At 35.9% G+C, this 144,179-nt stretch overlaps 3 protein-coding genes across 4 annotated transcripts; all 3 read right to left on the bottom strand.

Moving 5' to 3' along the window:
• Positions 1–37,085: 37,085 nt before the first annotated feature.
• On the bottom strand, positions 37,086–136,913 carry LOC142345565 (hepatocyte growth factor-regulated tyrosine kinase substrate-like). Of its 2 annotated transcripts, none has more exons than XM_075397663.1 (8): positions 136,903–136,913; positions 56,028–56,111; positions 55,584–55,710; positions 51,113–51,312; positions 45,244–45,390; positions 39,801–40,036; positions 38,920–39,087; positions 37,086–38,577 (listed from the first exon to the last, which is right to left on the bottom strand). In XM_075397663.1, exons 2-8 carry the CDS (start codon positions 56,054–56,056, stop codon positions 37,247–37,249), a joined length of 2,238 nt encoding a protein of 745 aa, XP_075253778.1. In that variant the 5' UTR covers positions 56,057–56,111; positions 136,903–136,913; the 3' UTR covers positions 37,086–37,246. The 2 variants fall into 2 exon arrangements, with proteins under 2 accessions (XP_075253778.1, XP_075253777.1); XM_075397662.1 differs by lacking the exon at positions 136,903–136,913 and adding an exon at positions 73,717–73,726.
• On the bottom strand, positions 59,166–70,535 carry LOC142345564 (uncharacterized). Its single transcript, XM_075397661.1, has 3 exons — positions 70,160–70,535; positions 69,403–69,635; positions 59,166–61,301 (listed from the first exon to the last, which is right to left on the bottom strand). Exons 1-3 carry the CDS (start codon positions 70,185–70,187, stop codon positions 59,274–59,276), a joined length of 2,289 nt encoding a protein of 762 aa, XP_075253776.1. The 5' UTR covers positions 70,188–70,535; the 3' UTR covers positions 59,166–59,273.
• On the bottom strand, positions 83,993–86,922 carry LOC142345563 (uncharacterized). The gene has a single exon (XM_075397660.1). The coding sequence runs from the start codon at positions 86,647–86,649 to the stop codon at positions 84,253–84,255; it is 2,397 nt and encodes a 798-aa protein (XP_075253775.1). The 5' UTR covers positions 86,650–86,922; the 3' UTR covers positions 83,993–84,252.
• Positions 136,914–144,179: the final 7,266 nt, after the last annotated feature.

The following is a 144,179-nucleotide window of genomic DNA, read 5'->3' as shown; positions in this document are numbered from 1 at the left end:
CATTATACGCCTCCATCACCACCAATAAACTTTGGTATGCCAACTCAACTAAACGCCCCAAATACAGCCCGACAACTGTCTCAAGCAACAATGCACTTCGATGGTTTACAGTTGATCATCAATTCCCGCGCAGGTCGAGCATGCCGGGACAGTTGAATTTAGTCAGCCCTCCGCGTTCACCGCCTTTAAATTCACTCGTTAATGCTCCGCTAGCACTTATTCCGCAACAAGCACACATAAATGTACCAGCCCCCCATCACCCGTTTTAAACCCCGTACCACCGCATTTCCCATTAATCCCTCCAGCATTCCGCCTTCCTCCTTCGCCGCCACAAGCACTCCCTCTACACGCCGCTAACCCCGTGGCGAATAATGTCAATCTGTTACCCCATTCTCGGTCTACACCATTCATTTCCTCCGCAAACGTTTTCGTACCTCAATTATTTCATCCACCACCCCCACAAAAGAGTTTCCAGCCACAAAATTTTGTCTCTATAGCCCACGCACCACCTGCTCCTCCGGATCCAAATGTCTGGCGTTTTCCGGCAGCAGTCCCATCTAATGCAGTACCACTTGTACGCACATCTGCAAACTTATACACCGTACAACCGGCCCCGTTAGTCAACCCTCATGTCACTACATCGCTCCGCTCCTCTCATGTACAAGAAGAAGCAGGGCCTCAAAATTACGAAACATCAGACTTCTTGCGAGCGAATCCATTTAGTTCTTCCACAGGTAGAGCCCCCACCTTCGTCACTCCGATCATTCCGACAACGTATGGAGCTACCGTTCCGAACCCGTTGTGTTGGGGTGGCCCAACGCATCCCACACCTTCGGCTCCTTCTTTGGACTCCGCGGATTTGATAAAGCAGTTGGCGAACGCAATCACTTGTAAGAAGAACGATCCATTGCCGGAGTGGAAGTTGTCAGAGTTCATTGGTGATCCCCTGCAGTGGCATGAATGATTCGGACAATTTAAAAGTGCAATAGACTCACAGTCCTTGACAGATGATGTCAAATTAACATACTTGAAAACTCTTGTAACTGGAAAAGCTAAAGCGGCTCTGTGGTGTAATGAGTTTGCATACTGTGGTGTAATGTATAAGGATTCACTTAAGACACTTGAACGTAAATTTGGCCAACCCCAGGCAGAAGTCAGTGCACAATTAGACAAACTCAGCTCTTTTCCTCCATTAGAGATGCACAATAGTGATAACATCATAAACTATTTTGCAACAATTTCAAGTCTTGTTGGGGTCTTTAAATCACGTTCATATGAAACAGACCTTACTAGCGCCTCACTTCTTAACACGGCTGTGCAAAAATTGCAGCCCAATTTGAAAGATTTTTGGTCACTCTTCACAGTGAAGAAATATTTGGTTAAGCCAACACTCCTTGACTCCAACGATTGGTTGAAGGAGAAGGCGGAGGCACATGATTTATTGAAACAAACTTTGTCGAATGCAAGAACTGAGGATAACACCAACTCAGTAGTAAAGGCCAAAGTTGCCTCAAGAACTTTTGCTGCTAATACACAAAATAGGGGCACACAGAGACCAGCCTCAAATCGGCAACGCCTCCAACTCCTCGCTGCATTGTGTGTAAAGGTAAACATCGCATCTGGAAGTGTAGGGTATTTGAAGAACAGTCTCCCACTCAGCGAGCAAAGGTAGTGGCGGAAGCAGAACTGTGTTTCTCGTGTTTGAGAGAAAAACATATGTTCAGGCAATGCCTAAATTATAGGAAATGCAGAAAGGACGGTTGCAACAGCTCCCATAAAACACTTCTCCATGGAGCTGATAGGGTTTATCCATCAAAATCCCCTTCAAACAACAACAATAGTAATTCTAATGTTGGCGCAAATCAAAGTAAACTTTCTAGTGTCCAATCATCGAGTAAGACCACTACTTTGTCATCTGTGAGTAATGTGAAAGGCCTCCTTCAGGTGACTGAATTACAGTTGAAGAGCTCTTCTGGTAAAGATACCACGGCTTTAGTTTTGTGCGATACCGCTTGCAGTAACTCTTGGGTGTCCAATGATCTTGCAAATAGACTAGGTTTGCACTGTAAAGCATTGAAACTAACAGTCAAGCGTATAATTACCGAGGGGTTGCAGACACTAAGTTAGTTGAAATACTTGTAACACCACGCGACAATCAAGCATTTGAACCATTTAAAGTCAGTCCTTACGTAAAGGAATATTTGAATGTAGGCGCCGATGTCATCAACATTAAAGCACGTCAGGAAACATACCCGCACCTAGCAGTTCTAGACCCAGTTACATATTGCTATGGAAACATCGAGATCATACTTGGACAGGATGTAGATCATGCCATCCGCCCGTTAGAGTAGTTCGCTGCCGACGAGAAGTGCTCGCCCTTCGCTGTTCGCTTACCCATAGGTTGGGTTCTAAGCGGCCCTCTACCGTCGTCTTCAGGTTTAGTCTCGACTTGTTTTAAAGCAAATGTGGAGCAGGATTTTGAACTCGCTAGTCAGGTAAAATTTTGGTACGACATGGAGTCGTACGGCGCACTTAAGCCAGTAGAACCACAATCCGCCTCGGATGCACGTGCGCATAATATTCTCGAAAACACCACAGTGCATAATGGAAAAAGGTACGATGTCGGAATGCTATGGGCTGAAGATAACATCGAACTGCCCAACAATTATTTCTCAGCAATCGTTAAATTAAAATCTTTGGAAAAGCGGCCCACGAAAGACCAGACTTTATGGGAAAAGTATTCGAATAGCATCGAAGAGGACTTAGGCAAGGGCTACGTAGTAAGGGTCAAAGATGCTCATAAGGTGGAAAGTCGCTCAAAACGAAAGTGGTACCTACCACACCATCCGGTTGTTAAACCGAACAAGCCGGGCAAGGTTCGTAGGGTACTAAACGGAGCAGCTAAATTCCATGGCGCATCTCTTAATAAATCATTACTCACCGGACCTCACTTAATACAAAACCTAATCTATGTACTCCTACGCACCAGACAGCACCCATTCGCCGTATCCACCGACATCGAGGGAATGTTCCGTCAAAATGGAGTGTTAACTTGTGGTCAGCCATCATTTCGTTTTTTGTGGAGGGAGGACCCCACAACAAATGTTGTGGTACACCAGTATACACGCCACATCTTTGGGGCAAAAGATTCGCCTCCCTGCGCCAACTACGCACTTCAACGCACGACAAGTGATAATGCAAAGGAGTACCCAGAAGCTGTGAAAGCCGTCCTTGAGAACTTTTTCATGGACGATAACTTAGACTCAGTGGAATCCCCCGAGAGGTCCCACATTAGGTCGAAGGAATTGGTACATCTTCACCATCTAGGTGGATTCAAGTATACTAAGTTCGTAAGCAATGAGGAATCAATGCAAGTGCTTGGGCTGAAGTCGGATCACAACAACGATAATCTGGTTGTAAGTAGGGGTACTAACAGCACCATCACAAAAAGTTTAACACAGCGCTTGGTCATAAGTCTAGTGTCAAAGGTCTACGCCCAATTGGTCTTGTCGCACCGTTTACTGTTGGTGCTCGGTTAATCATGAAAGACTTTTGGCGTGTCAATGGACAAAGTTGGGATGACGAGTTACCTAAAGACACAGTTGACAGATTCCTTGCCTGGTGAGTTGATCTGCCGCGGTTAGCTCAGATCACTATACCAAGAAGTTACTTCTCAGGACCATTCCAACATCTTGAACTCCACATGTTTGGTGATAGCTCGCAAGGCGTATTCAGTGAAGTAGGTTTTCTTAGGGCTCTAGTAACTTGCATTTCCGGGGAGATTACAACAGAGCTGACGTTTGTCCTGGGCAAGGCCCGTGTTGCACCTATAAAGGTAGTGACAGTTCCTAAGTTGGAATTACAAGCCGCTCTCCTCGCTGCCCGTTTTAAAAGGGAAATCTGTCGCGCAGTAACGGTTACTGTGGATAAAGTCTTTATGTGGACAGATAGTACCATCGTCTTGCAGTGGATAAACTCTACAAACAAACACCCCATCTTCATTGCAAATCGTCTTTGTGAAATCCTGGAGAACACCAGCGTTGACCAATGGAACCACGTCGCCACTTGTGATAATCCAGCAGATGCTGACACGCGTGGTATGTCCGCTGAAGATTTTCAATCCAGTAGCTGGGTGAGGGGACCTGACTTTTTGAGAACTAAGCAATTCCCTTTTGTACCAAATACTGACGTCGTTGATAACATCAAGATCGGCGTTGTAACCAAGCAACAAGATGATGACTCCATCTCATCTCTAGCCGCATCAGTAGCCAAGCCCCCTAAGGAAAAAAAGCATTAATCTAATCCCGTTTGATAAACTCAGTTCTTATCAAAAACTACGTCGTGTTACCGCATATGCGCTCCGTCTTTTACCATCTCATGAAAGTTACCATACCGTAGACGGCAGCATAGCGGACCCTGTTGAGCTTGACGAAGCCGAGCGTCATCTCCAGTACCTGGTTCAAGGAGAGTCCTTTAATACCGAAAGAAGGGATCTTCTTGACAATAAATCCGTTAAGAAGAGCAGCCGCATTGCCCAGTTTATTCCGTTGATTGGGCCTCATGGTCTCATCCGTTCTTCTGGTCGACTCCGAGGGCTAGTGGAAATTGACTTTGACACTAAGCATCCTATCGTCCTGGATGCGCGTCATACTTTTGTTAAACTGTTCCTGTGGCATACTCACTTGAAGAACTACCATCAGGGCATCAATTACTTACGATCAAATGTACAGGAACGTTATGCCATCCTTAAACTACGTTCCACACTGCGTTCCATCAAATCAAATTGCGTCTTGTGTAGAAGGTTCCGTGCAGCAACCATTCAACCTATTATGGCAGACCTCCCAAAGGAGAGACTCCTATACCAGTCTCCTCCCTTTACCAACATCGAGGTTGATTACTTCGGCCCATTCTACGTCACAGTTCGTCGGACTACCGAGAAGAGGTGGGGATTTCTCTTCACTTGTCTCACTACTCTTGCTGTCCATGTTGAAGTCGTTCCGTCCATGGACACTAGTTCCTGTAAAATGGGAGTGGAGCGGTTCGTCTCCCGTCGGGGTACTCCTGCTATGATTTGGTCGGATAATGGTACGAACTTCATTGGAGCGGAAAAAGAGCTCCGTGAATGTATGGAAAATTGGAATACGCTTAACATTGCCGCCAAACTTGCACGTAAGGCGACTCTTTGGACAATAACTGTTTCAAAAATGCGTAAACAGGTACAAACGAATTTCTCAAAGAAATACAAATAGCGAAAAAGACGCCGCGAACTTTCACTGGAACGTCCAGCTGTACCAGAGCTACAAGACTGGAAATCCTTACAATTTGCATCAAAGCCCTCAATATTGATAAAATCACTAAAGCAACGTTGACTCGAGGACACGTGTAAAGTAAAGAAATTAGTACAACTGAAATTGACAAATAAACTAAAGACTGAACTGTTAAACTTATGAACGGGTATTATGACTATAACTGTGAAAACGCTCACAAGCTGAGCTATGAGAAGTTTAATGTAGTCATATTCGGAGAGGTAGTATGACTTTAAACGAGTGCCGTGGCAATAATCGTCAGCTTGACCTTGAACAAATAAAATGTCATTAAGAATGTAGGTAAAAACGTCATTAACTACTTTTCCAGCGACACTTTTAAGTACGAAAAGCATACAATACCCCATAAAGCTCCAATTTTCGAAGATAGAGAGCAGCAATTTGAAATATGGCTCATCATTTTGAACTGTTTCGGAAGACTTTTATGATTCCGTTCGGCAATTCTTTCGATCACTTTGAGAGCAGCGCCCTTTTTCCCGCGTGACTGCAAAAATTCAGGAGTTTCGTGCAGGAAAAAATTCGTCAACAGGATTGAAATGAACATTGGAACAGAAACAAATAACACAAAAAATTTCCATGATGTATTTTTGTCCGTTAGGAAGAAATAACCGGCTATGATTGGAAAAGATGTACCCAGAGTAAGGCCAGCAATTTGTTCCCCAATTAATGACCCAATCCAGACATGCTCAGATGGGAGGAATTCTCGAATGTAGACATTTGAAATGGTAGTGACGCCTGAAAACACCCGCGAAATGGAAAAAGATACCTATTTTGACTCATACTAAATATTAGTTTTAACTTGGATTTAAATTTTAAAACTGTTCAACCGATTCGATGTTAGATTCCTTTCACCTTTGAATTTAGCCCAGCGAATGGAGACCTTCGTTTGTACTCACATTATTTCTCAGAAAAAACTTTTCCCCTTTAGAATAATTTGAGCAACGCAATGAGTTAAACTATTCCTGCCAAAAAAGTTTAAGAATTTGTAGTGCCTTATTAGATAAACCAACTGCCTTGAGAGAAAAGCTCAGGAACAGTATAATAATTTTTTTTAATCGAAAAGATTACAATATGTATCCCTTGGCAAAATCAAAATATTTATGTTCAACCGTTTCCTCAGAGACTCTAAGAACAAAATTATACGGAGGTAATTAAGTTTAAAAATTACACGCAGGTAAGAAAATTGATGTACAACTATAAAAAACTATAACACTGTTATAAGAACACATTTAATTGATAAAATGCTCTTGGGCTTCACGTTATTTCAACTAATATTAAAAAGAATGTACGTTCCTTAATTTTCTTTCTGAAAACTTGCTTTTGCAAAGATTTTTTTAATTACTTTTAAGTTTTTAATCGTGTAAGCCCTGATAAAAAAAATTATAGCGTTCAAGGCCTGCCATACCTTCCCGTGTTGAAATCCCCCCTCCCCCTCTGATACCTCACAAACTGATGTAAGATTGGGGGGAATTGTCTATGGGGGTAAAACAATGTAAGATTAGGGGGGTACTAGGGGGCAATGGGGACAACTTTTAGATTTTAGCCCCCAAAAAATACCCCAAAAAAGATTGACGTTTTTTTGGAGGGGGGGGGGGGGGGTCGTGGGGGGGTATTTTAGGAGAGTAAAACTATGTAAGATTAGAGGGGGGTAATGAGGAGAATTTTTAGATTTTACCCCCTCAAAACGTACCCCAAAAAAGATGTAAGATTAGGCGGGTAATTTTAGGGGGGTAAAACGATTTAAGATTAGGGGAGTATGGGGGGCGGGGGTTATCACGGGAAAATCTTAATTTTATCCTTAAAAAATACCACCAGAAAGATGTCAGATTATGGGGTAATTTAAGGCGGTAAAATGATGTAAGATTAGGGGGTAATGGGTGGTAATGGGGGTAAGGGGGAAACTTTTAGATATTAGCCCCCAAAAATTACCCCCGAAAAGATGTAAGATTAGGAGGTTAATTTAAGGGGGAAAACAATGTAAGATTAGGAGTGGTATCAAATTAGAGTGGGCTGCTACAGATCACACAATACGGGTGGATCTCCTTATGTACGCCGATCTAACTTGACAAAAAATATAACAAATCAATGGCAAAGATATATGCCTAAGATCTGTTTGTGCTAAAGGTCTCAATTTAGAAATTGGGGGCTGATGGTGTTAATTTATCAAAAGAATTAAATATAAATGTACACGCTTACTAATTACCAGTTGAATAGTCGAATCAAGATGAACTGTTGTGGTGATGAGTTCAACACTTCTTGTTACAAGTTGATGTATTGTTAATTTCTACGGAAACACTTAGAAAAAGGAATATATGAAATTGTTGTTTATTAACAAGTTGTTAACAGTTAACAGTTGTTAAATTATGGTTGACTGTTTAAACAGTAATGTTATGCGGTCTAGCTCAGAAACACAAGAAACTCTAAGAGTTTCATCCTGCTTCTTCTTCTCAATATTAACAGTGAAACAGCGGGCCGATAGGGAGCGGAATACCATGAGCACGTTCATAGTGAAACGGTTTCTTTATTTTTCTATTGGCCGAGAAATCGAGAGAATGAATTCTGCTCATCTCATGAAATTTTGGATATATTCTGTTTTGCCCCCCCCAGCTTAGTTAGCATAAGTCTTTTTTGACCCTCAGGCGCACGTGCTATTTTCTTACATAGTAACGTGCTATATAAAAACATATAAATTGTAACATACAATTCATAGGAAAACACTAGTAGGCCGAAACAGATTAGATTCGAAACTATTATTGTTTTTTCCTTTAAAAGTAATAAGAAGGGGAAGCCTTTGAGCCTGTTATACCCTTGCGTAGGCGCCTTATTTCTCCCCCTTCTGCTCATGTAACCTTGAAATTTGTGGGGGAATTTATTGGTTTTCGTCAGATGAAGCTGCCTTGCTTTTAGTAGTTTACCTGATTTGCAAATGTCAGTCAAAGAGCAGGGATATTGAGCAGTATTAGCGGCGCCTGCTTATAATTAGTTCTAATTCTAGTTTTGATTTGGTCCTGGATAATCCAGGCCTAAAATGAGGCTCGTTTAATAATTAGAAAAGAAAAGGCTCAAATGCTAATATATTTTTAGCCTAAGCGGGCAATAATTTGTTTGGCGTGTGCTAAGAGTACTGGTAATTAACGCTTAAAACTATGCGGCCGATTTTTTTGCGGGATTAATTATCCGTTCGTTTAAAGCAACTTTGTTTTAATACAGTGTAATGGGGATGTGTGGGGAATTTTGAGATTCAACCCCCCACCTCAAAAATACCATCCAATTTGTCAATTCGATGGAACTCATCGAGGCATGCAATAAATATAAATGCTAAATGGACTACTTTGTAGGTTATGTCTCAGATCTTTTAGAGTCACGTGTAATTCCACAATCACGGGTAAATTCTGACAAAAGTGAACATGATGTTGTAGAAGAAGTACGTACCTCTTCCCAGAAATAGCATCAACCTGCAGAAAAGGATCCAGACATAATTATCTGACATACAAGTCAATAGATTCCAGCCTGTCATAAAACATCCAAACAAAATGATGGCATTCCTAAGACCCAGGTGGTCTGCAATTATTCCAACGGGCAAATGGGCAAAGACTGCGCCAGCCATCACAACTGTGGACAGCAGTGCTTCCTGTTTCGAGCAAGGTTGCATTTCAACGTAAAGACGAGAGTTTAAGAAGGGCTGCGATTCCAGAAAAGTGAATGCACCCATATAAATGAATCCGATAATTATTCATGCTTTCACTTGGGCCTTTCCAAATCCAAGGTAGTTGATTATTTCGTCAGGTGTGAAATAATGACAACGATTGTCCAATTCGCCCTTGTTCCTCAAACCATATGCTTCAGATGCAGCACCTGAAATTGTTCAACCCATATCATCAGATATTAGACACTTGTGGCAGAAGAATCATACATGCTTTTAGAAAAAATGTCCGTTTGCTAAGTAGAAATTGGGTCATATGAGGGTTGGGTAAATTCACTCACACTTCATAGCGAAATCCGGTTGAAAACTTTATTAGAAGAGCGAGAATGTTTGTTTTTGACCAGTTTCAAGATCACAGAAAAGTGTTTAAAGTACCAGGAGTATCACCAATAGTGCATCTAGTTATGAGTACACCAAAATTTGGGCTCAAAATTACTTTTTTGTTTTAAATGAGCAACATTGTTCTTCCTCATCCAAGTCACCTCATCCAAGAGGCAAACGATCTGGACGAAGAAAGTCGCACCCAAAGAAGACTATCTTTGGCCCCATGCTGATCAATAAACTAGTTTGAAAAGAGAAATTTTTGCTAACTTAATTTATAACCAAAGAAAGGAACCCAAACGGGAAGCGGTTCCTGTAATTTTTACAAGCTGAATGCAAAAAAAATGTCAGCTGAAGAAAAACTCTCAAAAATTATAAAGCCACTTGCAAATCAAAACTGAGTTAAAATCATTTGCGCTTCTTGAATTATCACTCTGATTTCCGTGGAATCTGTTCAAGATCTTCAATGTACCGGTAGAAAAAAAATAAAAAATAAGGGATTATAAAAAATATGTATACATGTTTTTTATCATTATTATCATTCTTACTTTTTTACTCGCTACAAATTTCAAACTGAGTTTTTCTCTTTTTCTAGATATGTATGTGGAGGATTGATTCCACCTATGTATCGGTTTTTTTATTTCAAAACTAATGGTCAACAAAGACATGAAAGAAAATAGCGTGCAGAAAAGATCTCTTTTAATGCTGGAAAAACAAATACACTGCAACGAAATTTTGACGTTAACCTGAAAACGTTTAATATAAACCATGAGTTGTCTTGCATTACAGGCCTTGCTTTTTGGAACAAAATGCAAGAAAATTTTCATATTGAAAAAAAACTAACCAGAAACAATCTACAGTTGTTATTGTTGCACTACAAATGGAGACAAATAAACCATTGATATCTTGTGTATACATCTCTTCAGACGCTACAACCTTCGAAACTTACGATATACTTGAACAGTAACTCGTTAATCTTCTCCCTTAATTCTTTACTTGAAACTCTCAAAATGGTTTGCAGTAACTTCAACGTTTATCTACTTTAAAAAGGAACTCTACAAATTAGATTGTCAATATAATGAACAGGAGAGATCTTGACATTTCAAAAAAAGATATCGTCGACGAGGGCACAGCTTCAAAAACACTTCCCTAAACGTCTTGTTCTCTAATTGTCTTGTTGACATATCAAAAAATATTCTTCTGTTGGTGATCACCGTGGTACAACAGTTTCGGCTACTTCTACAGAAATTAATCATGTTCACATTGATTTTCCTGGAAAAGATTTAGGAGAAAATTAGTGTCAGAGAAGCGGCTAAAACAAAACAAATTTGAAATAAAAAGCAGTGTATTTTTTAAAAAACATAGTGAGTAAAAAGAGAAGGACTGTTTATGCACATCTAAAAAAATTAAAGGAGAAAATACAACAAGATTTGAAGAAGACCTGTTCCATGTACTTTTTGGTTTGCTGTGGCACAAATTATATCCTGAGAAAACTGTTAGCTCCTGTTGCAACATATTTGGAGGACTTTTTTGACAGGTGTTTTTTAACGGTAATTTTCTCGGTGCCCTAAAGTTTGCAGTTTGCAGAGGTGGTTTTGCTGCACAATGAGAATGAAAAGCAATAATCTTCTAACTATATGCTGTCACGCTCTTACCAAAAATCGAAATGTCCTTGGCCGTTTCAGATTCTGAAGTACGATTAATTCATCTTTCGGAACAAACAGAGCACGATTGATGCCATTGCTACTTTGAAATATGAACCCGACACAACTGAGTCCAAGTCAAGTTCATACCAACAGAACCAATACTTCTTACTGCTCATTCCTTGGCTTAGGGATAGAATTTGACGATGTCGATCATGAAATACTATTTGAAAAATGTGATCTTCATGATTTTTGCAAGGAAACGTGAAACCTAATCGAATTCAATCCTAAAAGCTGAAAGCAACACATTCAAATCATAATAAAGGGTCATCGTCGGAAGTAGTAGAAACATGTGTGCCTCAGGTGTCTGTTCTTGAACCAATTATTTTTCTGATCTATTTTAACGACATAAAGTTTACGCACAAGGACACAGGTCTGATTCTCTATGCTGGTGACACAGCTAGTTTGTCTGAAATCAAGAAGAAATTAGCACTGAAACAAAGGAAGGATTATCAGAGGAGAAAAGATTACGCCTTAACACAAAGGAAACCAGAAAAATGCTAATAAACGATCAGCGTATTTCCTTATTGGTAACCAAAAGCACTATTATAAGACAATGATTGAATCTGCAAAAGACTCCAAATACTTAAGTGTGGTTGCTAATAATCAATAAAATTTTCTGCAGCATGTGTTTTTTCAACATTGGAAAACGTTTTTTCACACGTTCAGTTACATTTTTAACAGGCTACGTTTCTTAAGAAAACTTAATACAGCGAAGTTCTTATTTATAGTGCAACTTCTAAAAAGGTAATTAAAATATTGAAGAACTAACAATACGCTTAGTTAAGCTTATATTCAACAAACAGAAACTTTATTCATCCTAAGAGGTGAACAAACATTAAACACTGATAAGGAACTAGATACATGTGAACTTTTTAAATACTTCTTTTTTTACGCAGCGAAGAATGCAAAATTTGAACCCTGTCAAGTTTTTCACCTGTAGAGAAACAAAACGCTCCAGATGGCATATCAAAAAAAAGTTTCAACCAGCAATAAATCGAATATAGAAAAATGTTTTAAGCAACGAAAATATTGTAGACAAGGTAAAAATTTCAACAAGCACATCAAACGCAAATTGGCGCAAAAATTTTTAGACAACAACGTTTAGGAAAACGATCAGTTTTCGAGACATTTTTTCAGCAAATTTTTCCTTTTTTTTGTTTTTTTCTTTTTATTCAATTTGATTTTATCAATTTTAGTCACACATAAACAACATCTTCTTCGCTGATGGATGGAGTGTACTGTTGAATGGTGCGGTGTTAATTTGATCCTTCATTCAAGTAAAAAGCATTCTTTTTGGTATGCATTTTAAAAAGTAACACTGCAAAATACAGCCCATTTTCAAATTTCAACCTGTGAAACTAAACAAAAGTTGCTGTTTTGAGGGTGTTTGTTGACGGAAATTTAAAGAGATGCATTTCCTATTTACAGTCTAGGAAAATTAATTCGTTTATTTGAGCAGGATTTTTTGTTGGGTCCAAAATGTTGCATATCAAACGAACACATTGGATCAACTTATTGGTCGAATATTGTTTTTTTTTCATATGTCGAGCAAAAACATTACTAATTGTCTAGTTGTTGTAAAATTAGGTCTTGTGAGGGAGTAATGCAGGACTTCATCAAAGCAGTCAAAATTTCAGAGAATTGTTTAAATGCAACAAAAATTGACAGTTGTCATGATTTCTTAAATTAAATCAAGGTATGCTGGCATTTAAAAAAATGTCACGTGCGGGATTTTCCCCGTGACAAAGCTTGTGGAAAGTTTGGTGACGTGTGGAGACATCCCCAATCACTACAATTTGTGTTATTATTTTTTCAGAGTCGTAATTTTTTCCTCTCGGTTTTCTGGAGGGAAAAACTATTTTGTTTTAAACAAATAATACCACAAAAACCTACTATGAATCTGTTTTTTCACAATTTTTTCACAGTAGATTTGAGTAATTTTTTGTGACCGTTTCATCGAGCTCTGTAGCTGCGGGAGCTGGATGAACAATTATTTCTCTTCCAATTTTCTTTGCAAATGGTGAAAGACTTTTTCTTGCTTTGGGTAGAGCCGCAAGTTCAAAGCCAGCAGCTAAAACTCCAGACCCACTACCCCGCTGACAATAATGCATCGAGAAATAGGGGGACATTTACCGCTGCTGACAAAATACCACCATTCAGTCGATTTTTATGAAACCTAAGATGATATTCTGTTTTCCAGTTTCTGTGAACGGCAAAATTCTCGTATTTCTGTTTTCAATTTAACTACAAAATCTAAAAATTTTTTGATAATAGTTTTTCTACTGTAAAAACTAATCCAAGAATTGGTTCAATTGTGCACAAGCTGCCGCTTGTCAATAGTCTTTTTCAATCAATTTTGCACCTTAGTTTGGGATTTTGTCGCAGATTTTTTGATAATCAATACCATCTCTTAACACAAAAATCAACTGTTTCTCGGCCAGCATGTCAAATGGTTAGTTTTTACGAAGGCTTTTGCCTCGTCACCATCTTTCATGACCACGTTTTGGTGGAATGCAATTTTATATAGACGATATGAGTTCTGCTTCTGTATTGCATACCTTTGAAATCTTAAAACGCTGGTATTTTTCTTACTGGAAACGATCACTTGTTGCATAAACTGAAAACGATATACTGGTAACTTTGTTGTTTTGAACACTGAATTTAGGAAGTCCAGTTGACGTTTTTTGGGTATCGAGTAAGTGCTCCAGATTTTCATAGCTTCTGTTTTTAACATTGGCTCTCTGTTCTTTGCAAACTCCGTACGTTTTGAAACGTACTAATTGTATTCCAGTTCTGTCAAAAATTATAACACTGCGCAGAGAAACTGACAACATGATTAGTGTTAACTGAGTTCCTTTTTGATCGGAAAATAATTTAAATCAAATCAGAAAGTAAGTGGTGGAGTTTATAGCCTTTGTATTGTAAAATTCAAAAACTGAGTTCGTTATCATTTGCTTATACATTTTGAAAAAGTTGTATAATCTTTGGATTTTTGTACAAAGTCAACAAAACAGATGTCTAGATTTCGTGTATGAAGCTTAATCAGATAAGGATAACAAAAACGGACAATAAGTCTGTCTTACATTGGGTGTTAATTTGGTGACTGTACTGCAGATTCTTCAATTGGTCAATTTACAAATATCCAAAGGTATTCAAGATATATGAATGATGAATTTAATTGCAACCAAAATTTTCTCTTTGCAAAAGCAATTTCGCTCGCTGAAAAGACTTCTTCACTTCAATTTTTTTCTTTTGCACCGACACTGAATTGATTCTTTGAACTCTGTGACCGCATCAACTCACACTTTTCACTTGCTTTTTAGGCATTTACCTGAACACCTCGGCTTTTTTGCGGCTCAATACAATTTCAGGGGACCAACTTGCAGATATTGTCGCATGCAGTCAACTGGCATTGAAATTTTGATAATTAATAACCAAAATGAGCCAGGTTAAGAGACAAGATTTTTTTAGTATCGTAAACGATCACTTTCAGTCGAGAACCCCTAAACCAAACCCCTTAGTTTCCAGAAGCCTTTTAACTTTCTTTCGATTAGAGATTAGTGTTCTTTTGTAAAAACTTCGGCTGCCATATGCGTTCGTTTTTCCAATTCTGCGCTCTGTCTTCATTAGAGGTCCCAATGTCCTCTGTCATTCTTGGATCTTCTGAGTTCGGTAAGCAGATCTCTAAATGTAGTTGGCTGAAGTTTTTGAAAAATTTCAATTGATTTTGCAATTTATTTGGTTGTCTTCTTCTTTTTTCCTTAAGGTTCTGGACTTCACCTCCTGATCGCAGCTTTAGCATTGCTAATGACTAGAAGTAGCTTTTTCAGAATAGGGGCATGCGAAATGTCAGGTTTAGGAAATTTTTCAATTAGTTATTGCATTTTGTACAAAAATAAAGAGGCAGATATGTTGACATCGAGCGTTATTCTGTCCTTTTCTTCAATTAAAAAACGTTCCAATTTTTTCAGTAGATGAATTATTTCCATCTTCCTATTGTACTTACAACGAAAAAGAAGGGTTTTAATTTTAACATTGTGTCAGCCTATATAACTGAAAATTCTTTTGGTTCATCATTATACAAAATAACATCACGACTGATATGCCTCCTTGTAACCTATTGACTCTACTTAAAGCTGGCAATTCAGAGCTCTTGTGCTTTTTCCTGATTTTCTGAAATCTGTTTTGATTATATCGATTTTTATCAAAACAAATTCTTGGTACAAATTTAAGTTTTTCTGCTATTGCCACATTGACGTTTAATTTAAATGTGCCAATCAAATAAAATGAGCCAACCCAAATATAAAACTATTCCTGTTGGTAGGATAAATTACTTGCTGATCCCCATTATGTCGAAACTTTTACAACTAATCGTCTGACAGCTGAACGCTTGGCCTCAAAATTTAGCTCCACCTTGTTATGGTTACATCTTGTCTCTCAGATGGCATATAGAACATTGAGGGGTCTATACAAATTTGTTTGAACAATTTGTAAATATTCAGCCATTCTGTGATCAAGCAGTAGGTGTAAAAATCATATAAATTCATTCGTTGCTGAGTCACAGGATTTTTGTACAAAGCACTGCTGGATTTAATTTTTTGTCTAAAAAGCCAACCTACTAGATATCGCGGTAAGAACTTATCACAATTAAGTGAGTTGGGCTTAAATATACCGTTCCTGATCATTTACTCCGTTGATAATGTTTGTATTTCACATAAATTACCTTCATTTTTCTGAAGACTTGCAGCAGCCTACTTAAAGGAGTCTTGCAGACACTAATCAATGATTTGCATAAAATCTCAGTTTGTGTTTTTTGGGAATTAATTAGAAAAAGCGTTTGTGAAGATTCGTTGACGTTTTCTGTAAACAAACAAATATTTCTAGAAAGTTAGGATAAAACCTGTTTACTGGAAGCATTTTCAGAAAAATTGTAAATCTTTGTTTATCTCGATGGCCCTACTGCCATGATAACGCAATTTCCTTGTGATGAAATCTTGTTGACAGTCTTGGGTTAGGTGAGTTTTAATCAGCTAAATTTGATTAAAAAAATATCCAAACAGTAGTTTCTTCGCAGACGAGTTTAAGAACAGCCAATTTGACTTGCAGCGAGTTATTAGCAACAGTATTGCAAACTTTTGAAAGAAAACCTCCAACTTCGGACCACTGTAAAGTAAGTTTGCAATATCCTGATGCTTTCTTCTTCAAAACACAGTTCTTCAAATTCAGATCAAAGTGATGAACTGTTATTTCCTTCATCTCCAAAATCAATGAAATCTTACAAAAAAATTACAAAGTCATTCTCGCTAAAAACGATGCTTCATAGCAGTTATAGTCAGTGAAAAAGTTTTGATGTTATTTCAACTGCAACATAACTTTTCCGCAGACGTTGGCTTTTATGCACAGTTTGTTCTTCAAATTATCAAAACAATTGTCCCTAACTCTCACATGCCTAAAGATTTTAGTTATTGATAAAAAAGTCTATCTTTATTGCTGTCCTATTCCAGTCCAAAAGCACAGAGTCAAAACAGCAGGTGCGAAATAAACCAATCAAATCAAAACCACATACGCAAACCTGCAAGCTTACTTTAATCACAATCAGTGTTTAGTTTGACTACATTTGAACTGTTCACCATATCCACAACATATACTCCAGGTGAGCGAAAAAAAGCTGGTCATAGAAACTCTTTTATATTTAAGTTTTTATATTTATATTTATTTTTAGATCATAATTAAAATCAAAAATTTTATAAGACTTTTTTTCCAGCCATATAACTTACCAGTTCTTCTTTCAAAGAAATTGAAGAGTTTCCTATAACCCCAAAAATGATATGCCGAAAAAACTTTACAATCAAAACTACAAGCGTTAGTCCCCTTCAAAAATTGAGAAATAATTACCGACATTCTTAGCAAAATTTAAATAAAATTTTCTTCTCTCCCGCATAAATCAAGATAGTTTGTCATGGATGGTGGCTTCCCTAACCATGACAAAACATGGTAAAAGACTCTTCAAACATGATAAACATTCAAATGTAACCTTAATAATTGTGCTGGAGTTTTCCTTCTGATTTGGCAACTTGCAGGCATTTTCCTCCAACTATTCTTGAGTATTATTTTTGCAAAAAACTATAAATTTTGTTTGATTATTGGATCGTCGGAATTGCGATAGTTGAAGGAGCATACCTGTTGACTATGTTACAAGCCTTAGTAAAAAAAACAAATTTTTGTGTAACTGCATTTGAGGCAAAACACAGACGCATGAAAAAAGACTTTCCCTTGACTCATGGTTTGCGTCTAGCTAAAATAGAGCTTCACATTTTGGCCGAGTCTTACTCGGGCAGTGAACCCTAATCGCGTTAAATTTCGGCAGCGAATATTTGTGTCGAGGCAAAAACTAGCAGACAAAGATAGGGTCAAGCTGTCAAGATGACGACAATTTAGAGATAAATGATTTCAAGTTCAATTTGGGTCAATTGCTGTCTTTTCATAAGACAAAAAAGCTGGAGCCCAAGCGGTGAAGTTGGAAGGGGAAAAAGACGTTAGCGGATTGTCAAGAGAATCAAATTTCTCGTTAGCTAGTTTTTTGTTCGTTTGTTTTTGTTTTTATTGATTTCCTTTCGACTTAGCCGTTTCTCCATCCAATCTCACCGTTTCCTCTGAATACACCCCGCTCCAACATTCTTCGGGAGAATTCAAATATTTTAATAATTGATCGTTCTCTCAAATAATGAAATGAGTTTTCGATGAAACTGCAACATCTATTGAAGCAATTTGTTTGTATTTTTTTAAGATATTTTTCTCAAAAAAGTATGTCCCTTCATAGCTCCAGAGAAGTCTTGTAAATTACGCACTACGGTTTGCTCCAACTTGCTGCACCCCCCCCCCCTTCCCGCCGTCTTGAAGTGCTATGTAAAGACCCATACTTTGTGTACGAGAGTGTCGGGGGTTCAAAGAAAAAGAAAACAATTGATAGTTATGATTAGAAAGATGTATATTTAATTAATAATTTATAACTTAATTAATTAAGTTATAATTAAAAAGAAGGTCCTGTTCATTAGGTAGTGCGATGTTTTCTGGGTTTGATTTTATCTTTGTCATATTGGCCAGTCAATGTAAGATAATAAGTCCTTGAAAAACTGTATAAATAAGCGTGGTATTTTTATTAAAACTTTCGTTATAACCAATTCCGTTGGTTATTTACAGCGTTAAAAACCAATTAATAAATCTAATTAAAGCTTTCAATAAATACCATAACGCAGAAAAATACACTTTCTTTTTATTTTTCTTTTTTGGTTCAAAAATAAAATAAGCGTTGTTGACAGCATAGTACTGTTATTTGAGTATATTATCTGTGTGGATTACAATTTCTGTTTTTAAACCCAAACAAACTCTGGGACTGTTCGAAAATCAACTTTTGTATAGCTAGTAACTAACTAGCTATGATGTATACCCTTCAATTACATAACTCTCAGTCGGGAGGTGTAATCGGGGAACATTAAGGAAAATTAAGGAAAATAAGAATGAATTGAAAAATCTTTACTTATAAATTACTGGTTTTGTCCGCCATAAAACAAGGTAGACTTTGTAAAAATGGTCACTTAATTTTTATTTACCCCGTCAAACAGTCATGAGATAATTGGCTTTCGAATTTGAGCCTGTATCATAAACACCCCTTTGCACCAAAACTTTTTACAAATATAATAATTTTATGCAGAGAAGAACTTGTCAATTAAAACTTATATTGATTTTAAAAAAACGAACGTTTTCGAACATTGCGTTCATCGTCAGGTCTCAAATCAAATAAAATCATTTACAAAGTATATAATTTTGTCTTTGACTTTAATTATAAGAAATGAGTTAAAATAACAACGAATTTTTGAAATTATTTACAGTTAAAATCATATTTACAACAATTAACAATTTCATTTGTTTAATTTTTAATTTTTTGTTTTTTATTAATTTACAGTGCAAACAATTGGTTAGTCTCATCTTATCTCAGAATTTAATCCATGCGCAAATTTCCCTCTTTCCATGCGAGTCTAATGTTTCTGTAGTCCATCGAAGTTAAAAAGTTGAACAAGTCTGAACATTTCAAGTGTTTGGATCGGATGAGATTCTTGTTCTAAAAGGAGACAAGAAAATTAATATACACAATTAATATTCGACAATTGAGTTCATGAGAGATGTTTGTGCGCCAAATAAATTGTCTGCATAGATTTTTGTACTCTTATATTTATCAAATTATAACTTCCCATGAATCGAAACTTGCAAACATTAGTAAGACATGCATGATCTTGATATCTCTTGCAAAACTTGAAACATCTTGCCCTTAACTTGAAATAACATTTCATGGGAAATCGTGATAAGATCCTGTTCAGATCTTATCAAGCTAAACCATCCCGGGTCGTAAAACTTAAGCAAGCAATCAGTTTATGGAGATTTTCTTAGGCTAAGGCAACATTTTGCCAATATATGAGGTATATTTAAAGAAGCTTGCAGCAACTACAGCAAGCAAATTATTAAACGGATTTAAAGCGATTTAAGAGTTGCATTATTTTCGTGCGACCAATTTTTAGCTAATCAGAACTGAGCAAAATTTAGCTTTGCTAAAACGCAGCTAATACATCACAACCGCGCATGATTTTGTCTTTTACGGAGGTTTGTAATTTCAATGCAGCAAATTTGGCTTTACATTTTTTTGCTTTACAGTTTCAAATTGAGTTTATTTTTCAGAGTTTCCATTTCTTCTTAGATTTAAATTTTTTAAGGTTTTGAAGCATTTTGTTCTCTATTTTAGATGCAGATCCTCGTTCTCTTCTCATGAGCACCTGTTGAGCCGATAGACTTGGAGTTGCAAAGGCACTGCATGGAGCGGATGAACTGAAACTGATGGAAAACTGATGGACTTGAAATGTTAATTTGAAACTTTCAGAATACATGAATTGTTAAATTAAATTTAACACTATATAACTATAAAAATCTATTTAATGGAATTTTTGTAGCTTAATTTTAAATCCGTTTCAAAGTTTTTTTTCAAACAATTGTAATCCATTCCTTTCAGCAGAATTAAGTAGTTTAAGAGGTTTTAAATAGTTAAAATGGTCTCAGATTGATGCCGTAGAAGGTACTTTGTTGATAACATTTTTTAAAAAAAACTGCTATAAAATCGATTTTTAATTCAATTACTCCAATGCGGGAAAAAAATTCCTGTCAGTGCTAGACAAAATTTTGAAAAACCTTGATAAAACATTTTATCATTTCCATTCTCTTGGTTATCCTTCTTTGTTATCTTGCCGAGATCTTGGATTCTTGATACCCATTCAAAGATCTTTCAAACTCTTACAAATTTTGATGTTTTCTTAAAAAACACCGTGTCAAAATCCCTTATTTTCTTAACGATGCACATTACACTAACCGAAAACGAATATCAAAAGTGCAGAAAAGTCCTGTCGAAACCTCACTCGAGTGTTTGCAAAATTACTCAATTTGTGCGCTAAAATTATGTTAACTTCTGTGGCATACTCCCTTTCTTAAGGAGGTTTCGCTATGGAGTTATTATCCTTCTCGGTTTTTGTTCAATAATTTGCTAAGTTTTTCCAAGTGCGGAGTTAGTCTAAGTTAATAGGAGTGCTTGATACAAGCGATTGAACGGAGGTGTGATAATGGGAAGAAATGAAATTATACACTTTTACTGCGTGTAATATTTTTCCATTTTCCATTTCTATCAACCAATCAAAAGCTAAAATGTGATAAATTTCTTGGAAAATGTGCCTCTCAAAGGTACTGATTTCATTTTCGGTAAAACTATGGCCACAAGTTTATTCGTAAAAATAGTCACAGAAATTGTCTCGGGTCATTTTAATCAACACAAAAACTCTTTTGATATTGCTGGTCTGTTTCAGGTACCTCATTACGTGCTCAATATTCCTAAAATCACATTTGCGCATTAAACTTTTGCGTTCTATTGAAAGGAGCGACATATTTTGTCAACATTTTCAGAATTTCGTAACTATTTTTATGATGAAATATAAATACTGAAAAAGTGGGAAAAAAGTTAATAGTTAAAAGAGTTCAATGGCTAAAAGAGTTATCGCCTGTAGTTATAAAGGTATGAGCTGTGGTGCAAAGAATAATGCTCTGTCGTGAATAATATTCCTTTCAAAGAGAATAGCCAGGTTGAACATCGAGTTTGATAAAAAATCCAAAAGTTTAAGTTGAAATTACCGTTAGTTTTCTAAATTCCAAAAAGAACTGTAGATATTAAAAGTTTCAGGCAAATCGATATTTAAATTTGGATCTAAATTAGTTGCATACACTTTTTCTACCGCAAAAATGTCTAGATACAGTAAGTTTCTACTAATTTCCACTAGTTTCTACTGACTTCCAATAATTTAATGATTTCTCCCCGCAGAAAGCTTTCCACTCCTCAAGAACATAGTACATCAAGCCCCATCATAGTTATGGTATGATAACCAATGTACTGACGGTACTACGAAAATAGATTGAAGTTTAAATTGAGATCATGCTAATTGTACATTTGAACTTGAAAAGAAGACTTTCTAAATATTTGAAACACATCTTGCGTTGAAATATGCATCATCCACCTTCTTTTGATAACTTTGTAGTTGTCTTTTGAATTTTCCAATAAACTCATCTAATCACGGCAGATAATGCCCAAATATTAAGACAACAGTTTGAAACATTAAAAAAGTACGAACATTCAGCCGAAAATGTTTTTATAATTTTTTAACCAAAAAAATGAATTGAGGAAATCGATTACGTTGCAATTGTGGAAATTAGATACTAGAACCGTTGGAAAGAATGATGTGGAAACTTTTGACTTATAATTTGGAAATTAGAGACCTTTTTCGTGGAAATTAGGTCCGAAGTATATTGAATAGTTTTTACGATATCCCCAAAACAAAAATATACCACTTTATGTCCACTTTTGAGTTTCTACACGCTCTTACAAATCTTGATGCTTTTATAAAAACCCCGTGTCAAAATCCATTAATCACCATAACGATGCAAAAAACAATAACCGAAAACGAACATCAAAAGTGCAAAACAGTCCAATCGAAACCTTTTTTGTGGCATACTCCCTTTCTTAAGAAGGTTTCGCTAAGGAGTTATTATCCCTCTAGTGCGGTTTTTGTTCAATAATCTGCTAAGTTTCTCCAAGTGCGGAGTACAAGGTAAAAACGTTCTGATTTCTGCTATGTTAATTTCTAAGTTAATAGGAATTGTGGTGCGGTTGTACCTTATTAAGTTCAAATTATTTCATTTAAGTACCAATTCTGTTAAGTTTGTCCTTGCCTAATCAAAAGTCAGTGTTCACCTATTTTAAGTTTGCCTCCGACTAATAAGTCAAGTTTTCGGTTGTTCACATAACCCACTTTCATCATCCTGTCATTCCCTTAACTTTCATCATTTAATTCAGTTGCTTTTATTCTACTCTGTTTTCCAATAAGAAGAATCCCATTGGATTCGAGGAGGATTACCACGACAGATAAAACACGGTTGTATTTGTAGCTCAATTGCTAAAACAAACCAAAAGTGGTACCCACGAATTAATAAAAGATTGGATTCGCACCTCGAATCCCACTCTACAAACTTTAAGCGGATTTGTGGCTCAGATACTTATCTCCACAGTCAAGAATATCACATGGCGCAGTCAGCAACCAAAGAACGTGCACTTCAAGGAATCGAACCTTTTTGGGAGAAACCAAAACTAGAACCACCTTTGCGATGGGACCGCTGGCAGAAAGTTGAAGTTGGCTATCATGGCAAAAGAGGGTATTTCGATTGACATTCTACTCGCAGATCCCCAAGACAAGGTCATCCTACCTCCTGAACCTATATATGAGGATAATGTTGAAAACAGCACATCCCAGAGCGAACGCGATCGAAAAGGCCGAAACAAGCAACTGAAGAACTCGTGGCTAAATCGTTGTCAGAAAATAGAACTCGTAGGTATATTGTGTGGTGAAAAACCCAGGAAATATTGTGATAACAAATTGGTCTCCCTAACTTACCTCAGCCTGGGGGTGGAGGGTAGACAATTATTTGGTTCCCAGGAACCGAATATCCAGATTGATCGGGTTACAACAACGGATCTTTAGGAAAATCTTGATAGAGTGTTCACGAAACATCACCTTTGATCGGTATACCTTTCTCACCAGGAAGCAACTGTTAAGCCTACAATTTGTTAAAACTATGGCTATGGATGGTCAGCCTCACATAGACAAAATTGGCCTGCCCCTGGAAATACTTGTGAAAATTGTGGCATTGCTAACCATTTCGACAAAGTCTGCCGAAAACCTAAACACCCATATAAACCGAAACCCCGAGTGAATAATGTAGATGATTCTGTTTCTGAGGCGGCCACGGTGGGTACTTCAGCAACATCAGCCGAGCAAGTCAACAATATAGATAGACTACTTCAAAAGCAAGGTATTTACGACGCAAACTATGACTCAGATTATGACAACTATGATGATAATTGTGTTGCGACGATTTCAATTAATAGCGACACTCGAGAAGTGGAACCGGTGAACTTAGACATTTGTGTCGGGAACACGAACACAAAAGCACTGGTGGATTCGGGGAGCGTGTGCACGATTATCAATAAAAGTTTCGCAAAAACTGTGGTGTCATAATGCAAAGAAAGGTATTGGGTACAGTCACCAGAGATGCATGAACTAAAAACTTTCTCTAATGATATAATCAAGATCGTTGGAGTGCTTAATACATCAATCCAATGTAATGATTGGATAGCTACGGGTGTTGATGTAACAGTGGTGGAAGATGGTCATAGACCCATCAATGGACGAGATCTCTTCTCAAGCTAGGCTTTTCTCTAACACAGTTGAAACAAGCTGCAAATATTAATCAACACAAATGTTTAATCAAGCAGCAGATTGCATTTGATTTTCCAGGTCTCATCACAAGAATCCGTAAATCTTTAAAACACTCAGTCAAATCCACATTCCACAAACAATTTACACCTACACATCAAAAGGTCGTCGAGTCCCAATTAACTTACAACCACTAGTTAATGCAGAACTTAAAAAATTACTTGACGAAAAACACATAATAAAATTAAACAGTTGCTCCGATAAAAACTTCATTTCACCTATAGCTATCACAGTAAAAAGAGATAAAACAGTTAAACTGGCTTTAGACTCAAAAATTTTAAATAAATCTATCCATAAAAATAAATATCAAATGCCGAATATAGATAATTTAATTGACACGATTCAACAAAATTTAAACACAAACGCATCACAGGAAACAGCATATTTCTCTACCTTGGATTTGAAGTACGCATACAGTCAACTTAAATTAGACCCAGAAACGGCCCGGCATTTCAACTTCAATATTATTAGCGGTGAGGGTAGATATCGTTTTATTATCGGTTCCTATGGTTTAACTAACACGCCGGTGGCATTCCAAAAAGTAATGGACTATACATTAGTTGGACTTTAATTTACTCATTGTTTCTTGGATGATACTATAATAGTTAGTCGCGGTTCTAAAGAAGAACATTTAAAGTTAGTCTACAAAAGTTTAATAAAAATTGGCTGAGGATAATTCAAGAATAAATTTATCTAAATGTCATTTCGCAAAAACTGAAATTGAATGGTTAGGACACAAATTTACTCAGTCAGGGATTGAACCGCTTGAATCAAGAACAGCAGCAATTTTATCTCTATCAGCACCTAAAAATCTAAAACAATTCCGATCATTCCTAGGCTCTGTCCACTGTTTAGGAAAATTCATTCCTAATTTATCACAATTACTTCATCCACTTGGGCCATTACTTAAAAAGATGACAAAATTTGTCTGAAATGACGAACAAGAAACTCACTTCCATGCAATTAAAAATAAAGTAGCAAATGCGACAGAAAATACACATTATAATCCGAACTTGGAAACGCGGATCAAATGCGACGCATCTAGAGCGGGATTAGGAGCAGCATTAGAAAAACGCTCGCCGATAGGTTGGATTACAATTGCATTCGCGTCTCGTTTCCTCAACCCAAAAGAGGAACAATACAGTGCCAATGAACTAGAATTATTAGGGTTTGTATGGTCCGTAGAATACTTTAAATATTATTTATTTGGCAAATCATTCAAAATCATCACGGATCATCGAGCACTACTTTCAATTATGAAAGAACACCGGTCCAACAAATCTTATAATAGTCGTTTAACTCGCTGGGTAGATCGTCTTTTATCTTTTGATTTTAACATTGAACATATACCGGGTGCAAAAATGCGGCTGGTTGACTATATTTCCCGCCAACAAAATCAAGAAGCAAAAGTTACAAACAAATACGATGAGGAATTTGCGGTAGCAAAAATTACCCGCATTCGTGACGCTATTGCAGCAATTTTCGTAAATACCACACAGCAAACCTGTCAATCACAGCATTTTTGCAGCGTCAATCACACACATTCCACACGTGCCTCACATCCTCACCCAACAAATTATTCCAATTTGCTTTCTGCCATTAATCGTAATACCACTCAGTTGCCTCTCGAGAACTCTGCAAACGCAGCTCAAATCCATTCCAATTTAAATTCAATTTCATACTCAAGTCAAATCCAGCCACTATTTAAAGTAAACGCAAACTCAACACACATACATTCAATCTCTCAATTAAATATGACCAGCCCGAAGTCCAACCCACAAACCCCTCCTACCCATAGCAGGGTCACATTTCAATCAGCCCCAAATTCGGCAGTAAAATCAACAAGATCATAAAATGAGGCCTAGAACTCACCCAACTTAGAGTTATCAAAGGAGGAGGTATTCGAGAATAACTTAACTCAATTATTCACAAAGGGATTCTTGGCCGTATTGACTAGCAAAGATGCGGTTCTTAAAGAGGTGCGTAATTGCGTTCTGCAAAATGCCCTCAACGATGTAAAGAAGTGAATCCCTACATGTTTTTATACTGGAGGGACCTTCACGTGCGATCGGGTTGCGTTTGCATGGATGAACGTGTGGCAATCCCACACTCGATACAAGATGCAGTTCTGGAAAGCCTTCACCTCACGCACCCCGGCAGTTGGGGTATGCTAACCCTCGGACAGTACGCGTTCTGGCCGTACATGCATCGCGAAATCCTGGACAAGGTTGCTCAGTGCAAGCCTTGTACTGATATTGGTAAGAATCTTAAACCAGCTGTTCCGGCGTCAAAATGGAAGCCTTTGTTAAATTGTTCAGAACCTAATGAAGAAATACAAATTGATTTCGGAGGGCCCATCACGAAGGAAAAAGATCAAGATATTCATTTTCTTGCATGTATTGACCGTTTTTCCAAATATCCGGCCGTAGAAGTATTTGAAAAAGCAAACCGACCAAATGTAATTAAATTTTTAGTTGATTACATTCACATACACGGTGTTCCTCGAAATATTAGATTAGATCAAGCAAGTTGTTTAATAGGTTATAAAGTAAAGAATTTCTTTAAACAACACAATATTAACATAATCACTGCCCCTGCTAATGACCATAGAGCTATTGGATTAGTGGAGCATTTGATACAAACTACTAAAAGACGTTTAAGCTGCATGAAATTAGATAGTAGAAAAAACACATTCATATTTAAAGAAGCAATAAAGTCAATAGTATATCAACTGCGTATATGCAAACAAAAGACCACAAATGTAACACCATTCCAAGCAGAATTTGGAAGAAAGCCAAACACACCATTAAGCAATATTAGTACAATACCAAAGTCATCTAATTTATCAAATGAAAGCATTCTTCACCACTATTTAGATGCCGATACCGTCCCTGTGGAAGATTATCTTGACGACAACTGATGGGTAAGCGGTGATCGTATCGATATCCTCATAGAAGAGGCTATGCAAAAGGCGCAGGTGGATGCGGGACGCCGGTACAATGGGGAGCATAAAAATTAAGTTTCTCGGTTTATTATACACCCAAAATTTAATAACCCGATACCGCGGTCCGAAAATTTGTTAGACCTGAAATTGGCACGCAAAGTGACGAAAAGATCGAAGAGGGACCTCCGTGGCTTGTGGGGAAACATTGGCTCCGGGCAGTACTGTAGAGCGCACATCGGATACCACAACCGTAATTAAAGAACCTGGAGTCCCCGAAGTACGAGTGCGCAATAGCGACATAGCGAAGTTTGGCACTCGCGCTGAACGTCACACGGATATTTGGCAATATGCCCGACGACGCACCCTTCCTTATGAAAAAACGACAGAGGAAAAATTTTCTCAGCATATGAAGGACCTCAAAAAGAAGTACCGCGGGGAAGTAAAGATTCGCCACAGACCGACACAATCTGATGCCGCCTCCGGAGTTTCATCGGCTAATAGTAACATCTCTAAGGCGATGTCATCATGAAAGCCCAAAAAGCCTCAAGCAGGAGGAAAACGTTCGCGACAATCTTCTACCGCACTCAATACGTCCAATGCCTCTTCAGTTGCCGCGTCGTCGGCCGCATCATCAACAGCTTCGCCCACTACATCAAAGTCCAAGAGAAATCGCAGAGCCCCAGATTATTTTGGATTTGAAAGTTCTGTGTGCTCTGTTAGCGAAGACTCAGCCGCCCTTGCACCTAAACGATCAAAGACAGCAAACCCGGTCAATGAGACCATTATTCAAGAAGAGGCGTCAGAACTTCCAGTAGTGGAGACCTCCTTTGATCTCCCGATAGTGAGTCCGCCTGCACCCGCTCCAGTTGGGGCATGGTCCCCTTAAAAATACGAGTATGAAGATTATGCTTGAAAGGTTAGCATGAGCGTCTTCGACGCCGAAAATCAAATTTAAACTCAATTCCAAAACTTTCAATTGTTGCATTCATTTAATTTAAATTGTGAGTTATTAAATCTGATCTGGATTGGTGCTAAAATTGCTAACTTTTTCTGTTGAAATTGTATTTTTATTTGTAAATGTCCCTCCTTTACAGCCGTTCAATCAAACTTTGGTTCTAAAGCTGTTCAACATAGATATTTAATTTATTGGATTCGCACCTCAATTGTGCTTTAATTTATGTTGTATGTTTCCAAGTGAATGTAAATGTGAAGGAATTACACTAATTTTAATTCATTAGCATTTGTCTCTCAATTCCATTGCAATTATCTGTTAGTTTATTGTTGCTCTCATTATCTACTATTTTTAGTAACCAGTACATATGTTATTAATTTTCTAAAATTTATACTGTTGCAGTCTAAAATTTCTTTGGAGCCGAGAATATGTGGTACGGTAGTACCTTATTAAGTTCAAATTATTTCATTTAAGTACCAATTCTGTTAAGTTTGTCCTTGCCTAATCAAAAGTCAGTGTTCACCTATTTTAAGTTTGCCTCCGACTAATAAGTCAAGTTTTCAGTTGTTCACATAACCCACTTTCATCATCCTGTCATTCCCTTAACTTTCATCATTTAATTCAGTTGCTTTTATTCTACTCTGTTTTCCAATAAGAAGAATCCTATTGGATTCGAGGAGGATTTCCACGACAGATAAAACACGGTTGTATTTGTAGCTCAATTGCTAAAACAAACCAAAAGTGATACCCACGAATTAATAAAAGATTGGATTCGCACCTCGAATCCCACTCTACAAACTTTAAGCGGGTTTGTGGCTCAGATATGTATCTCCACAGTCAAGAATATCACAGGAGTGCTTGATTTAAGCGATTGAACGGAGGTGTGATAATGGTAAGAACTGAAATTATACACTTTTACTGCGTGTAATATTTTTCCATTTTCCATTGGTATCAACCAATCAAAGGCTAAAGCGTGATAAATTTCTATGAAAATGTATCTCTCAAAGGTACTGATTTCATTTTCGGTAAAACTATGTCTACAAATTCATTTGTAATAGTAGTCACATAAGTTATCTCGGGTCATTTTAATCAACAAAAAAAACCCTTTTGATATTGTATGTCTGTTTCAGGTACCTCATTACGTGCTCAATATTATTCTAAATATCACATTTGCGCATTAAAATTTTGCATTCTATGGAAAGGAGTGACATGTTTTGTCAAAATTTTCCGAATTTCATAACTTTTTATGATGGAATATAGTTACTGAAAACGTGGAAAAAAAAGTTATTTGTCTTACTTAGTTACATTATTGAGTTCAATGGTTAAAAAAGTTATCGCCTGTAGTTATAAAGGTTAAGAATAAAGCTCTGTCGTGAGTATTTTCCTTTCAACGAGAATAGCCAGGTTAAACATCAAGTTTGGTAAAAAAAATCCAAAGGTTTAAGTTGAAATTACCGTTAGTTTTCAAAATTCCAAAAAGAACTGTAGATTTTAAAAGTTTCAGGCAAATCGATATTTAAATTTGGATCTAAATTAGTTGCATACACTTTTTCTACCGCAAAAATATCTAGATACAGTAAGTTTCTACTAATTTCCACTAGTTTCTACTGACTTCCAATAATTTAATGATTTCTCCCCGCAGAAAGCTTTCCACTCCTCAAGAACATAGTACATCAAGCCCAATCATAGTTATGGTATGCTAACCATGGTACTGACGGTATTACGAAAATAGACTGAAGTTTAAATTGAGATCATGTTAGTTACGCATGTCAACTCGAGAAAAGAAACTCGAGAAAAGAAATTTGTTAATTTTTGAAACACAATCTTGGTGCTATCTAATTGAATTACGCATCCTGAATATCTAGGCGAAAATGTTTTTATCGTTAATTTTACTTAAAAACTCGAACTGTAGAAATGGGTTACGTTGAAATTGTGGAAATTAGATACTGGAACCGTTGGAAAGAATGACATGGAAACTAGTGACTTATAATTTGGACACTAGTGACATTTTTCGTGGAATTTAGGTCCGAAGTATATTCAAGGGTTTGCACGATTTCCCCAAAAGCGATATCCCTAAACCGGTTTTTCCAATATACCACTTGCGTTTATATACAATTTTGAGTTTCCACACGCGCTTACAACACTAATCTTAAAACATGGGTCGTGAAAAAAAAATAGTCACCAGGTGGAGTAAATTTATCGAGAAAAGTTTTTGATAACCTGCACGCATGAAGGAGTCTAGGAGGAAAGATCAAAAATAGGCAACGATTGAGAGACAAGCTCAGAAAACTGATATCACTTAAAACATTTTCGTGTTTAGTATACAACAGAAAAAAGTAGCTTGATATTTTTTGTCCAATTTTTTAAAATAATTTTCGTCTGAAAAGGGTGGAACAGAATCAATTCGTTCAGAAACGGAATAACAGCCCTGGAAATTTTGTAAATATTAAGAAATCAGAATTCGGAAGAATTTTAAAAGGTCGACAAATCATTCCACTTGTTGTAGCTGATTTTGTTTGACGATAATAATTTAGCGGGAAAAAACGGTCAAGACAACAACCAGAACAAAACATTCAGTAATAACAAAACTCCGGGACTGCGAGAATCGTAAGCCTTTCAAGTTAAATCATGCAAACTAACAATATGCTTGCATTTTGGTGTTTACTCTTATTGATGCTGTAATAAAAAGTATATTTTTTCTTTGAAATTCTTGCTTGTATCACCTACAAAACTTATTCTATAGCGGCTGCAACTTTATGGGCGAAACTAACTATACACAGCTATTAAGGAATAACCTAGAACCACTGATTAAGAAACAATGCGAAAACAAACATTGCATTGACCGACAGATCATCTGATCATAGCGAGCCAAACAAATAATAAAACAAAAAAGCAAAAAATCAAATGAAAATTCGGCTTTTCTCAAAATAACTGGCAGTCCACGGGTGAGGAACAAATCGATAGTACTGAGAAGTCTTAGTGATGTTGATTAAACTGTATAGGTGTTATAACTGTGCTCCTGTGGGTGCCTAAATTTTTGTACAGTGAGTAGTTGAATGAAACTCAGCTCAGTGTTTATATCGATTAATTGAAAACTCTAATCTTTCTTTTTAAAAAAAAACAGGGTTTTATTGGTTTCTGCGATTCTCTCCTCTCGATTTTATCTCTGTCATTGATCTGAGCTCCTATTGATCAGTTTTTTGTTTCTGATCATACATACTATACAGAATAATAATTCTTCAAAATATAAGAGCCTCTTCAGACCAAATTTTATTATTATTCACTTAACATTAAAAACTTAATTGCAAACTAGAAAAAAGATAAAAGACAAGAAACAACCAAATTTCAATTTTGAAGTGACTTGCATAGAAGATAACAGAGGAAAAAAATCAGAAAATGAGCTAGAGAAACCAAACATAAAAATTAGATGGAAAGTTAGAAAAACTCGTACCAAATTGATCTCTTTGTAAAAACAAATGAAGCTGTCTGTGATGACAAACAGCTCCCTCTTCACAAATAGAAAAAAATAAAAGCTTTATGAACTATTTGAGACGAATTCACTGTTTGTAGCGCCAACAAAAGAACCGAACATCAATCGAATCTATTTCTTTACAGACAGCAATTTGCAAAAAAAATATCGAAGGACCAGTTCTGAGAAGGAATCCCATGAATTAAATGAAGAAAAACAATTTTGAACTTAGCCGCAGAAAATTTAGTAAATAAAAATAGGAAAATAAATAAAAGCTCAATAGACTTGATTTTGCCTTCCTAAAACAACCAAAAAATTTGCTCAGAACAAGGCCATTTTCATTCAGGAAGCACTCAATTTCCTGGACCTGAAATTGGTGTACACAATTTTATTAAACTCACGTTTGTCCACTCTCGATTTACTACTCTTCATTGCACTGAACATTTTTTGATGGTAAGATTCAAGCAAAATGTAAATAATTTTTAACTGTAGCTTAACACGCAAATCAAAAAATTTTAAATAACAATAGATGAAACCTCAATAGCAAACTTAACTTTAGAAAGTAATATATAGGACTAAAAGAATCAACTAAAAGTTCAAATTTAAGAGAAAGTGAAAAGAGTCCAGCAAAAAACAGTCATAGGACGTTTGGCTCATTTTCTCAAAGAAATCAGAAAATTTAGATGTATTTTAAAAACTTATCAAAAATGGGCACAGCAACCCTCTTTCCGTGTCACCACAACAACTTCTTCTGACACCAAAAACTGCGTACAATTTATGAGAGCAAAACTCCGTTTGGGAAGTGCCAGTAACAAAAACCATTATATAGAGTGTAATTTTTTATAAAGAGCAGTTTTTAGTGAAATGGTCGACATGCAGGACAAATCCTAAAGAATATTCTCAGAAAAATTGAAGAAGTCTTCGAGAAAAACAATAGATCAAATGAACTTTGAAACCGAAAAAAAAGAATTGAAGAATTCACAAAATAAGCAAATAAAAAAACAAAAAAGGTGAAATTGAGGGTGTTCAAATTTACAGACCACTGGTCGATATACCTCACGCATGGCTCTTATGAACAAAAAAGTACTTCAAAAGAGTTGTTATATTTGAACCTTATAATTTTAAAACAATTTCAAAACTGCTAAGCAATTGATAAGGATTCATTAGCTACTAAAATTCACAGACGTCTGAAGAAGAGGAGTTTTTGAAAATCTTGAAAATTAGTTGAGGAAAACAATTTTTTTGTATAAATTTACATCGCAAAAAGTTATACCTCAAGAAACGGATTTGAGTTTCTTGCTTGTACAAGACCACTTTGCTTGTACAAGACCACAACTGTGACCAACTTCAATTGGAGACCTGATTGAGAACAAATTCATGTTGATTTCAGGCATTCCCAATAATGTTGATACGCAAACACTTGAAAGACCACTGAATTCAGCTGAGGGAAAAAGTACGCACATTTAAAGATAGCAGTAGGGATCCTAAAATTACATTTCCAAAACGGAGCAAAAACTTGACAAACTAGACCTGGTCAACAGGAAAATTGATTAAAACGAGCCAAAAAAAACGATTTCATAGTTTTGACAAAAATATAATAGATAAAATAGATTTCGAGAACTATTGATAAACGCAAAACTGAAAGATCAAGCGCGTTTTCAGTTAACAGAAATCTCGCCTGACACAAAAGCAGTAAAAGTGCTTTTTGATTCAAATTGTTTTGCCGAGGTTTACAAACAATTTGAGCAGAACGAACGAAAGATAAAATTAGGATAAAGATGTCAAGAAGATTTCATGCAACATGCCGCAAAAGCTGCAAAAGAAATCAAGCGATACAAATTTTTGTTTGTTCAGTAAAAAAAGCCGTACAAATCCTGAACTAGGTTTCGAGTTATCACTGACTACATAAAAACAGTTTATACATAGTTTATAAAAAACTCGAAAAAAAACTAAACTCGAAGAAAACAATGAAAATCGATATCAAACTTCCGCGAGCAAACAAAAAACAACTATCCAAAATAAATTTTTCCTCATATACCTTTTTCTCACTCAAAAAAAAACCAGAATGCAAAAATTTCTTTCCGGAAAAACCACCCATTTACTTTGCTGTCTCCGCGTAACCAAAATTAATACTACATTTTGACTCTAAAAACATTGAAATGCTGTTAGCAGATCTTAAAAAGAAAACATCACCAAAGACTCTTGAACTGACTCAAAGTTGACATCTACTGATGCCCCAATCAATTGCTCACGAAAAATGAACCTCCTACCAATTTACTAAATCGAAACAACAGCAGAGCGAAATTAGTGTGAGAACAGCCAAATCTGATTTAAAAAATGATAAACGTTTGAAAACATTTTTTCGACATTTAAGTTGCCGCTCCGAATCAACTATTGGCAAAACGAGGAATATGAAGATTTTTCTTTCGAAAAACGGCTACCAACTAATAAGAAAACTCGAATGGCAAAAACGAGGACAGGGAAAAAAGAACGAAGAACACAAGTTACTTGATCAGGAACCCTTCCAACGCTGGTCAGAAATTCACTGAACACCAACTAAAAAAGGTAATCAATACAAAAACTAGAATATAGAAATTTATATCCTTCAATTCAGTTAAAACTGCAATGTATAACCTCTTAGTAGCAAAACCACTGCAATCAAATTAGATCTACAATCGCTCTTAAGTAAAGAAAAAAACTATCCCAAAGCTCAAAATCGGGAAAAGTTAACATCTGAACAACAGTGCAAAATAAGCTAAAAACGGGATAATTTACTCCACTTTCAGTAAAAAATAACTGAAAATAAGTACAATCAGATCAAAAGATCATCAAAACGACCAGAACGACCAATCTACACCAAAATTACTCTGCAACTGCCATGAAAAATGAAGACGACAATTTTAGACAGAAAAGTTGTGATTGACAATTAACTTGGTTAACATAACAATGGACATCAATATAACATAAGAGTTTAACGAATCACTTTTCATCAGTCCATTTCGGTTTTCCACGTTTCAAATGTTCGTTTTTTCTCCCCACTTTGGTCAGTTAAGAAAAAAATTTCGCGCTGGAAGCAATTAACATATTCTGGGACGTTTCCCTGAACTGGCTTAACTATTGAACTTCTCCACATTTCATCAGGTAAGAAAACATTGCTGAGCACCAGTAATTTAGGTCAGATGCCTTTGAATCATTCACTTTCCTTTCGCGAACGTGAAGTTTTTCTCTAAAACAGCTGAGACTTTCATGGCGCGCGGGCTAGCGACTTTGCCTCAGACCCAAGAATTGCAACTACTGAGTGACTCTGACAGACTATCAAAAGCAATAGAAAATCCTTACGATTGATAGGTTCTGCTGTCAAAGTGTGGCTAGCAGTTTCAATGATCTTTTTGAAAACTGAAGACAGAGCACTCAACACTGCTAATGGCACCTATGTAATACCTTGCTGAGAATATTTTCGCTCAAGCATCCTGAACTTTCGATCCTCTGCAGCTTCAATTTCGTCAGCTGACTTTTCAACCGCATATTGGGTAATGCTCGAATGCAGACAGAAAAAAGTTACTAAAATTGCTTAAAAAGCGTCAAACAGACAAAAATGTCGAAAATGAGATATCAGTAGCTAACAAAAACGACACAAATAGCTTTTGCTGAAAACGTTACAGTTAAATCTGGCCAACCGTAGATCATAATCAATTTTAACTATTTTGTTGAACAGGTTAACACTTTTTTCACGTGCCGCATTGGCTTTTACATCGTTTCAGAACCACTAAGCTGCTTAGTAAAAAAAAGCTTCTCTTCAATTCGTATAAAGACACATCTACAATACATTTCAAATTCATTAGGTCCACAATAATAGACGCTGAGATTAGGTTGGCCATTACAAAATGCAGAAATTAAGCTCTACATAAACTTAAAGCTGAATGATTTTCCAAAGATAAAAATATAAAGAAAGAAATTTAAATAATTGTTCAGAGAACTAACATTGGTCAAAAAGCAATTTCGAAGCCAGTGTGAAAACGGTAAAATGTTGCGCAAAATATTAAAAATATTGTAATATATTTAACTTTTCGAGACCTGAGAACATGTACAATCCCGTCCATCAAATACGATCCCGTTCAATTTGTCCATCAAATACGACTGCAACAAACTTAAAGCTCCACAATCTAAGAAATTGAAACATTCACAGTAGAAAACAACCGCTAACGTCGGGCGAATCGCTCTCAGAAGCATTTGCTTTGCGATGAGGGCGTGGGGAGTCAGTCGATGAGGGGTGGGGGTAGAATTGGGGGTACTGAGATAGAGGGCGTCCAAATGCATGAGCGGCGACGCGCGGAGTGTTGACGCGCGAGCCATTTTTTGAAATATGAGAGCAATATATAGCAATTTTGTTAGGAATGTGGGTAAGCGGTGGGAGGGAGGGGAGGCGTAGGTAGGCGGGGAGGTGTAGACAGGGGTAGATAGGTACCCAGTGGCTAGGTGTCGGGGGGGGGGTGGGGGGTTAGGTTGGTATACGGTGCTTGGTAGATTAGGTACAGGGAAGGGTGGTAGATAGGTACGTAGGTTGTTGGGGGAGGGGGTTGGCAGTGGTTTTGATTGGCTGGTGGTTGATCTATAGTTTAGATAGGTGGGAGGCACTTGAATGGGATATTTTTTAAAAATTGCCTTTTCACCTTGAATATTATCAGCGGTTGCTGATTACTATACAGTACAAACTAATCTGCTGTCTACTGACGACAAACTTCAAAACCAAGTAATTTTTACAAAAGAAAAGCAAAAATTCAAGTCATGAACAATCTTGCTTCAGCTAAAAACCGGTGTAATACCAATAGTCCTCTTCGAGTGTTATACCAAAATTCGAGTAGTAAAAAAGACAATAGGACTAATAAAATTGCTATAAACTTCATTTTACAGCAATTAAATGGAGTCTGAATATATTTCAAATGGAGAGCTGATGCCGACTAAAGCGGCCAAACCAACAGCAGACACTTCGAAACGTCACTGCGCACCTCGACGTATGAATAACTTGAAAAATTGAGAAGTTCTCAACTGATTAAAAGTGATTTCCTCCACTCCAACAAGATGATTTGCCTCGGACAGGACACCTAATTTTCCCGTCGTCGAGTTTGACCACAAAGGGCAGTTCAACTGTGCATCCTTAGGCGATCCCACGTTATAATTTGAATTCAAACATCAATTGTCAAGTAAATTGTTAAACTGTAAACTGTTAGAGAAAAGGCCTTGGTTTGGATGTCATTGTTCGTTAGTGAGGTAGAATCATTTTCACTGAGAAGACGAACATATCATAATTTTCAAACAAACAGATCTTAGAGAATTCGTTTTTGCTTTTCTTCAGGGTTGGACGTATTATAAATGACGCCGCGGATTTACTTAATGTCAACATGAATATTTTCAAGGATGGTTGCAAATCAAAAACCGCGGCACAGAATCTACTAATGGCAATGAGAAACAATAAATATGATTATGACTTACCTTTCACATGGCACCTGAGGTGTAAAATTAGTTTTTGTATAGCATGACTTTCTGTTCAAATGTTGCTTCTAATTTTGTAGCTCTTTCCACCTAAATTATGATTTTTATCATAATTCTGCCATTTTATCAACACTGTTTATACCATCAGAAGTTAATTGAAGTCATACTACTGACACTATGGGTAAAGTGAATGTTTTGCCTCCAATGAAACGTGCAAAACGGATATCTTCGTAGCTATTGAATTTCAACGATTAAATAGAAGTGAACATAAAAATTTACTCGTACAACTTTTTGTATTTAAATCAATTCCATTCAATAAATATCGATTATAATGTACACTATTAAATACTTTGTTAAGTACGTGAACGCTGAAACATTCAAGCTTATCAGATCTCAGAAACGTTTCAAATACAAGAAAAGGAGTCAGCCAAAATCAATCAAAGGTGATTCAGTTGCAACATTTTGGGGGACACTTTGAGGGGGCGCCGGCTGTACACCTGCAGACTCTGGCTGCATTTGTTGTGGCTGTTGCTGCTGCATCCCCCCTTGCATAAACTGTGGATTTTGAATAGAGCCAACGGGAGCTGCTGTCATAGACTGGTACTGTTGCATGTAATGTTGCTGATTAGGCAGGGCTCCCGGAATTCCACCTTGCATCGTCTGGTTCGGGATTGATGAGTACTGTCCAGGCTGCGGCTGTACTTGAGGAACGTTTCCAGTGCCTGGCATCATGTAAGGACCAGGTTGGCCTTGCACCGCAGGATTTGGTACCTGAGTGGGAATCGATCCCGCGCTCGCTGGTGGCAACGCTGCTCCCATTTGCTGCATGTTATAAGCGGCAGGCATTTGCTGCTGACCTTGATAGGGCATCATGTTAGGAGGAACAGCCGGATGTGCTTGTCCTTGATGCATTTGGACTGCTGGTGGGTTCAAGGAGCCATAAGGGGACGTTTGTTGCGGGATGCTTCCATACTGATGAGGCAGGGGTCCAGGCATCATTGGGGGTGCCTGGTGATAATGATAATGCTGTTGTTGCATTTGCAAATCAGCCATACTAGCCTGTTGATTCTGTCTTTCAGTTTCGAGTTGTTGCATTCTATGCAGCAAAAACTGCTGCTTCAGACCTCTTAACGCTTCCATTTTTTGCTGTCTTTGCAATTGCATTTGTCGCTCCTTTTCCAACCTTTCTTGTCTCAATTTTTCCTGATGGTCATCACGCATTGAATCTAAAGTCTCGCGAGTATCTTTCAGCAAGGAAAGCTGGTCCTGCTGACTTTCAAAGTGGTTCCGTTTCATTTCGTTAGTTGCAATTAGCTTCGCCAGCACAGGTTGCAAACTGGACAATTCCTGAAACGCGGACTGAACTGCAGAATCTTGACTGATATTTCGACCTCTGGTCATATTTGACCTCATTCTGTTTAGAAACATGTCCAACTTATGCTGGATCAAGTTGCAGGTTTCGTTCGATTCTTCTGCATTGGCGGTACCATTCATATATGGCATTTGATTGGATGTCACAGACCCCATTGACTCCATTCTCGGCATGGCATCGTTTCTAGACGGAGCGTTCACATTTACTGTTTTCGAATAATCGTTCTCAGGAACATTTTGCTGTTGTTGTTCTTGGCGCTTCTTTTCCCAATAGGACCTGTCCATGTACTTTGCCAGTTCGTCACTTTTTGGTTCCTCTGCCGCTTTTCCACTTGAGTCATAATTGCGTACTTTTGGGGACGAATCTCGTGACTTCTTTCCACCTAGATGAAGAATATTTCATAACGCATCTGATAAGACTAATTGATCACCTGTACACTTGCACTTGATTTCAGTCATAAACTACTCGGATCTTTTCAGTTTGTACCCCCCCCCCCCCCCCCAGTACCTTATGCAACTTATGGGGTGGGGGCGCAAACTCAAAAGATCCAACTACTCTAATTGAAACGGGGACATTCCCCTCATGAGCCCTGTGATTATCGAACCACTTCTAAGCTGAGTGGCAATATAACCCGTAACCACGTGTAACAGCACAGTGCGCAATTAAAATCGCATAGTCAAGGTTACAATATGCCCAAAAATGATCTCAAAATAGTGAGGCTAACTGGAGGCTGATTTGGAGGTGGTGGCTTCAGCCTCGCTCTGAGAAATGGCCAATGCGAGCTGCAGTTCTTCCTCTTCCTTCAGTTTCTCCTCTCGTGAGACAGGCGCTGGAGTCTGAGCCTCCTTAGCTAGGGAGCTCTTCAGGTACGCAGCCATCAGTTCATCGTCATCTAGAACAAAAAGACCCTAATAGATCTGATAGACACCACATCTGAGCAAACACACATACAAGTGAGCAAGTTTGAAACGTCGAACTTCAAAAATCAATTTAAGCGTCGACTGAACTTGCTCAATACGTTTTAAGCTAAAATTTTGCATTGATAACAGAGCCACACGTACGCTACACTAAAGAGGCACAAAAGCCAGAAAGCGGTCTTGATATTTCAGTCATGATTACGACACTATTAAGAGTAATTTTTCCCAAGACAAGATTACTCCCCAAGACAAGAGTAATTACCCCCAAGACAAATTTTGATTCGACAAAAATCTTTATTTAAAAACTGCAGCACAAAACTGAAGAACGATTTTTGATCACGCAAATAAGGATAATTCACTTAATGTCATTTTTAAAAAAAATAAGAGTAACTACTAAAAGCAGAATATGGAATATACTTCAAATTACATAAATTTTACCTGGTTTAGATCTATCTCCACTTCCCGTTTTCCGTTCAAAATATTGCTAAGCAAAAGCCCAAATGAACATATTAATGCCTTTTGTTGGCTGTCTAGCAGGTTTGAAAATCTGGCTATACGTAACAACAGCTTCCACTAAAAATTTTCGAAACAATAAAATTGAGGATAGCAGAACGGATAATGCAACAGTGTCAGACGCTCTTTTTAGTTCAGATATATGAAATGTCTCAGAGACAAAGAAGGTTGTTACCATTTGCAGATGGAGCGTCCATGTTGTTTGTCGAGTTGACAGTAGAACCAGCACTGGATGCGTTGTTAGATTGTTTGCCTGACAGAATATCAAAGCAAGAATCACAAACACGAACTTCTTTCTCAATGCCGAACTTTGGAATCGCTTTCACTTTTGAAGAGCATTTAGCACAGAATGACTGACCACAATGGCGACAGTGGTGTTGTCGCACAAATGTCGTGAATTCCGTACGACACCTGAAGTATAAAGAACGCGTGTTTATACAGCCTGCCGTCAGACACATTCGCGATCCAAATCTTGCGTTCCAGGTCAAAGGACAAATTTCACGCCTTGATGAGCATTGTATTTGGCATTGGAAGTGATTGGCATACGTCAATTCTCAGAGTTATTCTCATGTATTAATCAATTTCCTGACTGTCAAATGACTTATTTTTACGAAAAAAAAATTATCAAGCTACTTACAAATTTTAATTGGCTTCCTTCTAAGCGATGTAGAAAATAGGATGAGTAAAATCGACTAAAGTCGGTCAAAATCTTTTATTTACAATTTGACTTCAAAAAATTCAGCCTAATTTGTGTGTGGTAAACTTAGTCGTAAAATACATAAATATAATTGAAAACTGACAAAATGAGGTCTGCCAAACTTTTCCACGGTGTTGGAGGTTAGGCAAAGTAAGATTGGAACAATCCACCGATAGATACAGGCAAACAAAACCAATTTTTCTTCAAAACACTAAATTTTTTATTGTTAAAAATACATATCAAATTCTTGTTGAGGACAGTTGTGGTTATCCAATTAGTTGTATATAATGGATGACATTTCTAAACCTTTTTTTATAAAAAAATATAGCTTGTGCGAGTCCCAACCCCTCTCAAGTTTGACAAAAAATTTCAATGTAGTTAGAAAATAGGACCAGAAGCAATACTTTGGAGAAATTCAGTTACTGTTATCAAATATACGGTACAGTAAAAACTTTAACACATCAACTTACTTATCTATTAGAAAACAATAACAGATCTAAATGTACTTTTTCAAAACCAATTAACGATTCTTAACTGAAACTTGGAGCTCAACGAGAAAAAAATTTTTTCAAACAACTTCAAAAACACCAGGAAAAATGAATGCCGGAAAACAGCCGTCGTTTATTCCCATAACCAAGATTGAGATTGAAAGAGAAAAAACTAATGAAAAAATTGATTTCTGTAGACATTTTTAAAGTGCGAACTATTTTGATGTCGTGTTGTAGCTGAACATACCCCTGTTTCGTAGCGAGACGACACATGGGCTAGTATCAATGCCAATAAGCATTAGAGTGTTAACTATGGACAAAGTTCGAGTAATGGGCATCTAAAATTGGGCTTTATTGGTTTAACCAGTTTCTATCTCTGATTTCGTTTTTTGATAATGACTCTATCCATTTTGCATTGATTTGCTGAGCAACTGCTGTCTAAAAACACTTTTAGCAGAATAAGAGAAAAGTGAAACTAGCCTAGAGAAATCCAAAAGATTTCACGCAAAATGCTGAGCAAGCTGTGAACTGAGGTAAAGCGAAAAAAAATTGTATTCGACAAAAAAAAATTGCAGGACAAGTCATGACGAACAATTCAAAGAGCTCTCATTGACTTAGCAAAAAACTAGCACCATAAGGGACAATGAGTGAATTGTGAAAACCATTTCTAAAAAACTCAGATACAAAAGATTTAAAAAAATCAAAAAATCAATGTCGAAATGCTGCATTTGAACAAAAAACCACTAGCGAGAAATGGAAACTTGGTTCAAACAAGAGTAGGCCTAAAATGAACTATTATTGGATTGGAAAAACCATTTACAAAAAAATCCCAACCAAAAAATCGAAAAAAAAAGAGAAAGATCAAAGTGAAATTGCCGCATGTGAACAAAACACCACTAGCGAGGAAGCAAATTTTGGTTCGAACCGTTTTCTCACTCTAATTTCGCTTTCACTACTCCAATTTGACTTCAAAATCATGAAAATGTATGAACAGATCTTAAAAAAAGACAGCGCCCCAATACAATTCAAATTCTTTGAATTGTTTAAAAATTGGGAGCGCTATAATAGCCGGCTGAGAAGCTGAGGCGGCTATTAATCACGTTGCAAGCAACAAGCAATATTTGCAAACACGTTTTAAATCCAATTTTAAAATAGCACTAAATTCTCGCCTGTAAATGAGGCTTTCTAAGGAAAGTATAACCACAATTTGTTTTCATTCCCCTAATCACGGAACGAGATTAAAACTCACTATTATTTTGATTCCTCATTCTGTCAAAAAATTAATTTGTCGCAAGTTAATGTCAGTACAGCAACTCAGATGTAGAAATCTGCGTGGTCTATTCAAAAAAGGATGCTCTAATCAAACTAAAGACAATTTTCAAAACAATTTATGGAAAAAGCGAGAAAAGTGCAGACTCATCAGAAGTTCATTGTTTGAGAAATTTCTAATTAGACGAGAGCGCCCAAAAACTTAAATTCACATCAAGATAACACAAACGCATAAATCTGCGCTTACAAATAGCACGTAATATAAAACATAGCTGGCAGATTGCCAGAAAATAGCCGCAATAGATTCGTAGATCGGCAGTACAAAAAAACAGTAAAAAAGACAGACCAAAAAAACTCGTCATTTCATTGAAGGCTGATCTGTTATATTTTGATTAAAAATCTGTATAAGTTATTGCTGCCTCTATTAGCTGATCTCAAATTACCTTCATTTAGAGTGACACACACCCATTTGACCTTATCTCTTTGAATTAAAGTAAATAAAAGTCAATTTCAAAGTGAGGAAGTCATTTTTGAGAGTGAGGTAAGCCAAGTGTGACCGAAAATTTAATCACGCGCATGAACAAAAAACTCGCTCCACTAAGGGCGAAAAATGACGTCACACATGCAATTCAGTTGAAATTGCATGAACGAATGAACAAAAAGTGGCTGTGACGTCATATGGTCGTAACAAAAATCATGACGAAATAAAAAAAAACATAGCCGGAGAATTCCGGAAGCAACTCGAAGCGTCAAAACTTCGCTAACAAAACCTTAATTGCAGCGCAAGCCACTACCTTTTGTATTAAACCATTAACTCACTACCTTTCCAGGTCTGCTCTAAAAATTGGTGAAACTTAAACCACTGTCAACAAGAGAAACAAAATGCAGCAAAATTTTATATTATGGAAAACGTTTGGTAACGTTAAAAAATCCAAAATAACTAAGATGTTCAAAAACCTGATAGTCTGAAAAAGCTGGCAAGGTTATCAATAGCCCTCAAATAATTCATGGTTCTAATCCGAAAAAGATCGCGAAAGCAAACGGCAGATAATAATCTTCGAAACTAAGTTAAATCTTTTCAAAAAAGAAAGCTCAAATTTAAGAATCAGAAATCACCTACAATTACACTTCTAATCACTGCGATTAAAACAATAAACAACACACAAATACTGTTCCTTTTTGTACATAAGCTGGGCAACATGATTTCAAACTAAATCAAAAACAAAATTGATCATAGAAAAGACATAAGCAGCAGAATATCCAAAACAAAAAAACGTTTAAATTAACACCAAGGCTGGAAGAAAGCTGCAGTAAATAGTTATAAAGGTAAACTTTGGAAGAAGCTTGCTACCAAACTCTCAGTACTGCCTTTTGTTGAATGAAATCAATTGCACACCAAAGAAATGACGAAAATCTAAGAAAAAGCTGAAATCGTTCATTTTTTACAACTGAAAAAATCAATATATCGAAAATAAATTTAGCTGCCAGGACAAAACTAGAATGATACTCACTAGAATGAGAAGAATATGGGCACAATGTAAGGAACACCGTAACAAAAAGACTCTTGATTTTGAAAAAAATTCAAGAACGAATACATTTCATTGTTCAGCATTCAAGACAGAGAAAAGAAAACTAGTCATCCGATACAAAGATCTATCCTCCTGAAGAGACCAAAAAATAGGAAAAAGCAGAATTCATAAATAAGAAACATTGAAACATTTTGCAACAAAATTGGTCAAAGAACTTTTAAGTTAAGACTGCATTTATGAAAAAGTTTTAACTGTTTTCTAAAAACTTAAGCCCAAAAAATGATTGAATTTTTATTGAAACAAAATTAAAGTCCCTCATGTTACACCAAAAACTATTTCTAGCAATTACAACCAAAATACAAACGAAAAACTGACGAAAATCGGAAAAAAACTACCAAAATCGGATTAGCATATGTACAATTTTATGGAACAAAATTACATCGAGGTACAAAGAGGCGTTGAGTATAGGAGTTATCAAAGCGAAATTGCCATAATATCTGATTTTTGATAAAAAGACGGTTAAAAGATCCAAAAAAGCAGAAATTAAAAGAAAAAAGCCAAAAATTAACTAAAAAATCAAGAATTATGTGCCAATGTTCAACTTGAAACGCATTTTCAGGCTCTGCAAAACACTGTGGCATCAATTTCCGAGGTTGACATTTCAATATAGTACCGAATAAAATTTAGTTCTACAAGGAACCAAATTAAAAGCAAAAAAATTGGGCCACTTAGACAAAAAAACGGCTAAAAACGGTTATCTATATGTGCAATTCAGTCAAAAACTAATTTTCAAAGTCAAAAAGTCATTCACTAAACGCAGCGCATGATCAAAAAACTTCTCTCGCTTAGTGAAAATCTGTTCATCAAGACAGCTTTTCTCACTTTCGCTTTTAGGTCAAAATGCCGCGTGAACAAATCTACTGTAAAAAAAAACCGAGAAAACCAATACTCCTCTTCGAGTCGTAAAAAAACCAAGAGAAGGCCAATAATAGCCCCAGCTATCGCTGTGCGGCTATTAATCATATTATTGAGTCTAAGTATTTGCAAACACTGCGAAAATGGACTAGAAATGGGTTTAAACCAAAACCTCTTATTGCAATTACTATTCCTTCTTAACTGTTAATCAAGACTTCATCGACGTCTTAAGTTTAAGCGTATCATATCTTATGCCTAATTTAGATCTGTGTAACTTCAATTGATAATATTTCTTTTAGTAACAAAGAAAGATTGATAGCATGGCGTTACTTTCAAGCAGGGTCAACCTAAATGCGCAGAAGGGTATGAGGGGGGGGGGGGGGGGGGGGAGGAAGGAGGGAGAATTTTATGGTATTTGCCAGTCTCTCAATCCGTCCTTGCTATATACTTTTATATATTGTTGAAATCCGACGATGTCTTTTCTCATCTTCTGTTAGATGTTAGTCATTCTGTAAGATATCTTACATTCTATGTAAGCTATCAACTTCTATCCTAAGTTTTACCTTACATTTAACCATTCCTTGGACCTTATAAAAATCCCAGAAAAAAACTAACGGTTTGGAGTTTGAATAAACTTTAAATGGAAAGTATTTTTTCCAGAAGCAGGATTTTGAATGACTAAATATTTAACTATAACATTTGGTCATTTAAGTGAGTAACCTGTAGCACTGTTTGTCTTCTTTCCACTCGGGAGCACAGTCACTCACAAACATGTAGTCACTCTCATTCATACTCTCTGCAAAAGTGAAGTCTTCTCTCTTCATTGTATCGAAACAAGTCTTCACAAACGAGAACTTCGTGTTGTTCCTGAAGCGACAGTGGAAAAAGTTGATAGCCTCCATTGGATATTTACGTTTACACGAAAAACTAAACAATGCAATAATACCCAATTTGTTCCGTTTGATCTTTTCCGTGCCTTGAATATTAGCCTAAAGGAAACTTTAAATTAGCTGAAAGGAATATTAGCAGAAAAGGAGACATTAACCAATCAGATTTGAGAACGCACAAATTTTATTGCGCGAATTACATGATCGGTCGTGATATTTTGTTCAGTTGTGATAGATTCCCATCAAGTCCCATGGGCCGCTGAGGCATGGCCGTGGCCCGCGATGCATGGCCAAATGCGCTGGTTTCATGTGTAAGCCACTTAGATAATCACGCGTGCCACCTGTTTGCTTGCATCAATTATCTCAGCAATTAATTCATCTAATGGTCCTTTTTTTACGTCCGGCTAACTTTCACGTCGCCTAATATTTGTAGAAATTAAAATTCAGCTAAGGTGGTTCGGGGGCCTTAGCCTCTAACTTCTAGAAGTTTTGAAAAAATCTCCTAAGTATTGTTTTTCTCTAAGTTAGCCTTCTAGGCGACTTTAATTCTCTGAAAGACCTTCTGCCCTAACTAACTTATAAAGAAAAAACGGGCGAAATCCTGTACTTAGAAAAAGTTAGATTACACCAGCTAACTCCTAGTACTAAGGCCTACTGAGAAAATAATATCGAAAACAAGCCGAAATCTAACTACAAACTCTCTGTCTTACCAACAGAAAGGACAGACTTCACATACAAAATTAAATTGAAAAGAAGTTCTGAAAATCTACAAAAATCAAGCGGTATATATCCTCCGCCAAAGTAAATAATAGAGACATAATCAAGTCCGATTTATTTTTATAAACTAATCTTATGCGACAAAGTCCCAAAAAAATCACATGGTTGAATTAAGTTTACCCCAAATTTGGTAAGTAACCTCTAATTTGAGCTGAGAAATTTTAAGTCTCATTAAAGGTTCTAAATCCGCTCATTTTAGACGAAGTCAGAACTGTCATATATAATCAAGATCAATATTTGTTCAATAAACCGCTTAAACAGTTTTAACTTACTTAGTCATTGTTCTTTCATTATAATTTAATTCAAAACATTTGAGAAATAACCTAAGGTTAGTACTTTGCTATAATTTCTTAAGTTTTCTTAACTTTCTTAAGATATCTTAAGATAGAAATTCCATTTCTACACCACCCTCTCAGACTTCGAATAGTTACAAAAGTATAAAGCAAAAGAAAACACGAAAAATTATACACTGCACTTTAGTTAGAATCATTCGGAAAACAGTTGTCTCGGTAGTTTCTCTCCGTGTGTCTGTATTATTTCCAATGGTCAACAATCTACAGAACTCCAAATGTTTCAACGCATTGCCCAAACAAAGTCTTAGACTCTCCTCAGCACCACATTGTTGCTTTGTACATTGTAATTCTACTGAAGTATTCAACTCATTGGGTTACAGCCCGCATTTGGGAACTCTCCAATTGTGCCAAAAAGTGCGTTGAACCCCCTTTCGGTTTTGAGTGTCTGTTGTTCTGGTTCTTGGTTTAGGATGATTCTCTGACGATGTTGGTTAGCATAGTGAAGTAGATCCATGGTGAGCGCCTGTCCTGCCTTGCGTTGAGTGACATCGCCAATTTGTGTCATGTTTTTCGCTGGAAACAGCAATGCACGTGTTGGGAAGCAAACATAGTTAGCAGCGTATCATCCACTACAAATTTGCTTTGAATGTTGTCAACGTGCAAGAAAGATACTAACTCTCCTTGAAAAAATCTAACAGTATCAACGTACAAGTAGATTCGAACTTGCTTTACTGCAGAACTGAAAAAAAACTAAATTTTGCGCAACAAAGTACCAAATCTGCGATATATCTTTTTTAAGAATCTCCTAGTTACTTTATAATTATTGCCTATTAGTGGAGCGATCTCTGTAAAACCATCTATATTTTGTGGAGTAGCTATGCTGTTTTCTAAACTAAGGACAAACTCTAACTGCAAGACATTTTACATACAAATAAAGACTGCAAACTTACTACAGACCTTATTCCTGACTAAACCAAAGCTGGTACCGATAAATGTATATTTTTGAGAATTTAACTAGGCTCTTTTCTAATTCTCTATTCGATCTCTAAGTTTACACCAACTCTATCGAATAATCCTAAGAACTTAGAAAAATTGAAACAAAGGGAACACTATTACTGTTGAGAAATACGAAGATCGTCAATTAGCAAGATAAATTAGAATCAAGAGACTGGTTCGATAAAAACTACTATAAAAAATGTTCAACATAAGCGGTCAAAGATTCGCCCTTTGGATAACCGTGCCCGGACATCTATCGTTTTTCGGGGCGGCTAACCAATTATATAAGTCGATGACTGATATAAACAGGGAATCTATGCTTTTGCTATGATGACAACTTTTAGATCAATTCTTAAACACGTTAACTCATCGCTGAAAAGCACAGGAAAAGAGTATAAGAAAACGAAACAAGACTATATGCGAAAAACCATTCATTTATTCGTTACAAAAACCAACAATAATCTTAACATCTCTCCCTTTCACTAATCCCTCACTAAAAGACTGATCCCAACTCTGTCGCCAATGTAGAAAATAAAATTCAGCTAAGGTGGTTCGGGGGCCTTAGCCTCTAACTTCCAACAAGTTTTGAAAAAACTTCCTAAGTAATGTTTTTCTCTAAGTTAGCCTTCTAGGCGACTTTAATTCTCTTAAAGACCTTCTGCCCTAACTAACTTATAAAGAAAAACGGGCACAATCCTATACTTAGAAAAACTTAGATTACACCAGCTAACTCCCAGTACTTAAACCTTCTGAGAAAATTATATCAAAAAGAAGCCAAAATCTAACTACGAACTCTGAGAGACTTCACATACAAAATTAAATTGAAAAGAAGCTGTGGAAATCAACAAAAATCAAGCGGTATATATACTCCGCAAAAGTAAATAATAGAGATATAATCAAGGCCAATTTCTTTTTATAAACTAATCTTATGCAAAAAAGTCCCAAAAAATCACATAGTTGAATTTAGTTTACCCCCAATTTGGTAAGTAACCTCTAATTTGAGCTGAGAAATTTCAAATTTCATTAAAGGTTCTAAATCCGCTCAGTTTAGACAAAGTCAGAACTGTCATTACTAATCAAAATCAATATTTGTTCAATAAACAGCTTAAACAGTTCTAACTTACTTAACCATTATTCTTTCATTATAATTTAATTCAAAACTTTTGAGAAATAACCTAAGGTTAGTACTTTGCTATAATTTCTTAAGTTTTCTTAACTTTCTTAAGATATCTTAAGATAGAAATTCCATTTCAACAATATTCAGGACAACAATAAAGACACCAAAAATAGACCGCGAGAGAGAAATGTCTCCATTTTAATTAATTGGCGAGATGATACACTTTGATTAAGAATCTACTACTAGCTGCCCTATACTAGCCTGTACTAGCCAAGCCTCTACAAGCTGCCCTCAAATCAACTTTAACTGAAGCAACCTACACTCAGTTAGCCTTATCTCCTTGAATTCTGGTAAAGGTCATTTTTGATAGTGAGGAAAGTCATTTTTGAGAGTGATTAAGCCGCGTGTGACCAAAAACTCGATCAAGAAAATGAACGGAGAAATCGCTCCACTATGAGTAAAAAAATGACGTGACCCACACAATTCAGTACGAATTCAACGAATGAATAGCAGATTTGAAGTGATTGTGACGTCATATGATTAAAACAAAACTCTTGACGAAATGAAAAAAAAACAAAGCAGGTCCAATGCTGAATTAAATTCCAAAACATTGAATTAACTAATTACTGATCATCACATTTTCACAGCAACATCAATCTTGGTCAGTCAAAGAAGCACATGACTTAAGGTGAATCATTAAACAAAACAGTTTTGAAATAATTATGTTTCCAATGACTAGTGTTCTTGAAATTACAGACAATAACAACACTTTATATAACTTTGACTGCATTTTTAGAAAACGTACACCATAACAACCTTTCCACAGCCAATGCAAGAAACTAAAAGCGCAAAGACAAATTTGGCAAACGTCAAAATCTTTTTGAAAATTAGTGTCCTCAAAAAAAGCTACGTAACAAAATCTTCAACCACAGCATAGCATTCAATTTCAGATTGAGTCCAAAAGCATCTTTTTAATTAATATATTAGGTGGAAAAGGACAAAAGCACACAAAATGAAAACAAAATTCAAAAATGTCAAAAAACATCGGACAGAATTCCAAAACTCACCATTTATTGGAAACAGAGTGTCAAACACACGAAAAACACTGGTATGTTGTCAAACCATAATCAGTTATTATTAATTATTTGTGCCTCATTATCATGCGGCGAGACGTACCATTAATGAGATTAATTGACAAAACTCATAAAAACCACTGGCTAAAAAATTGAATCCTTAAATATGTTCATTTATGATTCATTATAAAGCAATGAGATCTGGCTCTAATGAGACTAATTGATAAGACAACACAATAAGCAACGACTAAAGAGCAAACCCCAAAAATTCACTAATATGTTTTAAAACAATTTTGTTTAAGTCATAAACATATAGCTATGAACTGAAAGTCTATAAGGAAAAAGCCCTAAAAGAGCTTTCTCAAAATTGATATTAAAAATCAAAAACTCAAGACTAAAACTCAAGAATTAGGGCATATAAGTTTGGCACTACTTAGATGCACACTATTGATCTTTAACTAGTAAATGTTAATAAGACTTAAAGTTCCATAAGTGAGTTCAGAAGTCATTTTTTAGTGAGGTAAGTCACGCAATTGACCTAAAAGCAGAAATGACGTCACGCACACAAATTTTAACTGCAATGCAGTATAAATCACTGAATTCAATGAAAAAGTCAATTCCAAGAAGTCAGGTCGTAAGGATCATCGATGGAGACGACGAATTAAAAAACATAGCAGGACAAGTCCTGAAGTACAATTCAAAGAATTTTCAACGACCACAAACAATAAACTAGAACTAGAACATACTATGAGTGGATTGGGAAAACCATTTCTAAGAAAAATCAGATCAAAAAAATTTAAAAAAAAAAACAAAAATCAATGTCAAAATGCCGCATGTGAACAAAAAAACACTTCCGATAAATGGAAATTTGGTTCAAACAAAAGAGTAGGCCTCGAATGAACTATAATTGGATTGGGAAAACCATTTACAATAAAATCCGATCCAAAAAATCGAAAAAAAACAGTAATAAGTCAAAGTGAAATTGCCGCATGTGAACAAAAAACCACTAGCGAGGAAGCAAATTTTTGTTCAAACCGTTTTCTCACTGTACTTTAAAATTAGAGCGAAAAAATTTCACGCCGCAAAAACCACTCGCTTTTTCGCTCCACTTCCTGTTTCGGCGTGACCAAAATCACTACTCCCATTTGACTTCAAAAATCAGGAAAAAAAAGACAGCGCCCCAATACAATTCAAATTTTTTGAATTGTAAAAAACACCACGATGACGCCAATAATAGCCGCTATCGCTTCGCTGCTATTAATCACAGAAAACAGAAGAAATTGCCACACTAAAATAATTACTCTCATCAACGGAACAGCCTTAATGATCACAATAAAGTTATTCGCCTGTTAAATTTGCCAATTCAACCCCTAATGAACAAATTTTCATAGAAAAACGTCGTTTTCTAATTTTTGTCGTTGCAAGAAATCAATACACTAAACAAACCTGAATGCCCGCTCCCACGCTTGTATTAGGGCGCAAATTTTGCTTCTAATAGGCAGCTCAGACTTCACAGCCAGAGCGTGCAAATTCTCCAGGAATAACGGAGTCAGTAATTCCTCATGGAACTTAGCACCACAATTCTTCATGCATGACTCTGCAACAGACAGAGCGAACAGACATACGTTCGAGTTCTTGTCCATAACCTGAAACCAATAAACATTTATTTATGAAACATTACTTCATACATGCATTAATTGTTCCAACATTTTTGAAGAAAATGAGGAATATAATATATATATTATTATTGACAAGTTGATTTTTCTCTTAAGTTAACAACGCGTTTACGCATTTTGGAAACAACAACCCTCTCGAAGAGAATTTACTTAAAAAATCCGACCAATGTCGGCCGAACTGCTTAACAAACGACTGGTGAGCGCTTGGCTTCATCAGTAACTAGCTACGGTTTAGGGATGCTAATTTTGGCTTAATTTCAGTGGGTGAGATGGAGGGTCAAACTTTAAGAACAGCCCTTCACACCATCAGCAGACGGTTTCTTTGAATCGCATACTTGGAGACTAATGAGCTAAAACGCTCTAAGAGGGCTTAATGCGTTGACACCCGGACTCCCAGCCCACCAATTTTCTCCAGTAAAGATTATTGTTTTGTCCATTTTTGAATGATTCGCCAGTTCAAGTTCATTAATTCTTAATACTTTGTTGTTTTTAATTTTCATAAACTGGATACGGTTAAAACTTTATTACGGCCCTCTGATTGACATATTTGGAAAACCTTGAGTCAATGTAACCAGATACAACACAATTGGGAGCTAAAACATAACCAACTAAACGTCGGAAAAATTGCTCTCGAACAACTAGTGGGAGCTCTAATCAATTGCAGCCTGCTTCAGTCGAGCAGGGGGAGAGGGACTAAATGGGACTAAGAAGTTCAATAGTGGGCTTCAAATAACCACATTAGAGGTTAACATATACCACTATTAAGATTTAAAGTGAAAATAGCACCAGTTTGGGCGCACTTTTCATTTGACCCTTAGTATTAAATTGCCGCCAGTTGAGTTCAGCTGCTTCAAATTTTTATTGAGAGAGAATTTTAGATCACACAAAACGCAAAAAGTCAAGGGCGTAAAAGTCATTCGAAAAGTCAAAACGGTCAAGCGAAAATTTTGCATAAAAAAGACACGTTTACATTAATTGCTTCTCTACGAGGGCAGTTAATCAGATAGCCCTTGCATTTGAATGTTGAGAGAGAGAGAGAGAGAGAGAGAGAGAGTAACCAGATTTAGGTCGTGCATAAGATAAGCTTGACAAGAAACTCGTTCGACGTAAAATTAGCTAGAGAAGAGCGCTTGAGGTATAAGAAAGGAGAATAAAATGGTTGCCCATTTGCTCGCTAGAATTTTTATCGTAAACTTTAAACTGACTAGATAGTAAAAAAACGATAGCTATTTATTTGTAATCTAAGTATCCAACAGATTAATCTTGAGTTAGTATTGCCAAATTTTATAAAAAAAATTTATGCCATATTTTATTTAAGGAAAAATCTAAGGCGAGCTTTTCTTTATCCAAAATTTGTAGTAAAATTAAGTTTTTTTGCTGATTTTGTACTTTTTCATTGGGTAAAAATTGGGCTTACAACTTCTGAAACTTTGGGTAAAAATTGGGCTTACAACTTCTGAAACTTTCATAAACTATGAAATTTTTGAGGCATTTGAGATTTATCAAATGGTCGATTGCAGTTTTGTCGATTTTTTTGCTAACTTCGATCAATCAACTTGCCATATTTCAGTAATCACTTGCAATATTTCCAGTAAATTAACCCTATATCAACAAATAACGCTGTTTTCTGGATTAATATTGTTTTTCAGTACATTGGTTGAAAACGGGAAGATGCTAAACCAGCAATTTAACAAATCTGCGAGATATTTCCTCGACCAGGAGAGATTTGAATAATTTTTGGTCGCTAGGTATCAAATTAATTTTTAAAATTGTACCAATACTATTTGAAACTAAACTTTAAATTGTAGATAAAAAGGATCTCAAGTCAAAAAATCAATTGTCTCAGATGTTTTGGTACCACTAGAAAATTATGTGAGAAATTATAATGTGAGCAAACTGAGGTTAGGTTAATTTTGATATACTGTTTACAAATATGATTTTATTCCTTTTTAACAAAAATTTAAAATTTCAATTGCAGCTGTAGAAAAAAGAACAATTTTTAATCCAAAAAATAATTTTTGGGCACGTTATTGGTTCCAACAAAACAAATCTGGCTTTAAAGCAAATAAAAAAAATTAAATCAGAGTATCATGGGGTTTAAATGTTCAAAAACCTCTTTTTTCATTCTATTCATATTCTATGATAAACAGCAATTGTGGAATCCACGTAGTAAACAATGCCAAATCTACTGATCAGTAGTAAGTTTGAACATTTTGGTTTCAATTCGTCAATCGATCTTATAATTTTTTATAGTTAGAACAGAAAAACATTTTTTTTCAAAACTTTGTTTTCTCTTTTCCTATCAAAACCTTATTAACTTAATTGCATTTTAAGTAAAAATGAAATCAAACCAACAAATTTTGTTTCCATTGTTGTCTTCACTTGAAAACAACATTACTCGTAAAAAAAATCAAAAATATCAAAGAAGTTTTTAAGGTTAATCAATTTTCTTCCATACACAGTTTTTTTTAGCAAATATAACACAAAATACTACCATTCAAAGCTACTCAACGCTTCTGCACTGTAACGCCTCGATGTGATGGTCTTCAAAATCAATTGTTAAAGACATGAAAAAGCATCAATTTTTCGCTTTTGCGAGTTATCGTTGTAATCTTTCGGTGTTCTGATGATCAGTAAAAATCAATTGTTATAGACATGAGAAAGCATCAATTTTTCGCTTTTGCGAGTTATCGTTGTCATCTTTTGGTGTTCTGATGATCAGGAACTGCAAATTTTGCGCCAGAAGCAAGCTAATTACTTAATTGAGTTTCCTTGAAAGAGGGCCCTTGGATTCAGCAAAGACTTGAAAGATTTTAGTTCCTTAAAAAAACTGACAGAAGATCATTTCGTAATAATTAAGTTAGGTCTCAATTTTTGATACAGAAGCAATTATCATTGTTTGCTTTTAACAAAGATTATTTATGTGCGTGGTTTTGCTACTGTCTATCCCAAATCATCCGTCAGTTTCAGGAATTTAATTCTTTACCGAGTATGATATCTGCTCAACTAGATTTTATTAGCGAGCTGGTAGTATTTTACCAAAATTTGTACGCAATGAGCGAGCATCTGTACCATGCAATTAGGGAAACATTACATATTTACTTGCATATATCTCATGTTAGAATTTTCTGCTTCTAAGAAGACAAATTTTTCATTTTGTTTTTTATAGAAAAGACCACGACTAAAAACCGATCAACAGAAATTTAAATATTTTCTTTGGCTTACTCCGATGCCTCTGATTGATGTCTTCAATTTAGCATTTTTGAGACTTTTTCGGGGCATTCTAGTTGCAGACAAAAAGACACTTTCAAAGATATTTTTCAAAAGTATTGTCAATTCTCAAATTTGAGCACACTATCTATGATACAATTGATGAATTTTTCAAATCCAACTTTATCTGTTTCCTGAGTTCTCACTCAACTTTTGTTCTTATTTCAGTTAGAGTTTACAAAATTCAGTTGTAGAAAAAAAAGTTTGAGCAATATGACGGCCATGAAAATTTAGTCTTTTGCCATTTGTCTTCTTTTTAAATTTTTCAAAGATTCTCTGAGTAGTATTGAATTTTTCGAACAATTAAAGGCACTAGTTTCCACCCGTTTCTACATGCCTATTATTCTGAAAAACCTTGAAAATTCTTTGCTGATCAGGATAATCAGAATTTGTTGGACACAATATTTCAAAGTTGAGTTCTCAAAGTTCTACTTGAAGTTGAAGAGCGTGTCAGTTTCAAATGCCCATAAATTATACTACTCAAACGCTGAAAAACTTCTCCATTGATTTCGAAGTTTAATGGATGAGCGGGATCGGAATATGTGTCAACGCACGCAAACTACCTAGACTCCTTTTCTTGTATCTATGTTGGGCTTCAGGGCGAGCCGATCTTCGGGAATTTATTCCTTTGCATGACCGGTTTAGGAAGTTACTTTAAACTAACAAAGACAAGGTTTTAAGCCGTAATAATGAGCAAAAACGAATGTGACCATTTTTGTTTCAATTCGTGACTGCAAGGGGTCAGTATGGAAAGTGAAGAAAAAATCAAATTGAAAAATAACACTTATAGACAAAATACGCATTTGAACCACATAAATAAGGACTCAAATTGCATGAGCAAGATGGCTTGGAGGGATCAGGGGTCAGACCGTTCACAAGGGAGATCAAAAAAACTCAAATTTGTTGATAGAAGTAAAGATGTAATGCATCTTCATCTGTGTGTAGAAAACAACGATGAGATTGAAACATGCCTTTCTTGAGACAGCATTGGCAGCATACTTGGGTGTGACCTCTCCTGCCCTCACGGCATCACACAGCTGCAATGTCGCATCCCAATCCGGTTCCAGAAGGTTGCTGCTCGTCGCCTTGTCCAGTAACCTGAAAGGCCATCATTAACTTACAGCTCATTTGAGGAAATATTTTTTATATATCTTGATTTTTTATAAGTTGATTTCTTTCCTTCCACCTCCCCGTGAACAAAATTTTACTTATTAGCATGTGCATGATCCATTTTCCATGCTCATTTATACACAAAATAGAACTGTTTAAAACTGAACTGCCTAGAACTGTTACTTGGACACAAAGTTATGCGTTACGCTTGAGGGTGGTGGTTGTGGTGGTGGGGGTGGTAGTGGGGGGGGGGGGGGGGGGGGTGGAATTCTCTTCAATAATTTCACAATTTCGAATTAACGCACTTGTCAAAATTTCCCGTGCTGAAGGGCATCGTTTGTTAATTCTGCTTCGATTGAATTTGTCAGTTTGAACTCAATATCGAATCTGAAAACACAACAATGAAAGGTATAAATAAAATGTAACGTCTATATTTAGGTCATGACATAATTGTTACAATATCAGCCATTTGATCCACTCGTTATTCGTTAGTGTAACAATGACTGTATAAAAACAAAACGTCATCTCAATTATATAAATTGGTGAATTGTTCAACCGTTGTTAAAATGCAGCATTATTTTCATGAAAAGCTCTTTGATGTAAAGCGCAACCTGTGGTGAAAATAAACAAGTAATTGAGCCAATTTGTTAGAAATTAACCGGAAAACTCACAGCAATATTCATCGAGTTACCCAAATCAATTAGTCATAGTAACCATCGAAAAAAATTCTCGTTCTGGAAAAATTATCAATCTTGAAATATTTAACAAGTACACTTAGCTCGAACTCTACAGGACATTCAACAATTTAAAAATTACTTTAGGGAACAAAAAAACTCTAAATTAATTTCCTGACTTTTATTACACAGTGCCGCGTTGGCTTAGTAGTAACACCATAGAGCCAGAATCTTGCATGGTTCAACTTTTTTTCATCCCGCTTCATTAAACCCCACATATCTTTACCAAATGAGGTAACTAAAATTATGGCTGATTTTGTATGCATCGACTGGGGGTAAAAAGTAGCCTCGCTGTAGGCTCTTTATAGTTTTAAAGAAACAAACCAAAGGAAAGATATTATCGCCTGCTTAAAAGATTTCAAAGAGTGATGAACTTCGTTTATTTTTACTGCAGTCAATTACCAAGCATAAATCAGTTCATCTGTTGAAACACGCACATGAACAGTAAGAATGAATTTGCCAGATTCTAAAATGTGAGATTTTCCCATTAACAGTAGCAGAATTAAACTTAAGCCAGATTTCAGAACTGTACCAGTGCCGGCATTTCAAAACGTGCTGGTTTCATGTCAAGCGAGGTTACGTGACTCCTGCTAACATCTCGAACTACTGCCTGCTTCTAAATTAAAGCCAGATATTTTTAATGACTGCACCAGAGTCTAATGTATTACACTTATACAAGATCAAATAAACCTAAGGAAGCATTCCTGACGGTGACAAACGTAATTGAATCAAGTATATGAACACAAATAAGTTGCTTCAAGGTAAAAACCTAAGAAACCGTTCAAAAAATGCCCAGAAGAAAATTTATCTCTAAAACTAACGAATAAATAACTCAGTGAATTGACCAGTGCAAAAAATTAATTTAATGCGTTTGCATCATTTCTCCATGCTCTACTATATTTTTTATTTAAATCCACGTTTAAAAAGGTGATAAAAATGCGCGCATGAGAGGAAATTTATTACTCAAACAACCCAAATTTAATTTATTTAATTTCAAACAACCCAAAAAATTTATTCACTGAAACGGTGGCTGTAGATGTCGCAATTTTGATATAAAGAGAGATCGATGAAAACTCTAGAAGATAAAGACAATTTTGAAATATCCATTGGAAAGGAAAAAAATTTTCTCACTGTTTCTTTTCTGTTCACCATGACGAGCAGATTTAACAAAGATGGAAAAATTTTCAAACTCAACGAGAGAAAGCAGAAAATTGGCTAACTTTCTACTTTCAAACATAAATCGAATAACGTCAGATGAATTGCTCTGGTGGATTGTCAGATGAACGAACGACGGTGGCAATTTAGTTGAAAGGAGGCGTAGCTTAAATTTATAAGTGCAAAAAAATCTTCCCCTGGAAGTTCGAAGCCGGAGCTGCATATTGGCAGAATAACACCTTACCGCTTCCCTACAACGCCATTGTTTTCTATTCTCTCTCAGCAACAAACTTTTTTAGAACGAGAGCAACTTGGATCATTCAAAAATGAAGAACAAGCGTGAAGACGTCAGCCAAAAAGTTCAAGAACATACTAGAGAAAATGTGAAAACGTTCAGCAAAAGTTTGCAATAAAAAAGACGCACGTTTACAATAATTGCCTCAAACTTTGTTTGAGACCAATTAAAAAAGTTTTTTGACGGTTATCATATTTCTGGGCCTATAAGCTTTAAAAAAAAGTACTCCGATATCGAAATTATTTATCACAAAAAGTTGCCCCGAGAACCCATCTTATGAGGCAAAAAAAGTTGACGGCTCAAAGTTGATTTCCGAACCAACTACAAATCACTTTAACTCAATTTGCGCTAAAAACTAGCGAATGAAAAATTCAGTGAATTGACCAGTGCGAAACTTGTTTTAAACACTTTGTTTTAAATTCAAACAAAAAATGTTTACTATTACGGGGGCTATAGAAAATAAGCGAGATGTCCCTATTTTGATATAAAACGAGATAGATGAAAACTAAGAAAAACACAGTGTTGAAATATCCATTGGAGACAAATTTTACCATTGGATTTCTAAAAATTTCTGTTCACTGTAACGAGCAGACTCACCGAAGATGGAAAACTTTTTAAACTAACGTAGGATGAATTGCTCTCGAAGGACCGACGGCGGCAATTTAATTTAGAGGGGGCGTGGCTAAAAAATGTTTTAAGCGTGTTGAAAAATCTTCCCCATTGGAGATTCGAATCCGGACCTGCATATTGGCAGCCTGGCACCTTAACACTGCCCTAGAATGACTGTTTTCCCTTCTCTCTCAGCAACAAAGTATTTCAGAACGAGAGCTACTTGGATCACTGAAAAATGAAGAACAAAAGTGTGAAAAAGTCAGTAAATAAGTCTAAAAATATACCCGAGAAAATGCAAATGCATCAAGCAAAAATTTTGCATAAGAAAGACACACACGTTTACAATAATTGCTTCAAACTTTGTTTGAGACCAATCCCTAGAAAACTTGGACTATTGATTATTCATCTTATTATAACAAAACTTAGAACCTCTCTTCGTGATTTTAAGTCTTGGGAGCATTTTCATTGATTTGTACACTTAAGGACTAAGATAGCTGTCCATCAATGTATTATGCCCTCCGATCAGTTTCCCCACACTAGCATAAATATCCCCCAATTCTAAGAAATTCTCCAATTCTGGTTGCAGCACAATGGAAATAACGAACAATGGAAAGTCCCCTACACAACCTCATGTCAGAAAAAAAGAGTAATTGCAACATGTCTGTTTTCAAGTAGCTAAAACCAATTTTTTTTCAAATATAAACTTCTTTGTATACGTCAACAAAACAGGGAAAAATTTACATTCCAACTAAAGTCTACTTTTTCATAGCTAAGTAACTAGACATTGGGAGATATACGTTAAAATCTGGTTTCCGTTCCTCAGACAAAGATGCCGCAGGAACACAGCTGGTCAAGTCACCCAGACTTTTAGCCGGTTTCATTCCGGTTCCAGAGCTTCCCAAAGAAGAATAATAAGAATGGTCCGCTGTGTTATTGTCATTCTTCGCCATTTTGACTTTATTGTTATCGTTATATGACATTTGTGCTGACATGGGTTGGGTAGTACCAATTGATAATTGATTACTATTAGTTAATAAATTTGAGCTCATAGCACCATTGGGCACGTATTGTGAATTTGAAAGGGAATTTTGGGTCGACTTATTCGGGTCAAGTGGGTTGTCCATCCTCGGACTTAGAGACCTCGGACCCGAAATAACGTGGTTCCCAAAACTATCCGCAACTTGGTTAAACGCATTGGTCCCATTGGGATTCGAACCAACGCTTGCATCATGATGGGTAGCTGTGAAGGGAATTTGAATAGGATTCCCCGTTGCACCAGAAGCAGCAATTTGATTTGAAGTTGAGGTGTTTTGAAATCGTTGATAATTTAACATGGACTGATCGCTCGAAGGTTGAGATGGAGTAAAATGCCGAGTCAGAGGCAGATACGCAGAAAAAGTTGATGATTGAAAATTCGCAGTTGTAGTTGACAGTTGAGGGTTTTTATTTTCTGTGGAGATATCAAAATTCAAACCATTGACGTTTCTCTGACCAGCAGGAAAATGATGACTAATGCCTTGTTGGGTTAAATTAGAGTTTAAATAAGAATTGTGATAAATAACCGGAACAGAGCTCCTCTTCAAATTAGTTTGATTAGCAAATTCGGCATTTGTGTTGATAGTTGCTGCATTTTGCATAGAGAACGAATTTGGAGCTGTTCCCGTCTGAGAAATTGGGCCGCTTTTTGTGTCAGCGGGTGAGTAATAGTTAGAACCCAAAGTAGTATAGCCACTTAACCCGACGGAGGTTTGGGTGACTGATAACGGGTTCGCATAAATTTGGTTTGGTTGATTCGCAGAATGATTATTCGGTCCTACATGATTGAAAACTGTCTGATTATTTCGATAAGCATTACTTTGTCCACTCGTAGACTTTGTCATGAAAATCTGTTCCAACTCCTTCAAATCGTTCACACTTTGAATGGCGACCGTATCGAAGGGTGTCGTGTTGTCCTCAAACTCTGAATAATTTATAAACTGAGTCGAAGCTGGTCTCGGTTGTGATTTCAAATCGCGCTGACTTGAGTTACCTGAAACCTTTTTATTCGAGCCTGCAGCATAAAATGGAACAGAAGTTGATACAGATCCATTTTCATTTCCTGGTTGTAAATCAGCTCCGGAGTTCAAATGACCGGTCATTTCGAACGGAAGTCGTGATCTAACGCCCTGTTCCGAGCCAGCTTGAGGTATTTCACCTTCTTGGCGATTGTTTCTTTCAATTCTTTCATCATTCATTGCGTAAACTGACATTTCGCTAGAATTCGGTCGATCGTAATCAACGTTTCTCGAGTACAAAACCTGAGAAATCGAACGTTCGCTGCTTTCAGCCATCGTTTCTGTGTTCTCTGATTTTGCACATACTAAGTTTTCTGTTGTAGATGGCAGTTTCGAAACTTTAGTTGATTGAGCGTGTTCGTTTAGCTTGCTTTGAATATTTTTGAATAATAATCCGTTTTTAGCAGTAATTTCACTTTCAAAAGAGTCATTCGTCTGCTTAGCTTGAACTTCAGAAGCTGGGGAATTTGTTGAAAGACTTTCGCGATGCAGAATTTGTTCATCATTTTTTGAACTTCGCTCATTATTCGATGCGGGTTTTGGTTGTTCGTTTTCTTTCTGTTTCGTTTTGAACTGATTTGATTTCTCGATCAATTTCTGCTTGGCCATTTCTTGTCGATGTTTCTGATTTTCAGCCTCAAGTCGCTTTAAAGTTTCCTTTTGATTCGATAGATAGAATTCGTTTTCTTCACAGAGCTTCAATGCCTGCATTTCGGAGGCAAAGTCCGGCTAGAAAGGAGAAACAAACTCAACGGATTACATCAACGCATTCTCTGAAGTTAGATGTCACTCTTCAATACCGATGACTAGCAAACTTGAAGCAAAAATATTGCACACAGGGTTCCGACCCTACCCATTCACATTTTTAAACTAAATTGTCTACCAAATAAAAACATAGGAAAGCTTTAAAAATTCACATACCGTTCAAAAATATGTGGTTGAGTTTTAAAAAATTGCAAAAAAATAAACGAATTAAACAATGCCTTGCACCATTACAGGGCCAATGAGACACACCATTAATGAGAACTAGGAAACAAAACAAAAACAAAACATTAATTACGACGGCAAAAAATCAAAACCAGTTTTCAAAATACTTTACTAAGAAAGTCAAGAAAACCATCAGATAAAATAAAAATTACTTTAATTAACTTGTGGTTCATTAGAAAGAGGATGGGACCCCTTATTAATCGGACTAGATAATAAGTAGACAAAAGGAGAAAAGGGGCAGAGTTCAAAAATCATAGAATTTTTTGAAAACAAATAAAATCAAAAGTCATAACAACTAATAGCGTTTAAGAAACACTTGACAGAGTTACACATATCTCCTGAGTAAGCCACTGGAACCTGTGATTGGTGAGACTTAGTCATAAGACTACAAAATAAATACCCACAGAATTCAAAAACTTTCAAATTACGAAATCACGAAGTTTTGAAGATTAAAATCATTAACTATTAACTTCAGATTGTATATACGACCAATTGGCTGCCAAGTGAACACCAATGGGAACAGTTATTAAAGGTACTATGTGAAAAGATAAAAAAAGATCTCAAATATTGTTGAGCATAAAAAACAGTGTCCTATAAAACGTCAGTTGAAGCATTAAACCAATAGTTTAATCTTTGCTATATCAGAAACTGTTATTAATCTGCTATTGATGAGACTAAGTTACACGTTAAAATAGCTAGCAGATTGCCACAAAATAGTTGCGATACCTTCCTTGTTCCGCAAACGGTTTCAAACTGATAGTAAAAAACGGACACCATTTTTTAAAATACTGAGCTGTTATATTTTGATTGGGAATCTGTTTAACATATTGCTGCTTCTATTAGCTGTCCTCATATACCCTTCAAACAGAGTGACGCGCACTCCCTTGACCTTATCTTCTTGCATTAAAGTGAAGAAAAATCAATTTCAGAGTGAAGCCATTTTTGACAGGGAGGTAGGTCACGTGTGACCAAAAAATTAATCACACGAATGAACGAAAACCCTCTCCACTAAGAGTGAAAAATGACGTCATACACGCAATTTAGTTAAAATTGCACGAATGAATGATTAAAAAGCAGATTGGAATTGACGTTATATGGTCGTAACAAAAATAGTGTTAGCGCAAAAAACCAAGAGAAGACCAATAATAGCCTCAGCTATCACTTTGCGGCTATTATTCAGAACAATTATTAAAATAAATTTCAGGACAACAAAAGGAACAAATGCAGGCAAAATCTTAAAAAAAATCAAACATACAAAAATAAAAAAAGCAAGAAGAAGTTAGTGAAGCTACTAAAAACAAATTATTCCATCAAAACGCTATATAAGTTGGATTGGCTCTTTTTCAGTGTCAATGGAACCTGTGAATATTGTGATAACTTGACATGACCTCACAAAAGAGGTCATATGCCCCAAAAATATGGCCATATCCCAAAATCAGATTTTTATGGAAACTTGTATCCAGAAATTAAAACCATTAGCAATCAAGTGACCTTAAACACGTTCACTTATATCTCAATAGAAAAATAATGAGATCTTTCATCAATCAGAATAAGTTACAATCACAACAAAAAAGAGGAATTAACTAAAAATTCGATAAAAACTCAAGAAAAATTTCAAAGATATTAAAAGCGTACGATGTCAGGGAAAATTTTTTCATCTTCAATTTAGGCCATCTCAATAACTTCAGCACACTACGCAAGTATAGGAGCAGAGAAGACCACTCATGGCCTCTAATAAAACTTAATGCCCATAAAACTTAATTTTCCAAACAAAAACATAATAATACAAGTCCTGAACAGAATATCAAAGAATTTTCAATAGAAAATTAGACCTAGCAACAACTACAAATTGATTCGCAAAAGCAATCAAAAACACCAATCCAAAAACCTGGAAAAAAATTAATCACAGTGACGCACGTGAAACTTCATAGCAATCGAAAAAGCTAATTGTTGTTCAAATACCGTTTTCACCTTCTAATTTACGATTAGAAACCCAAAAAATACTTTTCCGCTGCAAAACCTTTATCGCTCCACTTCACGTTTCGGGGTAAGCACAATCACCACTCTATTTGACTTCAAAAAACAATTAACTGTGAACAGACCTAAAAAAGTCTCCGGAACTGACCCAAAGACTCCGGAACTGACCCAAAGTAAAGAGGACCGTACGCCCTAGCCAACCACCAACTAATCATAAAAAGTATTTAACATTTCAATTTGAATCAACACGCAGAGGAAACAAATAAGAAAAGCAAACCCCGATAAAATTTACCTGAAAAATCTGCACAAGTTAGGACAACAATTGTTGTATGATAGAGTTCGTCTCAGTTAAAAAAACAACAACATGATCCAGAAAACAAGACAAGAGTTACTTGAATACCGCGAAACGAAAAAAACTCAAAAACTCAAAATGAAATACAAAATTACTACCTTCTCAGACTACTCAAACTTACGAAATTCTTTTCAATCTGCTGCGTGCCATCAAACTTTCTGAATAATCATTTAAAATATGCTTGTTTGGCGACTGACCACTGAAGAAACAGAGACAGAAACATTTAAAAAGAAGTGAAAAAAAAGTGTTGCATTTATTTCATTGAGAACTCCCGCAAAACTTCAACCAAAAAATTTGAAAAAAAATGGAGACAAAAATTGCTATAAAGCGACTAAAATCTAAAAGGGCAAAATTGCGAAAATACAAAAATAGATCAAAGGTTGATCTTACACTCTATTATTTGCTTCAAGTGGTTAATAGCGCTTTCAAAAGTACAGTTACTGCTTGACATAATCCAAAAAGACGCGCCGAAAAAATTATGAGTTAAAGCTGAAAAAACTGCTTTCAAAAAGCTGCACATAAAAAAATTGTTTATTTGGCACAAACTACATTTCTGGCTCTCAGGACAACTAATTGAAAAAAAACCTTTTTGACTTTTGTTCGGCACATTAATCGAAACATCTTTTCAGGTGTAGTATTGGATTTTCTGAAACGCATTCACTAATATAGAAATCACCGATCAAAAAAGGAACCATTACTCCTCGAGTCTCAAAAAACAGCGCCCCAATGCAAAAAAAAATTGTAATAAAAACATAACTGGCATACTGCCGGAATAACTGCGAAACAGAGTGTCGTGCCGTTTAATACAGATCTCCGTTTAACACAGAGATATAAGATGAAAAATTTATCGACGCTGCTGAAAAAGCTATGTAAAAGTATTCAGCAATATAAATAACGCTTGTTAAAATTCACGCCGCGGAAGCAATTTTATCAATTTTATTAGGGATAGTTATTACACATTAGTTCCTTTGACCTTAAACTAATTCAAAATAACCTTATGTTTTAAAGTGCCAAGGTCATTTTATTGAGTGAGGTAAGTCACGCATGATCAAAATCTAATCACACAACTTACCTAAAAACTTCTACTGGACAGACTGAGAAATGACGTCACGCAAAGGCAATTAGTGAGAGGAACTCATTCAGAGACTTTTCAGGAAATTTTTCAGCTTTGCTGTGTAGCAAATAAAAAAACCGTTAAACGACGAAAAAAAACCAGACACAAGTGAAAGAACTTTTTCAACTAAGCAAGAAATTGGACCTAGAACAGATTGGACAATAAATGGACTAGGAAAGCTACTTAAAAAAATCGATCAAAAATGAACAAAAAAAGCAAAAACTAAATTCAAATGGCCGCATGTGAACAAAAAAACCACAATCGAGACACTGAATTTTTGTTCAAACACCGTTTTCTCACTGCTTTGAAATTGGTGTGAAAAAACGCAGCAAAACCACTCGCTTTTTGCTGCACTTCCTGTTTCGGCGTGAACAAAAATAACCGCTCCAATTTGACTTCAAAAATGAGAATGTCTGAACAGATCTCAAAAAAGAGAGCAGGAATACAATTCAAATTCTTTGAATTGTAAAAAAAACATAGCCGGAAGAATTCCGGAAGCGACTCGAAGCACCAAAACTTCACAAAAAGCTTAAGCCATTACCTTTTGTATTAAACCATTAACTCATTACCTCCCCGGGTCTGATCTAAAAATCGGTGAAATTTAAACCACTGTCACCAAGAGAAAGAAAATGCAGCAAAATTTTATTATTGAAAACGTTTGGTAACGTTAAAAAAATCTGAAACTTTTAGGATGATCAAAAAAACTGATAGCCTGACAAAGCTGACAGGGCCATCAATTGCCCTTAGATAATTAATGATTCTAATCTCAAAAAGATCGCGAAAGCAAACGGCAGATAAAAACTTTTCAAAAAAGACAGGAAAGTGAAAATTATTAAAAAGAGTGCTCAAACTTAAGAATCAGAGAACCACTACAATTAGATTTCTAATCAAGGCAATTAGGACAAAAAAACATGATTCTTCCTTGTTGTATATATGCTAGACAACATGATTTCATACTAATTCAAAAATTAAATTAATCATAGAAAAACAAAAGCAACAGAATAATATTCAAAGGCAAACAATCGTCTAAAAACAATACCACGCCCGGAAGAAAATTGCAATGAATAGTAAAAAGTCAAAATGTTGGAAAAGACTTTCTAGCAAACTCCCAGTACTGCCTTATTTTGAATTAAATCAATTGCAAAGCGAAGAAACCAAGATCTAAGAAAAAGCTGAATTCATTCAATTTTTTAAAAACTGAAAAAATCAATATAACGAATACAAAAGTAGGTGCCACGACAAAACTAGAAAGATACAAACGAGAATGTGAAGAATATGGACACAATGTTAGGAACACCGTAACAAAAAGACCAATTCTTGATTTTTGAAAGTTGAAAATCAAATTTAAAAAAATCAAGAAAAACGAGTACATTTCATTGATCAGCATTCGAGACATAGAAAAGACAACGAGTCACTCGAGACAAAAATCCAACTTTCTAAACAGAATAAAACAAGAAAAAGCAGAATTCAGACGTACGAAACAATGAAACATTTTGCAAAAAAGTGGTCAAAAAATATTTAAGACAGCATTTATGAAAAAAATTTATCTGTTTTTTCAAAACCTTAACACCAAAAAATGATTGAATTTTTATTGAAACGAAATTGAAGTCCCTAATGTTCCCCAAAATACTATTTCTAGTAATTAAAAGCAAAATACAAACAAAATACTGAAAAAATTTGGCAAAAAAACTACGAAATCGGATTAGCAAATGTACAATTTTATGAAACAAAATTACATCGAGGTAGAAAGAGGCATTGAGTATATGAATTATCAAAGGGAAGTTGCCATATTAACTGATTTTTGACAAAAACAGCTAGAAGATCCAAAAAGGAAGAAATTAATAGAAAAAAAGCCAAAAATTAACTAAAAAATCAGGAAATATGTACCAATTTCGCATTTGAAACGCAATTTCAGGCTATGCAAAATACTGTGCTATCAATTTCCGGGGTTTACATTTCAACATAGCATCGATTAAAAATTATTTCTACAAAAACCAAATTACAAGCAAAAAAAAACTAGGCCACTTAGACGAAAAAACGGCTAAAAATGGTTATCTATATCTGCCATTCAGTCAAAAACTACTTTTCAATGTCAAAAAGTCATTCACTAAACGCAGCGCATGATCAAAAAACTTCTCTCGCTCAGAAAAAATTAGTTCACACTGCAATTTTACTCGCTTTCGCTTTTAGGTCAAAACATCGTCTGAACGAATAGTACTTCCGGTAAAAAAAAACCTTAAGAACATAGCCGGAAGAATTCCGGAAGCGACTCGAAGCGTCAGAACTTCACTAACAAAACCGTAATTGCAACGGAAGCCGCTACCTTTTGTATGAAACCATTAACTCATTACCTCCCCAGGTATGCTCTAAAAATTGGCGAAACTTAAACCACTGTCAACAAGAGAAACAAAATGCAGCAAAATTTTATATTATTGAAAACGTTTGGTAACGTTAAAAAATCCAAAATAATTAAGGTGGTCGAAAACCTGATAGTCTGAAAAAGCTGACAAGGTTATCAATAGCCCACAAATAATTCAATATTCTAATCTGAAAAAGATCATGAAAGCAAACGGCAGATAATAATCTTAGAAACTAATTTTAATATTTTCAAAAAAGAAAGCTCAAATTTAAGAATCAGAAAACACCTATAATTACACTTCTAATCACTGCGATTAAGACAAAAAAACAACATACACCTGTTCCTTCTTGTACATAAGCTAGACAACATGATTTCATACTAAATCAAAAATAAAATTGATCATAGAAAAGACATAAGCAGCAGAATATTCAAAGGCAAAAAATCGTTTTAATTAATACCAAGGCCGGAAGAAAGCTGTAGTAATTAGTCAAAAGTGGAAATTTTGGAAAAAGCGTGCTATCAAACTCTCAGTACTGCCTTATGTTGAATGAAATCAATTGCAAACCAAAGAAATGACGAAAATCTAAGAAAAAGCTGAAATCATTGATTTTTTACAACTGAAAAAATCAATATACCGAAAATAAATGTAGGTGCCAGGACAAAGCTAGAATGATACTAATTAGAATAATAATATGGGCGCAATGTAATGAACACCGTAACAAAAAGTCATTCTAGATTTTTGAAAGTTGAAAGTCAATTTAAAAAACAAGAAAAACGAATACATTTCATTGTTCAGCATTCAAGACATAGAAAAGATAACTAGTCATCCGATACGAACATCGATCCTCCTGAAGAGAACAAAAAGCAGGAAAAAGCAGAATTCATGAATACAAAACATTGAAACATTTTGCAAAAAAATGGTCAAAGAACTTTTAAGTTAAGACTGCATTTATGAAAAAGTTTTAACTGTTTTTTCAAAACTTAACGCCAAAAAATGAATGAATTTATATTGAAACGAAATTAAAGTCCCTCATGTTGCACAAAAAAACTATTTCTAGCAATTACAACCAAAATACAAACGAAAAACTGACGAAAATCGGAAAAAACTACGAAAATCGGATTAGCATAAGTACAATTTTATGAAACAAAATTACATCGAGGTAGAAAGAGGCGTTGAGTATAGGAATTATCAAAGAGAAGTTGCAATATTAACTGATTTTTGACAAAAAGACGGTTAAAAGATCCAAAAATGAAGAAATTAATATTAAAAAAGCTAAAAATTAACTAAAAAATCAAGAATTGTGTCAATTTTCAACTTGAAACGCATTTTCAGGCCCTGCAAAACACTGTGGTATCAACTTCCGAGGTTGACATTTTAATATAGTATCGAATAAAATTTATTTCTACAAGAAACCAAATTAAAAGCAAAAAAATTGGGCCACTTAGACGAAAAAACGGCTAAAAACGGTTATCTATATGTGCAATTCAGTCAAAAACTACTTTTCAAAGTCAAAAAGTCATTCACTAAACGCAGCGCATGATCAAAAAACTTTTCTCGCTTAGCGAAAATCTGTTCAACAAGACAGCTTTTCTCACTTTCGCTTTTAGGTCAAAATGCCGCGTGAACAAATCTACTTCCTGTAAAAAAAAAAACCGAGAGAAAACCAATACTGCTCTTCGAGTCGTAAAAACCAATACTCCTCTTCGAGTCGTAAAAACCACGAACACCGCAATATAGCTATAAACTTCGCAGCTATAAAAAGTCTGAGAACCAATACAATCCAAATTCTTTGTATTCTAAAAAAGCAATGAGAAAGCCAATATAGCCCCAGCTATCGCTCTGCAGCTATTAATGAACTTATCGGCTCAATACATTGGTTTAATATGCATCAAGATTCATTAAAAGTTGCGTCTAAATAAGTTCTGGAAATTAGTCAATTCAGACACACCCATGGCAAGCACCCTTGGGTTTAAGATCTTGGTTCAGGGTTCACAGAGCTATAATCTAACATACTAAACTAATAGAGTAAGCATAACTAACAGGCATCATGAGTGATTTAGAATCTCTGATGATTGCTGGAATGATCATGGTCCTGTAGTACTCTTCAAAATTAACCCCATTTAGACCCGACTGGGCACTCGACTCTACTGTTCCAGGGTTGGCCTCTAACTCATCGTCTTCATCTTCGGTGGGAGGTAGTAAGTGTTTGTAGGTATCACGCATTGAGGCAAAATCACCGTACCTGTAGTTCAGTTGCCGGACCAGGTCGCTCCCTGCAAAATATTTGTTTTAATACGCGAAAAAATGTCAAATTGGACAATTGACGGCAACCTGAGCAGCAGTAAAAATTGATGTTGTTGCACAGAGTACAAACTGACGGAACTGTTTCTAAATGTTTGTCATTACCACGCAAGATAACAAACTGATGAATTTCGCATGATATTTTTTGTACAGCCAACTAAGAGTATGACTACCCATTATGATTTTCATATACACCATTATTACGGTGTAAAATAACAATTGAGGAGGGTCGTAATAAAACGCACAAAACAACAAAGCTAAATACATTTTTCCCCAGATCGTTTTTATGGACTTGGATATAACGTTTTGTTGCAATCGTTTGTTTTCAGAAGTGATAGGCACCAGAAATCAAATCGAGTTCTTTATTAATGATGATGGAGGCTTAGCCACTCTTACCAGACCCAAAAGAGGCTGTGTTGAAAACCAAGTCTTTTTTGCCTTGATCCACAATATGAAAGGATAGAATTGAAAAGTAACTTTTACAAATTTTACTAACCATAGTATGACGAATTTTGAGATGACATTTTTGCACCAATTTCAGTTTACTCCAGTTGCAATCTCAATTTGACACAATTCGCACACATTTCAGCACCATCAATTAATATACCACAAGTGACGAGATTAACAGTAGCGTCAATGGAATTCTCAAATTATGACACATTGAAACTAATTGACTATTTGCATTGATAGTAGTACACACACGAACATGTCAGAACTTGAGGTTTGTACCAACGCATAATTATCTTCCAAAAGGGGCGATAAGAAGTGATTGAAATCAAGCCAGCAGCAACGATGACTAGCATACGATGGCTCCTAATTTGTTTCAACTCACATTAACAACTGAAAAATTAATTTCTTTTACTATGGTACCAAAAATCCACGTACAACTGTAGATTTTTTTAAAAAAACATCAAATGAATCTTTTTTTGTTTCAAATCAGTTCTTTGGTAGCCAGTTATTGAGCATTTCGAACGCATTAAGAAATTGTTTTCATACCTTTCACACAATTTTCTAACAACATCTGCGTGCAATTCGTTCCAAACTTCCGACACTTCCTTCTTATCTTTCCGAAGTTTCATAACCTCCGCTAAAACTCCATGCATTTACAAGTGGAGTAATATTCGGACTATATAGTGGCTATTACAGTTCATCCCAATACATTTCGTTGAAAATGCTGACAATCTGAGAAATAACTAGCAGGCCCGCAAAAACATTGCAAGAAAATCATTTAACAGAATAGGAGGTTTGAACCAAATTAGGATTTTTATACACAAGCCTGGGCTCGAAAACATGCTCCTCGTTTCAACGAAAAAGAGTAACATCCCAATATGGACGTCCAGGAAACTATTCGTTTTTTCCGCCCAACTCGAACCCTTGTCCCTCGTTTAACAGCCAGTGCTTTTATCCCTTACGCTACCGATGCCTATTGTTTACGTCTATTACCCTTTCTATTAAGCAAATGTCTGGTAGGTCACTATTTGGCTCGCGTAATTTTGGTATGCGGCTTTCTCAAAGGGCGGAAAAGCATGTGCAGATTAGGAGCCTTATGACTGTAAAGCGTGTCTCAAGGCGTATGCGTTACGCTCGGCTGTAGCTCTAAGGAGAGATAAAGCACGTGAAGATAAAGCGGATAACCATTGCGCTAGAGCGCAATTTACATTTAATAGAAAATAGAAAGGAAAACGTTCTTTAGCAAAGAAAGAAAGAATTAAAGGGAAAGAAGAACAAAGCAAAAAAAGACAGGAGAGGATGAAAAACAACAATTATCCAACCCGTTTTTTGGGTCAAGAAAACAAGAGCCAATTTTTGCATCAACTCGGGTAAGCACCCATGTCCCCAGCCACAGGTCTTATCCCTGACACCACCGATGCGTATTGCATTTGTCTATTGCTCTTTCTGAATCAGCAAATTTTTAATTATTGGCTTTAACGGCTCACCTGCTTTGGCAAATCTGTTTTGGCAGGTTGTGACAAAAGAGAAAAAATGAAAAGAAAGAAAAGAAAAACGATAAGTAACGATAAGAAGAACGAAAGAACAATAAAACCAACTTCTCAAATGTGAGCTCCAGGAAATTATGCGTCTTTTAGTGTCTTTAATCAGACTTGAACCGCTGACCCTCGCTTCATAGTCATTGGTCTTATCATCTACACTACCGATGTCTGTTGCTTACGCCTATTGACCTTTCTAATGACCAAAATTTTGGTTAGTGGCTAATTTGCTCGCTTGTTTTTGCAAAGCGGCATGCTTTATGAGCGAAGGAGCTCATAAAGCATGCCGCATAGCGAAAAATCAGCGAATTAGGAGCTTAAATATGTTAGTATAGCGTCTCAAAACGCATACATTACGTTAGGCTGCATGTTTAAGGGACGCTAAAACATGTGAAAATACGAGCTTAAACATTGTGGTATAGCATTCGAGTTAGAATTAGTATATAGAAGATATAGATATAGATAGATATCCAGAAAATGATTCTGGATTCTTTTTTGTAAAAATCAAAAAATAAAAAATAAGGTAGAGCGCTTTCAGTTGCCTAAGCATGTTATCGCTCCTTTTTTGTATTTTTCTATTTGAGTTAGTTCATAATATTAGTTCCATTTCTTCGATCAAATCCGTTGCTTGAGAAGCACACTCTAGTTTCATCAGTTAAAAAACATTCATTAGTATTTTAAAAAGCCGGAAGAAAAGGGTCTTCGGGAGTATGTTAAACAACGAAACCTTGCTTTTCGCCTTCAGACTAACTTCTTTGCTCCATTTCGTGACAGAATTTTATATATTTGAGAATCGTTTTTTAATGCTGTTCACTGGATCGTAATGCCACGCTGACTTTGTATTTTTGTTCATAAAATTGACATTATGAAGCTTAGCAAGAAATATAGCCCGTCCCATAAAGTTGAAATAAGCGAACGTTTCAAGAGCCACAGGATAGAGTTCAAAGGTCAAAGTTCAAATTTGAAGCATGTAGAAAAAATTGATGAATGATAACTTAAGGGAGAAAACGTTGAAAATGATGCTCAATTGCCCGTTTTTGGTGTTTTTCAAACGTTTGCTTATTTCAACTTTATGGGAGAGACTATAAAAAAACAAAGCGGATCAAGCGTCTGAGTAAGCATCGACAATATCTCTGAACATGTCGCAAATTCGATAATTTTTCATCACTCAACACAAAACATGTTTACCGAGCGAAAAAATATGGTACACAAGGTGCTAGGAATATAGGCAGACGAATTTAAGGCGATAATTTAATGAGGAGAAATTTAGCCCCTAAGCTTTCTGATTGGTCAAGACCGAATCGAGCATGAATTTGAAATGACAATATGAAAAAAATAAAAATTTTCTTGAAGCAAAAATCGTTCGGAGAATTTTAAACACATTTCTGTTTAAATTGCTACTACATTAATGAAGTAGCTATTTATTAAGCATTTCGAACGCATTAGGAAATTGTTTTCATAGTTTTCACACAATTTCCTAACGACATCTGCGTGATTTTCTGACAATCTGATATAAACAAGAGCATCTGGATGATAAATAATATCCAGAAAACGATTCTGGATTCTTCTTTGTAATTTTTTAAAAAATAAGGAAAATAAGGTTGAGCGCTTAAAGTATCCTAAACATGTTAGCGCTCTTTTTTCTATTTTTCTATTTAAGTTAGTTTATGAAACTTAGTTCCATTTCTTCGATCAATTCCGTTGTTTGAGATGTACACTACTCTAGTTTCATCAGTTAAGAAACATTAATTAGTATAAAAAAGCTGGAAGGAAAAGCTCCTCGGGAGTATGTTAAACAACGAAACCTTGCTTTTCGCCTTCAGACTAACTTCTTTGCTCCATTTCGTGACAGAATTCTATATATTTGAGAATTGTTTTTTTTAAAATCATGCTGTTCACTGGATTGTGACGCCACGCTTTGTATTTTTGTTCATAAAATCGACATTATGAAGCATAGCAAGAAATATAACCCGTCCCATAAAGCTGAAATAAGCGAACGTTTCAAAAGCCACAGCTTAGAATTCAAAGATCAAAACTCAAATGTAGAAAAAATTGATGAATGATAATTTAATAAGGAAAACGTTGACATTCAAATGAGCACTTTGATGCTCAATTGCCCATTTTGGTGTTTTTAACGTTTGCTTATTTAAGCTATAAATCAGCTATATTTCAGCTTTTACTATGAAAGAAAAAAGCGGATCAAGCGTCTGTGTAAGCATCGACAATATCAGTGAACAAGTCGCAACTTCGATAATTTTTCACCACTCAACACAAAACATGCTTACCGAGTGCAAAACATGCTAAACCAGGTGCTAGGAATATAGGCCGCAAGCGTATAGCCGATAAGTTAATGAGGAGAAATTTAGCCGACAAGCTTTCTGATTGGTCAAGAATAAATCGAGCATGAATTTAAAATGACAATATAAAAAATGAACATTTTCTTGAAGCGAAAATCTTCCGCAAAAAGTAGTAGCTATTTATTAAACATTTCGAACGCATTAAGAAATTGTTTTTATAGTTTTCACAATTTCCTAACGACATCTACGTGATTTTCCGACAATGATATAAACAGGAGCAACTGGATGATAAATAATATCGATTCTGGATCTTCTTTGTAATTTTTAAAAATTAGAAAATAAAGTAGAGCGCTCAAGGTTGACTTTACATGTTATCGCTCTTCTTTGTATTTTTTCTATTTAAGTTAGTTCATGAAACTTAGTTCGATTTCTTTCATCAATTCCATTGTTTGAGATACAGTCTAGTTTCATCAGTTAAAAAAACATTAATTAGTATAAAAAAGCCAAAAGAAAAAGGTCTTCGGGAGTATGTTAAAAACAACAAAACCTTGCTTTTCCCCTTCAGACAAACTTCTTTGCTCCATTTCGTGACAGTATTTTATATATTTGAGAATCGTTTTTTTAATGCTGTCCACTGGATCGTGATGCCACGCTGACTTGGTAATTTTGTTAATAAAATCGACATTATGAAGCTCAGCAGGAAATATAGCCCGTCCCATAAAGTTGAAATAGGCGAACGTTTCAAAAGCCACAGGTTAGAGTTCAAAGGTCAAAGTTCAAATTTGAAGCATGTAGAGAAAATTGATGAATGATAACTTAAGGGAGAAAACGTTGACAATCAAATGAGCACAATGATGCTCAATTGCCCGTTTTTGGTGTTTTTCGAACGTTTGCTTATTTCAATTTTATGGGACAGACTATAAAAAAACAAAGCGGATCAAGCGTCTGAGTAAGCATCGACAATATCTCTGAACATGCCGCAACTTCGATAATTTTTCACCACTCAACACAAAACATGTTTACCGAGCGCAAAATATGCTAAACGAGACGCTAGGAATATAGGCAGACGAATTTTAGGCGATATTTTAATGAGGAGAAAATTAGCCCACAAGCTTTCTAATTGGTCAAGACTGAATCGAGCATGAATTTGAAATGACAATATAAAAAACTTTCTTGAAGCGAAAATCTTTCGGAGAATTTTAAACACATTTCTGTTTAATTGCTACTACATTAATGAAGTAGCTATTTATTAAGCATTTCGAACGCATAAGGAAATGGTTTTCATAGTTTTCACACAATATCCTAACGACATCTGCGTGATTTTCTGACAATCTGATATAAAGAAGAGCATCTGGATGATAAATAATATCCAGAAAATGATTCTGGATTCTTCTTTGTAATTTTTAAAAATTAGAAAATAAGGTAGAGCGCTCAAGGTTGACTTTACATGTTATCGCTCTTCTTTGTATTTTTATTATTTAAGTTAGTTCATGAAACTTAGTTCGATTTCTTCGATCAATTCCATTGTTTGAGATAGTCTAGATTCATCAGTTAAAAAAACATTAATTAGTATAAAAAAGCCGGAAGAAAAAGGTCTTCGGGAGTATGTTAAAAACAACAAAACCTTGCTTTTCCCCTTCAGACAAACTTCTTTGCTCAATTTGGTGACAGAATTTTATATATTTGAGAATCGTTTTTTTAATGCTGTCCACTGGATCGTGATGCCACGCTGACTTGGTATTTTTGTTAATAAAGTCGACATTATGAAGCTCAGCAGGAAATATAGCCCGTCCCATAAAGTTGAAATAGGCGAACGTTTCAAAAGCCACAAGTTAGAGTTCAAAGGTCAAAGTTCAAATTTGAAGCATGTAGAAAAAATTGATGATAGATAACTTAAGGGAGAAAACGTTGACAATCAAATGAGCACAATGATGCTCAATTGCCCGTTTTTGGTGTTTTTCTAACGTTTGCTTATTTCAATTTTATGGGACAGACTATAAAAAAAACAAAGCGGATCAAGCGTCTGAGTAAGCATCGACAATATCTCTGAACATATCGCAACTTCGATAATTTTTCACCACTCAACACAAAACATGTTTACCCAGCGCAAAATATGCTAAACGAGGTGCTAGGAATATAGGCAGACGAATTTTAGGCGATATTTTAATGAGGAGAAACTTAGCCCACAAGCGTTCTGATTGGTCAAGACTGAATCGAGCATGAATTTGAAATGACAATATAAAAAAATTTTCTTGAAGCGAAAATCTTTCGGAGAATTTTGAACACATTTCTGTTTACATTGCTACTATATTAATGAAGTAGCTATTTATTAAGCATTTCGAACGCATTAGGAAATTGTTTTCATAGTTTTCACACAATTTCCTAACGACATCTGCGTGATTTTTTGAAAATCTGATATAAACAAGAGCATCTGGATGATAAATAATATCCAGAAAATGATTCTGGATTCTTCTTTGTAATTTTTTAAAAAATAAGGAAAATAAGGTAGAGCACATAAGGTTTCCTAAACATGTTAGCGCTCTTTTTTTGTATTTTTCTATTTAAGTTAGTTTATGAAACTTAGTTCCATTTCTTCGATCAATTCCGTTGTTTGAGATGTACACTACTCTTGTTTCATCAGTTAAGAAACATTAATTAGTATAAAAAAGCTGGAAGGAAAAGCTCCTCGGGAGTATGTTAAATAACGAAACCTTGCTTTTCGCCTTCAGACTAACTTCTTTGCTCCATTTCGTGACAGAATCGTTTTTTTTAACATGCTGTTCACTGGATCGTGATGCCACGCTGACTTTGTATTTTTGTTCATAAAATCGACATTATGAAGCGTAGCAAGAAATATAGCCCGTCCCATAAAGCTGAAATAAGCGAACGTTTCAAAAGCCACAGCTTAGAATTCAAAGGTCAAGTTCAAATTTGAAGCATGTAGAAAAAATTGATGAATGATAACTTAAGGGAGAAAACATTGAGAATGATGCTCAATTGCCCGTTTTTGGTGTTTTTCAAACGTTTGCTTATTTCTACTTTATGGGACAGACTATAAAAAAACAAAGCGGATCAAGCGTCTGAGGAAGCATCGACAATATCTCTTAACATGTCGCAACTTCGATAATTTTTCACCACTCAACACAAAACATGTTTACCGAGCGCAAAATATGCTAAGCGAGGTGATAGGATTATAGGCAGACAGCGTTTAGCCGATAAATTAATGAGAAATTTAGCCCACAAGCTTTCTGATTGGTCAAGACTGAATCGAGCATGAATATGAAATGAAATAAAAAATGTAAATTTTCTTGAAGCGAAAATATTCCGGGAAGTTTGGAACACAACAAGCATAGTTGGCAAATTGCCAGAAAACAGCCACAATAGCTTCGGTAGATCTGCAGTCTCAAATTGATTTAAAAAATAAGACAGACTAAAAACAAATTATACAATTCATTAAATGCTGAGATGTTATATTTCGATTGAAAATATGTATAACTTATAGCTGTTTCCAATATTTGCTTTTAAATACCCTTCGATTAGAGTGATATACACTCACTTGACATTAACTCTTCGAATTAAAGTAATGAAAAATCATTTTTGAGAGTGAGGTAAGTCACGTGTGACCAAAAACTTCATCACGCGAATGAGCAAAAAACTCTCCAATAAAAATGTAAAAGGACGCCACGCACGCAATTGTTGAAATTGCATGAACGAATGAACAAAAAGCAGATATGAAGTGATTGTGACGTCATATGGTCGTAACAAAAATCTTAACGACGAAATAAAAAACACCAGGACAAGTCCTGACGTACAATTCAAAGAATTTTCATTGACAAAACAAACGACTAGACCTAGTAGGGACTATGAGTGAACTGCGAAAACTATTTCAGAAATTCTCCAGATAAAAAAATTTTAAACAGAAAATCAAAGTTAAAATGCAGCATGAAAACAAAAAACCACTAGGCCTAGAATGAACTTTGAATGGATTGGGAAAACCATTAAGAAAAAAATCCAATCCAAAAATCGAAAAAACAGTTAAAATAAAGAGGAAAATGCCGCATGTGAACAAAAAATCACTAGCGAGAACGCGAATTTTTGTTCAAACACCGTTTTCTCACTCTATTTTAAAATTAGAGTTGAAAAAATTTACGCCGCAAAACAATTCGCGTTTTCCTGTTTCGTTGTGACCAAAATCACTACTCCAATTTGACTTAAAAAATCATAAAAATGTGTGAACAGATCTTAAACATGAGAAACCAAATGCCGCAAAACTTTCTATTATGGAAAACGATTGAAAAGTTAAAAAAAAATTCGAAATAATTAGGATGGCCAAAAAACTGGTAGGCTGAAGGAGGGCTATCAGTTTCCCTCAAATAATTCTTGATTCCAACCTCAAAAAGATCTTGAAAGCAAACGGCAGATAATCATCTCAGAAACTAAGTTAAATTTTTCAAAACAGAATGCTCAAAATTAAGAATCAGAAAACTGCTACAAATAGATTTCTAATCATTTCTATTAAGTCTATTAAGACAAAAACAACACATACTTCTTCCTTGTATATATTCTATACATGGTTTCATACTAATTCAAAATTAATCATAGGAAAGAAATAAGCAACAGAAAAAAATTCCAAGGCAAAATATTGTTTAAAAACATTACCAGGGCCGCAGGAAAATTGCACTAAATAATAATAAGTGAAATTTTTGAGAAAGGCTTTCCAGAAAACTCTCAGTACTGCCTTATGTTGAATGAAATCAATTGCAAACCAAAATAACGAAAATCTACGAAAAAAAATTGAAATCATTCAATTTTTTAAGGACTGAAGAAAATCAATATAACGAATATAAACGTAGGTGTCAGGACAAAGATAGAATTGTAAACTAAAATGTAAAGAATATGGACAAAATGCAAGGAACATCGTAACAAAAAGACCAATTCTCGATTTTTGAAAGTTAAATTACAAATTAAAAAATCAAGAAACACGAATACATTTCAGTCTTCAGCATCCGAGACATAGAAAAGACGAAAAAACATACGAAATATTTCGCAAAAAAATGGTCAAAAAATTTTTGAGACTGCATTTATGACAAAAATTTTAACTGTTTTTCAAAAACTTAACGCCAAAACATGACTGAATTTTTATTGAGACGAAATTAAAGTCCCTCATAGCGCACAAAAGGCCATTTCTAGTAATTAAAACCAAAATACAAACAAAATACTGAGAAAAATTGTCGAAAAAAAACTACATAAATCGGATTAGCATATGTACAATTTTATAACACAAAATTACATCGTGGTAGAAAGAGATGTTGAGTATAAGAAATATCAAAAGAAGTTGCCATATTAACTGATTTTTGAAAAAAAGACGGCCGAAAGATTCGAAAATGAAGAATAGAAAAGCTAAAAATTAACTAAAAAATCAAGAAATATGTGCCAATTTTGAACTTCAAACGCATTTTCAGGCTCTGCAAAACAATGTGTTATCAATTTCCGAGTTTTACATTTCAATATATCAACGACTAAAAATTATTTCTACAAAAAACCAAATTGCAAGCAAAAAACTGGGCCATTTAGACGAAAAAACGGCTAAAAATGGTTATCTATATCTGCCATTCAGTCAAAAACTACTTTTCAAAGTCAAAAAGTCAGCGCATGATCAAAAAACTTTTCTCGCTCACAAAAAATAAGTTCACACGGCAATTTTACTCACTTTCGCTTTTAGGTCAAAACATCGTCTGAACGAATAGTACTTCCGGTAAAAAAAACATAGCCGGAAGAATTCCGGAAGCAACTCGAAGCACCAAAACTTCACTTACAAAACCGTAATTGCAGCTGAAGCCATTACCTTTTTGTATTAAACCATTAACTCATTACCTCCGCGGTTCTGATCTAAAAATCGGTGAAATTTAAACCACTGTCACCAAGAGAAAGAAAATGCAGCAAAATTTTATTGTTGAAAACGTTTGGTAACGTTAAAAAAGTCTGAAATATTTAGGATGGTCGAAAACTAATAGCCTGACAAAGCTGACAGGGCCATCAAATGCCCTCAGATAATTAATGATTCTAATCTCAAAAAGATCGCGAAAGCAAACGGCAGATAAAAGCTTTTCAAAAAAGACAGGAAAGTCAAAATGATTCAAAAAAGAGTGCTCAAACTTAAGAATCAGAGAACCACTACAATTAGATTTCTAATCACGGCAATTAAAACAAAAATAATACATGATTCTTCCTTGTTGTATATATGCTAGACAACAAGATTTCAAACTAATTCAAAAATTACATTAATCATAGAAAAACAAAAGCAACAGAATAACATTCAAAGGCAAACAATCGTCTAAAAACAATACCCAGCCCGGAATAAAATTGCAATGAATAGTAATAAGTCGAAATGTTGGAAAAGACTTTCTAGCAAACTCCCAGTACTGCCTTATTTTGAATTAAATCAATTGCAAACCGAAGAAACCAAGATCTAAGAAAAAGCTGAATTCATTCAATTTTTTAACAACTGAAAAAACCAATATAACGAAAACAAAAGTAGTTGCCAGGACAAAAGTAGAATGATACAAACGAGAATGTGAAGAATATGGACATAATGTTAGGAACACCGTAACAAAAAGACCAATTCTTGATTTTTGAAAGTTATAAATCAAATTTAAAACAATCAAGAAAAACGAGTACATTTCATTGATCAGCATTCGAGACATAGAAAAGACAACGAGTCATTCGAGACAAAAATCCAGCTAGCTGAACAGAATAAAACAAGAAAAAGCAGAATTCAGACATACGAAACAATGAAGCATTTTGCAAAAAAGTGGTCAAAAAAAAATTTAAGACTGCATTTATGAAAAAAAATTATCTGTTTTTTCGAAAACTTAACACCAAAAAATGATTGAATTTTTATTGAAACGAAATTAAAGTCCCTCATCTTCCCCAAAATACTATTTCTAGTAATTAAATGCAAAATACAAACAAAAAACTGAACAAAAATTGCAAAAAACTACGAAAATCGGATTAGCAAATGTACAATTTTATGAAACAAAATTACATCGAGGTAGAAAGAGGCACTGAGTATATGAATTATCAACGGGAAGTTGCCATATTAACTGATTTTTGACAAAAAAAACAGCTAAAAGATCCAAAAATGAAGAAATTAATAGAAAAAAAAGCCAAAAATTAACTAAAAAATCAAGAAATATGTGCCAATTTCGCATTTGAAACGCAATTTCAGGCTATGCAAAATACTGTGCTAACAATTTCCCGGGTTTACATTTCAACATAGCATCGATTAAAAATTATTTCTACAAAAAACCAAATTACAGGCAAAAAAACTAGGCCACTTAGACGAAAAAACGGCTAAAAACGGTTATCTATGTGCCATTCAGTCAAAAACTACTTTTCAATGTCAAAAAGTCATTCACTAAACGCAGCGCATGATCAAAAAACTTCTCTCGCTCAGAAAAAAATTAGTTCACACTGCAATTTTACTCGCTTTCGCTTTTAGGTCAAAACATCGTCTGAACGAATAGTACTTCCGGTAAAAAAAAGAAAGCTTAAGAAAACCAATACTCCTCTTCGAGTCGTAAAAACCTTAAGAAAACCAATACTCTTCGAGTCGTAAAAAGACAGCTCCCCATTACAATTCAAATTCTTTGAATTTTAAAAAAAAACAAGAGAAGGCCAATAATAGCCTCAGCTATCGCTTCGCGGCTATTAATAACTGCGTGTAACAAAAAAGCACAACAAGCATCCAGTTGCAGATACAGAAAGGAAGACAATACCGCAGACTTCTGAAGAATCAATATCAACCATTTACTACGGGAAGAAGTTTATCAGCTCTGAAAAAGTAAAAGACTTCATTCCATGCAAAGACATGCGGCAATGATTCAGTTTGCGCAGTAAATCATCACAAAGCTAAGAAAATCATCAAAGATCCCAATGTAACTTTATCAGACATATAACTTTTTGCTGAAGGGATTAAATTCTAGTTCTTGCAAAACATAAGTCTTCGCAAGATTCGTTGGTCTATTTGTTCCTGTAAAAAAATCAACTGAGTGTATATTTTGGACCCGGATTTTCAAAGGGATTTTTAAAATACCCGGATTTTCAAAATACATGTATGGAACTCCACAAAATAATGTTAACTACCTGCAACCGCTTCAAATTGATTGTATCAGCACCGTAAAAGTTACAGAAGATAAGATAAAACTAATTTTGGAGAGTTTGTGCGTTAGTAAATCAGCAGGCCCTGATGGTATTTCCCCGCAGGTTCTTAAAAATCTCAGCCCTTCTCTAACCTCGTCCATCTTCCTTTTGATCAAAACTTGTTACAACAAGCGACTGTTTCCTTCTGTTTGGAAATGTGCAGATGTAACCGCAATTCATAAAAGTGGCAGTAAGAATAACGTTGAAAATTACCGCCCTATCAGCTTGCTGTGCGTTATTTCGAAAGTTTTTGAAAAGCTCATCTACGACGCCATTGACTTGCGAATAAGGAAGAAATTGCAACCCGAACAATTCGGTTTCACCCCCAAACGATCTGCCATCTCGCAAATGATTTCCTTTAAAGGCGACCGTACTTTCTGGACAATCTGATCGTTTACTACTAGTTGGTGTTCGCCTTTAACATGGAGTATATTTTATCTATACCAAACAACATTGGGAAAATTTCCACTTTCAGCTTTAAAGAGCTCGATTTGGTTGTAAACTGCAATCAACACAAGTATCATTAGTGTGTTCCACAGATCAATTGCCTTGACAAGAAAAAACATAGTAATAAGAAAAACCAATCGGTGGACTACTTATAACGTTCAGCCCGATGGCGTAATAAATGACACGAGCAAATACAACAAATAAATTCAGCTAAGACCGTCCAATCGTTGATTGTCTTCACAGGCGGATAAAGAAAAGAGATACTCAACGCCTAAAAACCACTGCCTAATGTGAGCTGTTTAAAAAAAGACGTTAGCTCCACGGGGTTCATTTTTTTCCGAATGATCAATGGTTAACGTTAAAATTAGTTCAGTGTGGATGAGAGAGTGAACTATTTTCCAAGAAACAAAGGTTCGCTGAACAAATGGAGAATACGAAGGAGGAACAGATCTGTTTTATAGCTCCGATTATGTCTATGAATGCTTCCAAAATAACTACGCAATACATTAAAATAGAAACAAAGAAATCCCGAAGCAGTTAAGCTCTTCAAACCAGCCCTTTCGTCTTCAATTTTTTTGAAAAACTCTGTAATCAAGGGTGCTAATATGAAAAAATTCGTGCCTCACCATGCTGCAATTGAATGTGAGACCACTACGAAGACACCACATTGACTAGGAAGTTCATGCTTAGGACCTTGAAATTCTTCCCAAAATTTGACGCGTAACTGATAAATGGTTAAATTAAGACATTTTCCGAGTATCTGGATATATCTTCATCTCTTTAAAAACCGGAAAAGCTGTAGGCGTAGTGAAACAAACCTTCAAATCCTTCAATGTGCAAAAGCAAATTGAATTGAATTTTAAAAAGCATCTAAATATCGATTTCGAGTTTTTTAACAATGAAATTAACTTAGTAGATATTTACAATAAACCGCGATCAAACAAACTAAATTTGTTGAGATGCTGGGCTGATTTTTAGGAAAAAACAGTACAGCTTCAGCAGCCTCTATTCTTTGTGGTGACATAAATATTGCGTAGTTGTAAGAAAACAAAATGACGAACCGTGCCTTAAATCGAAAGGCTCCAAATTTGTTATTTTGACCCCCGCCAGAGAAATTGACAGAAGTCGCACCTATATCGATCATTAAATAAACTAAATTTTGAAAAACTGTGAGACGAAAAATTGGTAACACCGAATGTTTTCGGATCACCATCCCGTTCTTTTCAGCTGCAAAGTTGAAAACACGAACAAGGATAAGGTATCTCTCTGCTTGTATTTCTATTATTCCCTGACTTCAACCTGTAAATTAGCTTCCCTGCATCAATAGTGAAACAAACCTATAAACGGGTACATTAATTGCATAGAGTAACAGGTGTATCATTATTTTGAAAAAAAAACTATTAGAACATTAAATTGGAAACCTTCATAATTTGCATTGAAGGAAAAAATAAGGCAAGAAAAATAAAACTAAATGAATTAAGATAGCGCCACATTCAACTTAGCAATTGAGAGATCTTTTCTTTTGACCAATTGATAACTTTTTACGTATTTTTCTCAGTTATTATATTAACAAAAAAGCATTTTAGTGTTCTCCCTTTTTATAAGAAATGATCCACGTCAAAAGAAAACGGGTCCTCTAGGACAGAATTAATGTATCAAGATTTAAATATTTGAGAAACACTTGATTTGGCATGAAGCGACACGTTTTCATACACGAGCACGTAGGGTTCTGCCCGTGCTACCGAACTCTCGGCAACTTTCATAATGTTTTCATCGTCGAAATGATACCAGTCATAACTACGATTATTATTATTATTATTATTATTATTACCCTCACTGTTACTACTTTCCTCGTCACTCACTTCATTGTTTTCCTCTTCGTAAGAAGGCAACCGTATATAGCACGTATAGTGACCTTTGACCTGTAATCTGCCGTGATGCTGTACCACAGCGAATAGCCTGTACCGGTATATGGCCGAATATGATTGGCTATCAGGCTGCCCAATCGCAGCAAATGACGATAAATCTAATTCGTCAAATGGAAATTCGACAGCAGTTGACAATTTTGTGATATTTTGGAACTCGGCAGCTCGTTTGAAATGTATGAACAGATAGTTTGGCAAACTCCAGCAGTATGAATACTTTATCGAGTCACACTTTTCTTCACAGTTGTCACAGCTCCGGTCCGAAACACGAATCGGGGAGAAATGTGAGTTTAAACACTGTTCTAAGGTTGCTTTTCTGCAATCTGCCGCAGAAACTGAGCCACTACTTAGATGAATTGTCTTAGCTATCGCCCAATTTGGGCAGTTATAACCTAATTTATAAGTCTTGGAAATAAGAGATGATTCCGACAACTCTGTTTCATCCTTCTTGGGTTTGAAAACAATTGTAAGAGATGGCAATTCAGTCGAGCATTTAATCAATGCAATAAAATCCGGCCAACTTTCAGCGTCCAAACCTCGCAGCGAAATTTCTAATAAATTCGAACAATCTTTGAACAGATGTTCCAATTTCGCCCTTTCATCGTCTTCGAATGAATTAGCATCGAAGGTTGCAATAATGTCAAATTCAAGCGCAGGTGGTATTTTAATCGACTCCTCAGTTTTAGATGAGTGAACAGAACATTTCACGCTTCTTACATCAGATAAGCAAATGAAGTTACCGTGGTTATCGAAATCGTCAATTTCCAACCAAACCGATTCCAAATTCTTCTGTCTGTCTTCAACTGAGCTGCAGGGGCTTGCACTTGATTCATCGGAGGAGCATTCGACGTCGTGGAAATTTTCAGACAGCATGTTTTCTTCCGATTCATGGAACCCATTTTGAAGTTTGACTGATTCGTCATTCGAAGAGTTCGCTTTCGAAAAGGTTAGGAACGTCTGCGCAGCATTTAGGCAACCATCTGCGAAGAATTTCCAATCTAGAGCATCAACGTCGGCAGTGAGAGGCACAAGAATGGGAATTCCAATGTCTAAAAAGTCTGATTCCTTCAAAAGAGAGCAAGAAAACTTATGTCCAGCAGCCCAGTCATTAGTCTGACAAAATCTGTTGCAGTATGAGACTTTGCGGCACAAAGAGCACTTTTTCAGCTCGCTCGATTTAATGAAACAATGTGCACAATAAGACAAAACAGGTTCAACTGATGAGCTCTCAACTTTCACTGTAAGCGAAAACTGATCAAGACGGCTCGAAGTTTCAAACGCTACCAATTTCAAATTAGGAATTATTTTATTAGACCAATCGAGTTCATGCAGTTTTCTTATATCTTTCGAAAGATGGCACAAAATTATTTGATTAATTTGGATTCTGTACTGCAGAGACAATTGACATACAACAGTTTCAACGGTTATGCAGTACCCGTCATCGCTCTTGACCGCAAGCTCAACACACTGAATAGGCAACGCACTATTTTTCCTGAAGAAATAGACTTGAACTACTTTTTGAGGTAAGGCAACTGAAAACATAATACTTGGTTCAGACGCGTAACTGTTATGACCACAATTTGCGCATGTAAAGACTGAACATTCCGTTCCGTAAAACAAGTGTTTTATAATTGATGCCTTATTTTCACAAAAACTGTTCCAGTTCTTCTCAACTGTTGCTTTCAAAGGGTTTTCTGAAGGAATGTAGTACAGTAACTGATGATTGGGCATATGGTTTAATTCTTCATCTAATTTATCGTACACACTTAATAAGAACTCAAAAGAATCGTGATGAATATAGCCCACAGTAAAGTAATCAGATCCCATAACTTTTAACAACTTAACCAGGTTAACAACCTCGTTTTGGTCATCTGACAACTTCTCGAAGACGTCGACTAGCATTTTTGTGATGTTAGGTTCCCGTTTAGGTGATATGTGTTTTTTGAAGACCGCAGTTCGAAAGTAGTTTCTAAAAGGTTCGATATGAAAGCATATTTGCACGCACACATTTGCGAAGCAGTAATTTGAGGGGTTGAACAAGCCGACCAACTTCCGTCGCTTTCTGGAGAGACCCTGACAAGCCGAGGGACCATTGCTGGTTGATTGACCTATGTATAATTTTGCCATTATTACATACTAGACTGAAAACGGAAAGAATAACTTTATGTGAAGAAAGACGTCAGGGTGAATGAACGACTTATAGGGTAGTCAGTCAACTCGGTGGCGGCATATCAACTCCGATATATGAATATAAAAAATGACAGCAGCGGAACGTCAGAGCATCCTAATACATAGCTGGCACATTGTCAGAAAACAGTCGCATTAGCTTTGTAGTCTCAAAAAGAGAGCAAAGAAACAGACGACAAATTTCTGTTTATTGAATGTTGATTTAATAATTTGATTAAAAATCTGTTTACTTCTTGCTGCTTCTAATAGCTGCCCTCAAATACACTTGAATTAGAGTGCACGTCATAGAGTATCTCTCTTGAAGATAACGAGCAGATAGTATCTCTTGACGTAAAAAGTTTGTACACCAACGTGCCGGTTGGAGAGGCTATAGAAACTGCTCTACGAGAACTCTATTCAAGCAACCTAGCTCCAGGGATCCCAAGGTCCGCAGTGAAAGTTTTGTTAAAGCTTGCGGTGACAAATGTTCATTTTAAATGTAACGGGATCTGGTATGTACAATCAGGTGGTCTGGCTATGGGTGCATCACTGGCTGTAATAATAGCAATCGTGTTTGAGGCATCACTGCAAAAACCAGAGCTCGGTGAAAATATCTCCACATCCGACTAAAACGGGAAGTGCAAATACTGTAACCTGTAAGTGACCTTCCGAGGAAGAGGAGTAGAATGTGAGTCATGCAAAAACTGGTTTCATGCAAATTGCCAAAAGATAGCGAATGAGGATTACGCCAACATGCAGGATGTTATTTGGATTTGTACTTATTGCAGCAATCAACAGACAGTGGGGCCGTATGAGATGAAATTGTTTAAAGGTATGTGTATGATGTTATCTGCACGGTTCGTGGTGACGTAGACGAGAAATTAAAATTTGCAAATACATTACCAAACAAACTGCAATGTTAACATGGAAAATGATTTGGCTTTTCTTGACATTAACGTAAATGTTAGCAGTAAAAGTATTATCACTTGCCATTGATATAAAAAACCAACTGACAATGGAAAAATACTGAATTTTAGCAGCTGTGCGCCACTTCATCATAAGTAAAATGTGACTCAAGTGAAAGTTCACAGGGTTTCTAACGCAGCATCTGATTGGCTGACCTTCGATCAAGCTGTTGAAAAGAACGTAACTAGCTGTACCAAAAACCAGTATCCAGAGGAATTGTCTTCAAAAATAGTGAACCAGACTTTAGAAAAGATAATAAGTGGCGGTGAAGACCAATTGAGAACAACACCAAAGGAGCCTCAAAAAAACAAGACTAGATCTCTTGATAAGCCAACTGTTTTACTACAATACAGAGGCAACTTTACTCAAAAGTTCAAAAACTTTTTTTTAAAATATCGGAAGTAATTTTATTTTGACAAATTGGCTTCTTTAAAAAAAAGATAGCTTCAGTAGGAAAAAGAAAGGCTGTACAAATCTAAAATAAAAGCAGCAAAAGAGAAAAAGAGGGTTTGCTTCACCCTAGTTTTGAATCAGAGCCATCAATCTAGAACATCACAGCACCGTATCTAAAATAACAGTAAATATGCCTTGTATTTTAAACTTACAGAAATATGGTAGACTCCGAGAGCCGCCTCAAAGTATTACCAAACTAATACCTAGAGTCCTCTCCTAGAGTTGACTAGCGTCCTCTCCGACACAACAACAGTATAGTCGCGTATGAGTGCGTATGAGTGCAAAATTTTTTATCGTCTGAATGTATGTCCTTGCACCCGAGTATTTATTGTCATTTTGGGTTCTTTCCAATTATACCCCCTCCCCATTAAATTATTCTCCCATTATGGTATATTAACAATGATTGGGGGCTATCGGTTATCTGACCACTAAGCTTGGGGGGGCTATAATGAAAGATCCTAGTTTTCTTATTAGTTGTGTGTTTATAGTGCGCGCTCCTGCGTCTCTCATACAGGAAGACACAAGCGAGGAAGATTAGTTTTCTCAACTTCCATTTTGAACTCGTTGCTGATAACGTTGATTAGTCTGCAGTGTTTGATATCATTGATCATCAGCTGTTATTTGAGAAGTTAGTGAAAAGGATTTGGTTTGAAATCTTTTGTATTAGTATTTATTAAAAATTATCTTTCGAACCGTTCGCAACAGGTTATCATAAATGGATTTCATTCAGGTGTTGTTAAACTTAAGACGGCTGTGCCAGAAGGGTCGGTTCCCAATTCTTTACTGTTTTCCTGTTACATGTTGTCTTTAGAAGATAAGCGGAAAGAACTGGGAACAAACTAGCATTTCTATGCAGTCGATGCCAATTTTTATTTTGTATTCGGTTCGAACCTCAGTCCACGCATGTTTGACAATTTTTTGACCTTGATTAAACTGGGTTCAACTAGATATAACTGAAAATGAATGCAGAAAAAAAGTGAGTATATGATTATTCGGGAAAGTAAAATTGTTGAACATGGTCGTTTAACGTTTATCAAAAGATGGTAACTACATTGAAAAGGTAATAATTCTAGGTTGTTATATTGGTTGTCATATTGTTCTAGGTTGTTCTAGGTTGTTATATTGTTCTAGGTTGTTATATTGTTATACTCTGCAACGACAGATCAACTTTTTTAAGTTCATTTTCAATTCAATTTAATATCTCCGTAAAATGCGGCAAATTTGAGATCAATTTAAAACACCAGTCTTAATTGAGGTTATTAGAGTTTTAATGTTATCAAGTGTTCACCACCGTAACCTGCTCCCCTATGGTCTGCCAAACCTTTTGTCAGCAAAACTTCAGCCAATAGTAAACTCTGCCGAGCGTTTGATTCTCCGAGTATCACCTTCATTATCAACCTAGTCGTATCTGAACAGCTACACTGGCTGCCAATTCTTTTGTTTGAAATCATACTGTATGCGATTTGTTTTGTGCATCAGCTTGGCAAACTACCAGAAAGATTATTGGAACAAATGAAGCGAAACGCGACGGTTACAAGGTGGCAGTATGTTTACAATTAACTTGCTCCATCACGGGCGCAATCATGAAGCGATAGCAACAAAATATTTTCTAAGCTTACATGAAAACTATTACAATGTAAGCTGTTGCTCAAGCAGGAAACAAAATTTGGCTGAGCATGATTTCTCTGCACTCGTGAAACAAGAATATTCGTTTTGCGGACATGCTTTCTCAAGCAGATTGGAAAACGTTTGTTGTTTCTATTAAATGTGCGCTCGAATTTTCACTGCCGAATACTGATTTCAAAACACAGTAGCCATTTAAATTTTGACCAAATCTCCTTGAAAAGTTTTAGGAGTTCCCTCTCAATAAGCTGCAAAATTTCAGCTTTTATCTGGTGAGAATATATTTGAAAACTGGTCATACTGCTTTCTACCACATTTTTTTTTTACAAAGATTGCCCTACAGTGCTTTAGCTTAAATATAAAGTTCTTCGAGTAGACTTTTACACTTCTGTTTAAGCCGCCTATCTTTAAGAATTGAAAAAGCTCAAATTTTTGCATTCATAAATAATAAACTATTCAAATTTTGTTTTTTTTCACCAAATAATTTTGCTAAAAAAATTCGCAAACCTTTTTGTTATCAAAACTTCAGCCATTATTAAACTCTGCCGAGCTTTTGATACTCCAAATTCACCTTCATTACCAACCTCGTCTTACTTGAATCGGCTCAACTGGCTGCCAACGAATTTGTTTTAAATCTGATTGTATGCGAATTGCTTTGTACATCAGCCTGGCAAACTCCCACAAAATTTACTGGAACTAATGAAACAAAACACGATGGTCACAAGGTCTCAGTGTGATTACAATTAACTTGCTCCCAAATTTCGCTCTGGTTTTGGAAGATGTTAGTTCTCGCATGTCGTTGCTGTTGAGCGGCGTGAACTCTCTTTTGAGTTGAAACTTATGGCATATGAAATTTTATTCAGGCGAAAACTCAAAACTTATCCGTGTTTCGTCACGGTTGAAATTTAAAGTGGGGCTTAAACCAAAAATAAAGCAGAAAATAATAGAAACAGATTTTTAATTGCCTCGTGATATTTACATGGTTCCATAGCTTCCGTTAGACATGACTAGGCTTACAGGTTAAAAAAGGTTTTGCATCGAAGAAAAAGCTGCCAAGACTGGTCGCCAACAAGACGTTTGAATTCGTCTCAATTCGAGAGATTTTATCAGCGCAAATAGGTTTGTTGTAAATTTTTTTGCCTTCAAGCAATTGAAGTGACGTTTTCTCCAACATGTATTTGTGTCGTTTTGCAACCTAACCTCATTACAAAGGACAGAGCAAGGTTTAGTTTTCCCCACAGAAAACAGTTGATAGTGGTACTTTTATCATCCAAGAATAAATCTTCAGTAGAGCTTGTCACAGATTTCAAGCACCGTCTATGTAAAACATCACCGATTCAATGATAAGACCATGAGACAGTTACACTTTCTGTTTTCAGATGTCAAGCCTACAATGCTACGTTATAATTTAAAGTAACGTGTGCAGATTATTCTCTTCGCGGGCTTCATATCTCTGAGTTTGATTGGTGTATTCGTTTTGCGTAACCTTATCTTGCATGAGGTGAATAATTTGAGATTTTCATATCGAAAAGGTTCACCAGCAGAGAGTGAGGCAGTGTAGTGTAACGTTCCGTAAGGTCCCTTGCTGTAAGCTTTTAGTCACGGGCGCAATCATAAAGCGATGTCAACAAAATCTTTTCTCAGCTTCAGGGTAAGCAGTTACTCAAGCAAGAAAACAACATTTTGCTAAGTTTGAGTGCTCTGCTCTCGTGGAACAGGATTATTGGTTTTGCAGTGATGTTTTCTCAAGCAGATTGGAAAGCGTTTTTTGTTTTAAGGAAAACTTTGCGCGAATCTTCACTGCCGCGTACTGATCGCACAACACGGTAACCATCTGACACCAGCTCATGAGAAAATTTACGAGCTCCATTTAAGTCATTTGCAAAGTTATTGCAGTTGCCAGGTATCCAAATTGCTTGCCATGATTAAAGAAATCCATGCAAAACGTCAGTAGCCAAATTTGCTACCACGTTGCCATCATAGTCAGACCATTTTTGGGGTAGGCTCGATTTGCGCACGAGTTCAATCACTGGAGGTATGAACAGAGCATACCTTGCCTCTTGTATTAGAATTACAGTGGGCGTTGCCTTCTTGCAATTGCAATCAAATGCCCACTACAATTATGTTGATTAAGGTGGCACAAAAATTTCAGTATTACAGATTAAAGCAGTAATTTTTTTCGTCTCATTTTTTTAGTAACATTTTGAGATCTAACTTTCAATTTAGTGTATTTATGACTGCCGCTTGATTTATGGGAGAATCATTGGCGGACAGCATTGACAATATAGTGTAATGAATTCCTCTATTCTGTCCTATACGGAAGTATCGACTTCTGCCTGAAATAAACTGCAACACTTCTTCAATGCCATTTAAGATATACTTCTTAATACTACTGTGCAAGACTTTTCTTTGACGAAAGTCAGAATTTGTCTGCATTCTATTACGTCTCAGCCTGATAAACAACTTGTGGCTTAAAAATTAGTGGCACAAAAATTTGGTGCCACAAATTTTTGTGGTTTCTTTCTATATTGTCCTTGGTGAAAAATTGGGGTTTTTGTAATGAATTTGAATGGTTGGATGTCATAACATAAATTTTGATTGTCTTGAGCGTATTCTTGGGGTTTTTTAGGGAGTAGTTCAAGTATATCGTTCATGTACGCATTTCAATTGTTTGTATCCGTCGGTGAGAAGATCCTTGAGAGCCTGGCACGGAATTTTTTAAACAAAATTTGCTTTGCAGGGCTGTAAAGCAAAAAATTCTCAATTTTGTAAAAGAAAAATTGAAAATTTTTTCTTGCTTTTTTGTTGAGAACGATGAACTTGCTTTTCAATGAAAGAATTCTATATAACTTTGTTCAATCTGTTCTTTGATGTTGGTCAAGAAAGCTCAATTATCATTGGATGTGGCTTTGTTACCCGGCAAGGCATTTGGTCAGACCATTTTGGTTGCAGTGTCATGCTCTTCAACAAACTGAGTCATTGGCGAGCAGCTATTAACATTTAAAATGCGTTCACGGTGTTCAAGTGTCAGTTGAGTGATGTGGAGTTTGACAGCGTGAACAACCCAACCCGGGAGTACCGTAAGTGGCACATTTCAGGCTTCTTCAGCAAACCTTGCGCCATTCACAAACAATGCCTCCCCAGGTTGAGGTCCAGACCCAAATTTGCTTCTGATCAGACTTTCCAGACCAAAATTATCTCTGATCAGACTTTCCAGACTCAAAGTGTTCTGATCAGACTTTCCAGACCGAAGGAGTTCTGATCAGACCATCTCCAGACCATGGTCCAGACCCAAAATCAGACCATTGTCCAGACCATAATCAGACTATGATCAGACCCAATTTCAGACCCAAGTAGCCTCTGATCAGACTCAGACGAGACCATCTCCCCAGCTGACCACTCTGCTGTTGAAAAATCAATTCTGATGTCTTTATTTTCAAATACGATGCTCATATGTTTCTTTGATGTGTTCCCGTTTTCTTTGACTTTTTTTTTGTTTTGACCCCAAAAACATTAAACCATAGTCCATTTGGTCTTAAAAAACGAACACGTTCATGTTTTGGGTCAAAAACGAAAAAAAAAATCAATTCTGATGTCTTTATTTTCATATGTTTCTTATATTTTATCGGTGTTTTTGTATTTTTTGGTCGCTTGCGGCCAATTGAGTGTTAACGGACCCTGATTTTTCAATGAGATTTTAGACTACGGAAGTTTAACGGAAAAACGTTCAAAGTCGCCTCTGATCAGACCCAATTGCGTTCGAAGTCGCGTCTGATCAGACCCAATTGCGTTCGAAGTCGCGTCTGATCAGACCCAATTGCGTTCGAAGTCGTCTCTGATCAGACCCAATTGCGTTCGAAGTCGTCTCTGATCAGACCCAACTGCGCTCGAAGTCGCCTCTGTTCAGACCCAAGTGCGCTCGAAGAGGTTATGATCAGACCCAAGTGCGCTCAAAGAAGTTATGATCAGACCCAAGTGCGCTCGAAGAGGTTTATGATCAGACCCAATTGCGCTCGAATCCGCCTCTGATCAGACCCAATTGCGCTCGAAGTCGCCTCTGATCAGACCCAAGTGCGCTCGAATCCGCCTATGATCAGACTTTCCAGACCAAAATGACCTCTGATCAGACCATCTCCAGACTATGATCAGACCGTAGTGCGCTCGAAACTCGGAAAAGACCCTGTAATTTCGGTCTGGGATCACACGGGTGTGCGCTCGACTGGGTCTGATCAGAAGTCAATTTGGGTCTGGACCTCAACCTGGGATCGTATAATCACGTTACGAGCTGCTTCAAGCGTGCGCTACACTCTGTAAGATCTTGAAATTGCATGCAGGATAATTATGTTTGAATGTTTAAAAAAAACAAATTAACCCATGAGCTGAAACTTTAATTTTTTATAGCAATCTCAATCTAAAACTGTCAAAAATCCAATACTCTATATGAGCAAAAATGAATGAAAACTAGAAAGAATTAAAAACTTTTTATACTAAGCTCTAGGCTTCTGAGAAACAGTATCTGTACACCATAATAATAAGATATAATATTAATGAAGACTTCACTTTAAAAAAATACCGCCACTGTTTATCCTTAGAATGAAAGCACAATGCAACAATATAGTGGGAAATACTGGCAAACAAAACAAAAAGAGGCAAAATATAATCAAATTGAGAGAGTGTAAAAATCAAAAATCACTGGAGGCAACATTAAATTATAAAAACAAAAACAAAGGTCTCTCAGTAAAAAAACAGATAAATAAATAACGAATCATAGTTGAAGAAAATCGCACTGCACTGCAAAACTAAAGCAAACTGTAATTTTTGACTGTTAAGACCACAAGAAAAACGACAAAACAACACAAGAAAAGTCCAATTTTTGAATAATGTTTGAATGTTTGATCAATTTTTATTTTATTAGAAAATTATGAAATCCATCATAATTGAGACTAAATATAGACAACAAAAAAAATCAAATTTGCAAAAACCAAAGAACTGGTTTATAGTTTTTGAATGATAACAGTAAAAAATATCAGTAAAACAGCAGCTCTGAAAAGATATGAGTCTTTCAATTAGAATGTTCCGATTATAAACATTAATTACCTGTCATTAGTGAGAATGAGTGATAAATACATCAAGCAAATGCAAAAATCGATGAAACCAAAAGAACTCGCAAAACAAAAAATTGTGTTAGTCCTTTTTTGAAAATAATTGGCTTCAAGGTAAAGAAATAGTTCACCTAATTCGAATGACTTAAATAGATCAGTTTAACCGCTTTTAAAAACCTATGAGACCTACTCTAACGCGATTAATGATAAAGGCAACAAAAAAATACAACCAAATGCACGAGGTACTCAAAACTTCACTAAAAACCTTTGAAAACAAATGGCGCCAAATTATTGAATACTACTAGCTAAAGACGTATTACAATAAATAGGCTCAATTACGTACATAAGCAGCTAATGATAATTGCTACTAATGATTTTAAGTCAGAGGACGTGAGTTTAATCAAACGTTTTCTAAAATTATTTTTAAGAAGGGGTAAAATTCAAATAGTCTCAAATATTTTGACTACAAAGAGTGTGAAATACGTAAAAATCTAAAGCGCCCCTTGATGAATAAAAATAATTGCAATTACGCGCAGTTAGAACACAAATATATATTTTAATAGCACTAAAGTGAAGAAAACTTAAAAACAGAAGTCAAATTGACGAAATTGTAATGAAAATCCCTCTGAAAAATCTAAAAGTCTGTTCAAAAACAAATTTCTCACTCGATTTTTTAATTTGTTTGACAAAAAACACGCCGCAAAACTATTCGATTTTTCGGTCGCTCCACAATTTCAGCGTATATAAAATCACACCTCCATTTTGAAAAACAGAAAACTTGTTCAAGAATATACTTCTCACTCCACTTTCAAGTCAGTTTGACAAAAAAGACGCCGCAAAACTACTCAATTTTTTGCTCGCTTTAGTATGTCAGCGTCAATAAAACTAACCATCTAATTTGACAAAAAGATATGAACAGATCTATTAGAAAAATACAGAGCAACAACACAATTCAAATAAATTAGATTGTAAAAACAAAAAAAACAACCAATAACAGACCCAACTAGCGATAAAGAAAGAACAACTCGTTTACACCCAAAATCAAAGCATAAATACACCTATGATCCTCTCCAGATTGACAAAAATTTGGAGGAATGAAACTGCGTAGTTTAGATATACAAAATTAAAGCTTTCGATACACACGGAAAGGAAAACTTCATGATTATACTCGTTAGAATATGATGTATAGTCAATCTTAAAAAAAACAATTGAATTGTTTTACAAAGATGCCACGCATGTATTGACATCATTGACCACAGCTCAAGTTTCATTCAAGTTGAGAACAGTTTTAAGCAAAATTGCTGATTTCATGCTCTCGTTGTTCTCCTCGGTATAGAGCTCGCGCAATAGGTTACAACAGCAAGATCAGTTTAAAACACATTGAAACTCGTAGCTCACGCTGATGGTTTCACACTTTTCACCAAAAAATGCATAAAAGTTTTTGTTGAAATCAAGATTTTCAATCAAGCGACTGGAGTTTTGCCAAACGTTTTGGGAAACTAAAAGTGTTTACGATTGGATAAACGACTCTTCTAATCACAAATCAGACCATTATCCAGACAATTTTGTGACCATGGCTACCACAAACCCAGACCATTGTCCGGGCGAAATCAAACCGAACTGTCGAAAAAAGTATCTAGCATACCATTAGTGCATATTTCTGACTCAATGGATGAACTTATACAGCTTTCTATAAGAAACGTCGTGATGTTCAGTTAATCGAAATTTGTTCTTAAGGGGACTGGCATTTGCTATCAGCTGGACCCCTTCTGTTCTGATCACAGGCAGCAGACTCTAGATGTGTCTCTTATCAGAATGCTGCTCTTTTGTTGCCACATGACAGAGTCAACATTTCTCATTGAAAAAAATACAAAAAATCGAATTATAAATTGCTCCTGAAGTGGTCTCTAATCAGACCCAATTGCCCTCAAAATCGTCTCTGATCAAAATAATGTGCGCTCGAATCCGCCTCTGATCAGAGCAACCCAGACGGAAATGACCGCTGATCATACCATTGCCATCCGGAAATGACCTCTGAATCAAGCCATCCCCAGATCGAAGTGACCTTTTGCCATAATTAAGTGCGCTGGAACCAATTCCCAGACCCCGTAATTTTGGTCTGGAAACACACCGTGTGCGTTGGACTTGGGTCATCATAGGTCACTTCCGTCTGGCACCTCAAGCTGGGCAGCCAATAAAAATTGAGCTGACCTGAACAATTTGTTAGTCGGAATCAATGAAGCCTTGTGAATCCTCCTAGGCGCATATTAGATCACACTCTACCAGAAAATTATTCAAAGTTATTCCCTGCCCACTTTTTTCAGAAAATCTAAATCGTACAGAGAGTTGAACTTTTTTTAATTTCGTAAGCGTAGTTTAATTGGTGTAGCAACCATTGTATTACGCTTCGTTATAGCGTCATGTGTTTTTTGAGAAATGGATTTGTGCCATAGAACACAGGCGTGATTTTGTGTTGCTACACACTTCCCGACCCAGGTTGAGTCCAGACCCAAATTTTTGTCTGATCAGACTTTCGAGACCTAAATTATCTCTGATCACAGTTTCCAGATAAAAATTCCCCTGGATCAGACTTTCCAGACCCAAGTTACCTCTGATCAGACTTTCCAGACACAAAAGGTCTCTGATCAGACCTTTCAGACCGAAGATGTTCTGATCAGACCATCTTCAGACCATGGTCTAGACTCAAATTCAGACCATTGCCCAGACCTTAATCAGACTATGATCAGACTCAAGTGCGATCGAAATTGTCTGATCAGAGAAAAATTTTACATATGAAAAAATCTTCTAATTTTGCTATAATTTATTCATTTCATGAAAACTGATGTTTGCAGTATTTAATTCATCTAAGGAAAAATCAATTATCAAAGTATTGCTAAAGAAAAGGAAACCCAACTGTTGAGAACAAATTTTATCTAGTGTACCATTTAGTGAATATATCTGACTCAATGGATGAGTTTAGACAACTTTCCACATGAAACATCGTGGTCTCCAGTTGATCAAAATTTCTTCTGAAGGGGACCGGCCTCTGCTATCTGTTGAACTCCTTTTTTCTGATTTGAGCTATCGGACTTTTGATTAGTCTCTGATCAGAACGCTGCTTTATGGCTGCCTCTTGGCAGAGCCAACATCTCTGAGTAAAAAAAAAACAAAACAAAAGAAAAAAATAATCGAAATGGTCCCTGATCAGACCCATTTGCGTTCGAAAACGTTGCTGATCAGACCCAAAATGCGCTCAAAGAGATTATGATCAGACTCAATTGCGCTCGAAGTCGCCTCTGATCAGACAAAAGTGCGCTTGAAGAGGTTATGATCCGACCCAATTGCGCTCGAAGTCGCCTCTGATCAGACACAAGTGCGCTCGAATCCGCCTATGATCAGACTTTTCAGACCAAATCGACCTCTGATCAGACCATCTCCAGACCATCGTCCAGACCTTAGTGCGCTTGAACTTCCTTCCAGACCCTGTAATTTCGGTCTGGGAACACACGGGTGTGCGCTCAACTGGGTCTGATCATAAACCAGTTTGGGTCTGGACCTCAACCTGTGGAGTAATATGGGAGGAGTATGCCCAATAGCTGTCTTGAAGTGCTCCCTCAGGTTGCGGTCCGCAACCCAAGATAGCCAATGACCAGAACGATTGGTATCGCGGACAGGGGGTCAGGCGTGACCAAATTCAACGGTCTTAAAAGAATGAGTTGCGCCCTCCGTCTAGCCAATGCCACATTTTGGTCTATTCGGTCTGGCCAATACCCACATTTCGATATCTGAACAATGCCCACATGCAAGGCCTAGAGGTCAAGCCAAAAGAGGAATCGTGTGCTTCATTGACTGTTTTACCTGAATTTTTGCTTGAATTCACCTGAAGGACAAATAAAAAAAATACCTGAACTGTTCAGGTGATCCAAAAATTTCAGGTGTGTTTGCCTGAAAAACTTAAGTATTTTTACCTGAATTTTTCAGGTGCAGTTCTGGTAAAGATACCTGAAAAATGCCGATCACCTGAACAGTTCAGGTATTTTTTCAGAAATTTTCCGGGTGAATTCATGTAAAAATTCAGCCAGTGACGGCTGATAAATTCTACTAAATGAAGGTTTTCGTAGAGCAGCTAATTGAAGCAAGAATAACTTATACAGATTTATAATCGAAATATATCATCGCAGAATTTAACAAAACCATATTTCTCTTTGGTATGTTTCTCACTATCTTTTTGAGAATCTTTTTGCAAATCTACTAAGCTATTGCGGTTGTTTTCCTGCAATCTGCCGGCTATGTTTTTATTTGAAGAAAATTTCTCAGGTAAAAATTTACCTGAACTACAGTAAAGGTGAGTTTCAGGGGCCTTTACACGGTTCAGCCAAATTTATCTGAACTTTTTTTAAAGTGTTGTTCGACTCTGAAATGACAGCAAAATTAGTTTTCTTCTTCGTGAAAGAAACCAGTAAACGAACTGAAGATATACTTATTGCACGTTGGAGTATCACTTTTTTTGTTTCCAATCAAAAAGTTTTCTGCAGTGTTATTTCAATTATTATCTTTGTCGTACAGATTTACAATCTGTAGGAATGAGTTGTTTCGTGGCACCAATTAGCTTTTTCTACAGCGGCTAATTAGGGGTGATTTGGCGGATCGATTTATTGCTATTATTTGTTGCTTTTTACAGAATTTAAGTCGATTTGGCGTAGCGAAATCGCTTTCGATTATTTGTAGAGTATTTCGCTCAGCGAAAGATACCAAACTTTTGATACGTCTGAATTAAGACTTTGGCAAATCGGATTCTAGTTAAAGAGTGAGTCAACTATTTTGAATTACCGAATTGAGGAGAATGAAATTAGACAAAATTAACAAAACTGATTAACAATTTGTTCATAAGATTACATTACTAAATGCGGCAACTTACAATCACGAGACAATGTGAACAGACAAAAGATCATGCACAGGATGTAAACAAATTTACAAGTATGAAATGATAAGATTCGATCTTCAAAACTAGAACTAAATGAATGAACAAAATAAAGGTAGATGAAATTAACTAAATTAAATTAAACATAAAATGAACCAATTTAGCTACACCAAACAATAACCCCAAACTAAAAACGTACTATTGTACCACATTTCCCCCTTGGCGAATATAAATAACATGTTATTTATCAGAAAAATAATGGTTATATGTACTTGTTAAAATAATTAATACTGTAATGTTTTAATCAGAGTTTTGAACGCAACAGTTTTACTCAAATGCACTTTAATCACTCTCACTTTCGTAATATCTCTCCGCTTCGCCAACTGTCATGGACAACTCTGGGTCTTCGTAATTGGGAGAGACGTAGAATTGAGTAGGGTATGAGGTTGTTGGAGAGCATGGGCCGACTGTAAAGTTAGATTCCTCTTGATTAGACTGTGCTGTACGACATGGCGCAGTCAGCTCGAGAATCGAGAAAAACACCGTTGTCGATAGAGCCATTTTGGGAACGACCAACTTCAGACCCACCAATCAGATGGGTTTTACCCGCACAGGTTCGTATCCTGCTGACTGCGCCATGTCGTACAGATTTACAATCTGTAGGAATGAGTTGTTTCGTGGCACCAATTAGCTTTTTCTACAGCGGCTAATTAGGGATGATTTGGCGGAGCGATTTAACGCTATTATTTGTTGCTTTAGAATTAACTATTCGAGTTACAAAATTTAAGTCGATTTGGCGTAGCGAAATTGCTTTCGATTATTTGTAGAGTATTTCGCTCTGCGAAAGATACCAAACTTTTGATACGTCTGAATTAAGACTTTGGCAAATCGGATTCTAGTTAAAGAGTGAGTCAACTATTTTGAATTACGGAATTGAGGAGAATGAAATTAGACAAAATTAACAAAACTGATTAACAATTTGTTCATAAGATTACATTACTAAATGCGGCAACTTACAATCACGAGACAATGTGAACAGACAAAAGATCATGCACAGGATGTAAACAAATTTACAAGTATGAAATCATAAGATTCGATCTTCAAAGCTAGAACTAAATGAATGAACAAAATAAAGGTAGATGAAATGAACAATTAAATTAAACATAAAATGAACCAATTTAGCTACACCAAACAATAACCCCAAACTAAAAATGTACTATTGTACCACAGTCTTGCAGCATCTTCGTTTTGTCCTCTGACGTCCAACGCCATCAGTTTTTGGTGGTCCATCCTCGCAATAAAAACCTGACAAATTAACGGGGTTCTTTTTGCATTTTGCTCTGAGAATTCAGTTTCAACGAGAACCTTGTAGGCACATGGTTTCATTGTAGCTGTATTTGTTAGATCAGCTTTCGTACTCGCGTCTCCATCACTTGATTGAGTGTCGTTGAGTTCATTGAAAATTTTCTGTAAATCAATAAATTGGAAATATTATGACTCGAAAACTGCAATCTTCAATTGGACCGTCAAAAGAACACACTATAACGATGTTTTAAACTTCAATAATCATAGTTGTATGCGATGTTTCTGCTGGTAACAAATTATTAATATTCTTGGAAAAAGTGGTCCTATACCAAAAAATGCTGTTTTTTCAGTCAGATTCGATTCCGTCTGTTATTTTTTAAATTCTCTGCCTCTTTTGTATATATTTGCTTATTTGTTTTCCTCCCATTTTAAACGGATATTTTAAGTGCCTGCATGGGGACTTTTCTTGGTGCGCTATCAACAATTTTTGGAGCAATTTCTTATTGAACAAACAACTCACGTTCATTTTTTTTCTACAGGCCACAATAGGAGGGAATGCTTGTCAAATGCCTGTCAATAAATCACCAAAACCACCAGATCGAAGACGACTGTGTCCAGAATTGGATGGCGATATTTATTATTGTTAATTGTAGGCTTCCATTTAGTCCAATCTTCAAAATGTTTGATTTACAGCCTAAAATTTTCCTGTTTCATTAAATGAAACGATTTTAAGTTCTTAGATAGCAACAATTCAATATCATAAATGCTTTTCACAATATTTTTTTCACCCTTTTTCAGACGGGAGCATTTTTAGTCAATGACAGGAGGGCCATAGCTTTTCTGTTGTGTTCTAGGGTCAAAAGGTACTCACCGATGTCAGTTCTTTTTTGTGAGTTATGCATTTTGACTTTAAAGAACAGTTGTTGAACAAAAAGTGGATCAACTTTGCAGACCATTATCTTTTGGCAACATAATTGCAATTTTAATGTAAAAATTACAGAAGTAAATACTTCAGGGTACAATAAGTCTGGTTTTACGCGATAAAACTGAATGGCTAAAAATTATCTCTTAAAAAAGCTTAAATATCTGCAGGTCAAATTTTAAAAATATAAGCGCTGTCTTTTTATCGCTAACTGAAAAAAATTAAACAAGAAAAGAAAACTCGTAACATCAAAAAAATATATTTCACTTGGGAATTATCCAGTGCTACTTTCTGCAGATATTGTTTTCCTATTGCCACGAATAATGCCAACCCTTTTAAGTTTGAATATAAACGTTCCCTCCCAGAAAAAAATGGCAACAATTAGCCTGTGCAGCCCTTTCAACAATTTCAAGCATTTTGCGCTAGCAGTGTACCCTTCAGTGGTTAAACGTAACGCTAAATACTTTCCGTGAGAAAATTACATATCACCAGATTAAAATCAGCGGATGTTTATCACATTTCTATGAAATTAACTACCTTAGTACTCATTAACAAGAGCATTTTAACGTAGTTTCTAAATTGAAAAAAATATAGAAAACTCTCTTTTCAAGTAACCCATCTTTTGATTTTTTGATTTTAAATAACTTCAATACACGCAAAGTTTTTTTGCTGAAAATCTTCATAAAAAACGCAATATTGCAATAAAAACGCAATATAAAGATTGTTTTACAATTGAGATTGCTTTTCTATATTTTTCATTATCTTTTTTTCTGCTTCCATTGTCTTCCATGCTTAAATCCGCTCGCTCTAATCATGTAAAGTTTTAAAATAATTTGAAAAATTGTGGCAGGCAACGGTCAACTAAACATAATGAAAAAGAGAAAACAAAAACCAATGCAAAACATAAATTATCGCATAAATTATCATTTGATCACTTTCATAGACCAAAAAATTTTTCTTTTCTTCAGTGTACTCTATTGCTTCCACTTTTCCATTCCGACATACTATTTGAGATTTTCCTTTATGAAGCTATATTCCACTTGTCAAATTATTGCATAACTCCTTGCAAAAATCAACCATAAATTAATTAGGTGCTAGGAAAACTGGCCGACAGGGCGTTTAGCCGACAAGGAAAAAATGAGAAATTTAGCCGACAGTTATATCAATTTGGACAGTTATATCTAAAAGTCGAAAGTTATATCTAATTATATTTCACTTGGGAACTATCCAGTGGTACTTTCTGCAGATATTGTTTTCCTATTGCCACGAATAATGCCAACCCTTTTAAGTTTGAATATAAACGTTCCCTCCCAGAAAACAATGGCAACAATTAGCCTGTGCAGCCCTTTCAACAATTTCAAGCATTTTGCGCTAGCAGTGTACCCTTCAGTGGTTAAACGTAACGCTAAATACTTTCCGTGAGAAAATTACATATCACCAGACTAAAATCAGCGGATGTTTATCACATTTCAATGAAATTAACTACCTTAGTACTCATTAACAAGACCATTTTAACGTAGTTTCTAAATTGAAAAAAATATAGAAAATTCTCTTTTCAAGAAACCCATCTTTTGATTTTTTGATTTTAAATAACTTCAATACACGCAAAGCCTTTTTGCTGAAAATCTTCATAAAAAACGCAATATTGCGATAAAAACGCAATATGTAGATTGTTTTACAATTGAGATCGCTTTTCTTTATTTTTCATTATCTTTTTTTCTGCTTCCATTGTCTTCCATGCTTAAATCCGCTCGCTCTAATCATGTAAAGTTTTAAAATAATTTGAAAAATTGCGGCAGGCAACGGTCAACTAAACATAATGAAAAAGAGAAAATAAATACCAATGCAAAACATAAATTATCACAAAAATTATCATTTGATCACTTTCATAGACCACAGAACTTTTTTTTTCTTCAGTGTACCCTATTGTTTTCACTTTTCCATTCCGACATACCATTTGAGATTTTCCTTTATGAAGCTATAATCCACTTGTCAAATTATTGCATAACTCCTTTCAAAAATCAACCATAAATTAATTAGGTGCTAGGAAAACTGGCCGACAGGGCGTTTAGCCGACAAGGAAAAAATGAGAATTTTAGCCGACAGTTATATCAATTTGGACAGTTATATCTAAAAGTCGAAAGTTATATCTAATTATATTTCACTTGGGAACTATCCAGTGTTACTTTCTGCAGATATTGTTTTGCTATTGCCACGATTTTTGCCAACCCTTTTAAGTTTGAATGTAAACGTTCCCTCCCAGAAAAATATGGCAACGATTAGCCTGTGCAGCTCGTTCAACAATTTCAAGCATTTTGAGCTAGCAGGAAAACTGGCCGACAGGGCGTTTAGCCGACAAGGAAAAAATGAGTAATTTAGCCGACAGTTATATCATTTTGGACAGTTATATCTAAAAGTCTGAAAGTTATATCTAATTATATTTCACTTGGGACTTATCCAGTGCTACTTTCTGCAGATATTGTTTTCCTATTGCCAAGAATTTTGTCAACCCTTTTAAGTTTGAATATAAACGTTCCCTCCCAGAAAAAATGGCAACAATTAGCCTGTGTAGCTTTTTCAACAATTTCAAGCATTTTGCGCTAGCAGTGTACCCTTCAGTGGTTAAACGTAACGCTAAATACTTTCCGTGAAAAATTACATATCAACAGATTAAGATCAGCGGATGTTTATCACATTTCTATGAAACTATCTACATGAGCACTCATTAACAAGAGCATTTTAACGTAGTTTCTAAATTGAAAAAAATATAGAAAACTCTCTTTTCAAGTAACCCATCTTTTGATTTTTTGATTTTAAATAACTTCAATACACGCAAAGCCTTTTTGCTGAAAATCTTCACAAGCGATGAAAACGCAGTATAAAGATTGTTCTACAATTGAGATTGCTTTTCTATGTTTTTCATTATCTTTTTTTCTGCTTCCATTGTCTTCCATTCTTAAATCTGCTTGCTCTAATCATGTAAAGTTTGAAATTAATTTGAAAAATTGTGGCAGGCAACGATCAACTAAACATAATGAAAAAGAGAAAACAAATACCAATGCAAAACATAAATTATCACATAAATTATCATTTGATCACTTTCATAGACCAAAAAATTTTTCTTTTCTTCAGTGTACTCTATTGCTTCCACTTTTCCATTCCGACATACTATTTGAGATTTTCCTTTATGAAGCTATATTCCACTTGACAAATTATTGCATAACTCCTTTCAATAATCAACCATAAATTAATTAGATGCCAGGAAAATTGGCCGACAGGGCGTTTAGCCGAAAAGGAAAAAATGAGAAATTTAGACGACAGTTATATCATTTTAGACAGTTATATCTAAACGTCAAAGAAGTCAGTTGCATGCGTTTTTTGTAAAACACACAAACAAACCACAGCTTTTTTGAAACAATGACAGAGGCACAAAAAGAGAGGAAAGAAGACTTGATAAGTGAATGTTTGTTTTTGATTGAATTATTATTTTAACTTAAAGATGAAAATGATTTCCTCCGATAACAGAATAACAAAATGGTTGATAATCTAATTGACGAAGAAAACAAAAAAACATCGAACCAAAACCATGACAACAACAAAGTTCAACAACATCAAGAACAAACCAAGATTTTTTATCCAAAGTTTATACCAAGATCAACAAAGACACTTATTCTTTCGGATAGTACATATAAAATGTACAAGCAAAAGATCTGAGCCCAAGTACAGCTATACACTCCTATCCTTCAGCAGAAGTTCAAGACTTATCGAATTTTGTAAAGCAATACAACGGTTATCACAAGATTGAAAATCTTATTATACATGCTGGACATAACGATAATGATTCGGGAAATCGCGGTTTTGAAACAGCTAGTATTTTAATGGGAACTGCGTCGGAAATTATAAAGAAACTGTCACCACTTAAAGTTGCACTTTCCAAAATTCCACCAGTTAAAGATAGTTTTTTTGGTCGCAGCAAAAATAACGAAAAAATAGACAAATATAATGAAGCGTTAGAAAATGTTGCAACGGAGTTGAGTGGCGTTTTTGATATTGACGTTGCTTTCTTGAATAATATACTGGAAACGAAAGATATCAGCAAGGATGGAGTACACTCATCAATCAGTCATGGTATACCTAAACTAATCAGAAATATTCGGATTTTCTACGTGCATCTTGGGCTTACGGTGTCAGAAACTGAAATAAAACCGAGAATAATCAACCGAAACTTTGGAAAAAATTTTGATCACTATGATAACAACATATTTTTTTGGTTTCCATCCAAAACAAGCATTTTTAACTCCAACTCATTATAAATTTGGCTGATGGTTTGTTGAAATATAGAATAAAGCGACTTTTATTGACATTTTTAATTTTCAGTATACTTATGGGAAGAGAAAATCATACTGCAATTCGTAAGCGCACAATTGAAAAGTTTTTTTCCAACAAACCTAATATTTGTTATTTTTTTAAAGCAGTAGATTTATATTTTTTTGTTTTCTTCCTAAAACTGTTAGTTTTTTGTTCGCTTGTACGTCTCTTGCTGTCAGGGGACATTGAATTGAACCCAGGGCCTCATATGGAAATTTTGATTGAGTATTCAAGTTAGTTAAAAAACAGAGGAACAAGCCACTCGCCTTTATTTATTAATTGTGAAAGCTTGAAAAACAAGTTTGAAGAGTTTGCAAACTTTTTGCAAACAGCTCCCATTATTACGTTTGTCGCTGTAACTGAAACCTGGTTGGACACTGATTGTAATGTTGAAAATAACTTTTTTACAGCATTGCATACTTTCTTTGGGAAATGTAGATCAGAAAATAACAGGGGCTTCAAAGGGCGGAGGAGTAGGTATTTTAGTCCGGAAAAAATTTACCGCCGATATTAAATCAAGCCTTGAAACGGTTGGTGAGAGTTTTTTTAAATCTATTTGGTCTGAAATAACTGACCCTCTGACTGAAAATTTACTTGTTAACAATTCTTATTGCCCAAACTAACGTCTTGGTGAATATTTTCCTAATCAGTTAAGTACCGAATTTTTGGGAGCATATAGCGTTACAGATAGCGTTATTTTTCTGGGAGATTTCAACTTGATTTATCTGAACAAGACAGAAAAAAGTAAACGAGACATTTTTGCGTCAATTTCAGGATTAAAAATTCTTAACCTAGGGATTAAAACCAGAGGTACTGATAAAACATTTACACTTATTGATCACTGTTTCGTTTCAAAAGATCAGATAATTGCCTACAATGTCACAACAACCCCTTTTAACTCGGACCATTTTCTTGTTATCTTCGAATCAAAGCTCTCATTGAAATCTGAGAGGGACAACATAATAACGATGAGAAATTTTTGACTTTTCTCACGCTCTAAATTTAACAGAGATCTTGCCCTCGCCGAATGGTGTAGAATGTACCAATGTGAGAATGGCAACGATATGTTTGATTCATTCCCCGATATTTTTGAGAAAATTGTTGAAAAACACGCACAAATTCAGATTGTTAAAAAAACGGGCGAAGATTAAGAGAATTCTAAGCCCTGGTTAACACAAGAATTGAGACATTTGATTGCACAAAAACATTATTTGTTCAATAAATGGAAAAAATTCCTGACAGCGAGACGTACAAAGAATTTAAGCTCTTAAGAAACTTAATTCATAGGAGACTAAGGGAGGCGCACAACAATTTTTGCATCAATTTCTTCCAAAAATTACCAACAAGTACGGAACAAGAGAGATTCATTAAACAAAAGACCAGTCCGAATGAAAGAATTGTCAAGGTTGATGAAATCAATTTAGACAGTGGTGAAATTTCAAGAGAACCAAAAAAACTTGTCAATTATCTGAAAAGATCATTTGCTAATCTAGGTGTTTTTGAAGGTTTGGATGTTGCTTGTAAATACCCTGATAAATTAATATACCTGAATTCCCAATCAGAACTGTGACTAGAAAAAAACTTTATTCAGTCATTGACTCGCTGAACGATAACAAAGCAGCAGGAGCTGGTGAAATCTCAATTCGACTCATAAAGTCTTGCAAATTAGCTATAGGCGTACATCTACAATTGGTCTTAAATGAGTGCTTTAAGGAGAAAATTTTCTCAACTAAAATGAAACTCCTCCTTGAGCGCCTCCTTTTGACTCAGATGATGGAGTTCAATGATAAGCATAAAATTATAAACAAAGAGCAATTCCGATTTCAGAAAAAAAGTCTGCAACAGATGCAGTTCTAGAACTGGTTGAAACAGTTTCGGCTAATTTAAATCAAGGAAGCTGTTGCAATTTTTCTAGACCTTGCAAAAGCGTTTAATTTCATTTCGCATAACATTTTCTTTAAAAAAATTGAAGTGTATGGTTTTTTCCAGGAAGCGAAAGAATTACTGCCTTCATTTCTTGCCAACCGCAGACCAAAGGTAAAACTTAAAGGCATATTCTCTGATTGTGAAATTTTGAATCACGGTGTGCCACAAGGAACTGTTTTAGGACCACTCATTTTTCTTTTATATGTGAACGATTTCTCATCTAAAATAAGCACAACGGAAAAAGTAATTCAATTCGCAGATGACACAAGTATTTTCTGTTGAGGACAGAAGGGTAGCTTACATGGAAAAGTCACGGAAATTTTTACAAAAAAGAGAAGAATATGTAGAGATGAACAAACTAACTGTGAATACAAACAAAACCGAAATAAATTTTTTTTCGCGCGATAATTCAGATTTCGGATCTTTTTTTACAAAAACGAAGTTCTCACAACACAAAAAAGTTGCAGATATCTTGGTATTCAAATTGACAGGAATCTTAGTTTCGAGGAGCAGCTGAATAAAACCTCGAAAAAGATGACTCATGCTGTAAGATCAATTTACATTATAAGACATCAAGTTCCCCTGAATGCGCGCATTCTTCTTCTAAAATCACTTGTGCTTTCACACTTATCATTTACGGCAATCTTTTTTCAAAATTTATCTGCAAAAAACCTAAAACACCTTAACCAACAAATTAACTGGGGTGTAAAGGTGTGCTTTCTACGCAAAAAGTATGACAAAGCAACAGATCTGCTAATCCAGACAAAGACCCTACCAGCTGAGCTAATAATACCAAAACTGTCGCTAATCAAACTTTATTGTGATATCGCTAGGCCAGAAAATTCTGAAAATTTTCACGGGTATCTGAGTGTTCATCAAAATACTAGAACAAAACAATTCAAAATTAGACAAAATGCCAAAACCAGCTTTCGAATGATTTCAATTGTTCGTAAATGCGTACCAAAATGGACTAAGTTAACACAGTGGCTTCGCTTGGCAAAAAATGAAAACGTTTTTTAAGAAAACGTTGAATGATTTCTTGCTCTCACAACATGAAAAAATTCCTTTGAATAGTAACGTAGGAGCTTTTAAAAGTTATTTTTATTTTTAGGAAGAAAATAATCGAAAGAAAATTTTATAATGTGATTCTTTAAGAAATTTGTTGATGTTTATTATATTATTTTTGTTTGAATGATTTGAAATATTTTTTGTTACAGGTATATTTAACCGCATGGTTGTAATTGAATTTACTTGTTAGAAAAAATACTGTGTGGTAATAAAAGTCCATAAATCAGTTGTTCGGTTGTGATAGATCCATATAAAGTCCCATGGGCCTGAGGCATGGCTATGGCCCGCGAGGCATGGCCAGATGCGGTTAAATACGGTCCGACCACGGATAGACCTTCGTTACATTAGTTGATGAAAAAACTGCTGTATATTTGTCCGCTTACAAAATAGTGTTTTAAATTGGCCAATCACAGCTTTAGAATAAGTTTTATTGCTCATTTTACTTAAATTGTCGGTTAAATTTCTCAATTTTTGGTTGTCGGCTAAACGCCCTGTCGGCCAATACGGCGGCCACCATTAATTTCTATGCGGTTTGTTTCTTTCTCTAAGTGTAGATTAGTGGAGGACATTTTTCTTGTGGCGATTTATATTACTGATATGAGTTCTGATAAGCGAATCCAAATGCTGTTTTTACTCCGAAAAGACTTCAATTTTGCTGTCAGAATTTACCATTTTTCCAGTAAAGAGTGACATGATCAAAATAAGTTCATAGTAAGAATACAGACTGATGACAAATACTATGATTCAGCGCCAATTTAACATCTCACTAAGATCCGGGTAGGTCAAATTTTTGCACGAATTGGCCAACTACGCTCAAAATAGAGAAAAAACATGTAAAATTTAGAACTTAATTTCACCTGTGGACAGACGATCTGACGAATTTTGAAGTGATCTCAATGTAAGATTAATATAAGGTTGCCTGAAAAAATTTTCTTATAATATTTTTGTACTATATGGTTTTTTCCAACTTAAGTTGGTTTTATTGTCAAGAATCATTATTCTGTTCTGTGTTTCCTTTTTCTCTTTTTCCAGTGAAACCGAATTAGAAGAATTTTTTTCTTACAAGGTGCCTTTTTTCGTCAAATGTGTTGGATCGTTGTTGAATTTGATTCGATATATCACTGTTTGATTCGACATAAACGTTGTTAATCGTAATCTCACCGTTCATTGAAAAATCAAAATTTTAGCTCGTATTCAACAAAAATTTCACTTTCTAGTTGTTTGTGACCAAGAGAATATTGCGTCCTAAGAATATTCAAGAGCACTAGTTTCTCTTAAAAAGAGTCAATTTATTTTCAAAAAACGTTGTAATTTGTGGGTTTACATTCCCTTCACTCTAAGGTTTAGTGGGGATCAAAGCAGGCCTAAAGCGTTGCATTGATAGTTTATGTCTTTTGCCCCTGAATGCTTTAGCTTTGAGTGTTAGTTGAGATGTTTGGCCGTGAACAATTGTTAGAGGAATTTTTTGTACTAATGTGATTATCATTTTTTTCTTTTGCTAAGATTTGAAATTTTCAAAGGACTGACAAAACGCATATTAGCATTGAAATACTTTACTCACTCATAATAGGTAAGAAGTTGAAAAAAAGGTGTTTGATTGACGGAGACGGACGGAAAAAAAGCAGATGATTTTGCTCGCAGTAATCGCTCCCGTTGTTTTTTTTTTGTGGTAGATGGATGCTAAAATTTTTGTAGTGTCTGTTTTGAATTTTTGAACGTTTCATTGTATAGATTATCAAAATTTTACTCCAGACGGATAGAATAGATTGGGGTAAGATGTAGGACTGATTTTTTTACAAAGTTTTCAAGCACTTTTTTGCGTAGGTCCATCGGTACTTTTTAGAGGAATTTGATGAGATGTTTTAATACATACTTAAGCATCCAAGAGTCGTTTTCAAAAAATTTAAGTGAGTGAGATTTTTTTTGCAAGATCTTATCACTGTTACTATGGACTCGAAAACAGGTAAATAAAGAAAGTGGATATGGATAAAAGTATGGGATTTGCTAATTTCTGATGACCGCACTTCTTCAGTTTACAGCGATGTTGTAAATTAACGAGGGTAATTGAAGTTAATAAAACTAATTTTTGGAGGGCTTTGAATTTGAACCCTCCCGGGTGGAATTCGAATGGTTAACTTGTAAGAACTTGCAAGTTTCTTCCAAGTTTTTATAAGGCGTTGCATCTGCAAAAACTTACAACTTCTTAAAAGTTAATTATTCTATAAAAGAAGTTTAGATGAAAAAAAAGAAAAACATTGTTAATTCCTTTGAGTATGAACTATAAAATACAGAACATAGTTTAAAGGCAATGTAGTGTTAAGAAGTATAAATGAAACAAACGTTACATATTGTGAAAGTTTAAAATTGTATTAAATTTACAATGTGCTAAAATATCGACAAATTAAGAGAGATGAATTATAATTGAGATAATTTTTTTTTTAAAAAATGCTAATTCTACAATTAACATTTTCGAGAAAAGAGAATATTTCAAAAATGCTAATCCTCCAATTAACATTTCATAGAAGACTTAAAGACGCCCTAAAACTAAATCAAATTAAGATTGAACTTGAAAGATTTGAGATTAGAATTCAATTCAGAAACCGTTGGGTCTTTTAGAAACTCATTCCAGAAATGATTTTTTATTGTAGTTTTGAGAGCCCGCTTTTTAGGGATATTCCGCCTTGTTCCGACGATTTTTAGTACCATTCGACTTACAAGGTTTACCAGATAACTATTCAGTTCGGCTTATAAGGTTTTTACAAGATAACCATTTCGCGCAAAAAAATTCCTACGAACTTAATACATCTTCTTGTACTAAAAATCGCTTGAAAGTCTCAAAAATTGAACGTTCACATATTTTGGGAACCGACAAAAGAAAGCACAAAAAGAAAGCAACAAATGATTTTAAAATTCGTTATGAACGATCCGGTTACATCTAATCTGGACACAAACTTGGCTATTGTGACGTGACAATTGTTGAGAAGACAGTTGACCAAAATTTTAATATTTAACTTCTGTTTTGACCTGTGAAAAGATCATGTTATATCCTCTACAATATGAGTTGGGCCAGAATTTTGCCCAATTTTTGGCATTTAAGCATTTAGGGATCTTTTCAAGTTGACAAAATGACACCTAGACCTCGATCACGTTCAAATGCTAGACTGGACCGAATGATCAATCTGCAAGGCACTGGAAAATTCGTGTATTAAAAGAAAATGGTCAAGCAAAAAAAAGACATACAAGTTTACAATAATTTTTTCAAACTGCAATCGGGAGCAATTAATTTTAGTAAATAGATAACCTTAGTTTATCTTATCAACAGCATTAAGCGTAAGGCGTTCATTGACATTGGTGTCTTTAACAATTTTGGAAAAAATCTTGCAAGATTGTGTGTCTTCTGGTTAAAACTGGCAAGATTCTTCCAAGCTCTTGCCAGATAGCTCTTCGGTAGGGAAAAACCTCGACATTGTTATGCTATATGGGCAAATGTATTCAAAAAGAATGAATGTGATCGAATAATTTCATTTGCTATCAAATAGTTGTGGAAAAAAAATGGTTTTCTCTTATTATTTTTTAATTCCCCATTTCTTGTAATTTCTTCAGCTGTGCTGGGTAAGAGAAATCGACAATTAATAAACTGTATACTTGTAATATAATGGGGCGAATACTTTGTGTGTTGTTATTTGGGAAAGAATCGAAATAAATTTAGGTTAAATACTTTTAATAGAATGCACTTGCATTCCCGTACCTCACTCTAAAGCAAATTCAGTGCAGAGTCAGATTCTAATTCAGATCACATTTCGCACTGATTTCAGAGATTGTGTCTGATTCAGAGCTAATTCAGTGAGTTATTCTGAATTATCCATGATTCAGAAGAATGCTGAGTATTTTCTCTGAATTTTGCTCTGATTCAGAGAAGTTCAGAAATCACTTCACAGTTGGTTCTGAAATCCTTCTGAATCAGTACTAAAACTTGGAAATTCTCTGAAATTGTTCTGAATCAGTACTAAAACTTGAATATTCTCTGAAATTCTTCTAAATCAGTACCAAAACTTGAAAATTCAGTGAAATTCTTCTGAATGAGTTCTGAAACTTGAAAATTCTCTGAAATTGTTCTGAATCAGTACTCATTGTCACTGAGCAGTAGGCACGGGTTCATTGTTTCATTTGTTTTTATACGATACTGTGTCCGTATACTTCCATTTCACACATTCTGAAAGAGACCACGCGAGATCGGAACCTGATACTCCGACCAGGGTTGAGACAGTTCAACTGAGCCCAGGTGGCATTGCCCACTAGATTGAAACGGGGGCAATCGAAACACCAAACACCACATACTTCTATTTCAAGGTCATTGTTCACGTCTAAGCAAGTCAAAAAATGTGAATTATAATTATTTCAAATTCCTTTAATAACGGTAGATTAAAGTCATCATCCGGGTCGAGGCGTAATTACGCTAAAATTTGATAAACATCAAAAGAAAAGAAATAAATGTTCTAAAAAGGTTGAAAGGCTCCCAGGATGAAGTCCGCGACCCAAGACAGGTATTGGCCAGACATGGTAGTCCTGGACAATGTCTGGTCAGTCTGGCCAATGGTGGCCAAAGTCTGCTCGGTCTGGCCAATACCTATCTTTGGGTATTGTCGGTCTGGCCAATACCTGTCTTGGGTCGCGGACTTCATCCTTGGCTGCGGTTTCTAGCTTTGCATGCGTTGAAAAAAATCAACCACCGCTAAACTGCAATTCTATCAAAATTAAAAACCTTTCATCGCGAAAAACCGAATGAGTTTTATTTATAATTTTGTTTCTCAGTAACTCGCCCGAGTTCTTATGTTTTTTGTGTTGTTATTTGGGAAAGAATCGAAATAAATTTAGGTTAAATACTTTTAATAGAATGCACTTGCCTTCCTGCATCTCACTCTAAAGCAAATTCAGTACAGAGTCAGATTCTAATTCAGATCGCATTTTGCACTGAATTCAGAGATTGTGTCTGATTCAGAGCTAATTCAGTGAGTTATTCTGAATTATCCCATGATTCAGAAGAATGCTGAGTATTTTCTCTGATTTTTGCTCTGATTCAGAGAAATTCAGAAATCACTTCACAGTTGGTTCTGAAATTCTTCTAAATCAGTACCAAAACTTGGAAATTCTCTGATATTCTTCTATATCAGTACTAAAACTTGAAAATTCAGTGAAATTCTTCTAAATCAGTACTAAAACTTGAAAATTCAGTGAAATTCTTCTAAATCAGTACTAAAACTTGAAAATTCTCTGAAATTGTTCTGAATCACTACTAAAACTTGAAAATTCTCTGAAATTGTTCTGAATCAGTACTCATTGTCACTGAGCAGTAGGCACGGGTTCATTGTTTCATTTGTTTTTATACGATACTGTTTCCGTATACTTCCATTTCACACATTCTGAAAGAGACCACGCGAGATCGGAACCTGATACTCCGACCAGGATTGAGACAGTTCAACTGTGCCCAGGTGGCATTGCCCACTAGATTGAAACGGGGACAATCGAAACACCACAGACCACATATTTCTATTTCAAGGTCGCTTTTCACGTCTAAGCAAGTCAAAAAAAGGTATTTATAATTATCTCAAATAACTTTAACAACGGTAGACTAAAATCATTACCAGAGTCGAGGTGTAAACGCTAAAATTAGCTAAACATAAAAAGAAAAAAGTCAATGCGGTTAAAGTGTTGAAATCTGTCGGTTTGAAGCGTTGCATGCGGCGAAAAAAATTCAGAGACAATAAGCAAAAAGATGAAACCACCGCTAAAATTATCAAAATGTAAAAATTTTCACCGCTAAAAACAGAATGAATTTACTACACGGACTTGAGGCTCAAATTTAATTCAATTCTGAAACATTGCATTTCCAGAATATTTTAACTTTCTTTATGTGTAGTGCTTCTTCGTTACGATTATACTGAGGTCATGGAGTTAGACCAACTTATCCTGTAAAGTCTGGACATTACTCATACCTCAAAATTAAGTCTGAGCAGAGTAATATCATACTTTTGTAGCTTATAACTGTTAAATACAATAGTAGTATACACACTATTTATACTTAAGCTGGTTTGTAGGCAATTATCACGAAGCCCATTAAGCTCAGTGATTACGCCTTGCTACTCAAATTAAATGTCACAAGTACCCACGCGGCAGTTCGAATCGCACATAAAGCAAGCCTTGTTGGCGGGAGTTAAGCTGAACATATTATTTTTCATGAAGTAAATTTTACTCAAAAATCAGACTGGCCAGAGTCATGATCAGAGTACTGGCCATTCTAAAAAACAGAATGTCTTTAGACTGATTCAGCGCTGATTTTCTCTGCAACCAACCTCCGGGTAGTTAATTATAATTTTATTTCAGCTAGTGACTCGAATTCTTACGTTTTTTTTCCTCTAACGTATACGTATGTGAAATTTTCATATATCTTTAAAATGGTATCTATAACGCCACGCCTCTTTTTAATAAATGTGTTAACTACTTTCAATTCAAAATCAGGTAGTATGTTCAGTGCAGGGGTAAATTTTTTGGATCTTTTCTGCTAGCGCTCCCCCCGCCCCTGCTTAGCTAGGCACTCCCCATTTAGAAATAACATTTTAAAGAACATATTGTTAAAGCTAAGTAATCTTATATGTAAACATATGCATTTACTAAAAGCTAGCACAGTTATGGTTTGAAAGTATTACGTATTCAAACAAAATTTGTTGCATATAACGTAAGCATCAGCTACAATAAGAGCTTGGTGTTATCGGCTACAATAAGAGCTTGATTTGTATTTTTTTAAGGAAACTATTCTAAAAGTGCCTTCAATCTACCTAGACAATCTTGTTTCAATGAAATGCAAATATCGATCTTACAATTCGCGAAAACTTAGATTTTGGGGGTGCAAATTTAACGGCTATATAGGGCTGGGGGGGGGGGCGCTAGCAGAAAAGATCCCTGTATTTCGACTGTCATATTTTCTCTAATTCTTAGCAAATGCGCAATTGCGCATAATGGGCAAACAAGCGGGTCCAGTTATCTGTGAACCTGAAATCAGTTTATCTTTTTAAAGATAATTAAATCATTAACAAACAACTGAATAACGTAACTTGCATTTCATTTAGGTCATGAAGGCTTGATTAATTCCTTATGACTTAATTTGTGGATTTCGTTTATAAAATATTGGATCTGTTCTGTTTGTGCCCCCAGTACGTTTTGCTCCCCCCAGCAGAGCACGTGTCATTACATAGTAAATTATTATGTAAAAATATAGCATGTGCGTATGGGGTTTGCAAATGATATGCACCCACTAAGCTGGGGGCACTAACGGAAAAGATCCATGATATTTATAATAAGCGGGCGGGGGGGGGGGGGGGGTGGGTCGGGAGACTTGATAATACTTATAGATATTAAGAAAATAAACGTACACGATAAATCGTTCGGAGTGAGGAATCGAATGAACTCGACCACTACGAACTCGGAGAAGGAAAAGTAGAATTCATGCCAATTTCGATACTCATAACACTCTTCTGTATCGTACACTCCGTCTATCATCGTGTCTATTGACATATTGGTGTCTGAGAGTGGTGCCAAAGAGAAAGAAAGAGACAGCTTCCGGATCACAGTTGCTGAAATCGGGTCATTACAAACATATCCAGAATAATTTGACATTTTTGTCATACTAGCTTTTTAATAACTTCTCAGTAGCCTGAGTTCAAATCTTTCTGTGATTACATTCATATTTCTATCATTACGAGCCATCGAACCTTCCAAAAGATTTTAATTACTGACCAGGCTGAGGTACCGGAATGAAGTCGCCTCTGATCAGACCGCCCGAGACCCAAATCACCTCTGATGAGATCGTCCTAGATAGAAGCCACATTCTACGAAGACGCTCAGGTTCAATCGAAAGCCAATACTGATCAGACCCAAGCGTACCCGAAACCATCTCTCGTCAGACTTAAGAGCGCTCAAAATAGTTTCCGATCGGATCATGTAGAATTTTGTATTTTTATCGTTAGAAGGCTTCTAGCTGGGGACTGGCTAGAGCCCAAAACTCTATCAAATTTGAAAGGTTCTTTGAAGAAAAGTGAGTTCGCCTGACAATTAAGTATAGACTGTTGTCCCCGTTGCTCTCTTAAAGCTGTATATAAAGATATTTTATGCGCGAAAAAATTAATTTCTTTTCCAGGTAATGATAGTAATACTTCACTGAAATATAGCTATTAAAAAAAATAAGTATATACCGGTCTTTTGAATCCAAGAATAGAAGCTAAGGATTATCCCAGAATAAGTAATTACGAAGTAAAGATTTAATGAACACAATCAATTATTATCTTGTTATTGAAAATTAAAAAGTAGATATATTTTTAAAAAGTTGAAGGAATCCCAATATCACTGAGTCAGAGTAAATTAACCGTTCTACCTGAAGTTGAATGAAGTTGTACCAGAGAGTGAAAGATCATAATTCATGCTCTGATAACTCAGTCAAGGAAAAAGTGGACGCGCTATTTCTTGTTTGCTCAATGAACTTATGCAAATACCGGTAAACCAGCAAACCATCTACTCATTGTACCTTATTTCCTACTGGCTTTCAATCAACTACTATTTTCAAACGCCAATGGATTTGAAATAATGTAAATCTAATCCCAAATTTCTTCTGCGGGGAACGATTCCACAGGATGCCATTCTTAGTCGACAGAAAAGGCAAAAATTTAACCAATTATGCAGTCGGTACAACAAACCAGAACTAATTCTAAATAATAAAAAGACTGGACTCAAAAAGTTGCATTCCGGGAATGCAATTTTTATTCTCCAAAAATTTCATCGGAAAACGAGCATATGGGAACAATTACGCTCGAGCGGCCTGCTAAACATTGTTACGATGATCAAGGAGCCCGGTTTTTTGTTCGGGAAGTGGTACGCAACTGTGATAATTGCGACGATAGGATTATTCACCGGCGTTTTGCAGGCCCTTTGGTTCATACTAATTGCTTTACGCTTAAGAGAATTTGTAACGAATGAGGCAAAGTTATTAAAGAAAGTTTGCTACTGAAAAACAATTGCTTCAAGAACGACCCCTCATTGGATCCTACAGCCTTTATCCCTAAAACTGTGGACACTCGTGATCCGGATTTTGATTGCGTGTGCACTGCGTTTAGCACAATTTTCACCAGAAACCCTAATCCAGGCGGAAAAACTGAAGAAATCTTTCTTTGTTTACGGCGAGAGCGCCCAGACCCTCACTTTTTGAAATTGATGGGCGCTGCCGCTCTTATTATTGGCCCGGATTATCTTAGTTTCATTACAGTAACAGATTTGAGAATGCTAGCTCGAGCTTTATGAATTAGAATTAACTTTTTTATTAGACCACTGAGTTCGAGCAAGCCAACTGGGGTTGCTATAATGGAAACAAAATGGGCCCAAATAGAGGAGGAAAATACCTAAAGGCAGATAAGAGCGGTTGAACAATGCATTGTTTTATTGTTAATCTTGTTAAGCCGAAAAAAAGAGGAGTGAGTTGTTCATTTTTGGTAACATAATTTGTTAAACTGGACTAGCACAAACATGACAATTATATAAAAGCAGTAAATTAGTTTTTACTCAGCTCACTTTGTACTCTCTTTATTTCCATTAGCGCTTTTTGCTCAACTCTTCCATCTTCTGACAAGTCGGTATCATAAGTTGGTTGATGCTGTTGTTCATTTTGACGCTCTAGTTTCTCGCTTTGCTGCTGCTGTTGCTTGCTTTGCTGCTGTTGTTGCTCGGTTCGCTTTGTAGTGAGGAAATTTTTTACTTTGTTGGATCTGCTGCTCTTTGTTTGTTTCTTGGAAAGCCAAATATGTTCTGCGCGTGGCCATTTTCCAATCTCCGGAGGTAGCTTTATTCCAACAACCGGAGCCTTTCTGAGCCGTGCTTTTACTTTTTTGTTGTCCATAACGAGCTATATTTAATTAATATCTGACAAAAAAAGGAAATGTGGAGCAAGGCCTATTAACTAAGTTTAGTTTTTAGCTGAAAAAATTAAGGGTGATAAATTGAATTCCTTTGTTTTTATTCTCAACGGGCTAAGTTTTAATGTGAATGACTTTGAGGTTTTTCAATTCGAACAATCTTGGTCTTGTTTGCCTTGCCCCAAATCATGCCAAAATATTGTGGGCCTCTTATCAGGTGTTATTTACCTTGAAAAACACCAATTTTGGTATTGTTGGGCATTAGTGTGCTAATTCGGTCTCATCTTTGTTAGAAAAAGGTACTTGAGTCCTAAATGTATATTTCATTAGCCCTATTGTTAGGACGCATATTAGTATTTGAGACCTGTCAAAAATCAGACCTTTTTTTTAACCGCAAAAGTACTTGGTGAGAACGATAAAATTGTAAATTAACAAAAGTGTCAACTAACTTAAGAATCCACGCATGAAATAAATTCTACGGACTAGTCAGCGCTTGCATTTTTCTCGGGTCCTACCATCGTGCACTCAAAATGGTGTCCCATCAGAATACTCTATGTTCAAATTTGTCTCTGATTAGACTATCTTTTCTTCGAAATCGCCTCTGATCAGTGTATCCTGCGGCAGAAGTGGTCTGTGATCAAACTGCTCATCGTTCAACAACTCCAATCAGAACAACGTTAGAGTGAATTTTTCATCATGGTTCAACCTAATTGGAACAAAGTTCCAGAATTTGATTTGGTGCGTTTTTTTGATGTGCAATAGTTCTCAAAAATGCCTGAAGGTGGCAGCTTGAATGCGCTTCTAGTCAAAAAATCTTGCGCTCGAAATTTCCCTGATCAGAATATTCGGCGCTCAAAGATATTTCTGCTAAGACTCAATTGCGTTCCTGAGATCATACAGACCATTAATACCGAGTCTGCTGGAGGGTGATTTTGGCGTGGGACTTCAGCCTGGGTATTTTCCTAATTCGTGGAATTTTGAGACAAAGGTATTGTAAAGTATAATACCTTTTATAATATCCCCTTGTTGCGACATCCCATATTGCATTGTCTTCTTTTCATATGTAAAGATATATTTTGGCGGAATTCAAGAGATAAAATGAACCAAATGGCCCAATCTATTTGGTAGGGAAGCTATTTTATAATAATGATGACTTTCAGTTTCCTTGAATGGCACCCAGGCTGAGGTCTTAGACGGAAGCAAGTATGTCCAGACCGTCTCAGACGGAAAAGTCTTATGTCCAGACTTTCGTTCATTCATGTCCAGACCTTTGTGCGTTCACCAGACTTTCGTGCGTTTTTCGATATTTCCAGAATATGTTATTTTGAACGCAGACGCCCCCCTCGTGCGTGCACTTCGGCCTGGACAGACTTGCTTCCGTCTAAGATCTCAACGTGGCTAATATTTCCGTACAAGTGTGACAATTTAATGATGAAGCAGCGCAGAAAATAACTGGAAAAATTAACTATTTCAATGCTGGTGCTAATTACGTTCATTGAAATGTCGGATATTGATTGATAACTCACGGAAACAATAAAAAGCGATTTAAGGGTGCCAGGACAATTTACCCAATGCCATTATACCCAATACCAAAATAGCCAATGCCCTTATACCCAATACCAAAATACCCAATGCCATTATAGTAATGTGTATATGGGTACCTCCGCAACATAGAGCCGCAATACGGTACTCATATACACATTACTCTAATTCACTTTATATATCCACTACTCTATATTCACTTCTTTTATATTTTAAATCTATCATAGAACCCGAACTATCCGTCTGATAATTGTTAATTACCAGCTTAACTCTGTACTAGTGGCTTGCACTAAGTGAGACAAGAAATGATAGATTTAAAATATAAAAGAAGTGAATATAGAGTAGTGGATATATAAAGTGAATTAGAGTAATGTGTATATGGTGACCGTATTGCGGCTCTATGTTGCGGAGGTACCCATATACACATTACTCATTATACCCAATTCACATTGATATTTTCGTTCAATAATCTGACAACAAATTAGCAGTTGCTATTACTCGTATGTTTTAACATAACTTAATGGCCATGCCTCAGCGGCACGTGGGACTTGATATGAAACTAACACAACCGAAAATGGGATTAAATTATCCGCTTGTTAAATCACACGTTGGAAGAGCTATTTTCTGCTAATTAGTACTCGGATTATGGAACGAAAATATCAATGTGAATTGGGTATAATGGCATTGGGTAACCGATTTAAGTGACAGTGATGCTTTGCTGTAATTCCTTATTGTTACAGACATGCGCTGATCACAAATTGATTTCATGAAGAAAACTGTTTCTGGAAAGTTTGAACTTCAAAGGCAATAATTGCAGACGCTGTTCGAAAACTTCCTATTAGCTGAGAGAAAGAAATATCAAAACAGAACCTGAGTTGAAGTTCGTCGTAAAATTAAACAAAGTTTTGTTTGCTGTCTCCAGTTCATCTTCGATATAGTTCAACGACTGAGCAACAATATCCAGCGATTCCTCATGTGTGAATGACTCATCAATCCACCCCATTTCGGTGGAATTCTTACCATTGGGTGGAACTCCACTAAAAGCTGCGTTCATGCGTTTTTCCAGAGATGACATATTTGCCAGAAAATTCTCGGCGAATGTCAGTTGAAGGTTTGAAAGCTGTGATTGGATAAGTTCCTGATTCGCTGAAATGAAAGCAGATGAATTCAAAAAAGTCTAAATTACTTCAAAATTCAGAAAAATTTTTGGTAAGAAATTGAACGGGAGAATCTCCAAATACTTTGCTTAGATAATCCGGCGTATGAAAAGAATCACTGTTTTTGTTCAGCTGAAGAGATTAAAATTTGTCGCGTTTCTCCGTGAAATGATATCATTTTAAATGTATGCATTTATACTGTAAAAAAAACGTCTTTTTGTTTAATTTTCAGGTTTTAAAAGATACCTTTTTCAGTTCAAAATAAATAAAGATTTTATTCCACAAGTTAGATAATTATTTAACTTTTAGGGGCACAAAATAAATTTCCAGAAAAATAGAAAGTTGTAAGAGCCCTCCATTGATTACCTTCAATGTCTGCCAGTTTTTCACCACTCAGTTTGTTCAGCAGGTCCCTCAAGTCATCCACGTGATCACTTTCGAAAGTTCCCAATGAATATCCTTCCTGGTCGACGTCATAGCCCATAGATTTGGCTGTCAAAAAACAAACAAATATTAATAACTATCCCGAAAATTTAAATTAAGAGTTTGATTCAAGTTATTTCAAAGATTTCAATTTTTGTTTCAACTTTTGTTCCAAGTTAATGGCGTTCACCCTAAAACCTTCTCCCAGAATGAGTCCCTCGACCCGTAACCAGCATGGGCCAGACGGAAATGGGTCTCTGACAGGGGGCACGATGCGACGCTCTATCATCGTCTGGGCAGAGTTTGGGTCGCGCCATACACCTTACCCAGAAGTTTTTTTTCGGTCTGTTGGGTCTGGTACATACGATTTATTTTGGTCTGTTCGGTATAGCCAATACCTGAATTTCATTCTGTTTGGTCTGGCACATACCCGATTTTTGGTGTTTATTTTTCCCATACCCATATCTATTTTGGTCTGGTCCATATCTATTTTCCGATGTGATCCCAACAAAAATTTCGGTATGAAGCTATTTGGAATAGTAATATTAAGAAAAATTGTTCTAATCAGAGCCAAAACAATTTTTTAAGTCTGATCAAAATCCAGTAATGCAGCGCAGTTCTGTAGCCCGTCCTCTGAGCCTTAAAATGACCATTTGTGTAAGCAGCAGCCGATCTTTAGCTACTACCAATTTACAGATAGACGATTAAACATACACAGAATTTTGATTACTGAAAACTCTGTGGTTTTTCGATTTGATGATTTTTGTTAAAAGCAGGCAAAATAGGGTAAGCTGAGTTTTGGGCCTAGTATATGCAACGCATAAATTTTATTTCTTTCAGTGTAACTCTACATGCTTAAGTCGGTCTGCCGTCTGGCCGGGGTCCCAAGTCTGTTTGGTTTGCCCCAGAGTTTTTCTGGCAATGGATCTGTTGGGTCTTGTTCAGGGTTGTCAAAATCTGTTCAATCTGGCCTAGCGTTACCAAAATCTATTTGGTCTGGCCCATACTTGATTTTTGGTCTGCTCGGTCTTGAACTCTTGTCCGTCTGGCTCATACCTGTCTTTAGTCGCCCGCGAACCTTATCCTGGGACATCTTTGAAAACTTTAGAAATTGTTAAAATAACAAACAAAAAACAACTGCGAGAATCTAATTCAAGATTTCGGAAAATTGACGACTTCAAACTAATTGTTTCAGGTTAATCTTTTCAAATGAAAGAATAAATACCAAGGATCAGATTTGCGAATCCATTTGTTGCCAAATTTTGAAAAATTGATTTATTTCACGACCCAGGTTTAAAGATTATAACTGTAAGTCCGTGTGGAAACTAGAAACGTTAAGCGAATTTTCGCATGGATACAAATTTATAATTACACTTTTCCCACGGATACGGTATCGATTTGGTTGCCTCGAGATGTCTCTAGTTATTTGTCGAAAAGTTGTATTTGAATTCAAATTCTTGCAAAAAAATTGCAATATTCTATCAAGATTTCACATTCAAAAGCGTTTACGAAAAAAGTCATAGAAGTTCAGTTCTGCTGATCAACAATCCTGCTTATCAGTCATTTCACTTAGTTTTAAGTTAGTTTAGCTACCAAAAATACACAAATAAATATTCTAGAATTCAAATACTTGCAAAATTTATGCAAGATTTTGAATCCGGGTTATAAATTTTTTCTTTGAAATTGGTGTTGTAATTTGTTTAATAAACAATAATTTGCTTCAAAGATGTTTCCTAAAACATTTCTACCCCGATTTTTTTTGCCTTGATTGATATCTTGTAGGATTCTGGCAAGAATCGTGTAAGTTTTGAAACATCTTCCAAGACTCTTGCAAGATTTGAATCCGCTCATCATTAGGGTCCGATCGCCAAAATGAAAAAAGACTAATTGGCGATGAATATCAGAAGTGTCGCTTTCTATTCTATTTGTTTTTAAGAATACCATTAGTTGTTCTGCAATTGTCCACAGAACGAAAAAAATTAATTCTTTGAAATTGGTCTCAAGTTATTACAAATAAAAATTGGACACTAATTTTTTAGGCTACTAAAGCCCTCAATTTTGTTGTGTTTCCACAAAACGCAAACCATGTTGAAAGCTGCATTTTTGGACAATGGCCCAGTACTGCCTCCACGGCTCTGATTTGATAGACATGCATCGCGCAGGGTGGTGCCAGTCCAGAACAAGATCGGCTATGATCACATCAATTTGAGTCTTTCACGGGGTGTCAGAGCAACCGGGATTGCCCACTGGAGTGTCAGACAATTTTGGGCCTGCAATGGTAGTGACAGACTAACTAGGGTCGAGCACTGGAGTGCTAGATCCACATCAATCTTGCCAAGATCATTGCCATGTTACATGGCAAGAAAACATCAAGATATGTACGAACTTGCATGATCTTTGCATGGCTATCAAGAAACAAGATCTTGGCAAGATTTCCTGATCTATATCTCTGATTACCACCTTGCCAAAATGAGAAAAGTCTGTCAAAAAACGCTCCCCTCGGGGGTTAATCACATCTCTATTTTGGGAGTATTGGCCGTTTCTTCAGTTGAACCTCTTGGTTCAGAACATTTATTGATCACTCATCGAAGGTATTCTGATGAGATCCTTCACACTCTGGAAAGAGGATATATTTAGTCTATCCAGATATCCAGACACTGAGCGGAGCTTTGATTATTGCTTCCGCACGTACCCTAGTTCAAAACTAATGCCAAATTTGTAAACATTTGCAAATTTATGCTCGATGATGCCAAATTTGTAAAAATTTCCAAATTATCTCTTCGCAAGGTCAAACTTGCAAAGATATGGAAACTAATGTTAAGTTTGCGAAAATTTGCAAACGATCGACCGAGCTCGTTGCGATCGACCTCTTCTTAATTTAGCAATGTTGATTATTTTCCTAACCATTTCTCTGAGAATAATTCAAATGAAAAATGTTTAAAGTACACATTGTAAACGATATGTGTGGTCAAATAACCCTACAAGGCCAACTGGTAACAATTAGGGACAAAAATATTCAGACCTGTTTGCACATATTTGTAAAATTAAAGCATTATTTTACAAAATTTGCAAAACTCTTTATAGATAATTGCAAATTTGACATTAAGTTTAAACCAGGGTAGTGCGGAATTCACAGCGGTGACGCTGGATGGGGCCTTGATTGTGTTTTTTTGGATGTGTTTTCAAGATTGCTTCAACAACTGAACATTTCCTTATTAAATCAACTAAAAATTCAATAATGCACATTGTAACTTTTAATCTCATGCCTTTCGAAACATTCTTTTCCTCTGGTGAGGTAAAAGTATCTTTAACGATAAGCGCTGCCTTCACGGCTCGCGGATTAATAATAATACAATAGAGCAACAGTTTGTAGCTACCAAGAGTGAACTCGCTAGCCTGTTAAAAGCATTAGAAAAACCCTGTAATTGATGGCTTATGTCTAAAGGTGTGGCTAATTTTTCGACGTTTTGTTTGAAAAATGATGACAAAACATTTAAAAATTGCACTCGAAGTAGCACAAAAAGGGTACTTAGCTGAAAAAAATTTTGACCACCGCCCTTAATTTTAGGTCTCCTGCTGCTGCAGTTGCGTAAACAAACTCAGCAGCCGCATTTTGAATAGTATTTGATTTTAGACAATGAGCGGTAGCGTCGATATCAGAAGAACGACCTCGTATTTGTCCATGATTTCAAGAAGACGTCAGCAGGATTCAAAAAATTATCAGCAAGAAGGTCTCATTTTTACAAACAAATATAAGGTGACCGCTGAACAGGCTGTTGCGACCTGTTTTCGAATGCTATTGCTTCAGTAGAAGAGAGAAATTTGGTCATTGAATGCATTCAAAGTGCATTATGAACGCTTTCTGTCATAGTAGTAATTTTTAATACGAAGTATGTACTATACGCTAATGTGAAAATCATTAGGAGCAAATGCGGAACTGAAGCAGTTACAGGAGCCACATCTTTTACCATAAGCTTGATTGTGGAAGATTCCGAGACGTAAATCCAGTCTCTTCACTCAGTGGTTACTGGTCATCGTTCAAGTCCAAAAGTCTGAAGCCTAATCATTCTCGAGATATAAAGACCCTTAGACAACATAAAATCATGAGGAGTCGTGTTCACAGCAGCAAATGCTGGGTACTCCTTGAGATATTGGAGTGTTATTTTTGTTACCAAATCAATAACAATCATACGTAGGCAGCTATGCATTGATTTTGATATTGTCTGACCTCCATTCCTGGGAGGCATGCCTGCAGCCAGGCGTAATGGGGAAAATAGGTTCTAAAATTTTAAGGAAGTGTCTCTCCCAATGACAGTTGTCACAAATTTGCACGACCTCAACCCGTGGTTCCGCAAAACAATGATGTCGACGAGTACCCAATGAATATTGAGCGTTTTATAGGTAGCTCAGTTTTTTGGTGTTTTTTTAATCCTTTTTTCAAACATCACGCAACATTTTTGGGGTTCATGCATCACTAAAACTACAAATAAATCTTTTTTGTCTCTTTCAATTGCTCAAAACCATTTGAAAAGCTGATGCTGCCTTCAAAGTTAATGAAGTTAATTTGTGAAGAATGTAAAAAGTTAGAATTTTCTCTGTTCCAGACACTATGTCATCCGTTTTCGTTGGGAAAACTGATTCCTAAGTAAATAAATGAAGAGATTTTGCTACATATGCCTAGATAAGAGCTAAAACACAAAACTATTCTTTTACTCCAATAAAATTACGTTGTTGATCTTTTCCGTATGTGCCTCCGTTCATTTTGCAATGCCTTGTTACAGAGAACGTGCCATTACACAGTAAATCTTGAGGTAAAAATAGGGCACGTTCATCTGGGGCTGCAAGTATTATGCGCCAACTATTTGGGGGGGGGGGGCACTAATGAAGATTTTATGCCACCCAATAGTGTCACTTTTATTCAAGTTCACATACAACTGCCTGAAAATTTGGACGTTCATCCCCAGAATGACGTTTGATATGTAGGATTGTTTATTAGGTTTTGTTTGTTGAATTGACAGCAAATGACAATTTAACTCTGAAACGACAATTCATTTATTACCATAGTGCTTCCACTCTTAGTAAAAAGATATTTTGCGCCCTCTGGTAGGTAACCTTGAAATTTTTTGTCGGTTTAAGTCAAAGTCACAAACGCACCGAAAAGGTGATTATAATGATCTCAAAAACCAGCTCAACTTGTTTTCAACCACTAGTAAGTAGTTTTGAAGTTGTTATGATTTAGTTATAGATCAACCACTTTGCTTGGTGTTTTTGGGTCAAGCTGCTTAAATCTATTTAGCTTTGAAACGAGGCTGACATTTATTTTGTCCTGGGATTGCATTCATCATAGTAATTTAATATTTTTCTCTTTTTTGCATTGTTATATTGAGAACTAGCTGAGTCGAATTTTTCCGCTCAAAAAGATGTAATAGTGGGGCAGCAATTGGAGATTTTTTTAAGGAAAAAGGAGCTTAAAACTCTTACATCTTTTTGGGATGCGAAGGGGGTAAAATGATGTAAGAGTGAGGGGGTAAAAGATAAACTTAACCCGATTTCTACATATTTTCGGTCTGTCAAGAGGGTAAAGTGACGTAAGAGTGAGGTGACATGACTTGACTGTAATTACTTCTTGTTTTTGTTTAAGGGATCAAGAAGGTTGCAACGTTGAATTCAAATAATATTTGATTTCCTGATTTATCTTCTGCTACTTATTAACTGACAAGACCACAATCTGACGCTGCCATGCTTAACAAAGTTGAAGCAATGAAAAACTGCAGTTCAAATGTAAAATTAATTACGAGTTGACAGAGAACGAATTAAACTCAAAGACTAAAAGAAATTAATTTCAAAAACGTATATTTGACGTTATGCGATTTTGATAGCGTTTGAATTCGGGTGTCAAAATCACCTAAGACTTTACCAAAAATGTACTACGGTAAGTATCAGCCGGCGGATCAAACTAGCTGTGCTCTTGAATCAATGACGCGGTCACAATTTTGTTTAAGAAGGTTATGCAATAAGTTTTGGGCTAAAAATTCTTCAACAGATAAATCAAATCTCCGTGAAATATTTTAATAGCAATATGTCAAACTCTCCGTATATGATTATATTTGGATTGGCAAACTGTTTTCTGGTAAGGTGTCAAGAAGCTGTAAAGTTTTTTTTTATTTCGCTGGAAGACTTCTTCCATGGTTCTTATGAAGGTTGCTTTTCTTCTACTATTCGGTGCAATTTTTTCCGTTGGACTCCTTCCTGTATGCTCTAATGGTAGGAGATGTTTTGCCTATAGTTTCTGAAATTTAGATTAAAAAATTTTGCTGGCAATATAAGGCATTCCGATCTTGCACTTGTTTGTATTCTCGTTTACTTTCTTTGAATTGTGCCTTCAATTAATTTGTTTTTATATTTTTGACAATGTTTACAAAGTTTTTAGATCTGCAGCGGTTTAAATTTCGCGGACGGTGAAGCGAGAAAAATGTGTATAAATTTTTCAGATTTCAATCAAATCGTTACTATGATTAGTAATCGAAATTTTATCTTACCCGGGTCGAGGTTTGGCGGTGAATTTTCGTAAGAAATGCGGTGAAAAAAAATAATTTTCAACGCGTATTTCTTACATCTTTTTGCGGTGAATGCGGTGAATCGCGGTGAATTATTTATTTTCACCGCGTTCTCAGAGTTCTTACAAAAAAGAATCGTCCCCACACGGGTTCGAACCACTGACCTCCTGCATGCCTGCCACTGCTTAGTCCACTGCGCCAACTTTCACTAACATCTTTGAAATTTCTTGTGAATTTAAATCAGATTAAGTAAACTTTGGAAATCATGTGCGGTGAATTTTTGTAAGAAATGCGGTGAATTTCGCGGTGAATTTTTGTAAGGAATGCGGTGAAATGTGGTGAATTATTTTTTTCACCGTTTTCACCGCTTTCACCGCATTTCTTACATTATTTTGCCACAAAAGTTGATGCGGCGAATTTTTGTACGAAATGCGGTGAATTTTGCGGTGAATTTTTGTAAGAAATGCGGTGAAATATTTATTTTCACTGCATTCACCGCAATCACCGCATTTCTTACAAAAAATTACCCTAAAACCTCGACCGGGTAACTACTTTTTTAAAAGCTGCAAATAGTTTTATAAGAGCTGGAATCATCCTAGAAAAACAAAAATCATGTTTTATGGTCACGAAAGTTGTATTACTCGACAACTATTTGGTAAAAATTTATAGCATTCGGACAAATAAAATTGAACTATTATTAGTTACAGTTATTGCAGTGTCTACAAGAATCCTTTTTATTCAATGAATGTTTCCTCATGTTTTTTTTATCGCCAACGAGATGACATAAAGCTCTGCGGCCAAGCCAGGAAGTTGAACAAACTTATTTGTGAGTTAAAATTGAGAACTGAGGTTTCAGCTCTTTTTAAGTACAAGTGTAGATTTTTGCTAGTATAAAACGTTCAAATGTCAGTCCCAATGAATCAAATAAAGTACTGTCATCGCAAGATGTTAGGGCAATAAGCCCTAATTCACAAGCCAATTGGTAATTGAGTTCCCCAGCGGCAGTCAAATTGTTACTTTGCAAGATCTTGTAAGATTCTGGTAAGATCGTGCAAGGTCTCCTCCTGATAGAGCAGGATCAGAATGAGACGGGAATGTTTCTTCCAACCAATTTTAATTCATTATGATAAAGATTTGAAACCAATATAGCATCAGTTTTAATTGTTTTCTGTGCATACTCCAATATAAAATACTTTCAAATCGAACATTATTTGTTTTGCAAAACAAGAAGATGTATATAAATAGTCTGAAAAACATTAATATCAACTAATTTTGAGAAACTCTCTATATATGTTTGCATTGGCCAAAGAACCCTCAAGAACTAAGTCTTAGTTGACTCAACTTATGTCAAACCTAAATAAATACGTCAAATTATCTTCTAAAGCTCACTCAAGTGTTCCTTTTTGATAATTTTGCTCTAAATAAATGATAACGCGTCGTTTACAACCAATGAGAGCAGATTTCAACCGGAAAGATAGTCAAAGAACTGTGCAATATGTCTATTTGTCATTAACGATGTTGCACGAAAGCCATCGTCAGGCATAATCTTGAAAGATAGCCATCGTCTTCCAATTTTTTACATTTTGCATAATATCCATCGTTTTGCAAGACATAACAAGTGAGCCAGTCTTGCCAGATTTGGCACGTTAACCATCAACTTCAAAGAGCTTGCAAGAAAATTATCGTCTTGTAAGATCTTGGTCGACTTATGAAAAGACTATGGGTCGACCGATATGGGATATGAAAAGACCGTCGGCCGACATATGAAAAGACTTTAGGTCGACCCTTACTAAGAGGTCGACCGAGTATTTAAGGTAGGGAAATACCCCCCCCCCCCCCCCAGGTCGACTTTTCATAAGTCGACCGACGGTCTTTCCATACCAAATGTTGGTCGACCGCGGTCGTTTCATAAAGCAGGTAGCCTATTTTGAATGAACCATTTTTGCAAGATATCCATTTTTGTATGATTTTACAAGATAACCATCTGGTATCAACTAGGGTTTCAAAATTCAGCTTGAAATAATGCTGAATAAGGATGAATGATGGTATCTTTGAACAGCTCTTAAAGGGTTATTTTCCAAGAACCGACTTTCAATTGTCATTGCTTTTAAAAAAAAGCATTTTATTTTTAAGGCTGATTTTCTCGCAGGTAACACTCTCTGTTTTTGTAGATTATTTATTACCGAAACAAATCGTGATCGATTGAAAAACCTTAAATTTTTGTTTATTAATTTTGAGCTCTCACCTTGATCGTATCTTGAAGAATTGACGATGCAACCTTTTCACAAAAATAAACCCTAAGATTAGGAATGTTGACTCCGTTTTATCAGTATTAACAAAAATATTCCGACAATATAACGAAGACAATGATACTCGTTCTAAGCAAAGCATCTTTTTGCTGAGGATATAATTCTAAAAAATTACAATTTTGTCAATTTTCATTAAGTTGCAACCTAGAACTTCGTGATCTGATTAGCCGTGAAAGTATCTAAAAGCATGATTTCTTTTTTTTGAAATTCAATCGACCAAAAGAAACAGTTATTTGACGTCATTAGTCCTAAGATTATCAAGCCATTCAAATAATTTTGAACGTATTTTCGTCATTAACGTGAAAAGGTTGCAATGATATTGAGTTTTAGTTACACAGAAGAGTCGAAGTAGACAGAGAATATGAAGAACTGACTGACTGTGAGAGCCAATGAGAGAAGAGAAAAGAATAGAGAATTGCGATTGGTTGACAGAAACGACAGTTTTGACAGTGATGTTTTATTACTGTTCTTTTTGTCCTTTGGTTCTGAAATCAATTTAATTTGAAGGGCTTTTCAAGCACGCCAAAGTTTCAGACGCAAAAAAGTTGCCAAGTACACCAGAAAAAGAGCGATGCTGCTCATGAAAATAACCGTCTGAAACCTACATTTTCCAAGTACGTGCAAGTTCCAAACGAGCGTTTCTAAGATTTTGGCAAGATCTTCCGAGTCCTCGCGTGATTTTCCCAGGATCTTGGAAGTCCTCGCGTGGGGTGCCCAGGATGAAGTCCGCGACCTAAGACAAGTATGGGCCAGACGGACCTGGTTCGCGGACAGGGGGTCCGGGCGACCGAGCTCATAGTCTGGAAAAATTTTCTGTCGCGCCGCTCTGTCTGGCCCATACCGAAATTGGGTCTGTTCTCTCTGGCCCATACCTGAATTGGGCATGTTCGGTCTGGCCAATACCCAAACATTGGTCTGTTTCGTCTGGTCTATACCCAATCTTCGGTCGGTTCGGTCTGGCCAATACCCAAACATCGGTCTGGTTCGTCTGTTCCATGCCTAGTCGCGGGTCTGTTCGCTCTGGCCCATATACAATCTTCAGTCTGTTTCGTTTGGCCCATACCCAGTCGCCGGTCTGTTCGCTCTGGCCCATTCCCAAACGTCGGTCTGTTTCGTCTGGTCCATACCCAGGCTTCGGTCTGTTTGGTCTCGTCTATACCCAATCCTCGGTCTCTTTTGATAAACTGGAGATCACAAATTCTCTTATGGAAAGCTGTCTAAACTCATCCATTGAGTCAGAAAAATACACTAAAAGATATACTAAACAAAATTTGTTGTCAACAGTTGGGTTTTGTTTTTTTTGGCAATGCTTTCTTAATTGGTTTTTCCTTAGACGAACTAAATAGCGCAAATATTAGTTTTTATGAAATGAATATATTATAGCTAAAGGGTAATGCAAAATGAATATATTATACATCTGGCCCAGGTCTTGGGTCTGTTCGGTCTGGCCCAGAGTTGGCCATGGGTCTGTTCGGTCTGGCCCAAGTACTGAGTCTCTTCGGTCTGAGCCAGGGTTGGTCTTGGGTCTGTTTGGTCTGGCCCAGTGTTGGCCTTGGGTCTGTTCGGTCTGGCCCAAGCACTGAGTCTTTTCGGTCTGAGCCAGGGTTGGTTTCGTGTCTGTTCGGTTAGGCCCAGGGTTGGTTTTGGGTCTGTTCGATCTGGCCCAGGTACTGAGTTTTTCAGGTCTGGCCCAGTGTTGGCCTTGGGTTTTTTTGGTCCGGCCCAGGTCCTGAGTCTTTTCGGTCTGGCCCAGGGTTGGTCTTGGGTCTGTTCGGTCTGGCCCAGGGTTGGTCTTGGGTCTGTTCGTTCTAGCCCAGTGTTGGCCTTGGGTCTGTTTGGTCTGGCCCAGGTCCTGAGTCTTTTCGGTCTGGCCCAGGGTTGGTCTTGGGTCTGTTCGGTCTTGCCCAGTGTTGGTCTTGGGTCTGTTCGGTCTGGCCCATGTTCTGGGTCTTTTCTGTCTGGCCCAGGGTGGGGCTTGGGTCTGTTCGGTCTGGCCCAGTGTTGGCCTTGGGTCTGTTTGGTCGGGCCCAGGTCCTGAGTCTTTTCGGTTTGGCCCAGTGTTGACCTTGGGTTTGTTTGGTCTGGCCCAGTTCCTGAGTCTTTTCTGTTTGGCCTAAGGTAGGTCTTGGGTCTGTTCAGTCTGGCCCAGTGTTGGCCTTGGGTCTGTTTGGTCTTGCCCAGGTCCTGAGTCTTTTCGGTATGGCCAGGGTTGGTCTTGGGTCTGTTCGGTCTTGCCCAGTGTTTGTCTTGGGTCTGTTCGGTCTGGCCCATGTACTGAGTCTCTTCTGTCTGGCCCAGTGTTGGCCTTGGTTCTGTTTGGTCTGGCCCATGTACTGAGTCTTTTCTGTCTGGCCCAGGGTGGGTCTTGGGTCTGTTCGGTCTGGCCCAGGGTTGGTCTTGGGTCTGTTCGGTCTGGCCCAGTGTTGGCCTTGGGTCTGTTTTGTCTGGCCCATGTACTGAGTCTTTTCTGTCTGGCCCAGTGTTGGCCTTGGTTCTGTTCGGTCTGGCCCATGTACTGAGTCTTTTCTGTCTGGCCCACGGTGGGTCTTGGGTCTGTTCGGTCTGGCCCGGTGTTGGCCTTGGGTCTGTTTGGTCTGGCCCATGTACTGAGTCTTTTCTGTCTGGCCCAGGGTTGGTCTTGGGTCTGTTCGATGTTGCCCAGTGTTGGCCTTAGGTCTGTTCGGTCTGGCCCATGTACTGAGTCTTTTCTGTCTGGCCCAGGGTGGGTCTTGGGTCTGTTCGGTCTGGCCCCGGTTTGGTCTTGGGTCTGTTCGGTCTGGCCCAGTGTTGGCCTTGGGTCTGTTCGGTCTGGCCCATGTACTGAGTCTTTTCTGTCTGGCCCAGGGTGGGTCTTGGGTCTGTTCGGTCTGGCCCAGTGTTGGCCTTAGGTCTGTTTGGTCTTGCCCAGGTCCTGAGTCCTTTCTGTCTGGCCCAGGGTTGATCTTGGGTCGGTTTCGTCTGGTCCAAGGTTGGCCTTGGGTCTGTTCGGTTTGACCCATGGTGACCAAGTTCTGTTCTGCCTGGCCCATACCTGAATTCGGGTCTGTTCTGTCTGAACCCCCCTGTCCGCGACCCATGTCCGTCTGGCCTATAACTGTCTTGGGTCGCGGACTTCATCCTAGGCGGCGCACAGTGGTGGCAAATAATCAGAAAATGGTCAGCTAACGCAGATCGATTTGGCCTAAGGCTGTTCCATTACGCAGAAAAAAACAGTTTTTGTTTAATTTTCAACTAGTATCGTAGCCGGTCGATGTTTAAATTAAATTATGATTTCCAGTTTTCAGACCGCGTTTGTTGGGTGGCCGAGGTGAAAAAGAATTAATTGCCAAATATGAAAAGCTGAACATCCAACTCACAATTTTGTTGCCCGATTTTTATTTTTTTCATTAAGCCTTATTTCAGCAGCACGAAAATAGGAAATACGGAAAATATTTTTCGACAATGTTTTTAAAAAAGATCAAATTTAAAAGGTACAAAACTTTTGGCAAAATTATAACTTACAAGTTATAAACTGCGCTGTTTCAATTAATTACAGAATTTGTCATTAAATTCAACAGAGTCACACAATATATAACGAAACTCACTTTTAGCTGATGCGCCTTTATCAACGACACCTTGCTTCGCCATTTTTTAAACTTAAACGAAAGCTAAGTTTGAAATAGTTTCTGATTGTTGAAACTGCTTGAGTTGGAATTCTAAGTGGTAAAAGGCGTTCAATGATTTTAAAAATGGATTGCTTTTGAAAAACAAAGAGTTAGAATAGAATTTAATTAAAATCTGCAAGTTGAATAAAGCATTCTTAATTATTTTTATTTGGAAATAATTGTCAGGTTGCAGATTTTTTTTGCTTTAATTAGAGCAAAATAGCGCATATACAATTGTCTTAAGCAATCATTTAAATAAACTTGCCTCTTGTTTATGAAAAAAGGAAACTCAAATAAGATATTCCACTTATTAAGCGCCTAAAACTGATAAATGTTCTGTATTCTTATAAAACTGATCTGTTGCTTTTTTCACGACTGTTAAATTAGCCGACAAAGTGTTAAAGTCAAATAGTTCGATTGCTAGTGAACAGTGAGTTAATTCTCTATTTTTCGAAGACTTTTGATTTCTCACTTATTTCGTCTTCACTGTTGCAAAAATATATAATGTTCATTCCATTGATGAGCATCTATAAATTTCATTTGCGCACAGCAATCCGATTATTAATCATATTCAAAGGTTTGCTAGAAACAACTTTTAATGAATTGTCGAAAAAAACATTATCAGTAGATATTGGTTCAGCTTTGTTAATAAAGAGATAGCAGAAAGGAGAAGCAGGATCAAAACAACAAAATTGCAAAAGCTTTCACCTGGGTTGATATTTGAGCGAGTGTAAGTAAAATATTTTGTAAAAAAATCCGTTGAATGTGCTGAATTTATGTATAAAATAAGCTGAATTTGTTGAGAGTTTGGTTTCAAGCCCATAAAGTGAATAAAGATAATTTCAGAAACTGTCAACTTATTTTTCGGGACAATTCGCCATATTTTTCAACACTTCCTTAAATAAATTCAATACCACAAAGTTTTGGCACAATTAATATATAATTTCAGCACATAAGCACTTCAGAAAGAGTAAAATTAGCGCGCTCAGCACATTTCTCAAATAATATCAGCGCTTTTTCTAAAAAGAAATTCAGCACATTTCTCAGCACAGTTCCCATAAATATTCATCGCTGCAAAACTTTAGCAAAATCCTTACTTAATTTCAGCACTTCAGAAAAAGAGTGAATTTCAGCGCCTTCAGCGCATTCCCCACATAAAAGATTTACGTGCATTTTTTTATAACTGTTGCTTCTAACGGTGGCGCTAGAACTGTCGCTTCATGTATGCTCGGTCATTTTTGCAATTCTGAAGAGGCACTAACCAGTGATAATTATCCGTTGCAGTTTTAATAAAATAATAATATACATTTTCGAAAAGAAACTATTTGAAAAACGTCACAATATCGTCCGAATTGGAAGAAGTAAGACAATTCCACTTAAACAATCTGGTTTCATTCAATCAAGTATTGTGGCAACATACTGCAGTTGCGATAACTGCTTTATCTTAAGAGTTGACAAAATCCTCAAATCGTTTGGTTGTTTTCTAATTTTTTAAAATTGAATTGCTGTTGTGCAATGCTTTTTAGACTTGCTCCGATGCTGATTTTATATTTGATGAAGCAGAAAAAAAACAAAGCAATTTGCGAAAAGAAGCCATGAAAAGGCTTTTGCTCGTCCCACAAATTACCCGTGCTCTACAGGCGCTATCAAGCTCAGAGACAAATTTCAGCATAAAAAAATCTTGCATTATTATCCATTTACTGTGTTGACAAGTGGCAAACTTTTGTATGTAATGCGTTGAAAATTCAGGACATTGCCCAGATAATTATTTAAGTTTCATGCGCAGAAAAATGTTTTTAATTCATTGTTTGTCAGAGCATTTCGTACATAATTTTCAGTAAATATCTGGACCCGGCTAGCCCAGAAATAATTTATATCAAAATCGATAGTTTTTCATCTACTGCCAATTTAGTGATAATACAACCAAATGAGTTAGAGAGAAGAACACGAAAAATGCTTAACATTAAACTCTTATATTTAATAAGTCGAATATTTAATAACAACCGAAATATTTTGCAATTTTTGTGTGAATAAAAAATGACTATCTCGCAACTCCAGACTAAATATACCAGGAAAAATTTTATTTTGCATCAATTTCAACACCATCTGAAAAAAATAAAGAGTAAGAACATTAACACAAAAAATTCAAAGATTCAATTGACAATTATTGAAACCAAAAAATGTGATGTAATCGAAAACAGTTTTTCACTTAAGTCGTCCCAAATCTCATGCAAGTTCATACAAAAGACTCGAAATTTTAACTCCGAATATCTTTCGTTTTAACGACTGTTCTAGCCCTGGAATTATTTTGAAAGATATAAGCCCTTTTTTTGGCGTGAGTGAATTTTTAAGACCAAGAATGTACAACGAAAATTTGTGAAAAAGTTACACTACGAAAATTGCAACTTAAGAAATTCTTTGCTTTTCATAGGTGATTATATAACACATAGGACATGAAATTCTTCAAAACTGAGCGACAAAGAAAGAAAAAAACCACTAATAAAAAAATTTTAAGAGAAGTTTGTTTTTAGACTTAAATCATTGTCTCACGAACCACAACACACAAAATAAACTATGAACTACAGCATAAAATATAAATTTGTCCTTCGATAAGTTTTATGTAGTTTGAAAGATTTAATACCTTTTGTTTTCTGTTCTGCTCGTTTCTTAAGTTCTCAAGCACCGTCAAATGGATTTTTTATTAAGTAGGGCTTGCGAGCATTTAAAATGAAAACAATCGAAATAAGAAATTTCACAATCTTAAATCTCAAAACAAAACCTTGGGTCAGCATAAACTTCAAATATTTATGAAAGCGGTTTAATAATTTATCGTTAAAAATAAATTTGTTTTGGAGTCATACTTCAATATTTTTACATGAGAAAAATGTAATTCGAAATCGCAAAAAAAAATTGCCAGGTTTTTATTTAAAATCTCTTTTTGTTTCTTTACTATTGGGTCTAGGTGGGTGAAAGTTATAACATAAGTGTGTTTTCGGCAAATTTTGTCTATAATATAAAGAAAAATTCGGCTGGTGATATATAAAGTTATCCTCAAGTTTTGCATTTTTGTCAAATGTTTCTCAAAATTCGTATCCTATTTCAAAAATATGATGTGACGCCTCAAGTCCAGGAGTTGTTGAATGTCATTCCTACTGTTTTAGTAGTATCTCCTTCCTATAAGAACTCTACAAAAGAACGAAGTTATTTTAGTTTGTCTACTTTGGTGAATATTTGAAGAAGAACGTTTTTTTTTTCAATTTCGTTTTCTTGTTGAATATCCCCTTTATTGCGCCCTTATAGGCTTTATGTGCTTTATTTTAATTGTGTTTTTGTTTTGTTGTGTTTTATTCGATCTGTTTTTAATCTTGACCTAACCGGGATTCAATTTAAAGATTTAAAAAATAGTGCCGCATAGAAAAGGGCCTCATTTAGACCATGTTGAACCTAAATAGCTATGAAAAACATTTTGCTGGCCTTTATCAATCAATTGGACTTTTGCTCGAACCAAATTTTGTCACTTTTGACATCTCCAAGACCCAAAAAGTTAATCTGGAGTTTTTCGCAACCAGACTTGGCCTCTGGACTTTTCCTCGGCCCAAATTATTGAGGAGTAAAAATTGCGTCGAGGAAAAGTAAAATTATAAGTCAAGACAAAAAAAGATTTGTTTTTTTTTATCCCGGTCAAATCTATTGTCATTTAATGGGTCGAGTAAAAGTGTTTTACGTGCCTCAAATATTTAACGTACGTTGTCTCGGAAACTTTTGCTTATATGGTAGCCAGTGTGTATGCTCCTTCATTTTATGCAATTCTGAAAAACAATACCTGTCAAAAATGTGTTAAATTTTTGAAAAAAGTAATGCTATAATTTGGACAGGAAAATAACGGTATAACGCGACGTTTATTCACTTTTATCATGGCTCATGACACAAAGGTTAGTACAATTAAGCTACCGAGTTTCATTCAATCAAGTAATGCGGCAATCTAGGCCAGCTGCGAATAACGCTTTTTCTTAATACCCCAGCGAAACTTCATGATCTTTGGCAGTTTTTTAACTGTGTTTCAAGTTGGACTGCAATTGTGCCATGCTGTTTAGCCTTGTTTCGTTGCTGCTTCACTGTATTTAGCAGCAAAATGAATGAGATTTGCGAAAGGGTAGCCTTATGAAGAAACGTTTGCTCAACGCATTAAAAGATCATGCTTGACCCAAAAGACCTATGAAAAGATATGGACCTTGCAATTAACGCATATCTTGTAAGATATTCCATGACTCTTGCAAATAACATTTATCATGGGGGATAGAAGATCTAAACGCATATATTGCTAGAATTTTATAAGATCTTGCAAGACAGAAGTCGGAAGTTCGTTTGTCCAAAAATTGCAATTTTTATATCTAAAATTTTTACAGATCTGTAAGTTTCCCTAATGGATTGAGTTCGTTAAAGTATTGTTTTTCGATGATTGTATAAGTGCTCGCCAAAAACTGTAAATGGTTAATTTTGTCAGCCTACCAATCCGTCTAAAACACGTATTATAGCAGAACGGCACTTGTACTAAGGCTACCGCTCAGCTGAAAATGAAAAAGTTGGGGGGTCCACTTTTTGCCTTAAATCCTTTTTCTTTAGTAAAGATCATACTCAGTCTTCAAAAAAAATTCCCATAAAATTTTTTTAAAACCATTTGCCTTTATTATGTGTGACTAGTTGTTAAGCAAGGTCAAACGTCATATAAAAGCCACCGGTGACATGCAGCTAAAGTCACAAAATTTTTCTCTGAAAGTTTCACCCAAACGGAACACATTTCTCTGACTCTGAAATCAATCAAAACTCGGCTCAAAGGATCATGGAAAATATTTTCAGAATTCATTTGAGCTGAATCAAGTGCATAAGCATTTTTCGTACGTTTTGGTGTTGATAAAACAACGTTTTTTGGTGATTAAATAAGTACTTGGCAAAGAACGTAAATTGTCAGTTTTGTTAGCCTTAAAATACATTTTAAACTCCTTCTATAGCAGGACGCACTTCTAATCAAGTTGAAATTTTAAAATAAAAATACGAGGGATTAATCTTTACCAACACATAAAAACCAGTATATCTTAAAACTTGTAGACAACTGAAACTGACCCTTGTACATAGACACAATCACTCATAAATACATGGAGTCGACTATATCTAATCTAAAATTATGGAGTCGGCTATACCAAATCATAATGCATAGAGACGACTATCCCTAATCTTATCACATAGAGTCGGCGCTCGGCTGTGCCTTATATTGAGACATGCAAATTCTATGCCCTACTTAACACATGTGCAAGACCGCTACAACCTATCCTATTGAATGGGGTGGTCAAAACACAAACCCCCCGGGTAGGGTGGTCCAACCTAGTTCTAATTTTGCTTCTCCTCCGCATAGTGTGCGTCTTTAAAGGCGACGGCTTGATTTCAACATTTTGCTTCTGATTTCACTACGGCTTGAGAGTTATACCTGGTTATTTTTAGTCGTTTGTGGTTAAAATCAATACTGCCTTCAATTTCCTAACTTCATGGTTGGAATTATCTCAATAGGCAGAGATGTGCCTTTAACCATAAATATAGTCAAATTATGATTTGTTCAGAACAGCCCGCAATTTGTAGAAAAAACAATGCAATCAAATTATTGTACACCTTTTTTGGGGTTCTTATAAGCGAATTAGTCTCCCTTGATTGCATTATTTAATCCAGGTATGACAGCTAAGAAAGTTCTTCTGCAAGTAAGAGGTACTTAAAAGAAAGTAAAAGTTATACTCGAAAAATCTTTCAATAATAACTGTTAGGAGTCACTTTTGTTCAATGTAACTTTTAGTTTACAATTACATATTTCCTTTTAAATGTTTAACTTACCTTTAAATTACGATTGATGATACTGTTTGTAAAATGGCACTAGAAATAGCTATTTTTGCATAGTAATATAGTAAATAGAGGGGGGGGGGGGGTTACATCAAATATTCCAGATAATCAAAATTTTCCATTCCCCGGGTCAACGATCATACAACTTTCTTTGATTTCGTACTAGGTCATATATGATTTGTATGATTTCTTAGTAGTCATACAAGGATCATACAAAAAATCAAACTTCACACTAAAATGCGTAAATCAATACGCGCTAAACTACTGATATCAAAAAAAATCGATCAAAGCGGCCACACTTTAGGAAGAAAAAAATTTTTTCCTAGTAATCGTACTAGGTCATATATGATTTGTATGATTTCTTAGTAGTCATACAAGGATCATACAAAAAATTTTATATGATGCAATGCGTTGGAAACGGTAATAGAAACTTCCGGAATCAACAAATAAAACCATAGTTGGTAGTAACAACAGTTAACAGAGCAAAAAAGAATATTCAAAATTCTTTGTTATCGTACTAGGTCATATATGATTTGTATGATTTCTTAGTAGTCATACAAGGGTCATACAAAATTTTTTATATCATGCAATGCGTTGGAAAAACTAATAGAAACCTTCAGAACGAACAAACAAAACCATAGTTGGTAGTAGCAATAGTTAACAGAGCAAAAGAGAAAATTCAAAACTCTTTGTTATCATACTAGGTCATATATGATTTGTATGATTTCTTAGTAGTCATACAAGGATCATACAAAAAGTTCACAAAAAATTTAGAAACTGTCTATGATTTCTTTAATTTCAAACTAAGATCATACACCTATTAGAATGAATTCTTGGGTTTCATGGAAGTAGACATGTATGAATTCTTTGATTTCATAATAGGATCATGTATGACTTCTTTGGTTTCATACTAGGTCCATATATGATTTCTTTGATTTCATATTAGGATCATATATGATTTCTTTGTTTTCATAATAGAATCATACACTTTTTTGAGCATGAATTCTTACTTTTCATGAAAGGATCATGTATGAATACTTTGACTTCATGCTGGGATCATATATGACTTCTTGGATTTCATTCAAGGATCATATATGATTTCTTGGATTTCATAGAAGGATCGTACTAAGAAATCGAGTATGGACAGTATGAAATCATATATGATCCTTGTATGAAATCAAAGAAATTTCAACCCGGGTCTATTCAAGATTTTGGGTCTCTCCCATTATAGCCCCCCCCCCCGCTTAGTGGTAAGATAATCTATAGCCCCCCCCAATCATGGTAAATATACCATGATGGGGGACTATATTTTCATGGGGGTATAATGGGAAAGACCCAAGTTTTTAGTTGACTTTTATGACTTTTATGACTTTTTGAATTTCAATTACTTTTGAGTTGTTATGGGCATTTAAAAAGAGCGTTTTTTTTATTCTGTTTGTCATACTGCTTAAAAAAGAAGATCGTGCTAAACTAAAGTTGATTGAAAATAACTCTCTTCGATAGTGTGTTTTTAACCAAAATGTTAAATCAAATATTTATTTTTTCAATTTTCGGCTTCGAAGATCTTTATAGTTTTTAAGACTATACGTTTTCATGTTGAGTTTTACTGTTCATCATTTTCTGAGATTGTTGAACAGTCAAAATGTGCGTTTTACTAATTATTTTTCTATGGTTGTGTGACTCAACATAAGGAGTTATAAGTTGTCGTTAGTGTGAGAAATAGTAAAAAAGTAATTACATAGTTAGTGTCAAGCTGATAAACACATTTTGCTTGCTTGTAATTTTTAACTCAAACATTTTGTTGAAGTTCTTAGTTTTGTTTAAGTGCTCTGTATAAATTACGTGTTCAGGTTGGTAGGAGTGATTACATTTACTGTTTTTGTCTTTCTCACAAAATGACAGACCCTCAGCCCCCCCCCCCCCCATAGAATCTTTACTGTATTAGGGAGAGGGTTCAGTTAAACTTTATATAAGGACTTTATCGGCAAAGACCCACTGGTTGTTAGTGTTGCTATTGAGATAATTTTTGCCTCCCTTAAATCATAAACGATATAGTCCCTAAATTGCCCCATATTTTTTTGAAATAGACCTGTTTTTGCGTCCGTTTACGATTAGTAGGTTACCATTAAAAAATATTTTTAAGATAAGGAAGGTACAAAAATTGATGTTTTATGGTCAGTAAAGCTCCAATATATGGTTTGCTTATAGGTAGGTGAGCAAGTACAAAAGTTTTATGTTAGGAAAAGACGCACTTGTTAGAAAAATCTCTTAAAGACAGTTAAGAATTTGTTTTTGAGTATCCAGTATGGTTTTCTACGGCTTCCCTACTGCTTTTTCAACCAAGGCTTGGATCCGGCAAAGTTGAATTTACTGAAATGATTATGGGAACATGAGACCGAGGAGACTCTAAAATTTTGCCTTTAGGCTCTCTCCAAATAAAAAACAACTTCTTCCGACGGAAGACACAAAATTTGAAAATATCGTTCCATGTCAATTTTGCAAATTTATATTTTTCCACTTCCTTTCACCGAGATGTTTATGTTTCCTGAACCATTTCTGTTGCCAAATTTCTTCTTAGAGCAACAAAGTGTCGGGGTCTCTAACACGGTCAAAGATTCAATCAACTGAATTTAAGATTATATATAAAAACCATCTCGAATTTTTAGTAGTTATTTAAGGAAGATATATTTATTTATATGTATATATATATATATATATATATATATATATATATATATATATATATATATATATATATATAGAGAGAGAGAGAGAGAGAGAGAGAGAGAGAGGGAGAGAGAGAAAAATTAGGTTAGGTATATTACATGACGGACATGTAAAAAGATATCAATGCCGAATTCCGAACGTGAGTTTCTGTTTTCTTTATTTTTCTGGAGAAACATATTTGAAACTGCTTTAATCGACTTCATCATCAATCGAATGTCAGTGGTTGATTTCAATTGGTTGGAAAATTTAATATGTGACATCTGATTGACAGGTCTACAGGATATTGATAACACCAATACAACATCATTTTTAGAATCAAGGCTATTTTTGTTGCCATTGGCATATCTCACGTTATTTTCTTTTATTTATTAAGACACGCGAAGGCTCGGCTTGCTCAGGTTGTGAATGTTCTATAGTTAACGTGGCCGCGGAAGCGTCTTCTTGATGTGAATGTCTCACTTCTGTGCACTGCACTTGAGTTTTTCTGAGTATGATATGGTCTCTTCCACTGGTTATTCAGTTTTCATACTACCAATCTCTCAATTTGTTTATTGTTCAATAGAATATTCCATTTTGTGCTATCAAGTTGAAATGAAAGTAGTGTTTAAGCCCTTCCTGATACTCGAAATAGTTATTACTCAA

The sequence above is a fragment of the Convolutriloba macropyga genome, chromosome 9, assembly GCF_964194025.1.
Source record: "Convolutriloba macropyga chromosome 9, txConMacr16.3, whole genome shotgun sequence".
NCBI classification, from domain to species: Eukaryota; Metazoa; Xenacoelomorpha; order Acoela; family Convolutidae; genus Convolutriloba; species Convolutriloba macropyga.
The sequence above is the reverse complement of the archived record's forward strand: the minus strand, read 5'-3'. Positions and strand labels throughout refer to the sequence as shown.

Coding starts and splice junctions, on each gene's coding strand:
- LOC142345565 (XM_075397663.1), bottom strand. CDS start 56,056: ATGCCCTTCAGCACGGGAAATTTTGACAA. Junction 45,391..51,112: donor GCGTGGGAGCGGGCATTCAG/GTTTGTTTAGTG, acceptor CTGTCGCTTCAG/GAACAACACGAAGTTCTCGT. Junction 39,088..39,800: donor GGACGCTCCATCTGCAAATG/GTAACAACCTTC, acceptor TTTTTGTTCTAG/ATGACGATGAACTGATGGCT.
- LOC142345563 (XM_075397660.1), bottom strand. CDS start 86,649: ATGGCAAAATTATACATAGGTCAATCAACCAGCAATGGTCCCTCGGCT.
- LOC142345564 (XM_075397661.1), bottom strand. CDS start 70,187: ATGTCATCTCAAAATTCGTCATACTATG. Junction 69,636..70,159: donor TCAAAATTCGTCATACTATG/GTTAGTAAAATT, acceptor AATATTTTGCAG/GGAGCGACCTGGTCCGGCAA. Junction 61,302..69,402: donor CTAAATCACTCATGATGCCT/GTTAGTTATGCT, acceptor TCTCCTTTCTAG/CCGGACTTTGCCTCCGAAAT.